At 36.8% G+C, this 106,634-nt stretch overlaps 3 protein-coding genes across 5 annotated transcripts; 2 read left to right on the top strand and 1 right to left on the bottom strand.

The window, feature by feature from the left end:
* Window positions 1-129: 129 nt before the first annotated feature.
* Window positions 130-1,314, top strand: LOC126821627 (uncharacterized). Its single transcript, XM_050550087.2, has one exon. It carries the CDS (start codon window positions 130-132, stop codon window positions 970-972), a length of 843 nt encoding a protein of 280 aa, XP_050406044.2. The 3' UTR covers window positions 973-1,314.
* Window positions 1,315-28,566: 27,252 nt separating this feature from the next.
* Window positions 28,567-94,440, top strand: LOC126831785 (secretin receptor). 3 transcript variants are annotated; one of them, XM_050562428.2, is made up of 13 exons: window positions 28,567-29,019; window positions 70,430-70,529; window positions 71,148-71,258; window positions 79,081-79,205; window positions 80,058-80,152; window positions 82,981-83,149; window positions 83,361-83,517; window positions 84,882-84,942; window positions 86,761-86,830; window positions 87,662-87,753; window positions 88,423-88,561; window positions 88,944-88,985; window positions 93,339-94,440. In XM_050562428.2, exons 1-13 carry the CDS (start codon window positions 28,864-28,866, stop codon window positions 93,669-93,671), a joined length of 1,650 nt encoding a protein of 549 aa, XP_050418385.1. In that variant the 5' UTR covers window positions 28,567-28,863; the 3' UTR covers window positions 93,672-94,440. The 3 variants fall into 3 exon arrangements, with proteins under 3 accessions (XP_050418385.1, XP_050418384.1, XP_050418386.1); XM_050562427.2 differs by having other exon boundaries at window positions 87,662-87,759; XM_050562429.2 differs by lacking the exon at window positions 28,567-29,019 and adding an exon at window positions 43,025-43,182 and having other exon boundaries at window positions 87,662-87,759.
* A 2,759-nt stretch (window positions 94,441-97,199) lies between these two features.
* Window positions 97,200-104,500, bottom strand: LOC126831783 (uncharacterized). Its single transcript, XM_050562426.2, has 2 exons — window positions 104,409-104,500; window positions 97,200-101,939 (listed from the first exon to the last, which is right to left on the bottom strand). The coding sequence occupies exon 2, from the start codon at window positions 101,860-101,862 to the stop codon at window positions 99,829-99,831; it is 2,034 nt and encodes a 677-aa protein (XP_050418383.2). The 5' UTR covers window positions 101,863-101,939; window positions 104,409-104,500; the 3' UTR covers window positions 97,200-99,828.
* Window positions 104,501-106,634: the final 2,134 nt, after the last annotated feature.

Here is a 106,634-nt window from a genome sequence, read left to right as displayed (position 1 = left end):
CTTTGTAGGGATGAATGTAACTCGGATATAGAGCAAATATTAAAGTCTTGTAATTCAATGCAAGACATCAGAAAGAAGGCAGAGTACAATGAAACTCTGATCTCTGCTTGGCGTAAGTCATTAAATACTATGATAGATACTTTAAATGAACGAACCTCAAGGCTCATTTTAAAAGGTCAGCTGTTTAAATGTGGTAATGTTGCAAGTAAAAATGATGTAGAGAAACTTGAAACTAAAATCATACATGCAATTGATCCAAGTATTGAAAAGGGCAAATACACTAAAAAGGATTTAGACAATAAGTTAGGATATTCTTCATTTGTTAACAAACATTGTAGAGAAAGAAAGTACATGTTTCAAATAAGAAAATGTAACAATGCTTTATGCTGTAATCCATCTCGTAGCAAAATAACTCTACCCTGGCTGCCAGATCCTGAACTAGATACTAGTAACATAGGACATTACAAGTCTTTTGAATCAGTTTTAGGTCTTGATACAACTGAGGACTTACCCAGTACACTAAATGATACCGTAGCTCATATTGCAGAGCAAGAACAAGGGTGCAAAAACTCAGTTCTTACGGCACAAAACGTACGAGGTATTATTGACTGTTATGAATGTGGAAAACCACGTTGTAAATATGCAAAAAATAAATTAAGTCTAAGACAAAATAGAAGTCTAAAAAGTCTTCGAGACAAATATGACTATTCTTGTGGTTCTGTTATAACTCCTGATGGTCATGCTTTACAAGGTGTCATATTCTGTCGTCTACAACTTTCTTGTATATCAAATATAGAATTCCCCTATTATTCCTCTGGTATTGGTAGGAGTGATTTATGCTGTCATTGTGCAAAAGAGGGGGCAGAAAGAGACAAAGCACTCTGCAATTCCTATAAAATTGTTTTGCCAGTTTGCAAAGAATGTTTAGAAAGTGGAAAACAAACCCCCAAACGCCAACCAAAAAACAAATGAACTGAAAAAAACGTTATTGAATATCTGCTAGTAATAGTATGCCTGACACTATGTATTTTTAGTATTTATCATTGTAATATATTAAATCTTCAAGTTTCTTAGTTGTTAATTTCATATATAATATATTAAATACTTTGATCTCTAAATGTCCAACAAATTATTAAGATCAATGTTCTTTTAATACTAAATAAGTATAGAGCACAGTTCAAGTTTACTGTCAGAGATACAGTCTATGTCAGTTTTTTCTGTAAGAGATTTGGTATTTAAATATACATTTATGTTAAAGTTTATTGTTAAAAGTTCCCTCATTGTTTGGAAATGAAGGCATTGAATATGGTTAGTAATCTGAACTAAGTTTTTAATTTAACCATGATTGAGCCTTGTTTGAGAATAACATGTAAGTTAACATGTCTAAAAAGTTTGTTTATTATATTTGTATAACAATAAAATGGTGATGACTTATACTTGTCTTAATTATTCCTGAAAGCTGTGACAAAATAAAGCATTCAAATTCTTCTCTAGTGCTTGGATACTTTCATAGCTGAAAAAAGTGTGAGAAAATGGGGTTTATAACAAAATTAATGAATCTGTAGTATACAGCTAATAAGTAAACCCATTTTCTGTATTGACTTCTCTGACTTTAAAAAAAAAAAAATCTGAAAAAAAAAACCGACCCTTCTCCTGGATTGTGGGTCGGGTTTGGTGAAACAAAGATATTTTTAAGGTCAGCCCTATGCATTCAAAATTATCTTTTAACAAACGACATGAACACCAGAAATGGTGAATTCAAGACACATAAAAATAACAAAGAAAGCAAACTATTAAAAGTTGTATTAAAATTTAGCATAAAACAATATGTTAGTGTTAACTTCCGTTAAAAATTATTGATGCTCCCCATGCAACTTTCTGGTAGTAGGAATGACTTTCCTCGAAGGGTAGCCTCGGTCATCCAAGCCCGTTAGTCGAGGGAGCTATCGCGGAGGAGCCATATTGTCTGGATGACCGAGACTACTTGAAGGGAGGTTTTGTTTTTATGACGCAAGCTTCGGCTAAAATCGGAACCACGCCTTGATGGATGTGACATGTGGAGAAATTACATTGGAAGAAAATACCGATGTCGAAGTTACATATGTCGATTATGCACTAGTAGAAATTACAACAGTTGAAAGATCAGATGTAGAAAATACAAACGTTACAAGGCGCATTTGTACATGTGTTTTTTCGTTAGTGGACAATACTTTTCTATTTTGTAAAATCGAACATGGAAAAATCATCAAAACAACACTTTCATATGCTGACATAGTAACTTCTACTCGTGTTTACATGTCTTTTAATGTGGCGTCGATCCCCTTCCATATAATTGAAGCTTAGATGACAAATGCCTCGTTCTATTTAAAAAATCAGAATAAAAGGAACAAGCTCTCGCGTAACGATTAGCTGAGACACAAACACTCCATAAGCGGCGACGTGAAGTTAGCTTGTTGTTCGTTGTTCGGTATTCGCGAATAACGAACAACGAGCTGGTTGGTTGTTCGGTATTCGCGAATAACGAATAACGAGCCAGTTTGTTGTTCGGTATTCGCGAATAACGAATAACGAGCCAGTTTGTTGTTCGGTATTCGCGAATAACGAACAACGAGCTGGTCTGTTGTTGGTTATTCACCAGATATGGAATTAGTAAAATAACTAAGGCACTTTTAGAGAGAATACGCCGGGAGTGGGGTTTTATTAGCCAGTTTGTTGTTCGGTATTCACGAATAACGAACAACGAGCTGGTTTGTTGTTCGTTATTCACCAGATATGGAATTAGTAAAATAACTAAGGCACTTTTAGAGAGAATACGCCGGGAGTGGGGTTTTATTAGCCTAATTGGTTCATAAATCTTCAAAGTCTTGGGAAAAAGATTCTAACAACCTCTCTTTATACCCGAACAACGAGCTGTTTCATATTGGCGAATAAGAACAACGAGCTGGTTTGTTGTTCGTTATTCACCAGATATGGAATTAGTAATATAATAAAGACACTTTTAGAGAGATTATGCCGAGAGTGGGTATTTATTAGTCTAATTGGTTCATAAATCTTCAAAGTCTTGGGAAATAGATTCTAACAACCGGTCTTTCTACTCGAACAAGCAGTTTCATATTGGTGAATAACGAACAACGATTTAGTTTGTTGTTCGGTAATCGCGAATAACGAACAACGAGCTGGTTTGTTGTTCGGTATTCACCAGATAAGTGAAATTAAAATGTCTGACTAATCGTTTATTTGATTTTACGAGTGCAAGCAAAGGTGCACAGTTGGTACCCATGGGGATACCTACCACTTGCTGATATATTTCCCCTCCAAATTCAACAAAGATATTATCAATTAAAAAATCCAACATCTGAATTATTTTTGGAATCACTATGGTTCTTAACAAAATATGTGGAATTGTAATTAAAAACTAAATATTGATATCTAACATTTCCCGATTTAGATAAAAAGACACTGTGAATAATGTCTTTTAACCGAGCTTTTAATTTACTATGGGGAATTTTAGTGTACAAATTAGAAAAGTCAAACGTTTGTATAGATGAAACGGAAGCAAGTGATCTAGATTGCAAACCATCAAGTAATTCTTTGGAATTTTTTAATATCCACATTTGTTTAAAACCACTACGAGAGTATATTTTGTCACAGTATTTTTGAATACCCCTTTTCACTGCCGTTAGTATAGCTGTCAATTCTTTTGAAATTGGTTTTCTGGAACAACGGGATCAACCTGCTATAAAACGTTGCTTGTAGGGATTTTTATGTAGTTTAGGTATCCAATATAACAAGGGCAGATCTGTATAGGTATCTCCACATGGAGTACTAAATGAAGTGAGTACAGGCCTGTGATTGGATAATTTCATTCTTACTAACAGTAGAGCGTTTATACGTAGCACTGTTGATTGATTTCCCGAAATAAAGTTCTTTGAGAGAGAGAGAGAGAGAGAAATGGGGTTTAACGTCCACTCGACACAACTAGGTCATTTCGGGACTAACATATGGTTTAATTTTATTTCAATAATTCGCTTGCGCGTAGAGGTCTTTAGCAGTGGGAGGAAACCGGAGTGCCCGGAGGAAACCCACGAGGTTGAGAAGGCGCCCCTATCTCCATGCCACATACGCTCACACCAGGGCTCGAAACCACAGCCGCAAGCCAGAGGTGACCGGCCAGCCAGAGGTCGAAGCGCGGCACTCTAGACCACTAGGCCATCCCAACCCCCCAAAGTTCTTTGAACAGACAGTCATAATAATATCGTTTACATGTAAACACTATGTTATTGAACGCTTTGTCAGCCGGAACAATGACATACTTGTCATGTAAGGCGTTGAGATTTTCAACAATGCTAACATCATTGAAAACAGATTTAGGTCTAGTGTCAACTAACAAACGTTGCATATAAATTCTTCGTTTAAGTAAACGACTGATAGACTTAGTCCAATCTGAGAGAGTATCAGAGATAACATCTTCCCTCTTGGCCCATGATCTAGCGTAGTCCTCTACGGCATCCATAATAAGTTTGAAATTTTGATCCCATGAAAATGGTTGCGGCTCCCGGTATTTGGGTCCTTTAGACAAAATCTCACGTAACTTATTATTCTGGACTATGTTCATATCCCCAGTGACTACATGTCCAGCTGGTTGGTAAATGAAGGACGACGTAGAGCAAGAACAGGGTAGAGGGTTATCATATAATTCTTTTGCATTGCTGTTAGATAATGCGTTTCTGTAATTAAATATTTTGGATGCAATAGGTTTAGTATACGTATAAGAAATCCTAGGAACAGTAACAGTTTTGAAGTAAGGAGGGATGTGTGCTGTGACTTGCTTATGGTGTAATATTTGGCTTAACCCGACAGCATCAATGCCTTTATTAGCAAATTTCAGTTTTAGAAATGAACTTTTGGTAGACACATCAGACTCAGTCAAACATACATCACATTTTTAGACCTATAATTCATATTTTCAGCCATCTTTAAATGCAAACTGCTTTAATAAACTGGAATTATTAATAATATCATTACAGCACATCGATGTCTTGTAATGTTAATCAAGGTTATTTTTAACGCGTACACCATTTAATTTGTATACGGTACGTCGGTTTTCGCCCCATCCGAGCGTCTAGACACTGTTCCTTACCGTTGTCAGGAACTGATATGGGAAAATCACGACAGAAAATACCGAGCAACTTTCTCGGTAAACACCGGGGGTGTATCCGATACCGTTTGCGTGTCAACACCTTACTCACAGAGCTACCCTAGCCTTTTCTTTAGTGTTCATAAAATTTAACATTATTAAATGAGGCATAGAATATAACGAAATAAATGAATATAACATATTTAAGACAACAAGTGATGGGCATTTAATTTGACTACGCGAGTAAAGGTTTCAGTATCATTGTGTCAGAATAAAAGCCATTCTAAAAACAGGAGCCTATGTTTACTATGAAGCAATTCTCTTGTTCTTCAAATCTGATTTGTAAGTGTTTACGTTGAGAAATTGATGAACTCTATTCCAAGTGTCAAGTATTTGGTCGGATGTGTATAACGCAAGTCAATCCTAATCCAATTATCAGGGGAATCGAAAAATATCGAGCATGTTCAGGAAAGAAGGCAATAGAGTCAATAGTCAAATAAATCAGGACGAACTTAAATCATACATAGCCTGCTAATTAGCAACACTCTTATGAAGTTTGAAGACGTGTTAACTCCCCTAGGACAACTTTATACGCATTTCTAACATTAAAACATGTCTTTACAATTCTCTGAAGCAGGTCATCGTGATTAGTATCGGTAAATAACATATCGTATCCCCTGATTGACACGTAAAGATGATGGATTCATTAGTGAAGACTTGGTTGAGATCGCCATAAAATGTTCCAGGTTTTAAATAAACATTATCTAGCCTGCAGAAGAAACTGCAATCTGCTCTGACGTGTTGTATATAGTTTAGTACCATTCCAATTTTTTCTCACTTGCTCTTAATTGAATTCACAGCCAAATTGAACAATTCCCTAATGTTTTATGTCATTGCCACAGACCTCTGCACGCAAGAATAAAACAAGAATATTGAAATAAAAATATTCCATATTACTCCCAAAATGAAATAGTTTGTGTTGGGTAGCTGTTAGTTAACGACATTTTAACTCTATTCTGCCATTTCTTTTTGCCAGACACATACGTATAATGTACTATTATAAACAAGGATGATTCGGCATTGGTTAGAATCGTGTTAATAGTCTGTAATCTATAAGGAACTGTGCCAATGACGAGATTGGCCAATTACAATTAATATGTTGTTCTCGAATATCATGCTGTAAGCACTGATAAAGAGTCCATGAGCTGAAAATCTTTCATGAAATTTTGAGTGAATTACACAGTTTATTGAAAAGTACAATTTGTCACCTGATGTTAGATATATAACCCCCCTTGAACACTCCAGACAGATTACAAATCGCAGCGTTATCCTCTTATTTACTTATAATAGAGTGTGAGCATGATACAGGTATTGTTCATTAGGGTAATACAAAGATCCATATTTCGCAGAATGATCTTTCAATCTCATATTTCCTTTCAAAGGACAAAGTTCTCAATGCTTTGTTTGTTCGTCGGGATATAAAAAGACATCCTATCGAAATTCGTAAATCGCGTAATCATCTCCACATTTGCGTTCGAAATTATGAAGTTCTACGAATTAAACTGTTATTGCTGGGAATGTAATTTACGCTACAAGGATTAACCTTTTCAAATTGTAAAATCCCTTTGATTTGTTGTTAAGCGTGGCAATTTGGAGAGCCCTATAGATTTTTGCGATTCCCATGGATTACTACAGGATTTACGATCGTTATAAAAAGTAGGTTGTTCAGCTTGGTCAATAATCTCCAAAATTAAGCCCCTCGATTAGTAAATCTTAATGATTTTAGATTTAGTCCAGAGAATGATACGTGCCATGATTAGTAAATACAGTAAATATCCAATTAAATTTATTTTTCATAATAAGCCTACAAAAATGAAGTAACTTGAAGTAATATAATTATAATGTTTTAGAACAAATATATCATTTCCTGGAAGCTTGCATATATTCTTTAATGTTAGTCTTTTAAGGGTCATAACTTTAAACAGTGCGGTGCTCGATCCCTGCATTGGCCGAGAAAGTTCATCCAGATTTTCCGGCGTGGTTCCCCCTTGTCAGTGATGCAGGACGGAGGGCCTGACAAGGACAGCTGTCTAGTCCTTCGGATGAGACGAAAAACCGAGGTCCCGTGTACACATTGGAATGCACGTAAAAGATCCCTTGGCAGTTGGAATTCGATATAAGAGGAGGCGATAGTGCCGCTGCCCGGGCAAAATTTCCCTCATAGCACACTGTATGGCGTATGCCCGTCTTCATTAGCCGAGTTTAGGAGCAGAACAGTAGGACGTTAAACCCCATTTCATTTCATTTCATTTTTAAACAGTGCGGAAATAACTATATACTACGATATTTCTTTAAACAGTGTTGAAATAACGAAATACCATATCACACAGGTATATATCTTTAAAGGAGGGAAGTCTCTAACTCAATATCATCCACAGACAATGCAAACACAACTTGTTAGTTAATTAATTCAACATTGATGTTGTAATCTTACGGGAAAAGAGGGGCTTTCGAGTGCCATTTATAATGAAGGGACTGGAGGAACGAGGCAAAACATAACCTACAGAGGAGAATACCGCTATTCTGTAGACTGGAATAACCAGATGCCAAAGACTGCAATTCAGTTTGGACTCTTCGCGTGTTTTGCCGAACATAACCGATTAGAAATGACAGTAAAAACAGAAACGGTAAAATGGAAACCAGCTAAAATACATTCATATTACATTATTATACCCATTTGTATCCATTTGTAGGTGCCAAAGAATAGAGATTTAGCTCCTTTAAGCAGTGTTGAAATAAGGAAATACATGTACAATATATCATACATGTATATTTCTTTCAACATATAGTGTTTAAATATTGTTGAAATAAAAGCAATCTATTATCATGTTTACTATGCTTATAACAAATTCACAAAACTGGTAATGCCGGTAAAAAGGTAAAACCTTTAAGCCAAATAATTCGTTAAATTATATGAAATCTGTTAGCATTTTGGAAAGAAAATCATCTATAGCTCAACTGTTCAACTTTACTGGTTTAGCGAGGGAGTTGTGTAGATGATTAGAGACTTTTGGCAAACATAAATTCCTGGTCCGTATCGCGTATCCGTATGGATTTTGCGTGTGATGTTATCAATGTGTGCCCGTCTTCATTAGCCCAGTTTAGGAGCAAAACAGTAGGACGTTAAACCCCATTTCATTTCATTTCATATCAATGTGTGTGTATTTCTCATACGTGATACGGCACACGGATACGGAAGCATGTATCGAACAGCTTACACACGGAAAAGGTCCGTATAACATTGTTATCTTTTTACCGTCTTTTTTGCTACTTTAGACACTGCAATGTTGTATCATAGCGTTTTTATGAATCTATGTGTATCCTAGAACACAAAGGTGTAATTTGATGGGATTTTAACCATGAGAAAGACTGGAACTTAATCATTTTTTTTGATGGGTTTTTCGCAGAATTTTCATACTTTTCTTGTCTGTCTGCATGCTGGTGGATCTACGTGCTACATTAAAATTTAGAGGGGTGGGACCTTACAAATCTGTTCAAGGTATACTTTCTGAAATAATACACCTCAGATTTTTAGATTCGACACAAATTTATTTTAGATTTTAAATAGCTCAGCGACTGTCGAGCGACTTTACTCACTTCAATTTGTAGGCTAAGCACCATCCTCGGTATCCCCAGTGTACTCATTCCGTTCTACTCCACTATACCCTGGGTTAATCCATAGGGTTTCCACGATTTCAAATTATCTGTCATGGCCTTGATTGTAGCCATGGTCTACGAACCAATCAAAAAAACGGGGTAGATAATCACATTTATGTCCATTTACTGAATGATTTATGTAAATAATGTATATATTTATAATTCATTTATATTTAATTGTATTATCAAAATCTGAAGTATGTTTCACTGATTGCAAATATGTATGACATCTATATGGTTGACTTTTGTTATTATTACTTTTCGTTTTGTTTATTATTATTATTGAACTTCTACTTTGCAATTTGATTCACACTAACTTGTCTACAATATCATGTGGACGTAAAGCTCTGCGAACGAACGAACAAATCCCAATAAAACTCTTGAACCTACATAAAGTCTGGTCTTCATTAATATAATATTATATAATTTGTTGTTAATAAATACGCATTTAGAATAATTTGGACTTATCTCACTTAGGCTAACTCCTAACCTTGTTCGATGAGAGTTCCAACCTCGTGGGTTTTCTCCGGGTCCTCCGGTTTCCTCCCACTGCTAAAGACCCCTACGCGCAAGCGAATTATTGAAAGAAAATTGAACCATGTGTTAGTCCCGAAATGACCTAGTTTGTGTTGAGTGGACGTTAAACCCCATTTCTCTCTCTCTCTCTCTCTCTCTCTCTCTCTCTCTCTTTTACCATTTAACCCGCAGGTGCCACCACACCCTTGTAAAATAATTAAATAAATCCATACATAAAATCTAATATAAACACGACAGTAGGTATGGCTTTTGCTTACATATGTCTGTTGGACTGGAAAAAAACTATTATTTATTTTAAAAGTTATATCCGTTAAGACAGACAAGATAATAAATTAGTCGTTAATCAGATCTACTGCCAGACTATAAATTTATTTACATCTATCAAAACAGTGCGGTTATATTTATATTAAAACTTGTTTTCTTAGAAATTGTTTTTGTAAGACAAATCTTGATGGCTAGTTCTTAAAAAGCGTGTAACTTTATTCTTTGAAAGCTAAAAAAAGACAAAAATGCGTCTAAAAGAAAACATTAATGTAATGCTAGTGTATATAGCGTGATTTATACATTTAATTTTTAATTTTTTTATCGCAATTTCTAATCAATTATCTTCGGTGAAATAATATGATATACGAATAATTAAAATCGTTTTATTCTAGAATTATGTCGTAGGGTTTCACTTTTATTTCATTGTAGATTAGTTATATGTAGTACCCTTTGGGGCCAGATTGATTGGCCTTAGAACCATTTACTGCAATTGTTTTATAATTTCATTTGCAGAAGAAAAAAACCCCCGTTAATATTGCGAGCTAATTAACTCGCACCGATGTAATCCCTTCATTGACATTAGCAACCAAGCGAATATTTACTGCTGATCAGTGTGGGAAACGCATGCAACGCTTCATGGCGATTGTACTTTAATGAGTTGTGCCTTAGGCTGTTTTTAGAAGAACAACAAAATCAGTTCCTGGTCCAAAAAGAAAACCTACGCCTACCGTGATCACCGACGTCTTGTTTAAACAATTCTGCCTGGATCGTAATATATGAAGCTAACTGGTATTTTCTATTTTTTTCAAGTACTCTTCACTGGCATGGCGACCAAACGATTAGGGTCTGCATTTTGATCCGATCTTCCAAACTCTGTAAGACACAGTGACAAAGCTGGTAATGATGACGATAATACTATTATACGGAAAACCGTTAGGGTCAATCAAAGAAATAAAAAAATATTCTGCTTTTTCAGAAAATATTGTTAATCCAAGCTGGAATGTACACGAATTGATTATTAAAGAAATCAAAATCAAGATCGCAACGATAGGTAATTTTCAGGCATCGATTCAATCGAATTAAATAGAGGCTCATCAAAGAGGTTCAGCGAAACGTAAAAATGGCAACGGCTTGTTTAAAAGGGATATAAACGAAACGGCGCTAATCTAAACGACTAAAACTTACGTAACTGTGTAAAGTTAAAGCGACCGAGAAAAAACCCCGGCCAAAATGTGATAAAAATTTACCTTAATATACGTCAGTATATTCTTATTAAACATACAATATGCAAGAGCTAAATCTGCCCATTGAAGGCCTTTCTTTAGGCCTTAAATGTTATATAAGCTATTAATTAGAAATTTATTAGCATGACAAAACAATAATCAACTCCCTATGCCATCGGGTGCCACCGATTTTGAACAGATTTGAATCATATCTACCGTTCAATGGCCGTTGATGATTATAGGAGAACTGTCAGATCTTTATCTAATCTTCTCGTTTTCTCAAAGATAATCAGAATTTATTTTTCATTTGATTGACCCTAATGATCCTCCGTATTATTATGATAATATTGAGATAATATAAAAATGCATTGTAATCAGATTTCACAATATCTCATTAAGCAACTGAATGAGACGTGTATAATTATGGCCGAAGGTTATGAAACAGATGTGTGAAGGCATATATAATGAGTGCACTCCTATAATTATCACTGACATCAGAGTGGAATCATTGTTTGTAACGAGACACGGGTGTAAACGGAAACATTAGTTATTTCCTAGTTAAAAATAGGAAAAGATTTAGACACCACCATAAGCATATTACAACGCCAATTCATTGCGAAACCTGTTTAACCATTCTCACCCCAGCTTATTTCCATTGAATGTGAGAATCCCTGATGTTACATTAGAAACAATGTTGATGTACAATCAATAATGTTGTTTATTCCTTCAAATCGTATGCAAACTACGGTACGGAAAAATTTTGAATCAGCCGAAAATGGTTCAATTCCGTTCAGCTATTTCCAAACATATTATACTGAATTGAAATTTGCCACTATTCGGCATCCTCTGCAGACGATATGATCAAAAGCCTCCCAACCTATGATCTTCGTTAAAGTATTTTGAGCGACCTCGGTTTTTCGCCACACCCGACCGAAAAGACAGTATTCCTTGCCAGGGGAAACCACACTGGGAAATTCTGAGTGTTCTCAGACCGAGATCTTCTGGTTAGTGAGGCAGTGCCTTACTGGGCTGGGCCGGTTGCTCTCACAGTGTCCGGTAATAGGGCGTGGTTGTGGAGGTGCCACTCATTACAAATGCAATCGGTGGTGATAATTTTAAGCTGCTTATGGTTTTTAATTCCACCCACTTTAACACTGTAGCAGGATGTCTGTTCCACCTGGTTATAATTATTGGAATTTCGGTAAATCTCAAAACCCGGTTAAAATGACAAACAGTGAAAATTGTTCTGTTTAAATAAATAGGTTGGCGAAATCTATATGAAAATCTGCTGTTATAAGATGCCTCGATTAAAAAGTTAAAAATTGCGCTACCGTAGTACCTCCGTAAACTTATTACCTACTTGCAGGACCGTACAAATTAAAACTTAACAACCAAAAACAGAATACAGGACACAACGATCAACTGTACGTTTACGGTCCTGGGAAAGCATCTGCAAAAATTTAGTAAATTGGACTGTACTTTCGTTCTATGTTTTATATTGTTAACATCAATCAGAAGAGTAGAACACCAAACCCCAATGAACAGATGCTCTGTGTGTGGCAATAATGTATATGTGACGAAGGGCTATCATTTTAATTTGCTATTTACATGCTGCAATCTATATGAGTATTTTTATGAGCTAAGCCATAACAAGGTCTTGACTTTAGGCAAAGTGTTAACATGGAAATTGTTTGAATAAGGATATTTATAACTAACCATAGTTCAGAATATGATTTAGACCAGAGTATGATTTAGACAATATTTCATCAATAAATTTACAGAATTTATATTATTGATATATCATACGATAACAAGAATCTGATTAAAACACAGATACTATTTCATTTCGTATTTCAAAGTTCAAAATTTCGTTTTACTTGTCTTTACCACACTCGAATCTGGAAGAGATGTTATATAACCCGCGCTCTGGATGATGTAAGGTAGTAGCCAATGAAACTGTCTGTTACGGAGAGATTTTTTTGGCGTGAGGTGCACGGAACTATGGGTAACCCCCTAGAAACATCAACACTGATTGGTTAATCAAATGTCTGACGTCAGACGTCACCACAACCGGTCAGATCTTCATGTAGTAGAGGTCATTGAAAGTGTATCAAAACGAAACGAAATATATTTCTGTATTTAAATCAGATTGCGATAACAAGCTTTTTTTATCAGCTCTTATTCAACCACTTCCCAAGAATGAATCAGTAACAGATTTGCGACTTCAGATTATGTATTTACGATATTGTTGGTCGGTTAAACATACCTGTGTCTACTATTATGGCACATTTGGTCCACCTTATTGTTTCGATTCTATCATATCCTGGCTATCTTTTAGCCTGACAGAACTGTCGCGTGCAGGGCAGGGTATGCTCATCTTTCATGAATATCTGGTATGACTCTGCTGTCGTGACTTTATTTTGCACAATTCGTCAACTGGACATTGTGTTTTGACAGCTGGTTAAACTGGATTTTGCTTGAGTTTTTATTTAGATTTATATACAAAGAAAAAAGTATCGCAACACCCTTCCCTCATCCAATCTGTCTCATTGACTTCCCAGCATTCCTCATGTCAATAACTTGCCACCTTTGTCGAGGTGCCACTCTGAAATTAACAGTGAACATAGTGATTATAAAACTTTTCTCAATGCCTCATTGCAATGTCTTGATTTCTCAAACATGCTTTTCACGAAGCAAGGGGTTCATGGGTTTATTTGCGCCGTAGGTCTGTTACGTTTTGAACTGGCAGCTTTCACTGGTATGTAATGAGGACAGACTACTTCAAAATTTCATTTATAAATTCCTTTTTAGCGCATAAACATTCGGATGTTGCGATACTTTTTTTTGTGTATATATGGATTGCTATATTCTTTGACAAAAAATTATGTCGGTTTTTTCTGAACATCATTTCTTGTTAAGATCCATTCTAGTCTGCCACACTAAAAAAAAGTAGACATCTTCTTTCTGGGTCCGTCACCAACTCTAAATTGTAGCACAATTACAAAGACAGTCGTGATGACATTAGTATGCGGCCATTCAGGTTTATACGTTAGAATTTTATTTATATTTCTTTAAACAAATAAATAACGGCAAATACTTTAACAGACCACAGTTTCGAAAAGTTTAATGATTCGTAAATATACTATTCAAAAAAAGTAGGGGATATTTGATTTTGGGGGCATAATACTAAAATATGCAAATGACTACGAAAAAAGTCACTATAGAACCTAACAGAAGAAACATTTCCAGTTACATGTGACGCCCAAACGCACCAATTGCTACCGCATGGAATGCAGGTGATGCTTGGGATCATCATGGGGGTCCAACCCAAGATTTGCACGACTCTGACTTTGAATGTTACAGTCATTGTGGCATTGAATTCCAGGGTGGAAACATCAGTTTAATTGTTTTAGTGACCAGAAAACAAATTTTGATATGCGTCGGCTTACCCAAAATGAAAGGTTACGTGCCCTTGGCATGCTACAGATCGGCACAACACAGGCGGTTGTGGCGCGGACGATGAATGTTTCTCAGTCTGTCATAAGCAGGCTATGGTCCAGATACCGTGATACACAATCTGTACAGGGCAGACCACGCTCAGGTCGACCAAGGGCGACAACTCAAGCCCAGGATCGATTTATCCGTGCCTTGGCCTTGAGAAATCGTGTCATCACAGCAAATCAGATCAGCGCTCGTCTTCAAACAGACACTGGTGTGAGAGTGAGTGGCCAGACGATTCGGAATCGACTGCATAGGGGTCACCTTCGCGCCCGACGTCCTCGCGTGATCCCTTGTTTGAGAGACCATCACATTTAGGCAAGACGTCGTTGGTGTAGGGATCGTCAACACTGGGATAATCGACGCTGGAGCAATGTGATGTTTTCAGATGAGTCAAGGTTCACTGTTGATTTTTTGGACAGACGTAGGAGGGTGTGGCGTCGTCGAAACGAGCGCTTCCAAGACGTTAACGTCATCAGACATGATCGATTTGGGGGTGGTTCTGTTATGGTGTGGGGAGGCATCACTGTTGCTGGAAGAACGGCTTTACATGTTGTTGCAGGGCGTGTTACAGGCCAGTACTACCGGGACAACATCTTGGCAGTCCATGTTGTGCCGTTCGCACGACGTCATGGCCGCCGTTTCATCTTCCAGGATGACAACGCAAGATGTCACAGGGCCAGGATCGTTACAGGTTACCTCCAACAACAGAACATCACCACATTACCTTGGCCAGCACTGAGTCCCGACCTCTCCCCCATCGAGCATGTCTGGGACATGCTTGGACAGAGGTTACGTCAACGTCAACAACGTCCTGCCAATGTCCAAGAACTTGGTGCTGCGTTGCAACAGGAATGGGACAATCTGGACCAAAATGACCTTAGACGTCTCATTAGGAGTATGCCACGTCGGATCAATGCTTGTTTGGCAAACAGAGGAGGATTTACCCGTTACTGACTTGGTTGTGATGCTGTGGTAACTTTGCTGTTTGACCCCGGGTATCATTTTACCCTTATAATGGTCAGTCTGTGCCTTACTTAGTCTAACAATCATTTGGAATAAATCGATGAATGTGAACTTCATTTCATTTTGTCATTTGTTTCTTCGTCAGTTTCATTAGGTGACTTTAATAACACTTAAAAATCAAATATCCCCTACTTTTTTTGAATAGTATATTATTAAGAGGTGAATGGTGTAGGTAGCTGGTGTAAAAATATTGATAAAACTATCTTACCCACATAAAACATAATAATGACACATTATTATAAAACACTTCACTGGTTTATTAAGTTCGTTTTTCTTTGAATGGGACTCCGCATCAATAATGCCCGTATAAGATAAACATTTTAATGATGCCCTCTTTGGCAAAACTGGCTGGGAGCTATTCTAGAACATTAGAAGTGGGTGCCAAAGGTGAATTTAAAATACTAAGGTGCTCAAATGACCAACATCCCTTGGCAAAAGCTCGAGGAGGAATCGTTATTAGTCTCGATCAGATTTTTACGCAGTAATTACCTCCCGTTATTCCGTATGTCCACATTGGATTGAATCAAGGTTGTCTGATCACCCTTGGGTTCTTTTGACTGAGATTTGTTTCATTTTTAGTTAATATTAGTAATATCTCCAATTTCCCAACATCTAAAGATAGGCTTTTTATGTTTTAGCAGGATTCATCTCATAACGGTATTTCATTAACAGCCCCCCCCCCCCGAAATATTTCAGTAAATAAAATCAGTTAAATCTTCGCGTAATCTGATGATTAGTTCCACCATTCGTTCCACCATTCTATCTCATTGTCTGTGATACTTTCTCGAAGCAATTCCAAAAATAAATTCTACGGAAGTTTGAAAATAGTTATTCCCACTTCTCTCTGTATATTTTTGTCTGGATAAAACAAACTGTAAGCTTGGTGAATTGGTAATCAGGATTATTACGCCACCCAATTCAATGCCTCAATTCCGAAACCCAGTTAAGCGTCCTTATAAGTCAATATTTTGAATAGAAGTTTTAGACAATAGCAAGGAAGTAAAACTTTCCGAAACCCCAAAGTGTAAAAAGAATCAGTCTATGTTTTAAATTCGACGTTTAGATTAATCTTTAACTTAAGGCTTTATGTATAAGATTTAAACAGGAAGTAAACCACATGGTGTTTATCGTGGCATTATTGTTTGTTATCCGATTATCTGAAATTTGTGTTCTTTAAACACATGCTGAAGTAGCCTTTGGATATCATCGTTCCACTTTTATGAAACAAAGCGTTAACGTTTCCCACCTTGCAAATAAAGGAATTGGGATCTAGTCCACAATCCATTAAGCCACACAGTGATCACATCTTTAACCCAACATTTGGAACTTTTTGTCAAACGTCTTATATTTATTTATATATTAGCAACGTTAACCAATAAAACTATTGCATGGAATGATACATTAAAGACCACGTCATTGGGATACAATGTACATTCAGTAGAAAACAAAAACAATACAATTGACACAAAACTGCTAATATTAATTCATTTCTTTGTCAAGAATATCTAATATTCAAATAATAAATTGGTAACCCATTATATTCTGCCAAAGTCCATAAAGATACACGGACCATTCCCTCGTCATATTGGTAATCAAAAGTGAATGTAAGCAGTTGTAGTACCTGGTGGTTTAGCGCTTGCATCTACAATGGTGATATCGCAAATAAGAGAATTGTGACACGGTGAGGATATAGATATATGCAGTACCAGATACATGCGATGGCATTCAATCTGGTAACATACGATTAATCGGCCCTTTGATGTGGATAGAAGAGTTAGGTGTCAACATATATTACTAAGACTGATGCTAGAGCATCTCCGGGTATAGTGTGTTTAATTAAAGTAAGACATGACAACTCTCAGATCTGATATTAGCCTGTTTAATCGTTAATCATGTGATTCGGTTTCTGGAATCCCTTGACGTCAATTGCTGATCTTTATGATGTGGTCTTTATAGCGTCTAGCCTGTATAACTGTATTTAACAGTTGTGGAAGTCGGTTTCTGAACTTCCTCGAGTTCAAGTGCTGGATATATTTTATATTTACATACTAGTCACTTTTTCTTAACTGATTGTTTTGTAGAATATGATTGATAATCTTTCTATTTATATCCTGATGGATTGGTTTGATAGGAATGTCTTCGCAGTAGATAGTTGATCTTTAGAGAATGTATTTATGGTAATCGATTTGTATCTTCTATATTCTGTATAATTAGATGATGCAGTGTTATGAACCTAATTGCATCTATAATGTCTGGGGATTATCGGAATGGTGTATAGATTAATCAGCATAAACATTGCCCCTTTTATTCAGTCGAGGAAGCATTGAAACATGGAGCGCCTGCGAGTAATTCTTGGTGACCCGGATAGGGAAAGGGGGTGGGGTGGGGCTTGTAAATTAAGAACGGTTGAAAGAGAGAGAAATGGGGTTTAACGTTCACTCGACACAAACTAGGTCATTTCGGGACTAACATATGGTTTAATTTTCTTTATTTCAATAATTCGCTCGCGCGTAGGGGTCTTTAGCAGTGGGAGGAAATCAGAGGACCCGGAGAAAACCCACGAGGTTGGACAGGCGACCCTACAACCGGGGATTCGAAACCACGCCAGTTGACTCAATGACAGGCCTTGTGATACAGCGCGCACGTGCTAACCATTCGGCCATCCAATCCCCCTAGAACGGTTGAAACAATTCAAGATTCACAAGACCAAGATAAAATGGCCATGTTTTACTGACAAATGACCAAATGATATTGATATTAAACATGTTTTTGAAACTCTTCCGACGGAGGAAAACCTCATTATGGTAAAACAAGTCAATTGGTGTTACTTGACAGATCAAACATCATAAAATAATTGAAATCATTTCACTAAGAAGAAGGAATATTTGCCAAGTCTATAATGAAGATAGCTTTTGAAACATTGTAACAAACAAGTTTTATAAGTGCAGCTCCTAAAGTTGTCGACTGAATATTAAGAAATGTACTTATTGAATCTGTTAGCGACGAAAGAATAGTTTATTTGATTTGAGAAAAGGGATTATATTATGCTTAGATATAGATATCATCATAATACCTTACATTGTACACACTAGGGACAGAGAAGTGTTCTTGACTTTGCTTTTAAAATTCCAAACCACGCTGAGTTTGTCTGGTGACCCAGTTCCATTGTCACACATTAGAACTGTATTATACAATGGTTAGAGTTGATAAATGTGACTTATTTATAATGATTATCTTTATATATGGTACTTCAAGGAGCAGGATCTCTTAAAGCAAATATTAATGTTATTAATGTATTTAAACTGATTTAGATTCATGTTTTAAAACTCTTATTATAATTTCTCAGTTTTGTTCGTCGACATACGCGAGCAGTCAAAATTGAAGGCCAGTCGCTCCCGCTAGTCTACGATTTATTTCATTAACGCACTGACGTTTAGCCTCGTTCGTCAAGTCGACTCATTACAAATCGCACTCGGGAGCATTGAGTACACGCCGGTGTATACGGGTTTTAAAATTGTCCACTTTGCCTTAAATATCAGGAGCCCATAAGCTAACCATCATCACCCATGATTGGAATGAACCAATGATTCGTGTTTGTTGTAATGTTGAAGACTCTGGGTAATACTGAGTTAGAGCTATACACGCTTTAATATGTATATAGATAAAATAGGAACCCCCCCCCCCCAAAAAAAAAAAAAAAAAAATAAATAAAATCAACTCTCGATGTCATCGCTAGCCTGCGATGTTTATTGGATTAGGTTCCGATTTGCTGTTGGACTTCTATTCATGATTTCATCATGAAATGGATATTCGAGACTATGTTTTTATCGTACCGACTTTAGTAATGATGATCGAGGCTGGGCCGAAAATTCGATCACTAAAATCTCGGTTCAGAGTGGATCAATTTGACGGAAATTTCAGCAAATTCCCTTTACATTATCTAATTTTTAACTATTATAGTGAGAACTGCCAGCTCTTTATCTAATCTCCCATAATATATCTTTAAATGTTACACACGATTTTTGCATAATCAGAAATTGTATAAATAAATAGAACGCAAATAAACAAAGCTTTCGGGCAACATTTAAAACGTTTAGTTGCTTTTATATACACAAAGAAAAAAGTTAAGCATGCTTTTTATTTTTCACAATGACATGCCTTACGGGGTTTGGCATTGAAACCCTGGTAATATAACCTTTTAGAGATAAGCTATCATCCGGGCACATGTGTGATCAATCTCATCTGAATATGATATTTTTCATCACCAATCACGATGTTTCTTCACCTCCCTACTTATTTTGCCTCCTTTCTTTTATAAGCTTGAATTTCTTTTTCAGAATCATGATTAAACAGACATTATGTAAGAGCTAAATCTGCCTATTGCAGGACTTGTCGTTAGGCCTTAAATATTTTAATTACACATTATTAAAATGACAAGACCATAATCAACCCTCGATGCCATCGGATAGCTCCGACTTTAAGTAGATAAAAGCGGTTCGGACATTTAATGATTTAATTTCAAAATGGAAAAGCGAGGCTAAGACTCGAATGACCAGTACATGGTTACCATCAATGCGTACATCTTGTAAAAACTACAACCATTGATAATTTCGCTCACTTTTTCCTTTGTGTGTATGGGCGCACCTCTTCGAACAACGTGCCGTTTTGATAGTTAGATAAATTGTTATCACCGCATCCCCATGATACGGTGTGTACATTTCAGTCCCAATGGAAAAAGTTTGAACGGCACTCTCTTAAAAGTCAGGTAAAGCAGCCGTAACGAAAATTTGTCTTGATAAACTGTAATTTTATGTTTAATAAAGAACCCCAAATTGTCCAAGTGCAAGATAAAAAACACATTTACCTGATAAGCAAGAGATGTAGAACAGAATCCTACATAGTTACTTCTGTAGAGTGGTACTTTCAGTGAAGTGGAGTTTGCGTGAATTAAAAGAGGGGGAAAGGCAACAATATTTAAAATTATACGGGGGTGAGATGCGCGCAAATAAATAATTCTTTAAACGTAAGCCCCCCCCCCCCGCGACTCCGTTTACGCCACCAGGTCCTTTCACTGTTTATTTCAGGAAAGGCGATGCTTATTCTTTCAAGATCAACTGGTGGCACTTTTCATTTTGGAACTCAAAGCTAGCAATTTTTATTGCACAGTTACATTCGAAAATCCACAAGCTATTCAGATCTTATTTTTGTAGATGCACCTTATGTAAATCGGTTAATAAACCTCATCCTTGGATATCGAGTTTAAATATCAGTCATTTGTCTGACTTCATATTGTAACGGACAGTGCCCTAAAACATAACACCTGATCCACAGCTTTCATCAATACTCATGCTGTGAAGCACAACTTAATCAGAATTCTCGAGTGTAATCCCTACTATAATGTATGTCTGTTGTACTCATTCACAGTTACAGAACAGGGACCGGTTGTTCAAAGCTCAGATATTTTAACGATCAGTTAAAATCTAACGGATCGTTATCTTGCTAACGTATGGTTTATTAACGGTCCGTTAAATGTCTGTTGCTGGAAAGTCAATTTCATTATCCGTTAACTAACGGACTGGTTAAGGTTACTGCTTGGTCTGGCTGAATTATATATATTTTTAAAATTCAATGTACACGTATAACAACTTCATAGAAGTTAGTATTAACAAGAAACTGAAGAAAGTGGGACAACTGTTGTGCAGTCTGTTCACAAAACTTGATTAAAAACAAAAAATATAACTGTAGAATATCCTACAGAAAACACTATAAAGAAAATCTATAGAATTTTCCTATAAATATAACGGCAAGTTAACAGGTTAAAGTTAACAGGTGATTTCCAGCAACAGACTTTCTCTCCGTTAAGGACTACCATCCGTTAACTCCATGTTAACGAGAGTTATTGTAAGTTAACGGAGCATTGAACGACCGGCCTCTGATCAACTATTATGTGTACTTTACAATATCGGATAAAAGTAATCTTGATTAAACTTTTTTTTTAAAAAAAAAACCCGGCATGTATGTTTCTTGAAAAATAATAAAAAATATTTAAAGGATGAAAATTTGTTAAAACAGTGCTAAAAATTAAATTTACACCAAAATACACACGGACAATGCATACAATTACAAGTAACATCTAAAATATGGATTTGTGCGAAGGCTTGATTGGCTATTAAATTTGAGAATTTGGTGTTACCATCTTGTGCACCCGCTTGAGAAACTTTGACTGTTGTGTTGAATAATTTAGCTTTACTGGATTTTTTATTAAACAGAACGAAGGGATGAAGTGGGGTTTAATAATGGACATTCGTCATGCAGTGGGCTTTGAATGAAAGTTTGCCTGGACAGCAGCTACCGAGCCTATGTCTTTTCGATTTAAAACTGCCAGGGATCTATAAAGTGCTGTCCATGGTAAACGCGTGACCTCGGATTTTGTCAGGCCCTCCGCTATCTTCCTTCCAGACTGAAACTTACAGAACAAATTTTTCGGTCGTCACCGGAATCGAACTTGGAACAGCCACCGATCAACCTTCAGGTATGATCAACATATATTTTACATCTTTAATAGAAGACGCAGTCTCTTTAAAATAACCGCTTAATATTATTTCTTCATACACTATTGATATCAATAAAGGCATGCGATACGACAGGTAATACGGGTCTTTATTTACACATCGACACATAAATTGATAGGTAATTAGGATTCAATACCGTTCGAGCCTCATCAATTCCCCATATACCTCCTTGTCTGCTGTATTAGCACCTGTCACTACGGTTACCCGGTAATAAATTGAATGTGATGACGTCATGTCGATGACAACCCGAGGTGCGAATAAGCAGTACCATCTGTTGTTGCATTATTATATTAATGACTAATTTTCTCGCTGTATTTAAGTAAGCCAAGCGTAAATAAAATCTGTAATTTGCTTTTATAAGTACCGGCAGCCTACACGGAGATCTATACCAGGCATCCCGAAATGAAATGAAATGGGATTTAACATCCTAACTTTTTATACCAAACAGGCTAATAAAGATGGGCATAAAAGGTTATGCAGTGTGCTATGAGGGGAATCTTGCTCAGACGGCAGCGTTTCTGTCCACTCTTCATCGAATTTTCAACTGTCAATGTGTGGACGAGACCTCTTCCCATCCCCAAAATTAGATCATGCTCTTTGCCAAACCGCCGACCCTGCACCACTGACAAGGGAAACCAGGTAAGAGAATCCCGAGGAACTTCCTTTTGCTTAGTGAGCTAGTGCTTTTACCCACTGACCTCAACAGACAGTTGCTACACATTTTGCACCGACCTGAGTCCGATTTGCAGCGCTGTGTACGGATTGGTAATTCTGTCGATAGAAATACTTTATTACAACGAACTAATACATTTTTTTTTGACCAGGAACTTTGCACCCATCTTGTTCTTGAGAGGGGGCGGCCGGGTGGGAGAGGGACACCGAAGGCTTTTTGATATGACGTCACAATTCCAAGATTGAAATTATGATGCCAGGCTTTGTTGCTGGTCCACAGTATGCCAGTACTAGTCAAAATACTGCACAAATGACTAAATTTATCTGAACGTTAATTCAAGGACATTTATGAAATTCTTTGCCGAAATAGACACAAAATTACGCTGTACTGTTTATTATACGAATAAATGAATATATTAACGACGGAAAATAAAATTTTACAATACTTCAGCCGTCATTCTATCGTCAAAAATGGAAGTGCGGTTTGTTGTGTGCACCTAAAAGAACTCTTGACAGTTGGAATTCGAAATAAGAGTAGATCGTAGTGCCGCTGTCCGGTCAAAATTTCCCTCATAGCACACTGCCAACCTGTTTCACAACTGTAATGCGAAAATCTATACAAGATCTGATCTTTACGTGTAGTAGTGGTGTACGTGTGACGTCATATCATACGGCGCCGATAACAGTTTAATGTTTAAATAGTAACACCAACTGGTCCCGGCAGAATTGGTGCCTTTTACTCCTGTTAATCCTTCGCCTATTATTTTATGTAACAATTTACGCTCATTAGAAGATATATTTATTCAGATATAATGATTTAAAAATTGTTTTAGAATTTAATTTTCAGAAGAAAATATATTGATAGCTAATTAACTCATCCCTATCAGTGATAGTAGCTGCCAAGCGAATATTTTCTGCTGATCAGTTCGGCACACAGCATTGCGTGTGCCTATCTTCATTAGCCCGGATGGACAATAAAAGTGGGACGTTACACCACGGTTCATTTCATTTTGTGACCAACTCACGGTAAGGTAGTTTATGGGCCACAGATGAATAATTAATAAAAATGCCCATTCAACATTGACGTTTTTTTTTAGCATAATAAGCAATAGCTACGAGGGCTGGCTGAAACGTCGATGGTTTCCATTCATTTTTCTACATATTCACTTCGGGGTGTACACGCTTTTGCCAACGATATTGCAAGGCCTGGATGCCGGTCAGGAAAAATTTTTCTTCGGAAACCCCAAAACAAGTCATTTACAGCTGACATGATGTCATCATTACTAAAAAATGACGACCGACAATTCCTTTTTCAAGAGCAGTCAAGGGCTTTTGTCATTCCTAACCCGTAGGCGATAATGTGCTCAACCCTCTTACGATAGATGCACGCAATACTGGCAATATGTCGTGTGGCCAATCGTCGATCAGCAATCACCATGTCATGCACCCGGGTAATGTTTTCTTGAATGGGTGCCGATGATTGCCTTCCTCAAGGCTTTCTCTACCACGCTTAAATTCCTCCGAACACTTCTTTACTGTGGAAAAGGAAGTGAATCATTCCCGACCATGGCATTTATCTGTGTTGGGGTTAGTTCTTTCAATTGCAGGTACTTGATGCCTGCCCTGTTGCCGGTTTTGTCCATTTCTGCTGATATGAATGGGTAGGTTCAAAAGATGGTCTGGTACAAAGACAATAATAACACTACAGTTGTAGCTCTTATGTCTATATGATTCATTTAATGATTATACTTGTTGGTGGCAAAAGGCTGTTTCATCCCAATTGATCTATTCTATTCAGGCTTAGAACTATCCTTTTCAGCCAGCCCTCGTATATTTTAGCAAGTTCTCAATTACATAAATTTTCTAAATCTGAAAAATATTTGCGGCAGGATTCATTGCAAGTATACGAGTTTAATTAATATTCAAACAGAAAATTCTATAAACGCACAGGGATGACATCGCGGTTTAATTGGGTACCCGGTTTGATTAGGTACCTTATGTAATGTATATGGATCAACTAAGATTTAGATGAAAAGATGGTCGTTCATGAATAGTTAAAGAACAAGCAGTTGCCATGCAAGATACGCCCACATTTTGCAAGAGATGGAAAGAGAACAGGCTAAAAAAAGAAGTGATTTTCCGTACAATCAGGGGTCGTAATCCAGGATGTTACGGTCCGATATCTACAGGAAAAAAGACCTGCAATAGGCATATTGATCTCCTATAATATAATGCATCTTTAATAATGAACACTAAAAGAATTGAAATGTGAGTTCTCACTTATACTCACCACACTGATTACTATTAATTTATTAACTTGACAGACATACCAATATTCAATGGGCCTTCAAGCGGAAATGTTATTTTTACACTGAGTATTTAATTTAATGATGACTTCAAGGAAAGGCCATATTGGCCAACGACTGGAAGGTTACGGATAACTAAAACAAGGAAAGAAATTGGGAGAGAATCACCTCCCCACCCAAGACAAATTATAGTCCGCTTTTGTGGTCGCGGTGAAGATTGCCTTTACTGATCTCGCGTTTGTATGGCTAAATGAATGGAACACAATTTAAACGTGATAATTTTTTGCTCCAACTGGGCTAATACAGTTAGGTATACGCCATGCACTGTGAAGAAATTATGGAAATTTGGTCCGGACAGCAATTTGAATTCCAATCGTCAAGGTGTACACGGGACTACTCGTCTTCCGTTCTAAACCACTGACACAAATAACCACGCCGGAAAATCCCGAAGAAGTGTCTTGGCCGACACCGGAATCGAACCGCCAGGTTAGCGAGCCAGTGCATTTCCGAGTCTTGTCAAGTTCTTCAGCCCCACTACGGGGAACTACGTAGCCGGTTATTTATTGTAACATCACAGAAGCGCCCATACTAATATTTAGCATATGTTTATCACACATCTAATATTAATGTTATCAACGCCTCTGATTTATTAATGTTATCAACGCCTCTGATTTATTTGACGAAACTGACTTATTTATCACAAATCATAGGCGTGCTAAATAAACTGCTTTACAACCAGTCGTTTCTGTTAACTCAATTTATATCAATGTACGATCTGTTAATTTTTGTTGTGTTTTTATTAAAAAAATAATATGGTATTTGAAGGTGGGTGTGTATCATCGTCAGTAACACATTATGGGAGATCAAATGTTCCATATATAATCTACTGGAAATTATGTTTACGTATATAATTCAGCTCTGATAGCGATACCCGATTAACCGGAAAGCAGGTTATCCCGATATAGTCTGATGTTTGAATAGGATGTCACGACACATTTATCAACAAACTGCAAACTCCAGCTCAAGACCCAACTAGTTTAAAAGCTTGATTGTCTAAATCGGCTGAAGAGGATCACGGTGGCTAAGTGGGTAAGACGCTGGCTCGTTGGCCTGGAGGTCGGGTGTTCGATCCCTGCATTGGCCGAGAAAGTTCATCCAGATTTTCCGTCGTGGTTCCCCTTTGTTAGTGATGCAGGGCGGAGGGCCTGACAAGGACAGCTGTCTAGTCGTTCGTATGGGACGAAAAACCCAGGTCCCGTGTACACATTGGCGTGCACGTAAAAGATCCCTTGACAGTTTGAATTCGATATAAGAGTAGGCCGTAGTGCCGCTGTCCGGGCAAAATTTCCCTCATAGCACACTGTATGCGTGTGCCCGTCTTCATTAGTCCAGTTCGGAGCAAAACAGTAGGACGTTAAACCCCATTCCATTTCATTTAAATCGGTTGAAAATGTATCTTTTGTGGTTGGAGAAATTGGTTTCCTGTGTAGTTTACACGAATTAAGACAATGAACATTTATTTCGCATAAATCCCCCTCCCCCATATAGTTTCTTTCAGCTCGTCAAATATTCATTATAAATATTAACAAAGATATCATACTCTCGTTGTCTCTTGTTACAACTACAAACCGAGCACTCCATAGTACTTCTCTAACTAACAGGTCTTGTTCAAGCACATTCGCACACTTCAGTCAACGTGTCCAGTAGATTTGCCAGAAGCCGCACCACAATATCTCTTCACGTAGAAATTTCTATAACCTGAAATCCAGTCATTTATTAAGAACAACATCTTGGCTATGGCAGTGTTAAGAAGAAGAATTTTGGTAGAAGATGAGCATAGCGTCATCACAACCATTTTGGGAATGTGACGTCAAATAGAAGCCCGTAAAGTATGTCGCGTTTCTTGGCGCTTAGTGACCTCTTCTTGGCCCAACAATTGTCAGGGTATAATCTGGCCTATGAATAAATAATATGCATACAATGCACTTGGAGAGGAAATTCTTATCGCTATTGTCAAGCTGAGCAGATCCTCACTATCACAGGTTCCCCCCTTGGGGCCTTACTCATGAAAACTTTTTATTTAAAAGTTACCCGCAGTCAATGAAACAGCTGCATTATTAAAATACACTAGTTTATGTTTTCTTGAATATGTATGTATGGCAGTATCGCCAATATGGTTTTTATTTGGCATATTTATTACAATTTGACTGTTGATGTATACAGTAATCTAATCCAGTCGTTTTAATAAATTAGGTTAACATTTTGTCCCGAAATAAAATTTATTCCTCTTTTTATTTCACTTGATTTACACTATGTTGACAGGTTAGAGCTATCAATACATCTTTTGGGATTCTGATGTTTATTTTACTCTGAAACACCTGTCTAATCTTGTAAAGTAGATATCATGAAGAACAGACGGATTCCTTTTCCCCGTTGGAATGACTGCATAATCACCCACATTTGGCGGGTATTAACACACACTGATTTTAAAGAAGAAATCTTATTGGCGATTAGGTAGCCACGAAAGAAGAACTGTTCTCAAAGGCAAGGCATAATAATATCGTTAACTGGTATAAGTAGCACCGCTCTGCTACCAAGTGTGTGTGAAGAGTTAACTATCCAGAAGTTGTGCTAATAACACTAATTTAATTAAAGTGGGAAACATTGCTGTATACTGCGACTGTCAATTCGTCTGAAATCTTAAAGATGAAGGAAGGTGATATGCAGACCCTTTAGGGAAATTGAGAAGAAATTGAAACCATGTTCACGTCTGAAGTACACGAGAAGGCAGTATTTACTAGGCACAACAGTCTGTTGTGTTATTTTGTGTGTAGGATTCTTGTGGATGACCAACAGTGTGTTATGTCAGTCTGCTTGCATTTGTTTTAAAGGTAGTTCAACTCAACTGGAGTTCACTTCAATTAGAACTGCAGTTAAAATGACTCATGTAAAAAGACTATTAGGTGAATGTATGTAAGTAGAATCGGAATTGTGTGAAATTAATTTACATGCCTGTAAGCGTTATTATGCGCGAGCCATAATGCAGCACGCTTAAATGAGTGCAGGGGGACGCACTATAAAACAAAACGAAGACTTTAGGAAATTCTTTTTCAAAAAGTCGCTTGTCTAAAAACTGACTCGTATTAAACACGTATATTTAATTATAGTCTATTAGTGATTGTTATTCCGGCCTCAAAAACAAACGTCATAAGGACTGAATTATTAAAAAATATGTTTAAAAAGGCAACAGTGCATTTTACTTGATGTTTGAGGAGAATGTCACAGGGAATTGCTGGATACAGTACTTTGGACTTCTCCACGATCACTAAAAGCAACACTCGGCACACTGTGTGGGATATGTATTTCGATGCTACAGTTGCTTGTTTACCTTTGTCGGTAATCTTTTGTGGAAAGCATTAACGAAATAAGACAAGACAAAGAATGGAAAATTGTATACCTAAGCTGATTTTAATATAACAATCAGTTATTGATTTTTTTGATAAACAATAATAAATTATCAATCTATACGCAAGATTACACCTTTGTGTAAAAAAAGCCATTCCATAGTTGTTATTGTGAATCTCACGATCTGTTTCATTCAAAATTTACACTTACTTACGTTTTCAATGAATGCTTTTGTTAGAAAGTTTTCTGTTAACAAAGGTCTTTGACATTTGATGGTTCTTTATCCATCTTGCTCTGGTGAATTCGTTCAATTCTTTCTACTCGATTGCCCGAGATTAATTGAATGCGAGGTGGTGAACTTAAGTGCTGTTGATGCATTCGCAAGTACCTGATTTGAATGAGTGAAATTGGAATAAACTAGCATTTGGGCCATTGACATAGAAATACATGCTCGTCGCGTCAAATAGATTTAGATGTAGCTAGTTTGTAATTCCAACGTACACTCGATGGGTTTAAATGCAACTAGATACAATTCCAACTTACATTCAAAGGGCCACCTGAGCAGAAAAATGTTTGAGTTTCCAGCACAAGCCAATGAATTTTCCTTGGACCAATTTCTGAAATACCGAAACGACAATGTGGCAGCGGATCCTATTTACCAGGTATTTCTCACCTATTTTTATAACCATTGTTTTCCTTAATCATTAACGTTATATAAATACACATTTTTGTTTTTAACGTTTATATATATTATTTACAGGATATTGTGTCTTTGATATTGGCGGCTATTTTAAAGTGAACCTGATTATATGGCTATTATAAATAAATAAAGGGATAAAAATTTACCACAACACGAAAATGTTTAAAAATAACTTAAACCAGGAACATTGAGTTTAACTACTTTTGATCAGCCAATTAATCACTAGGTGTATATTAACAGCGAACTTATCTTAACTAAAGTGCTGAAAGCCCAATGTATAGTCTATTACTACTAATGGCCAAGGTCAGGCATGTTATAAAAGGTTTTTGTAAGTCATTCTAAAAGTATCGATTTCTAGATCTGGAAACATTTTGTGAATCATCTTCTGTTGACAAAATGTGGCACTGGTCACCGCTAACGTAATTAAGGCACATCCGCTTTTACAGCTCCCTCGCTAATTATTACAGATAATAATGATGAGCAGTGGTTTATAGCGAGCTATTTAAGGGTTATTGGATAGCCAGCATATAAATATATAATTATCGTCACAAAATCATCAACATGGTCAAAGAATCCGATATGGTGTTTATGATTTATGACTTGCATACTTATAATAGTATCTGGCGTTTATATCAAGATGATAAACAAATTTTTCTGCGTCTGGCGTTCTTAGATACCACTTATATATTGTTAAGGTTAATTCTAATCTGGTTTCTGGCCATTAATATCACTGTCTGCTTTCCAAACTGCTGTAAATATTTAACGACCTAAATGGATACACTTAACTTATGTACGTTGTTATTTCTATGAAAATATTTATCCTTGAGTTAAAAGCTGTAAGTGGTGAACACCATGCACAATAATGTAAATGTCGGTTTTGACAGAATACTATTAGTAAGTTCAGGGGGACTGCACCACACACAATTACGCAAAACAAATTTAGGGATAAGACACAATACGCAGAAAACACAAACAAACGTACATATCAGATTAAGTGAGTGGATCCGAGGGCTAGCCGTAAGGGTCCACTGCGTGTTCTATTTCGACCACTTCCCGCGTCGCCCTTTTCAATTATATCTTCAATACAGCAATTTATATTGGCCACAAGGAATTGGCAATAATATCCTTTGTATAACAAGACATTTCTACAATATCCAGATTATATGCTATATTTTAAAGTTCTGTTCTAACATTAAAATCGTTAACTCTGGTGTGAATGAGTGACCTCGTGCAGATAGTCATACCTTATAGTTAAACAAACGATGACACGGTACTGATAACGACGTAGGTATGGTTTCCGTTAATTTATATCCGTTGTTTTATAGGTTCTCAAGTGTTGTATTACTTATAGTATGAACATTCCATGGCATTTTTACAGACAGAATTAATACGAGAATATATATACATATATATTGTTTTTTGGATAGTCTACGACGAATATGTTTGCAACCCTGAAAAAATAAGATTAAGGTCAATGTTAAAAGAATCCAAGATTACATTCAATTCTGCACTAGTTAACCTAGACACCCAATCTATAATCATTGAATGAAATATGAGAACTAGCAGCTATCGGCAGGGCCCACACAAGCATATGCCCCCCCCCCCCCAACTGCGCTTAGTTAATTTTTTATGATTAAAGCAATTTTAAAATACCATTTTTTTTTATATTTTTAACACTTCGTCTTGTCAACATAACTATTTATTACATTTTTTATGTGTATTTCCCTTTAACTCTTCATTTGATCTAAAACCCTGTACCTTGGTAAAATTACAATTCTACCCTCTCTATTTGCTGAATTATGAACTGGTTTACACAGGTTTAGAAGAAGCCAAGACCAGTGATTTGGTATCTCAGCCTCTAGTCTATAAATATTCAAAGGATCTCCCTTTGAATATTCCTAATATCCACTTAGATAATTTTGAGCACCCCCCCCCCCCCGGGCAGAGGCTACTAGTACAAAATTTCAGAGAAAAACATTATAATAGGATATAAATGTCAGATAATTTATAATGGAGTCAAAACCCCAAAACTGACAAAGTGCAGGTGCTTTTTTTAAGATGTAAAATAATGAAGTCTCCCTAAGGGAAGTCAATCTATAAATAATTTTGAAAAACGAGCGCGACGTGCGACGCAAAGGGCGACGCGTCACTTTATTAAGGGCGACGTCGTGTTAAAAAGTCGACGTCGCTTTTTTTCTCCATAGTTTAAAATTGCCCCCCGCCCCCCCAAAAAAACCAACCAAACAAACAAAAGAAAAAAACGACAGGAGTGCCCGAAATAGAATCTATTAGGCATTATTAATTTTCTTATAATTTCCAATATATTATTATGTTTTAACCCTTATTGGTTTCTTCCCTTGTTTTCGACCTTGCCTTTTGGCCCATGTCTACAAAATGGAAGCTTCACCCTTTTATTCTACAAATTGAAACCTCCGCATTTTGATAAGAAAAAAAAATCTAGTGTCCCGCAACATTTACACATACCTATAATTCAAATAAAAACTTAAAGTTCATGATAAGAATATACCTACAACAAAGTATTTCTGCTGCGCATTCAGACAAATACAAATTAAGACATTTAAACAAATACAGACACCTGTACCTCACTATCAGCCTGCACCCCACCTGTGCGACCAACGCTCCACTCAAATATTCCCAGGTCCCACCTTGGGAATGGCTGATTTAGATTTTCTACAATTGTGTTTCTGTTTGATTATATGCTAAGAATATTTTGTGGTACTTTTCTGAATTTCTGACCCCAAATGAACCATCCGACCAAGGTGTACAAAATCCAACAGAGAACTTGATTTAAAATGTGACGGGAAAAATAATTCCACCAAACGCGTTCGAAATTCTAGATCGGAAAATTATTACCTTTAGAAAATGCTATGCGACAAAATAACTACTGACACGTAAATGGGGAGATAAATGTGATCGAAAAGGTTCGATACGGCTCTTCCTTACGACCAAAATGCTAATTAGCCTACTAATGACAATTTGGCAAATAATTAGAGTTAAAAGCGTGGAAAGCATAGTGCTACTGTAGATGGAATTGTTGATCTCAATGCTTTACTAAGTGATTGCTAACTTATGTAGGCGGTCCTCCTAATCACCTACTAGATCGGGTTTTTAGCAATAGCACCTTCATTATTTCCATTATTTCCAACTGACCAACAAGGAAATAATATATTATAGGTAATGCACATTCTACATGTATCCTAAACTGATAGCGAGTTAATAAAAAAAATGGACAAATTATTATGGAGAATCAAAATTTTGACAAAGCGACGTAATACCTACGGGGGGGGGGGGGCATTGTGATGGAATATAAGTTAATTTCAATTACTTTACCCACTGACAATAATTCTACGTTTTCTGTTTTTTTTTGTGGATAAATGTTTTTGTTCTCCATGAAGAATGCGCAATATGGAACGACTATTTTCTTGCCCTGTGTGATATATACTGAAGACTAGAAAACATTACATCAGTAGACATTGTATCAACCGATCAAGTGTCGGGATCTCGTGATAAACACCATAATAATACAGAAAGAAGTCTCTGAAGTTCTGTTTTTATAGACTGACCTGACTTCAGTTCAGGTTGATCATGTCTAGAATGACGTCACGATGGTGATTGTAAACAACATAATATATGACATTCCCCCCTATAATTCTTATTATTGGATTCGAGACACGAGGTTCCCTTTACTAATTTGAACTGTCATATTTGACCACGATGGATAGAATAATTGAGAAGAATTCATGTATATCTTGAAGGTAATTTGCGCTTGTCCATATGAAGGATGTTATTTATCTATTGACATATCCGCAATAAGAATTATCGGTTTTGGGGACAGTTGCTTTGACGCATCGGAACTAATACGTCCAAAAGTGACACAGCACGTCACCATCATCCTACCATACCTGACAAGCACCGGAAATGTCAATTATGTGCTTCTTTATAAAAATACGCTCACGTCTTCTTTCTTTTTTTATATTTCATATCAAAGACATAAGTGAAGTGATAATTTTATTTTTCTCAAGGGGTAACAATTTGTGCAGTATAAAACTCGGTTAGTTCGTTGAACTTTGCATGTGCTGTTTAAGCTCTAATAAGTTGATGCAAGTCGGAATAATTTGTCGTCATGAAATCAGCATTTAATCATACTAATTGTTGAATATGCCCTGGTACCTACAGTCTTTTGGATTAATGTTCATTGTAAAAGTTATTTTAGTAGCCTATCAATGTAAGAATTCGAGTTGGTAGATGACCATAATACAGCATAATATGGCTACTTTGAATTTGAACAATATTGTGACAGGCCGAGTAAGCACCATGTAATGTAAAATTGCAGTATATCATAAATAGGAACAGTGAGAGAAAAGAAAAAAGTTCTTAATAACCATTGATTAATATACAATAGTATACTCGGAAACATTCAATATAACAGCGTATCATCTTCACAATAAACTAAATATTCAATCGTGGAACATATCAATACAAACACGCATAACGAGAGAGAGAGAGAGAGAGAGAGAAATGGGGTTTAACATCCACTCGACACAAACTAGGTCATTTCGGGACTAACATATGGTTTAATTTTATTTCAACAATTCGCTTGCGCGTAGGGGTCTTTAGCAGTGGGAGGAAACCGGAGGACCCGGAGAAAACCCACGAGGTTGGACAGGCAACCCTACTCCTTGTCACGTACAACCGGGGATTCGAAACCACGCCAGTCGACTCAATGACAGACTTTATGATACAGCGCGCGCATGCTAACCATTCAGCCAACCAACCCCCCAAACACGCATAACATCCGGTTCACAAATGTGTTACTTCATATAGCTACCTGGGATTTAACGAAATGAAATAACATCGGGGTTTTACGTCCTACTTTTTGGCATCTGTAATAATCTCTGAGTATCGATTGCAGTTTACAGATTCACGATCCACCCAATACCCCAATCAGACAAATCTAAACAACAACGATTTAATAACACATACAAATGATAAAATGGTATTCGGGCAAATGAGTATAAGTACGAGTATAACCCCGTTGATCAGAATCAATGTGCATGATTACTCGCATTATGCAGTCCGATTTTACCAGTATTCGGTTGAAGTCTTCTTTGCTCTCGGTGCTTTACTGCTTTGAAGTAGTAGTTCGTAGACATACCGTTACATGTTTCTTCTCGGCGTTGCCGTAGTAATTCTCAAGTTGGTGGAATTACACAGGATCTTGATGATTCAAAACTGACAGGATGAATAATTCTTGAATCGTTAGACGCCGACAGATCAAGCCTTAGTCTCTTGAAACTGCACAATAATGGCAATTATTATTACTATTATTATTACAGCATATTTATAGTCGTATAGCGTCAGTTAAAAGCCTGATTAAATAAATGTGTTTAAAGTTGTTGTTTAAAAGAATATAGAGATGTATGACATCTTAAACTAAATGGTAGATTATTACTTAAAACGTGTGCTTGAAAACTAAAAGAGACTAGTTGAACACATAGGCGTACGGGGAAATTTTTGACTGGGGGGGGGGGGGGCGGTGGTGGTTGGTGACCAAAAAATGTAGTTAATAGTTCTTAGTATGTTACATAATAAAAAATTCGCTGCTAAATTGGACACATTCAAGAACGCAATATTATTTTATACAACTTTTACAAAGTACAATTGTGTGCCCAAATTTTCCCAGCATTTGGTGCCCAAAATGGGGCGGGGGCGCCCGCCCCCCCAGCCCCCCCAGCTCCCGCCCCCAAGCCCCCCAGCTCCCCAGCTCGTACGCCTATCGTTGAACATCACGCGATTCAAATAGAAACTTACGACAAACACTGAGTTCTGCCCTCGGATTGGCCTGGCTCATATATAGTTATAGGAAATTCTATATCTTTCTGGAACATTCTCGAATTTTCCACGACTTTCTAGAACATTCCTTATTTTCCTAGAAACTACCACTTATTTCTAAACATAGTTTGCGTGGTTTCTAGAAGTTTCCAAATAACGATTCTAGAAAGTTCGATCGCCTTAAATGGTAATAAATGATAGATTATGAGGAATTGTCATGACAGGGTTAATGAAAACGGTCATATGCCATGCAGTATGCTGCGAGCAAAAGTTTGCGCAGACAGCGGCGTTTCCGCCTACATTTCAACGATTTCCAACTGCCGTTTCTTTTTCGTTAACGCCACCGAATATACGTGTGAATCTCGGTTTTTCGTCTCATATGACTTAGTAGACAATTTTCCTTGCCACTCCAGTTCACCCGTCCCACACCAGTGACAAAGGAAATCCTGGTAGGATAAACCCCAATGATATTTTTGAGCAGTGGAAGGACCCAGGGGAAACCCATGAGGTTATAAGGCAACCCTAATCCCTGCCATGCATAAGTTTGGAAATGAAATGAAATGAAATGGGGTTTAACGTCCTACTGTTCTGCTCCTATGCTGGGCTAATGAAGACGGGCATACGCCATACAGTGTGCTATGAAGGAAATTTTGCCCGGGCAGCGGCACTATCGCCTACTCTTATATCGAATTCCAACTGCCAAGGGATCTTTTACGTGCATTCCAATGTATACACGGGACCTCGGTTTTTTGTCTCATCCGAAGGACTAGACAGCTGTCCTTGTCAGGCCCTCCGTCCTGCCATAAGTTTGGACTTGAAACCAACTCAATGACAGACCGTATGATCTAAAGCACACACGACCTCACTCATCAATTCTGGGACCACCTGGTTAATACCATCTCATAAAGTCACCGTTGTTGTCAACTAAAATATTTGACTGTAAATGTGAAACTCAGTGTGTTTTTTTCAAGCTTAAATCCACTTTCCAGAACATTTGTGCAGTGCTTCAACAGAGAATTAGATACATAGCTCATAAATACGAATATCGGTTCTAACTGATAATTATAATAAAAAGTGAATCGCGTTGAAGAGCCATTAGTTGGATATATGTGCTTGTCCTTGTCACTTTACTTAAAATTATGTCTAATATTCCGTTAAGAATTCGTCTTGACTGTGGGAGTGGGTGGTGCCAACCATATATAATTTTACAGAAGTGTTATGATAATCCTATCATAAGTGCCCGTTTTGTGAGAAGTAGAAGAGTAAAATACCCACTAAAGATGCTTCAAGGCGACTCATAAAGGTCATTTAGCCAGTTCATTAACTTGGTTCACGTCTGATGAATGCCAATATATCACCCTTGCATCTCGGTACTTCCAGAAAATGCGAAATTGTGGATTGTCAGCCCGAAAATAACAGATGAAGGTTCTTAATTATAAAAATCGATATGAGTTAAAAAAAAAAATTTCACTGAAGTTAATTTCGACATAAAAACTATGAAATACATGAAATGAAATAAAATAGGGTTTAACGCCTTGTCATGACAGCGAATTGTGATCACCCAAATTTGTAGTGGTGGACAAGGAAGTAAAGGTCCCTCCAAAAATTCATTACATGAAAAAACCGTTATTTCAGTTTACATACATGTATTGACAATTTAAACATTTTTGTACGCACACATTTTCATGTGGACGTATATTGTCGTCGCCCCTGTCTGTCCGTCTACAATTTGTTGTGGACATGTCACAATTTTTATCCAATTTGGACGAAACTTGAAATATAGATTTTTTTGCCAAATATCTCTGTCCCCTTTGATATTGGCATGCATCGGACCGTAACTTCATGGATTATTGCTCCTGGCTGTACGAAAAATCACGTTTTTAGCTTGTGCCATAAAGGTCACAATTTTGATCCGGTTTTAATGAAACTTGCAATATACAAGTCAAAGATCTCGGTTCATTTCAATATTCGCGCATGCTCGGATCTTAATTTCCTGGATTATAGCTCCTGATTGAACGAAAATCGCGTTTTTAGCTTGTGGTCCCTCCAGAGGTCACAATTGTTATCCGATTTAAAAAAAAAAACAAAAAAACAAAACAAAAAAACCCCCCAAAACGCTCGAATATATCACCGTAACACCATTGTGATGGTTGAGTTCGAATTTCGTGAAAATCAGACCGAAACTGTCCGACAAAATGACCGCCCACGTACCCATATAGTGTAAAATTATGTAATACCAAGGTTGTACTTGTAGACCCTCTAGAAGTCATAATTTTTATACAATTTTTATGAAACTTAAAATATATTTTTATATCCAAATGATCACGGCTCCTTTCGATATTCGCACATTTTGTAACTTAATTTCCTGGATTATGGTCCCTGATTGTTCGAAAACTAGCTTTTTGAGCTCGTGGAACCTCTAGACGTCACAATTTTTTATCCGATTTTAATGACGATTGAGTTCGAATTTCGTTAAAATCATACCGAAACTGCCCGACAAAATGTCCGTCCTAGTACAAAAATAGTGTAAAATTATGTAATACCAATGTTGTGGACCTTATAGAGGTCATTATTTATATACCAAAGATTTCGGTTCTGTTCGATATTCGCGTACACCCCGGACCTTAATTTCCTAGATTTTGACACCAGATTGTGTGACAAATCGCGTTTTAGGTTGTGGTCCTTCTAGAGGTCACAAGGTTTGTCCGATTTAAAAAAAAAACCAACGTTTAAATTGATCATAATGACGGTTGGGTTCGAATTGTGTGAAAATCTCACCGAAACTTCCGTACAAAATAGCCGCTCCTCGTACTCAGATAGTGTAAAAGTATGTAATACCAACGTTGTGGGCCCTCTAGAGGTCTCGATTTGCATCCGATTTCAATAAAACTTAAAAGATATGTTTTTGTCCCAAAGATCTGGGTTCCCTTCGATACTTGCAAAATGGCAATCGCAACCGAATGAGTTTCTGTATAATTGTCTCTTCTAATTTACAAAAATGGCGACCCCATCAAACCACAATATAGCATGGTTTATCCTCCAAATATATTACCAGTTACTTTAAATAACAATACAATGTGAATTTGGGAAGGCCAATAAATATACGTTATATATGAACATGAGTCCATTATTATAAACCCTCCAAGTAGACTGTAAAGTATTTTCAAGAATATTTAATTATCACAGTTATCAAATCCGTTGACAAACCCTTTACCACCATTCCGTTTATTAACTTTTAGAAATATATATATAACTCGTTTCGTCGCATCTGAAGCTTCTTCGTTTCCTATCTAAAAAATAGCTTCCGGCTTCAGTATGTTCCTTTATCATATTTTGGTGATTTATTGGTGATTAGCTTTTCTGTTGCCGATAGCTTTGGAGATCAAGAGGCAAACATTAGGTAAATTGCGAAATCCATATCGTATATTTAGGAGTAAGTAGTATGATGTTTGATATTGTTGTAACAGACTCCCCAAATTAAAGCGGCATTATGTAAGATTTGTATAAAAAGCTGACAGTTTTCGCTATATTAGTTAAAAAATAGATAATGAAAAGGGAATATGTTGCAAATTTTAGTTAAATTATTCATTCTGAGTCGAGTTATCGCCGTAACAGCGTAGTCTCGATTGCCATTGCTACAGATGTTTAGATAATAAACACAGTCTCTATTACCCATTCTTAAATTAAATTATTTTGACAGTTTTGACTATTAATCGTATTTGAATCTGTTGAAAATATGAGTATCCGAGAGAGTTTATTATGGTCTTGGTAAGTTAATAAATATTAATTAATAATTTATATAACATAAAGAAATGCCTACAATAGGCAGATGTAGCTCTTAAATAGTTCCCCTTTAAACGAAATGAAATGGGGTATAACGTCCTACTGTTTTGCTCCTTATTGCTAAAGAAGACGGTCTACGCCATACAGTGTGGTGTGAGGGACAGCAGCGCTACCGCATACTTTTATATCGAATTCCAACTGCAAAAGGTTATTTTACGTGCACGCCAATGTGTACACGACACCTCAATTTTTCTCCCAAACCGATAGAACATACGTTATTCCTTACCAGGTCCTCTGTCCTGCGCACCGACAAGGGGGAAATACGCCGGATAAACCGTCTCGGCAAACACTGGGAGGGAGCAAGGGCCCTCCAGATTAGCGAGACCAGCATTGTATTTGGTATATCGGCAAAGGCCAGTCTCGCATATCAAAGACCCATATATCCGTAGTAATATTTTTAAACGCCCACATTTTCATGTGGATGCATATCGTCGTCGCCCCTGTCCGTCCGTCCACTATTTGTTTGTGGACACGTTACAGGTCACAATTTTTTATCCGATTTTGACGAAACTTGAAATATATTTATATATCCCAAAGGTATTGGCATTTATCGGCCCTACTCGGCAAACCTCAGCAGACTCCATCTAACCCCGGCAGTATGACGAATTCCGCCATTGGAACTACTTTCAAGTTTCCAGATTACTGTGGCGGCGCCCATGAAAACGTCTGTGAAGAGTGGTTTATCATACAAAGCCTCCAATGTCTGAAGCTGTTTTTCTTTCAAGTGCATCCGATTTTCTTTAAACAAAGAATAACTTTGCAATGAAAACTCTACACACTCTTCACACGACGCAATTTTCAGAACCTTTTAGTATCAGCGACAAGTTTTCCTAAAAAGTAAACCGGTAGCCGCGTGATAATTGTATTGGTGTAGCTACATATCACTTTCCGTCATATAACCTAGGCTTTATGTAGGTTATCGTAGTCTGCCGAGTGGTATCGGATCGTAACCTCATGGATTATGGCTTCTGATTGTACGAAAAATCACGTGTTTAGCTTGTGGGTACTTCTAGGGGTCACAATCCGATTTTAATGAAACTTAAAATAAAATAATATATAACCCACAGATCTCGGTTCCTGTCGATATTCACACGTATTGGACTGTAACTTCCCAGATAATGGCCCTGAATGTTTACGAAAATTCGTGTTCTTAGCTTGTGGATCGTCTAGAGGTCACAATATTTATCCGATGTTATAAAGCGTTTAAATATATCAACGTCACACCATAATGATGCTTGGGTTTGCATTTCGTGAAAATCGGACCTATACTACCGGACAAACTGGGCGCTCCACATATGCAAATAGTGTAAAAGTATGTAATACCAAGGCTATGGACACTCTAGAGGTCACGTTTTTTATCTGATTTTGGTGAAACATTCAACATATGTCTGTATCCCAAAGATCTCGGTCCCTTCGCGCATATCGGACCGTAACTTTCTTGATTATGGCACTGATTGTACGTTTTTAGCCTGTCGTCTCTCTAGAGGTAACAGTTCTTATTCAGTTTAAAAAAAAAACCCGTTCAAATATATTACCATGACACCAATAGGACGGTTTGGTTTGAAAATCGGACTGAAACTGTCCGATAAAATGACCGTTACTTCCATGTATGCAAGTAGTGTAAAACTATATAGAGGCAACAATTTTATCCGATTTTAATGAAACAAAATATATGTTTATATCCCAAAGATCTGGGTTATTTCCCCTGATTGTACGAAAATTTTCTTTTTTAGCTTGTTTTCTGCCCATCTCTTGCCAAATGTCTGTGTATCTTGCATGGCAACCGGTTGTTAATAAATGCTCCGTATATAATTAGTATGGATATCCTTGTCAGTGTTATCCGTGTGTCATCTTCAAGTCGGATTAATTACCCAGGGAGCATTAATAAGAAGCGTCATTTTCATGGATCGTGGAATACTTTTAGTCTAATGTCATTCGTCACGAGTTAAACCTGTGGGACTGCCGTGGACATGTATTTAATCGTTATTGTAGGATAAAAAAAAATGTTATGTCCATAGTGTATACATTGACGTTTGAAACTGCTATTGGATTTCCAGATCGCGTGGCAGATTACATCACATGTCATATCCGATTTCATAGGGAGTTTATATATGCAACTCAAATGCCTGAATTACTTTTTAAGTTTAAAAAGAATCATTTAATAAATTGCATTATTCTGTTGCATGAATGATTTAATGATGATCACCTTCTGCTATAACTATAGTCAGTATTTAAACATGGTTATACAGACACTTATAATGCGTAGAAATTGGGAATCAATCGTCATTCTCACTTGACAGCTGAAAATTTGTACTTCTTCGAAAGCGTATCAAAGAGCTTCTAATGGTCGCACTGAGCTTGCATAAAAATGTCTGGAGTTAAGTATTTTTATTTATGTAAAGTAAATTGACGCCCAGAGAGGAGGTGGCGGTGGGGCATCCAATGAAAGAGTGGAATTGATAAATATCTCAGTGTGATGCGTTCTACAAGCTGCAGTACAGGTCCCCAGGCTGCGGTCAATGTTTGTCCGGGTTTTAATAAGCATAACCAGAATAAAGTAGTCGAAGTGTTTTCTCACGTGGGATCTCATTTTCGGGACCGAACTTGATCAATGAGGCCGTACTACGCCCTAATCCTTTATGGGGGCATACAGTCGAGTAATTGACCCCGGGTATCACTAAACCCCAACACGTCACTCCCCCTTTCCTCGTTATCTAATCCTGGACAACCGCACCTTTCTCTTCTCGTGAACATGTGTCATATTATACCATCGTCACTCATTTAGCTAATATCGATTTACAACATCAGACGACACAAACAACTTGTCCAGTGGAATAACAGGAAATATTAATCACGTGGTCACTGTTTGCTTCATGAATGAAATTGGCTATTGATTAAGCTACGGTTGCTTGTTATTTGAAAAGATCAAGAAATCATACGTATACCAAAATCGCAACTGTCAGTTACCGTAAACGGTTGTGAAAGCGACCTGTTACGTGCGCGTTTTGTGTCTCAGATGAAATTTACAAAGTTATATATTTAGCATCAATAGCATAACTGTGAACAATCTTTATCACGGGAAATGGAAAATTTATTTATAGGCGCTCCTTTAATAAAACTAAGATAAGTATAGAAAACTGAGGGTAAGGTGATAAACAGGAAGTAGAAACAGGAAAACTAGACACGATCTGATAAAATATTTCTTATTAGAAAGAAATGGCAGGTGCGTACGAGTCCTCGAAACTTTAAAGAAACAACGCCGTGTTGGAAACTATTGGCTCGTAAGTGATAAATTATCCTTTCAGATCTCATTGAGTGAAATGCATTGGTGCAAAAAAGCGAAAATAGACTGTCACTGCAAAACCTTACTGTGTTCCTGTCAAATCCGCTGCTAGAATTGTGAAGTCTCTGGGAAATATTATCTGTTTTCTTTGTTACAATATCGATTTAAATTGTTGTTCAAACTGATTGATGAATATATTTCTAGCTACCATGATTAATATTATTTTTACGTTAAATGCAATCGAAGTGATAGAGAAAAGGGCGGCACAGGATCTCCATATGTCATGATGGTATATAAATACCAAATTCCACGTTCTTCCTTATAAATTTATGAAAAACGATAATCCACCAGATAGATATTATTATTTCTGGAATATAGATTAAAATATTGGATATTGTTTGTTACATGATTAAGTTTGTTGGGGTGTATATAATTAGCTTCCAGTATATTATATTACTTTATTATATTGACATGATGTCAACGATACATAGTGACGTAGAACCCACAGCACGTGCTAAAAAAGATGGGTGATATCCTCGGAAGCCAGAAAGCTGATCGTATGCTATGCCTTTTACATGCAGAAACTGAGGAATTATGAATTGTGTTATTCCTGCAAGTTAATGCCAAGTTAGTGCAATGCAATTATGTCATTGTATAATATAAGATATTTTAATTGAGTGGTTATATCACAGACAGAATAGAGCTTATAATAGACGGTAATTATAGCTAACGTGGGAATTACCAATGCAAACAGAAAAATAATAATATTGATTGTAAAACACTAATTACGAGGAGATTGCGTTCCTAATTGCCAAAACATTTATGCTCCTTTTCTTTTGAATACAAGAGCAAAAGCGGTAAAACAAATTTTCTATTATCTAGGAACATCATTGTTCATTTGAATTCCATACTATCGGGTTAGATACTCGTTAGGTGTTTATTTACATATGGTTATATTGGGTCTGATGTTTTCAAATAAAAGATGTACAGATATATTTGCTGATATACAAAACAGACTCTGTGAAAATCGATGAGCATATTAGACAACAATGGCAAAGCCAGTGTCGGTTATTTTGTGTGATGAATAATTTAAGAGTCTTTATTCGTAATCCAAGCAAAATGGAACAGGAAGAATTTAACAATTTGGTGAGTTTTTGGTCTTTTATTCAATTTATGTCATCGTTCAGGGACTTTTGAATGATGTTCGTTAATTTATTTCGAATCTCAAATATACAGTTGTTAAAATTTTTTTTTTTCAGAGACTAGTTATACGAAATGTTTTGTCCAGGTAAAATCATTTTGAGAGTATATAGAATTCAGCTGACAGTTAAAACGCTCTTTTCTCTTTCACATGATATGGACTTATAAAAATTCAGAAAACAAGATTTTCTTCGGATCATCCGGTATCCTCCACTTGCAAGGGCATCAGAATTTCTTTGATTTACGTAAAAATTACATTACTGGATTGGGTTGATATTAAACTATAACACATACTTATGGAAGAACAATTACTGATTTATTTAGGCGATTGTTCTTCAATGTGTTATAGTTTATTGCTCTACCAAGTTTCTAAATGCCTCTAAAGAGGGCCACGGTGGTTAAGTGGGTAAGACGCTGGCTCGCTAGCCTGGAGGTCGGGTGTTCGATCCCTGCATTAGCCGAGAAATGTCAGTGATGCAGGACGGAGGGTCTGACAAGGACAGCTGTCTAGTCGTTCGAATGGTACGAAAAAACGAAGTCCCGTGTACACATTGGCGTGCACGTAAAAGATCCATTGACAGTTGGAATTCGACATAAGAGTAGGCCGTAGTGCCGCTGGCCGGGCAAAAGTTCCCTCATAGTACACTGTATGGCATATGCCCGTCTTCATTAGCCCAGTTCGGAGCAAAATAGTAGGACGTTAATCCCCATTTCATTTTTCATTTTGCCTCTAAAAGATTAGGATTGTGTTGATCTGATGTGTTATGTCGTCTTGGATTGGTAAACTCTATGGCGACCTTCGGTTATCGTGATTTCCTCACTATGGTCGAACTAATCCGGACCATAGTCCGAAAATACTGAACCATGCTATTGTGGCATGGTCAGAGTAGTTCCACGATGGCGGTGTCGATGAAACCAAAGTGTAGAATATTTAAAAGGAATCTATTTTTGTTAAGCATATGATTTTAGGAAGCTTGAGTGAATTTTAAATGGTTGCTACCTCTATGATCAGATATTTTTTGTCTCGTATGTTATGTCTGAATCTATGTAAGTCTAAAAATTGCACGTACTTTCAATACTTGCGCTATGTAAAGAGTAAAGTCAAATTACAAGGAATTTTGTCGTCTCTAAAATTAATTTGAGTCGTGCAAATTTAACAGCATGAAAGTATTATTTTTTTTATTAAACTATATAACACAGCGATTCATTATCCCCCATGGAGAGATGTATAGACATTCTTTGAGCTTAGTGTGTTTTTTAGGGTTTGGTCGAGGTCTAAAGCAGAGTAAAATGAAATCACCATGTCCCTGGGGCAGCCATCTTTGAACAGACGATGGTCCGGACCATCCGCGTTCGGTTTCTAGTTCCGAAGGTCGCCTATATTGTTTCATGCTTGTATTGTCAGATTAAGAGGACACCGGCTTGTTTCATTAAGTCGTCAATGGAATGTACAATTTGTCATATTGCAACATTGGCGTTATAGACGTAAATTTGTCACCGAAGGATGGTTGTCATCCTAGAAGAAAAAATGAACATATAAAAATCCAATGAAAATAATTGTATTTTTTGCTCAAAAATTATCGTGGGTAGGTAAAATAGAAGCTGAGATATCTATTTTAAAAATAATTGGATATTCTAGTCACGAAGGTGTGTAAATTGTTTTTCTTGGTAACGTAAGATGTGAGGACATTATGTAACAATAACTAATTATATAACAATAGCTATTTTTCTATTATATAGCTAAACAGACTTAACAACGTCAAAGTATACAAAATCTTGAGTTGTTCCTTAGAAATAAAGTCTCTTTAACTTGATTTAGAACAAACTTTTATTTATTTCATTAAAAAAATATATGACATTTCTTAGGATACAATACATGATGATATAAATAATGACAATATTAAATTGATAACTGTTTCTGGTCAGACAGTTGTTCTTATTGTAAAGTTCTCGAACCACTTTTTCCGCTGTTGTTTAGATGCTTTCTTTTAGAAGAATGACATTAATAATTCATAGCGTGAAAAATTTGATTTTATTAAAAATACTTTTTTCTAGACTTTCACTAAAGGCTATTGTAACCATCGATTGTTGAAACCCAGTAGAATTATGAAAACATAATTAAAAGCCCTGAATGCTCTTCTAAAAAAGAGAATATTATATCAGTCGATACTGTTATAAGCTGTCACTGTCAGGTTATTACATGAACCATCGAAAGTCACCAAATTGATAGTTAATTCGATTTTATATTGGTCGATTGAATAGCATATAATATCGCCTATTGTTTTGTTTTTTTTTAACTCTCAGATATTCTGTATCGGCGGGTCTATTAAACCTCGTGAACGGTCGTCGGTCGTTTTTTTAAAAAAAAAAAAAAATGAGGTCAGTTTCTTTCATATAAAGCCCGCCAAAAGTTATATCGTGTGACGCTGAACACCAAAACCTGTGTACACGTCACAGCTCTGAGTTTCTGAGACTTAACGAAAAGACTCGTTGATATTATTTGTCCACCCATGTAATTAGTCAATGCAAGCCAGAACAATTTCTGACTTCTAATTTTTAACCTCAATATTTTTGAAAATATTTGAAATTAAAAACACGAATTATTATTACAGCATATTTATAGTGCGCCCTTTCATATTATAACGTGTTCAGGGGCACTTTACAAGGTGACAATGTAAACATATTCGCCCCCCCCCCCACACACAAAAAAAAATCCCCCGAAAACCCCCAAAATAAAACAACAAGATTATGGGCATGTTAACAGTTGTATACAGAGTCAGTTAAAAACTTGTTCAAATAAATGTGTTTTAAGTTGTTTTTGAAAGAATATACTGAAGTGAAATATACTATTCAAAAAAAGTAGGGGATATTTGATTTTTAAGTGTTATTAAAGTCACCTAATGAAACTGACGAAGAAACAAATGACAAAATGAAATGAAGTTCACATTCATCGATTTATTCCAAATGATCGTTAGACTAAGTAAGGCACAGACTGACCATTATAAGGGTAAAATGATACCCGGGGTCAAACAGCAAAGTTACCACAGCATCACAACCAAGTCAGTAACGGGTAAATCCTCCTCTGTTTGCCAAACAAGCATTGATCCGACGTGGCATACTCCTAATGAGACGTCTAAGGTCATTTTGGTCCAGATTGTCCCATTCCTGTTGCAACGCAGCAGCAAGTTCTTGGACATTGGCAGGACGTTGTTGACGTTGACGTAACCTCTGTCCAAGCATGTCCCAGACATGCTCGATGGGGGAGAGGTCGGGACTCAGTGCTGGCCAAGGTAATGTGGTGATGTTCTGTTGTTGGAGGTAACCTGTAACGATCCTGGCCCTGTGACATCTTGCGTTGTCATCCTGGAAGATGAAACGGCGGCCATGACGTCGTGCGAACGGTACAACATGGACTGCCAAGATGTTGTCCCGGTAGTACTGGCCTGTAACACGCCCTGCAACAATATGTAAAGCCGTTCTTCCACCAACAGTGATGCCTCCCCACACCATAACAGAACCACCCCCAAATCGATCATGTCTGATGACGTTAACGTCTTGGAAGCGCTTGTTTCGACGACGCCACACCCTCCTACGTCTGTCCAAAAAATCAACAGTGAACCTTGACTCATCTGAAAACATTACATTGCTCCAGCGTCGATTATCCCAGTGGTGACGATCCCTACACCAACGACGTCTTGCCTGAATGTGATGATCTCTCAAACAAGGGATCACGCGAGGACGTCGGGCGCGAAGGTGACCCCTATGCAGTCGATTCCGAATCGTCTGGCCACTCACTCTCACACCAGTGTCTGTTTGAAGACGAGCGCTAATCTGATTTGCTGTGATGACACGATTTCTCAAGGCCAAGGTACGGATAAATCGATCCTGGGCTTGAGTTGTCGCCCTTGGTCGACCTGAGCGTGGTCTGTCCTGTACAGATTGTGTATCACGGTATCTGGACCATAGCCTGCTTATGACAGACTGAGAAACATTCATCGTCCGCGCCACAACCGCCTGTGTTGTGCCGATCTGTAGCATGCCAAGGGCACGTAACCTTTCATTTTGGGTAAACCGACGCATATCAAAATTTGTTTTCTGGTCACTAAAACAATTAAACTGATGTTTCCACCCTGGAATTCAATGCCACAATGACTGTAACATTCAAAGTCAGAGTCGTGCAAATCTTGGGTTGGACCCCCATGATGATCCCAAGCATCACCTGCATTCCATGCGGTAGCTATTGGTGCGTTTGGGCGTCACATGTAACTGGAAATGTTTCTTCTGTTAGGTTCTATAGTGACTTTTTTCGTAGTCATTTGCATATTTTAGTATTATGCCCCAAAAATCAAATATCCCCTACTTTTTTTGAATAGTATATCTTAAACTAAATGGTAGGTTAATCCTATTAAATCAGGGGCTTGAAAACTAAAAGAGCGCTGACCATAAGAGACTGGGTGAACAGTTTTGGGTTTTAAAAGTAGTTTATCTGATGTACATAATGTTTTACCAGGTGTATAAAGTTCTGAAAGAGAATATGAGCTAGAGTTCAATATTGGTAAATCTCAATCAGTATTCATGTTGTTATCATGCTGTGAAAATATGGGATCCCAATATCAAATATTTAAGATGCAGTGAACATTTTATAATCAGTCGTGTATTCTATGGTTTCGGGCGCCATTTTTATACGCACACATTGAAATCTGGTCGTATATTGTCGTCCCCCACGTCCGTCCGTTAACGTTAATATCCGATTGACTTTAAATTTATACACAGTGCTTAAGGTCATGAGCCGAAGAAGCCTATTGATTTCAGCGATTTCTGATAATTACTGCCAGAGTTATTACCCTTGATCACTTTGAAAAATCTTGCGGACGCTCTAGAGGCTAAAGTTAATATCCTATTGACTTTAAATTTATACACAGTGTTTAAGGTCATGAGACAAAGAACACTATTGATTTTCAACGATTTCTGATAATTACTGCCAGAGTTATGGCCCTTGATCACTGTGAAAAATCTTGTGGACGATCTAGAGGATTACGTTAATATCCGATTGGCTTTAAATTGATACACAGTGTTTTAGGCCATGAGACGCAGAAGCCTATTGATTTCCATCGATATCCGATAATTACTGCCAGAGTTATTCCCTTGATAACTTTGAAATATCTTGTGGACGCTCTAGAGGCTAAAGTTAATATCCGATTGACCTTAAATTTATACACGGTGTTTAAGGTCATCAGACGAGGAAACCTATTGGAAAATCTTAAGGATGCTTTAGAGATCATAGTTATCATCTGATTGATTTTATATTTATGCACCATGTTTACGCCTTTATATAATCGTTTCAATTGACTTTCGATTGATACACAGAGTTTAAAGGACAATATTGGTGTCAGTCATTATCACATATGTGATAGAACTGGTTAAACACGTTCCAAAAATATTATTTTATCATAGAGATCATTGCTACGATAGATGAGTAACGAAGGGTTCAATTTTTTCGAAGACCAAAAGTTGTTATGTGAGACTGTGAGAGGATATCTGACATTTCAAAAATGTAATTGAATGTCACTCGGTAAGAGAACACGAGAAAAATAGAAATAATCCGCACATTCCCTTGTTTTTATTGCCCCCCGCCCCGCCTTTCGAAGAAAGCTTGGTATTATTAAAATGGGTTCGTCCGTCTGTGTCTGTCTGTCTGTCCGTCACACTTTATGGGACACAATAACTCTCTTTCTAATTAAGCTAGAATTTTCAAACTTGCTGTAGGTGTTTATTAGGCCAATGTCTTAATGGAGTTCGAAGATGAGCATGTTTTGCTTAGGGTAAGCAGATATAAGCAATTTGATTGGTTTATGCTTTGGGACACGACAACTTTAGTTCTAATTAAGTGAGAGTAATGAAACTTGGTCAATAGTTTTATTACATGAACACCTTGACTAAGTTCGATAATGAGCATTTTCTGCTAAGGGGAAGCAGAGCGATAAGCAATTTGATTGGTCAAGACTTTGGAACACAATAACTTGTCTTCTAATTGTGGTAGAATGTTCAAACCTGTTGTAGGCGTTCATTAGGTGAATGCCTTGATGGAGTTCGGTGATGAACATTGTCTGCTTACGGTAAGCAGAGATAAGCAATCTGAATGGTTGATGCTTTGGGGCACGTTACCTTTGGTTAAAAAGAAGTGAACGCGCTTGACTAAGTTCGATGATGAGAATGTTCTCCTTAGGCTAAGGGGCGATAAACAATTTGATTAGTGAAGACTATGGAACATAACAATCCTGCTTTTGATTGAGGTAGAATGATTAAACTTGATGTAGATGTGCAGTAGATGAATGTCGTGACTGAGTTCAATGATTAACATTTCCCGTTCAAGCTAAGCAGAGTTTTTCGATTTCATTGTTCGATGCTTTGGGACAAGATAATCTTGATTCTATCTGATAGAGAGTGATGAAACTTAGTGTTTAGTTGATAATCAGTTTAATTGCTTGCTACTTTTGAAAAAAAATAAATGTACGATTAATTAATGTGTCATCTATTTATTTTGGGATTTCGGCGATGGACATCGGCCTAACTGTTGGCTTGTTCATTCTATACTTATGGCAATGCACGGACTTGTTCTCTTTTTTTTCGTTTTCTCTTATCTAGCGACAGTCAATTTCTTATTTGAATTGCCATATATTCTCTCACAGTCTGACACAACAACTTTTGGTCTTCGAAGAAATTATTAGTGAGAAGAAATTCGCCCGTGTATCTGGTATCACTCGTCACTTCAGTCTGTTATATAGAAGGATAACTCGTGTTTTTCTTTTGCGTTCGTCACTTCCATTTGTTGAAACCGTCATTATTCATCTATCGTAACAATGATCTCTGTGTTAAAATTATATTTGGAACGGGTTTAACCAGTTCTATCACATATGTGATAATGATTGACACCGATATTGTCTTGAGACGAACAAGTATATTGATTTTCAATGATTTTTGGTAACTTGAACAGCTAAATCCATGATATTTAATGTTTTGTATACTAAACGTTAGCATGGGCCAAACAAATTCTAATAATTTTCTGATAGTTCTGAAATGACATAGTTTGTGTCGAGTGGACGTTAAACTCTCCCTCTCCCCCCCCCTCTCTCTCTCTCTCTCTCTCTTTAAGCTCTGGTATAATGCTTATTGTTTATCTCTCTGAAACATTATACTTACTGTAAACAAATGATAGTTTTCAAATACTGTACTTTTATAAGATTCAGTGTCTATAGATAACTACAATTTTTAACCCCTTTCAATAACAATAACAATATTGCTTGTTTGAAAATCCCAAAGATACTCGAGGTTATACAACGATACATTAAAAAGAATCGTGTGAAATGAACCCAAATGTTGGCATTAAAAGAACACAACAGTATTGTTGTATATGCACTACTGTTTTTGGTTATGTATTGATTTGAACTATGTCCTATTCAACACATGGCGTATTATATACAATAATGACACATTGATTATACTTATCATTTCAGAAACCTGTATCGAATAAAGACTTAAAACTGCTTAGTCTTTCTAATGTCAAATTAATTTCCTTCGCGGCATGTACTTCTTGTCAGATTGAGCTTTTTGATCGAAACTCTGTCCACACTACAAAGATAAATTACAAGGGATCAAATTTTAAGAATTGTGGCTAACCTTTCCGGATCGAATGTGCTGATAATGGTGAAAGGAAGTCTCTCTACATATATATATCTCATTAAATTCACCAGCGGGAAACTTAGGGAAACTTATATTGAGTTCCAGATCTCCAGTGTACACGAGATTCACAATTTCTAAAGAATCCTGTTATAAGCGAAAATTTCAAACAATTCTTGGTTACATGATCATATTATTATTTTATATAACAGTATTTAATCTAGCTTTGACTTGAAGAGTGCTAAATTGGCAAACATTTCTCAGTTCCATGGCCATATTTCTTAGTTCCGTATTTCATATAACAATATTCAATGTATTTAATTTAGCTTTTACCTAAAGAGAGCTAGATTGTCAAACATTTTTTAGTCCGTATTTCATATAATATTTAGTGTATTTAATCAAGCGTTGGCTTTAACAGTGCTAAATTATGAAACATTTCTTGGTTTTTGATTTCATATAATATTTAGTTATTTAATCTAGCTTTGACCTTGACAGTGCTATTCGGGGAATATCCAAATTCCCTCTCGTATAGTAAATGCCATTCAATCAGATCAGACTAGATATTTTTATTGATTTTTAAAAAAACCCAACAACAACAAATCATTCATAAGCTGTGAGGTATATTTTAAGATAAATAATGGAGTTAATTATTGACATTAACATCGAAACACGAAGAAACATACCAGCGCCACTGACTAAAAAGCTGTCTGTGAGCGTATATACTTAATTAACCTTACTAATGGTATTTTACAATTTGTTGATATATATGAGTTATTTGCATTTCTCGGAATCCTAATATTCTACAGCTTAATCGGCGCTAAAATGTACTAAGATGTTTAGTCAGCATTTAATAAAGAATAAGGTAAAATCAAAGGTAAATATTCCCTTTCTAGGATTTCATCGAGTTAAAAGTACGCCCATCACAAGATGTTAGTAGTAAAGATTAAAGGTGACGCTGTGTTACAACCCCTATTGTAATAAATAAAATAAAACCAAGTACGAACATTCCAAACCATTAGGCAAAATTCGAAGTCCTAAAAAAAACGGTATATTCAAATTAGTGTAATCAACAACTGGACTGTTCACCGTGTATAAAATACACGACAAATTTCACTTAACCCTATTGTAATAAAAATTCTCTTAACTCCTATTATAATACTACGCCCTTTTATAATAATTGTAATTAATGTATTTCACCATGCAGTAAAATCGACATCTAATTTTAAAATCCATAGACTTTTAAAAATAGATTTCGATTTTATTGTATGGTAAAATACATTAATTACAATAGGGGTTAAGAGAAATATATTACATTTATTACAATAGGGGTTAGTATTGCAATAGGGGTTAAGAGGAATTGTATTACAGTTACATTATTACAACAGGGGTTGTAACATCGCCGACTTTTGAAAGTATCCTCTTTATATCGTCTGCAGAGAATGTCGAATGTTGCGAAATTTTCTATGCGTCATATCTTTCTATTATGTGCAGAATTAAACCAGAAATTAAACTTTCACAATATTGCAGCTTGCAAGAGATTCACCAAAACCCAGTTTTTTTTTATGAGTTCTTAATATTGGTGATTCAGACATTAAATATCGCTAGTGTGTCATTAAAATGTGATTAGTGAAAAATTAGACTGTTTTTGAAAACACAATTTAACAGGCATTGTGACATTTTAAAACTTGGTAATATGTCTTTCTTCACACGAGTTATAAGAGAAATCCTACGTGTATTTCAGTATACCGGGGTGTTGAATTTTTATAAACCCCACCCTAGTCTTGTGCAACTATATATTTCCCATATTCCAAGCTATGTAAGCGTCTGGATCATCCCTACCATTCGCATCTTTAGGAATTATCCAATTCCTTTAAGGTTTAATCCACACTTATATTGCAAAACGACCCAAAAAAGTTCGTCAAAGCGGCCATAGCGTTTAGTTAAAACGGCCATAGATTTGCCACGACCGACATAACAAATCAAAACGACCAATAATAATAGAAGACCTCCAACCACCCCCAAAGATCCATCCCATGAAATTTGTAGTGAACAGAGTAAATTTTAATGTTAAATCTGATATAGATTAAACTTTTAGTAGAAAAAATCACTGAAAATGCGTCAGCGCCATTGTCCTCTGGAATCACAGGAATTTGAACTCTTTTATAGAGTATCTGTATTTTGTTGTGCAGCTATATACATTTCTTATCATTCGATTTGATCGACATTACCAATTTGATAACCAACCATAGCTTAATCGCGTGTTGTTTCGTTTTTGGCGTATTAAGAGAGTTGGTGCATGTTTCAAATCGGTCTGTTTCTAGAGACAATTTTATGTCTAGAAATTCAATGTGTAAAATCGATAACAGACATATGGTTTACAAAACTTGGATGTAGTGTAAGAATATTTATATAAAAGCTGCTATCGGACACCGCATGATGCTTTTTATTTGTCTAAACCCACGCGATAAAACCCTTCCAATTCATAGATTCTATCAGACGCACCCTTTGATTTGAGCTCATTAGGAAGTCGAGCATCACGCATAAAGTGTGCGCAGTATGTAGATAAACCGTGTACCAATACTGCCTAGAAGTGTATAACTTCACTTTTATAGTTTCGTTTTGTGGTCACTTCGTTTTGTCATTATCGAGCAGAGGTTAAATATTTTACGAAATTTCCATTGGTTGATATCTGACATGACAGAATTACTAAACGCACTACGGAAAATCATATTTTAATATCAATGATGATTATAGGTCTTGAATAGCTAACATGCATTATTGTAGATTCATCGTTGTATTTTGATTCTGTTATATTATTAGTTAGCGTAGGAGTCGATGTAGTGGTTATAACAAAATCAACGGTATAACAAAAGAAAAAAAACCTACTTTCGTATATCATCTAAATATTGTTAACAGAGACCTCACGGTTTAAAATACAGTTCGAATTTATTGTATATGGCCACACTTTGGGTTTATATAAGCTATATTACCTTTGATGATGTTTTTACATATTGAATTCTTTCGCTGGATATCCTAAAATGTTAGACCATGAACCCAAAACAAGTTCACAGTTTCTTCAATCACATATAAACCCCTGATAGCAATATCCAACAATTAGTTTACTCCAGTAATCTGTAGCAGACTGCGTCTCAAAAGTAGCCCCGGACATCCGTCACCTGGTCGGTCAGTCTATTATTCATCAACGCTCTTGTCCAGACCAACGCGACCCATTTCTAACCAGGCGATCCCAGCATATTGAGCATTGTCCATATGGCTTGTCCGTCCCTACCGCTAATACCCAAAGCTAACCAGATCACTGGCTTCGTCGTGTTTTTTTTAAAAAAGGGCCATGGTTTTCATTATATCCCCTTCCACATGAAACACATCAGCATGCACGTTTGATAACCAGTTGGTATTAGAAGAAGAAGTAGGCGGAAGCCCTGGAACCTATATTCAATTAATATAACATGCTAGTCTCAAAATAATCTCATTATTGAATTGACAAGTCGACAAATCTCTATTCAATCCTTTCTATAAATATATAGATCGAACGATCGATTTCTTTCTTGAATTAGATACTATTTAGATAATCATATCATATGGGAAAATCCCTAATAAATACCAAACTAATAGTTGTATTTAAATAGGTTGTAAAAAATGAGAACGAGAAACGAGTCTTAACTAATCCCATTACAATCAGTGGGAGGTGTATTAAAAGTACACGTACTTTCGACGTTTTTGTCTTTTACTAAACTTTGAAGCTTAGTAATTAATTCTGGTAAACCTATAACGTCAATCATGTTGGGATAATATCTCTTGTTATGGGATCAGATAAATAATAGAGCCGCATTTCTTCAGTCTGTACTTATATATAGTCCAGACATCACAAGGAATTATTATCAGTGATGATATGTACTATGTATGAGATAAATATTACCCTGACCAGGGATTGATATGTGAAATAACCTAAGACCGAATAGATTTCACCTATAAGACAATGGTTTAGCCTGCGACTGATATGACAAAATTAAGAAAACAAGTGGTAAGTTGCACGTGCATTACGTAGGTGATCGAGAGCGAGACATTAGGTAATATATTGTAACAACGAGAGGGCCGTAGGCCCGAGTGATTTTACAATATATTACGCAAGACCATTAAACAACTTAAAATACAGACACTGCGCACGTGCTTTTACAGTGAAATACGTCACGCTAGTCCAATATTTCACTAGTATAAACAATGTACGATTGGCAGGTTGCCCGTACGATTATTTGCAATAATGGTACGCCAACATCAAAGGGTGACGTCACATCCGTATTTTAAATTTTAGTAACCACGTGTTCACGAACTGGCATTCATTTTGTACAATTTTGTCAAACAATTGGGACGACGAACTGATCCGAGAAAGTCAGTTTGTAGAAAATATGGTTGAAAAAGAAAACGTAGATTCTGACAAAGAATTATTTAAAGCTAGTCTAAGTGCAGAATTTATGCAGAAAATATTTAACAAGGATTTAATGTACTCAGATATTTCGGATTGTGAGGGAGATAAAAATGATAAAAGCTTTCGAGTGACAAAAAGACGTCAGTGAATGTGCCAACAATGCCTTGCACGTAAATACCTTGCGCAGAAATCAGTGGGCGATGAACTCGTTTAACAGGTGGTCAGTGTGGCGGAATAATAAACACGATAGTGAGCGAAATATCCTATGTGCGCTGGAAGATATGCGTATATAAGATCTTATTTTTTGGATATCTAGATTCGTCTTGGAAGTACGCAAAATAAAATGATGAATATCACCCACAGAATTCCGTATTTAGTTATGGGAATAGTATCACATCTACGGATTGCGAATAAAACTGATGTGGATATACTACACAATCCAGAATTTGATAGCTTTAGACAAGTTCTTGGTCAGATGAAGAAACTAGGTAACATGGGCCTGACAAAGTTCGTCGTCCTAATCGTTTGACAACATTAATATTGTACCACAAAGTGAATAAAATGTTAAAAGAAAGAATGTGTGTCCTTTTTCATTGCAGAGTGATATAAACCTGTTGAGACGTCATCAGAGGGTTATATCTGATATCGTCCCTAGTGCCGATATCGCCCTCTGATGACGTCACAACAGGTTGATACGTTTCTTAACTTGCATGAAGATCAAAGGAAATAACATTTTAAGGTGTGTAAAAATATATATATACTATATTATATTGAGTACAGTGTAAAAATAGCATCATATGATTATAAACAATATACTCAACATTTGCCGTTATACTCTTCAAAAAAGTAGGGGATATTGAAGCTCTAACAGAAACACCGAGTTGCATGTGCGACACGCAATAGCGCCATACACGTGGGAGGCGTTCATCGTCAAATTTGACACTTCAAGGAAGGGTTGATGAAAACTGCCGCGTGCTGGTTTATCCTATCCATGCTTTCTTTCCTATCGGTTGTTATATAAGATTTGTTGTTTAGCGTATCTTTGCTTTAGTGTGTTAGGTTTAATTTGATCGGGAGACGTGTCCGTCAATGTCAACCGACAACACAGCATGAATTGGCCGTGGCACTGCAAGAGGAGTAGGTCAGATTGCCCCAAATCGTGATTGGGCGGTTGATTAGGAGCATGCCACGACGAATTGCTGAATGACTGGGGATTGGTGGAGCAATTACTCATTATTAAGACAAAAATCAAAAACGTCCATTTTCACTTTTGGCATTGTGTCTCTTTGCGAGTGACCTGGGGCCGTCAGTTAAGCCGCCCATATGAACTGTTTATGTTCATGTGTAGGCAATCGGCCTGTTGTTAACATACACTGGTTACCTCTAATAAAAACAGCAGTACATTTCCGCAGTTTTGTATTGTTTCTGAATATCCCCGGGTCCTCCGGTTTCCTCCCACTGCTAAAGCGAATTATTGAAAGAAAATTAAACCATATGTTAGTCCCGAAATGACCTAGTTTATGTCTAGTTGACGTTAAACCCCATTTCTCTCTCTCTTTCTGAATATCCCCTACTTTTTTTGAAGAGTATATTAACAACTGGTGGTAGTTTTTTCTGTGATGTGCATACACGTTATATCTCATATCAACCTATCATGACGTCATAGGTTGATATATTCGGTTCATATCAACCTCTTCATATCAACCTCTGATGACGTTGATGGAATATTACAAAGAACACAGAAATCACTTTTTTATTCTCTTGACAATTACAAATGTTTATGGTACTGTTAGTTGCATTTAGCACCGAAACAGCAAATCAAGTTTGTTCTTGTGTATACTCTTGGCACCTGAAAGATATGCACACAGTAATTATAGGTTATAAAAGTTTATCAAAAATATCAAAAGAAAAACTTACCCTCGATAATTCGATATGTAAAAAATAACTATAGGCATATAAAAATATCTGGCGGAAACTTTCAACTTACCCTCAACACTTCGATTATCCATATCTAAAATACTTCACAATTTTCTCCTCACACTCCCAAGTATTTATAGCCCAACAGTCCCCTGTTGAAGTTTTTTTGGTGGACAGCCCCCTTAACACATAGAGATTCCCCTACGAGTCCTTTTGATATAAAAAAAAAAATATCAACACAAGTCGATAAATTAAAAGAAAACGAGAGCCTGGCGAGGTTTTTTTTACTTTATCGACGAGTGTAAGTGTTGATATTTTTTGATATCAAAAAAGAAGAGTGGGAAATTTTATTTATCACCCAATCCTTTGTTACATGCATAAATAAATAAATAAATATAATTCTTTGCTATAGATTTCACTTTTACTGAATCTGATTACATTACGGCGTCATTGCAAAGTCCTTTATATTGACCCAGTGTTTCCATCAAGGTCAATTAAATAGAGATAGTTCATTTTTAATAAAAAAGAAGTTACTTTTAATAAAAAAAATGAACTGTTCTTTTAAAATAAAAAAAGTAGTTCCTTTTCAACTGACCAATCAAATTCGTGTAAAGCGATCTCCTAACGAGATATCGCAGTAGATTATGAAATTTATCACACAAGCGATATCTACTGTAGAATGTATTATTGGGTGATAAAGTCCGTTAAATCATTCTCTGAACATACTGAAAACCTTCTTCTGATCAAAATTTTCTTCAGCTATTTGACTAGCAACTAGTAGATCGTCGTCGGAATTTGCATTCAAATCTATTTAGCCTTCAGTCTGTTGGCTAAAAGTGATTAATTCTTCGTCTAATTTTTGCTTTCAATTCAAATGACTACAAAATGGAGAAGATATGTTTAAGTTAACCTGCACGTACATTCACGTGACTAAGTTCGGTAATTTTCGTTATTTGGCGAAAATTATCGCGACATTATCCAATCATTGTTGACTTCAAATAAACGAGTCCATTTAGTGTTCTCTATCATATCAACCTCGAGTAAGTTAATATCATATACTTACACCTTACGGTTCTTGTCCCTCGACATTTTTATGGTCACTCCCTTTACATTTAGAACAGCGGTTCTTAACTGGGGGTACGTGTACCCCACGGAGGTACGACGGAGGTGCGAAGCATCCAAGCAGGAGGTACGAGATATGGTGTCAGATTCAATACTGTATAGATTAGTAATATGTCTGATTGTCGCTGTACTGTGTGAGTACGGTTGTACTTGAAAGAATATGTATTCAGTATATTTGTATGTATTAAACGCATTGTATAAATAAACTTGCATTGTATTTCATATCGATTATTATAATTCCATTATTTTTCGTAAATATTCTGAAAGGTCAAGGGGTACGAGCACATTAAAAGGTTAAGATCCACAGATGTAGATACCCAACCGTATGCTTGGAACATAAAATAATTATGTGGGGTTGGGAGAATGGGTAGTGCGTGGTGAGTCATTTCCATACGAGAAATTCATCTATTGGGAAATCTAGGTTAAGAGTTACGATTAGTGTGTTAGAATTTTTCAATTCCTTGGTTTTCTGATTTGGTGTCAAGAAATAACATGCCACGTATTCTTTAAAAACACAATGAAGAATAAAAAAAAAACATAACGAAATAATATTAAATCTAATAATAATATATTGACTTAAAGACACAATAAGCCAGATTGTTCAAATGTGTTTTAAAAGAAAAAAAATCAATACGTTCCTTTTTAAGTTAAATACTGTTTTTTTTTATGTAACTATGGACATCTAAAGTACGTTTGGTTGTTTATCGTTTGAAAAGGTTTTTTTTAAAAGTCAGTTATTTATTAGCCTATCTTTTGGATACTTGAATTTAAGACACGACCATGATGATGTAGAACGTCTTTTCTAAAAGTAAATATTTCGCTATACTGGTGTACCAGGGGCGTAAAAGAGGATGGTGACATCCGATTGTTTGATCTCATGGATACACATATGGTAAGTGAAAGATGCTCTTTAAAGAGACGAGGTGATTCGATCCAACGTCCTGAAACTTTAATGGACATTATTGTTGTTTCACAGCCTAGACCGACGATTATCAAGCCAGGAACTGAATTAATCTGATGATAAATTAAATGTTCCAAAAGCATCATCTTTCATCAAAATTGCTTGCAGACTGTGACATATTGATTACTCTTAACACTAATAAATATATAAATGTAGCTTATAAACCTTCCCCTGGGAGACACTGGAATTGGTGTAAATTGGGACACATCAATTTTGTCATTTAATAATAGGCAATAACCCTTGTAAATGTTTATTTTTATCACAAGCATGAAGACAGTTAATTTGTGCTGCAACGTGAACATATTGGCGGTATAACCGTGGGACTGGGGAATAATTTCTCATACTACTTCACTTTTGTGGTAAATGACGACATAGAACGTATGATTTGTATTAAGTATAGATGGAAGACATTTATTGGCACAATAAAATGTTCAACCTTGCTACTCAAGCAAAAGTTAATAGTGGTAGTCTAGAAGATATTGTGCGGAACATCTGGCTAGAACACCATTACGGTTATTTAAGCAGTAATCGGGAAATAAAGGTGTAAATAGTGATAATTTAAAGATGCATTGAAGATATATATACTTGCGTAATTAATAAGTCCATAAAAAAGATCATTGTTAAGTTATACTGACATATAAGTTTGTACATGGAATGAAATTTATTGCTACAATGAAATGCACTATCTTCTAACTGAGCTACTTAGAAACAACACTAACTTAATTATCTTAAACACTATATATGAATTAAACTGCCCTAAGGAGAGGCTGGAAATAACGAAAGATTAGGATACGCCACTTTAATTAATTAATATCGGATGTGGATAGGCGTTGACTCTTATCATTCGTTTATTCAGTTGCTGTAAAGAGTAGAAATCTGCAGAGATAGTAGTCATTTTACAATTTCTGATAAGCTAAAGAATTGCCCAGATGATTCTTATCATATTCTTTTCTTTTAATCGTAGAATTTAGGGGCGACATTTCTACACTACGTGATAACTACTAGTAGTAATTATTTTTGATATAATAATCTTAAATTTATCAAAGTACAAAACGTGATCACCGACAAATTTCAGCTATTATGGTATTTCATTCTCAAGATAATGAACACATTCTGGTAGTATTTTCATCGCATTATGGATGTTTATTTGAAAATACCTCAAATGTTTTGACCACCTCCATTGATAACATTTCTATAAACTTTCAGGTCTCGACATGCTTCTAATAGAAAACATGACAGTGCGCCTTTGTCAAGTGAGCTACATGGTCACACTATAGTGTATGTTTAAATCAAATTGTTTTGCACTTCGATAAATTTAAGATTATTATATCAAAAATTTTTTGGGGCCATATTGCTATGTTTATAATGGTTTTCCTAATCCCTGCTGAATATAGGTATACAAATCAAACTTATGTGTGGCTTTATTTCATATCCGTCGGAAGAAATATAAGATTCTATTGAACCCCAGGGTTCGGTGAAATTAGAGACGATTTGATGATGTGTTTGTATAACACCAACCAATAATACGTCGTTATATTTGATGTACAATGCGAAACCAGTCACAAATGCAACACAATAGATGCAGGTGCTCGTTAATCATTTTCTTTTCATGGTCTACAGCAATTCGATTTGGACAAGCAACCTTACTATCGGTGGTTATTGTCTCAATTGATACTTAGGACATGATCTAAAGAAACCTAATCTAAAAATCTTAGAAGCAACAAGTGCATTATACATGTCTCATTTGATGTATCATCAATCAACCTCTTACATTCCTATCTTACGAAACATCTCCTGTGATCCAAAACATTGGGTTTCTTATGATTAATCTCGGTATGGAATGGTGAAATAGGATGTGACTATTGCCCGGCTTATCCGCGTGCCACAATGGCACGTTATTTTCCTATTTATCAGTTTTGCCAGCTTAAGAGATCTTCGCAGCGACATTCTCGAGATGGTTGATACAATGATTAACTGCGGAGCTAAAAGCACTTCCGGTAGTATTAGGATATCTGGATAAGACGCCATATGTTGAAAATCACATCCATGGGCGGAAAACAGAAGTACTTTTGTTGTGAATGGTAATTGCGGTTTGACGTCACCCCTGTACAATACTTGGGTGTGTGAGTGGGCTAATGAATGAACTTTATATCAAAGGGTCTGCAACTACGTCAAGTGGCGTGGTTTCGTTCCTTGGCTTATACGTGACAAGGAATGGGGTACCCCTGTTTTCTCCCACTTTGATAAACGGGACATTGACATTAAACTTCAATAATGTTTTTATAACACAGAAGAGAATGCAGGATGATTTTCAGATTCCATAACACGCAAAAGGTGATCTCGCCCAAGGACAATCACAATCATTACGTTCATATCACGAATATGATATTACCTTGCCAATATATATCAATATTTTTATACCTTTAAGGCCATACCCACGACTGTGCGGATGGGAGCACTGTAGCTAGAAGGCAGCAAATCGGCTTAAAGCAAGACATGGTTAATGCGATCATTAACCTGCTATACATAGATCCAGCTCCTCTATTTATACGCGTTTATATCTACTTATGTCATTGCTATATGAAAAGCCTTCGCATTCTGACATCAAAGATGGTTCTGGTTTCCCATTATAGACAGAAACATCTCATTATTTTGCAAACGGTTGTATTTATATGTTGTTCTTGGGTTTCTGTACGCAACAAGGAAGTGTAGCGGTCGATAAATATAGCCAGAACACTGAATGAGTTAACGTCCATTTAGGATATACTACAATAATTATTGTTATAGGTAAAATACCGGCCCTAACGTTTTGTTAAATTGCAAATAAAACCAGGATAGAATTGCACAAAAGGGAAGAATTTTCTAAAAAGCGAATAGTTCTGTCTGAAAAATTCCCTTGAAATGATTGAGTTTAAAACATCCTGCCTTTAGGTTTTTAGCTTGTTTTCTAGTTTTATACAGAATCCTGTCGATGGCAAGAAACCGTCACGTGGTTAATTAACGTCCTCTCCCGATATTAATGGTAATAAAGAGAACATTATTAATATAATTTAAAGCGTCTAAAATTGATTTTCATCCATTCGTAAAAACGCTAATGTACTGTTACGACAAAACTAAAATTACGTGCTTTTGGCTTTGTAGGGCAGCGCTGAAGCGTTATAAAATGATTTAAATTACGTTTACTTATGATTAAAAAAACCCCCAAAAACAATCCAATAATCGACCAGACTTTTCATCCAGTACTATTTCCTTTGTATATCTTTTGTAAAACAGACTCGATTGGTTCCGTCCCATTATCGTTACCGGCAACATTTATTTTTCGAACAGTTTTATGCGGATTTTTCTTTTCAGTTTCAAAGGAGATAGTTCACTGCATGTTTCTATATTCTTTGAATAGATAGTAAATAGCGAACCTAAATGACCCGTTAAAGCGTTGCTCTTTATTTATAGCGGACCATCTCCTTTAAATGATCCACATATAATTGAAGTAATGTTAAGGAAACATGACAACCTTCGACAAGCACTAGCCTACTTAGAGCAAAGTTTAGTATGGAATTTATAAACCACAATGTGGACAAACTCAGTGCTAGACTGGTCTATATTCCTCAATTTTGCACACAAACTCAGTGCTAGACTGGTCTATATTCCTCAATTTTGCACACAATCCCACCACACAGTCAAATCACGGCAAATCAAAAATTATATCCAAAGCGACTATGCCTGTTTAAGGAAACATTTATCGCCGTTTCTTAGAATTTCCGATTACTGCATCTACTTAAATACGTTTCCATGGCAGGTTTTTGGCACATTTGACCAATTTCTCCAAATTGGACCCGCACTAGAAAGGGGCCCCACAGCTGACCAACTTAAACATTTTCCAGGCAATCTGGCAGCAGTAAAAATCCCGTTAATACTTTAACTGTATACATGTATTAATCAATTACTAATTGTGAAGCAAAGCATAGTTGGCCTTAAATATGAATGAATATCGGCCTAGTTAAAGTTATTCATATCCTGTAATGTATTTATATCCTGTAACTTCGGGCCTCCCAAATTGGACCCCGTATTTTCTACAACCGGTCCTGTACGTTCCACTGAATCGCAAAGCTCTGTAGGTATCTAAATTGCCTTTTATTGAATCGACCCAGCATGGGTAATGAAAAAAATGTTCACAATATATTATTATTGTCATTGTGAAAAGTGCCAGTCATCTTTTCAGATTGTCAAAATATAAATTTGAAAGCATGAAATCTTTGAATAAAGATCGCGTGGAACTGATAATAAGATGCATTATCGAAATGCACCACGTTTGTATTCCTAGTTTAAAAATACATTATGCAAGAACTAATTCGGCCTATTCCAGGTCTTTCTCTATGCCTGAAATGTTATATAAATTATTAATTAGACATTAATTAACTTATCCAGACCATAATCAACTCTCGATGACATTGCTAGTCTGTGATATTTACTGGATTATTAACCGATATGCTGCTCAACTTTCATTCTTGATTAAATCATGAAATGGATAATCGAGACTATGTTTTTTTTATCGTACCGATTTTAGTAATGAAGATGGCGGCTAGGCCGAAAATTCAATCACTAAATTCTCGGTTCAGAGTGGTTCAATTTGACTGAAATTTTCAACAAATTCCCTTTACATTATCTAGTTTTTATACGCTCACAAAATGGCCGCCGTTCGTTCTCAAATAGCGTAAAAATATGGTATATCAAGGTTGTGGACCGTATAGAGGTCACAATTTTTATCTGATTTTGTTGAAACTTGAAATGTAAGTTTATAACCCAAAGATCTGGGTTCCTTTCGATATTTGCGCATATCAGACCGTAACTTCCTGAATTATGGCCCCTGTTTGTACGAAAAATCGCGTTTTTAGCTTGTGGACCCTATAGAGGTCATAATTTTTATCCGATTTAAAAAACCGTATTATTATATCACCGTTACACCCTAAGGAAGGTTGAGTTCGAATTCCGTGAAAATCGGCCAAAAATTGACAGACAAAATGGCCGCCGTTCGTTCTCAAATAGCGTAAAAATATGGTATATCAAGGTTGTGGACCGTATAGAGGTCACAATTTTTATCTGATTTTGTTGAAACTTGAAATGTAAGTTTATAACCCAAAGATCTGGGTTCCTTTCGATATTTGCGCATATCAGACCGTAACTTCCTGAATTATGGCCCCTGTTTGTACGAAAAATCGCGTTTTTAGCTTGTGGACCCTATAGAGGTCATAATTTTTATCCGATTTAAAAAACCGTATTATTATATCACCGTTACACCCTAAGGAAGGTTGAGTTCGGATTCCGTGAAAATCGGCCCAAAATTGACAGACAAAATGGCCGCCGTTCGTTCTCAAATAGCGTAAAAATATGGTATATCAAGGTTGTGGACCGTATAGAGGTCACAATTTTTATCTGATTTTGTTGAAACTTGAAATGTAAGTTTATAACCCAAAGATCTGGGTTCCTTTCGATATTTGCGCATATCAGACCGTAACTTCCTGAATTATGGCCCCTGTTTGTACGAAAAATCGCGTTTTTAGCTTGTGGACCCTATAGAGGTCATAATTTTTATCCGATTTAAAAAACCGTATTATTATATCACCGTTACACCCTAAGGAAGGTTGAGTTCGAATTCCGTGAAAATCGGCCAAAAATTGACAGACAAAATGGCCGCCGTTCGTTCTCAAATAGCGTAAAAATATGGTATATCAAGGTTGTGGACCGTATAGAGGTCACAATTTTTATCTGATTTTGTTGAAACTTGAAATGTAAGTTTATAACCCAAAGATCTGGGTTCCTTTCGATATTTGCGCATATCAGACCGTAACTTCCTGAATTATGGCCCCTGTTTGTACGAAAAATCGCGTTTTTAGCTTGTGGACCCTATAGAGGTCATAATTTTTATCCGATTTAAAAAACCGTATTATTATATCACCGTTACACCCTAAGGAAGGTTGAGTTCGGATTCCGTGAAAATCGGCCCAAAATTGACAGACAAAATGGCCGCCGTTCGTTCTCAAATAGCGTAAAAATATGGTATATCAAGGTTGTGGACCGTATAGAGGTCACAATTTTTATCTGATTTTGTTGAAACTTGAAATGTAAGTTTATAACCCAAAGATCTGGGTTCCTTTCGATATTTGCGCATATCAGACCGTAACTTCCTGAATTATGGCCCCTGTTTGTACGAAAAATCGCGTTTTTAGCTTGTGGACCCTATAGAGGTCATAATTTTTATCCGATTTAAAAAACCGTATTATTATATCACCGTTACACCCTAAGGAAGGTTGAGTTCGAATTCCGTGAAAATCGGCCCAAAACTGACATAAAATGGCCGCCCTTCGTTCTCAAATAGCGTAAAAATAGGGTATATCAAAGTTGTGGACCCTATAGAAGTCACAATTTTTATCCGATTTTGTCGAAACTTGAAATGTAAGTTTATAACACAAAGATCTCGGTTCCTTTCGATATTTGCGCATATCGAATTGTAATTTCCTGAATTATGGCCCTTGATTGTAGGAAAAATCACTTTCTTCTTAGCTTGTTCTCTATCCATCTCTCGAAAATGTGGGCGTATCCTGCCTGGCAGGAAGGTTGAGTTCGAATTCCGTGAAAATCGGCCAAAAATTGACAGACAAAATGGCCGCCGTTCGTTCTCAAATAGCGTAAAAATATGGTATATCAAGGTTGTGGACCGTATAGAGGTCACAATTTTTATCTGATTTTGTTGAAACTTGAAATGTAAGTTTATAACCCAAAGATCTGGGTTCCTTTCGATATTTGCGCATATCAGACCGTAACTTCCTGAATTATGGCCCCTGTTTGTACGAAAAATCGCGTTTTTAGCTTGTGGACCCTATAGAGGTCATAATTTTTATCCGATTTAAAAAAACGTATTATTATATCACCGTTACACCCTAAGGAAGGTTGAGTTCGAATTCCGTGAAAATCGGCCCAAAATTGACAGACAAAATGGCCGCCGTTCGTTCTCAAATAGCGTAAAAATATGGTATATCAAGGTTGTGGACCGTATAGAGGTCACAATTTTTATCCGATTTTGTTGAAACTTGAAATGTAAGTATATAACCCAAAGATCTCGGTTCCTTTCGATAATTGCGCATATCAGACCGTAACTTCCTGAATTATGGCCCCTGTTTGTACGAAAAATCGCGTTTTTAGCTTGTGGACCCTATAGAGGTCATAATTTTTATCCGATTTAAAAAAACGTATTATTATATCACCGTTACACCCTAAGGAAGGTTGAGTTCGAATTCCGTGAAAATCGGCCCAAAATTGACAGACAAAATGGCCGCCGTTCGTTCTCAAATAGCGTAAAAATATGGTATATCAATGTTGTGGACCCTATAGAGGTCACAATTTTTATCCGATTTTGTTGAAACTTGAAATGTAAGTATATAACCCAAAGATCTCGGTTCCTTTCGATAATTGCGCATATCAGACCGTAACTTCCTGAATTATGGCCCCTGTTTGTACGAAAAATCGCGTTTTTAGCTTGTGGACCCTATAGAGGTCATAATTTTTATCCGATTTAAAAAACCGTATTATTATATCACCGTTACACCCTAAGGACGACTGAGTTCGAATTTCGTGAAAATCGGCCCAAAACTGACATAAAATGGCCGCCCTTCGTTCTCAAATAGCGTAAAAATAGGGTATATCAAAGTTGTGGACCCTATAGAAGTCACAATTTTTATCCGATTTTGTCGAAACTTGAAATGTAAGTTTATAACACAAAGATCTCGGTTCCTTTCGATATTTGCGCATATCGAATTGTAATTTCCTGAATTATGGCCCTTGATTGTAGGAAAAATCACTTTCTTCTTAGCTTGTTCTCTATCCATCTCTCGAAAATGTGGGCGTATCCTGCCTGGCAGCCGCTGGTTAACTATTATAGTGAGAACTGCCAGCTCTTTATCTAAACTCCCATAATGTATCTTTAATAGAACGTGTATGATTCTTACTGGCAGAATAATAAAATATAGTCATATAAGGCCTGTCATTGAGTCCAAATACCCACTTGAAACATCAACGCTCGTATAGCCCCCAACTTCAACTGGTCAGATCTTCATGTAGTGGAGATAATCGAATGTTTAAAGAAACGAAACGAAACATAGATCTGTATTTTAATCAGATTGGATGTAGTAGTCCCGAAATGATTTAGTTTGTATTGAGTCGAAGTTAAGTTCCATCTCTCTCTCGCTCTTTCAGTTTTTTAAAACAATTATCCTGTAGTACAGCAGTAATAATGGGGGCTTCGTTTTTTGAGCTTCCCTTTCTACACAACCAAATCAAAAGTATAAATTAAGACTGTTAATCCTTTGATTGATCTTAAAACTATAGTCTGTTTAAAAGTAGTCACTCAAGAACTGCTGTTCACTAGTGTTCAGCGTTAATGAGCTCTTAATCCCTCTCAATAAAATTTATTAACCAACTAATTAATGACATTTTGAACACAGTTCATGCCGGCGTCAAATGGCTCTTTAAGTGTAAATCGGTATGGAACAAATATTCCTATTTTGTGGGGCTGTAAAATGATTGTTATGTTGTAAGGTATTTATTTATAAATTATATAATGCTATTTAATAAAAGTTAAATGTGTAAATTGTAATGCATTTTTATATGTGTAAATCATTTAATGTTATTTAATAAATATTAAATTTGTTAAAATCAATATATTTTTATATGTGTAAGCTATTTAATGTTATTTAATAAAGGTTAAATTTGTTAAAATCAATACAGTTTTAGTCTTAAAAAAGATATGGACTATAGTTTATAACACCATTGTTCTAGGATTAACTCTGGATTAGCGGCAAAATTTGACATCAAAGCCTGCCGGCTAAGTGAGAACACCCCAAATAATGATGACATACATTAATTTGCTAGGGAACATTTTATTTGGATTTGCGGTGTTGATTGGCGGAAAGGCCAGTGAAACTGACAATTTTATTCCGATCGTTATGGAAATAAACGTAATAATTATGATTTAATTATGCTCTGTGAAATACATTACGTATATAGAATAATTTTGTTGGTTATGTATGGTAGCCCAAACATGTCTACAGAATGTAATAGCGCCACTGGACAGGACAAAACTAGTAGTTCAAATTATTCAGTCAGTTTGGCATATTTAAATCAATAGAGGAATTCTAATAGATGGCTTCCGCCACACGCATAACATGTCTCTTCTTCCCTTATGGAGTCTTTCATCGGCGATCGTTTCTTATTTGAGACCGATAACGATGCGCGGTCGATATCTCAATTGTTTTTTCTCCAAATTACCGTGTAGGTATGTAAATGTAAAAAGAATCTCTGAGGTCTCGAGTAGGCGGAAACGCTGTTGTCCTGGCCAAATGCAAAAATAGAATAGACCGGAGTAAAATCGGAAACTGTCAGAGAACTCTTTAATGGACGAGGGAACCGCAGTAGCTTAGTGGGTAGGGTGCTGGCTTACTGACCAGTAGATCCGTGTCCGACAGGAAATAATTTATACCCCGTGCGTTGGTTTGCACATAAAATAGCCTTTGGCAGTTAGAAACGCCACTGCCCGGGCGGCAAACGTTCCCTTATAGCATACTGCCTGGCGTATGTTCATCTTCATTAGTCTGGTTCGTGGAGAAAAGTAGGACGTTAAACCCCCATTTCATTTGTTTAACGATGTTTGTATATTAAAGCACTGAATTATAAATAGTACAAAAATAAATTGTTACAATTGCACTGACAGAACAATCTGACTGTCTCGGTGACTAATGTCTACTTTCACTTGGGTTGATATCGCTAAGAACAATGGCGGTTTATCTGTTTTGTACTGCTTTCTTGCTGCTCAATACATATAACAACTTCACACGCACGACATCGTAGATATAAGAATGGGAATTCATTGGTATCATTCTGCCGAAGTTTCTTCTATCTCTGAAGACTTTTAAAGATATTGAAACTGGGGATGAAAGAACTTGTTTGACATTATCGAACTAATTCGCTTTGAAATAGGACAGCCATAAATGATTAGGTCTGATCAGACCACATCCATCAAAGATGATTCCATTTGGCAATAACTGTTTCAATACAAGACCATTCTATTGTTGTATTCTGACAGCCATCTTCAGGCAAATACTCAAAGCTACTACTTAGTGAAAATGGCTCTCAAAATATATTCGGCTAATATCTTTAAAAATGGATTTATGTGGCCCATGATAATTATGTTAGCAATACACGTTTTAAAATAGAAACAATGTTGTCATTCTTGGTATTTATTTGACAGCCTTTTCCTGTCAATAATTAAATTTACTACCTTGTTTTAAGAGAATATACAATACATATAGATTTCCGATAAGTACAATAATGAAAAGGGTGAATTATCTACAGAAAAGGGTTAACTAGAATATTGTGATTAGTGTCTCCTTATTGGAGACATTTCCCGTAAAGACAATTTTATGCTGCCGGAAACCTACTTAACTATATTCTTTTGTAGTATAAAATAAGTAAATAGTGAAAAGGATAATTTATCTATTGAATTACTTCGATTAGTGTCTCATTTACACGCATTTCCTGCAAATACAATTTTATGTCAGATAATGACGAAAACATAGTTAATCTAAGTGTATTATTCTTTCGCGGAAACAGATATTCATATTTGTTTGTTTTTTGGGGGGGTTCTAGTTCTTTTTTTTTTTTACAGAACTCCCTTTCTTTATCTAGTTAAGCACCAGGAAGTTTATGTATAATATTTATTGGATGGGATAAAATATCTAACTTGATTAACAATAAGGATATAGTCCAGCAGTAAGGGCACTGGAATCTCGACTAGGATGTCCCGGATTCAAAACCGTTGTGGGCCGAATCAAATCTTGGCAATTGGCTCTAGGGAATTCTCGCTCGTGTTAAGTAGTTCCGCCGTTCAAACGTCCGGAACATAAATCGTAAATGTAGATTTTCGTTAACAAGAAATCGGGTTGTCGGGAACAACATCAGATACAATTTATGGGATTCAAAACGACTATGTTTCCAATTATGTAATGTTTTCTTTTTTTTTACAGGGACGTGTGGCTATCAGCCTCGAAGAACAGAAATCGGCTGTTAACTCAGAAAAACTCAAATGTTATCAGAAGATCGTCTATGGCCCGTCAACATACGAAGGTAAACAGATGATAACGGTGTTTATCTTTATATTACATTTGACAGTTTATATATTTTAATTTTATTTAACGGAGATGATATCTTTAAAGAAATATATTTAATCAAATTAAGTAAAAACAAAAACGGCAACCGCACACGAAAAATATGTAATATGTCGCGTGGGCTAGTTATATAGTGTGTCTAAATATACGCCATTTAAAAAAAAAAATGTTTTAATTGATAAAGATGCAGGGAGCCACAAAAGGCGCGGTGGGTATGGTGCCGGCTCACTAATCAGGGGAGCCTGGTTCGATCCCGATGTTGGCTGGGATAGTTCCTCGCTATTTTCCAGACTGTTTCAGGGTGTCAGTTGTGCATTGCCAAGTGCCTGAAAGGCAAACGCACCTAGTGATTGCGATGGGATAGAAGTGTAGGGTTTTGTGTGTACCACTGGAAAAACGAGACAAAATGTCACTCAAAACACTCTGCATGGCGTATTCACGTGTTCAATATCCCGGGGTGGGGGTGGGGGTGAGGGCTCTTACAGATAAATAAGGCGTTACAAAACGGTGACCAGCTATAAAGATACAGAATATATAAAATGATTGAGTGATATTTTTTATTCTTACTTTCTTGCAGGCAATCATTGCAACACCACGTGGGATGGTATTGCATGCTGGGACAGTATACGTGCTGGCGACGTAGCTCAACAACAATGTCCGTCTTATATCCATGGGTTTTATACTACAGGTAGAGTATACTTATATTTGTTTTAACGTGTCATTCATTTTTACTGATAGTGATCTGTTAAAGATACATGATGTAAGGGCTAAATCTGCCCATTCCATATTATTCATTTAGTTTAAAACGTTATATACGTTATTATTTAGAAATTAATTCACACAACAAGCCCATAACCAACCCTGGCTTAGATATTGAATGGATTAGAACCATTTCGCGAAAATATTATATCAAGAACGCCCAGATCTTATCTAAATCTTACATAATGCTTCTTTAATATCGAAGAAGTCTCTCATTATCTTAGAATAATGCCTAAATACCCTTGTAGACCAAGTAAACATGAATATAGAATTTGTATTTTGAGTTTACCCCACATCCTACTGACGTCCAGTCGCACTATTGGGTATGTTTTTGTCGCTGTTTTGTGGCTATAGTACCTAGTACCAATAGCAATGTTGAGTTTCTCTCTACGTAATCAGATTATGTCAAAGCACTCTTATTTATTATTATATAATATATCATCATCAATATTATAATTTCTTTAATACGGTCGCAAAGGCGAAAATTGTTGTAAACAAAATATGGGAGAAATGGTATCAAATATCGTAGTTGAATGTTACTTTCTAGTAAGGTCACTGGGGTGAAATTCTTGGAAACAAGCATATGGCATTGTTATTGCCCTTGTCCCCTTTGTAGAATGTGTGTAAACGCCTTGCTTGCAATTCATAGGCTTGTTTAAACTACGACGTAGCCTTTTGAAAGTTATGCACTTTGTGAACCTTGTGAAGGCCTTATCGAAAAATTTTAGATTATTGAAACGAAGAAAACTATTGAATTGTAATCATTGAATCTTACCAAAATGCCAATGTTATTACACAGTATAATTATATTGTTTTATTTATGTAAATCAAACTACCTTTGATGACTGGCCGGACGACATGACTGCTGTGGGAATGTGTTACGTTGCCTTACGAACTGTGTGGTATAGTTAAGCATGTTGAAGTTAATACCGTTGTGTGCACCATCATTATATTTGCTTAAAGTAGCTAAGTCTCTAACTCAATATCATTCAAAATATTCCACATTGAAAACACGAATTATTTGTCAATTTAAATCAACATTGATGTTGTGATCTTAAAAGAAAAAGATGGGCTTCTGGTATCCAATATTTAAGACATAGTAAACATTTTACCACCCGTACACGAATCGTGTAGCATAATGCGTTTCAGTGCCATTTGTAACAACGGACTCGAAGAAGGGGGCTAGACATATTCTACAAGTCATACCAAACGGTGACGACATATTCTTATCTGGAGAGCATGCGCAGTAAATACTATCGGTGTAGATTGGAATAACCAAACGCTAGACATTGACATTAGACTGAGACTTCTGGAGTATTTTGTCAAAAACATAATTGAATAGAAATTACAGTAAAGACAGAAACAACTGTCTGTAAATCAGTTTATATACATTCATATTACATTATTATATGCGTTGCGATTTAGCTCCTTTAAATAATAAACCCACTGTATGCATAATATACTCAACAAACTGTCTCAGTAAAGTATATCAATATATTCCAATATCCAAGCTTAGTATTCAAGTTCCATCTGACAAACATGGGACCAACAGAATAAAAGACGATTACTAATGAAATCTCAGTCTCATAACGTCCGACGTCTTCTTTCAAATCATGTGTATTTCTTGAATAAATTTAGTATTATTCTATATCCACTGACGGGTCTTCGATATTGACGAAATACCAATATAGAAAGATTTATTCTTCCATAACATGGTTCTATTTTTGTTCTCGGCGTATTAACCAGCTTGCGCATATTTTGATTTATAAATCGAACAACGTTATGGAGGAATGAGAATTGTTTATATTCAATGAAGTTTATGCAAATATAATTTAATCTAATATTTAATGATGAACTTTAACCCTATCAACCAAAATGACTTTAAATATTTGAAATATAATCTAAAACACCAAGTAATCAAATTATGTTCTTAGTATCAGAATGCAAAAGACTAGGATACATATTTCTAAGAGTCTTTCCCACAGAATTTAGCGGCTTGCTTTACTAAAGTATATCTGGACTTGACCTTTAAATAGACAATGTACTAACAAGAAGTACGAGAGTACTATGGACCAGGAACAGAGTATGACGTCATTGTAGCCATCTTGAAATTGTGCCGTCAGATCAAACATCGGTGCATGCGCAGTTATCCAAGGAACAAGCATGTCAAGTTTCATATCGATCTTACTTGAATTGGCATAGACTTGGACTTTGTTCGAAGAGCCTCGCCCCCCAAAAAAGGAGAAAAACGAAGAACAGGAAATAAATAAGGACAAAAAGAAGAACAAAAAGAAGCAAAATTTGAACAAGAACAAGATGGGTATTGCCTTGGGCCCAATTCCTTCTCCAAACATTACAGATATATGACACTACGTGTACATAAAGATAAAGTGGGATATTTAATTTAGGTTCACAGCGGTCTTATAGTTCATGTCTCTAAAATAAAACGATGTGCATCAAAATAAACATATAATTTTAAAAAGGGTAATCAGTATGACATAAAATGGATGAGCACTTGAAAGATAAAATGTGAATTTGATATGCAGATTTTTTTTAAAAGTACAAACACAACTTGACAGTAGTGTAACAGGAAGGAATCCCTATTGGTTATGTCTGTCAACACCACATATTCAAGTGTTATTAATCTACAAAGCAAAAAAAATATTTTTTTTCTGGACTGTCAATACCAGTTCTGTTGTAATGCTTAACGGGATGTCCTGTTTATATATATATATATATCAGTTGTTAGCTTTAACAGATTGTTAACATCTCTGAAACCAGAGAGAGAGAGAAATGGGGTTTAACGTCCACTCCACACAAACTAGGTCATTTCGGGACTAACATATGGTTTAATTTTATTTCAATAATTCGCTTGCGTGTAGGGGTCTTTAGCAGTGGGAGGAAACCGGAGGTCCCGGAGAAAACCCACGAGGCTGGACAGGCGACCCTACTCCTTGTCACGTACGGTACAACCGGGAATTCGAAACCACGCCGGTTGACTCAATGACGCCTTATGATACAGCGCGCACGTGCTAACCATTCGGCCATCCAATCCCCCGTCTCTGAAACCAAAATGAAATGGGGTTTAACGTCCTACTGTTCTGCTCCTAACCTGGGCTAATGAAGGCGGGCATACACCATACAGTGTGCTTTGAGGGAAACTTTGCCCGGACAGCGGCGCTACGGCCTACTCTTATACCGAATTCAAACTGCCAAGGGATCTTTTACGTGCACGCCAATGTGTACACAGGACCTCGGTTTTTCGTCCCATCCGAACGACTAGACAGCGGTCCTTGTCAGGCCCTCCGTCCTGCATCACTGACAAGGGGAAACCCCGCCGCAAAACTGAAATCAACTTCACAATATATCTGTGACCAAGTTTCTTTTGCCCGAAAGATTTACAGTTGTTTAACAAGTCATGACAATGAATCGATTATAAAATCGCATATTTTGCTGGATGGTCAATACGTATCTCAAAAATCTGATCAAAATCGAAAATAGTTGACGTCAATCGTTTATTTCTGGTGACCTCTCTTGACAGGGGCCATTTTCACTCATTTCTCAGAATGTTAGTGATGGCTGTGTTCTGGTATTTGGAATGACCCTGGGTCGATAACATGCCTTATTGACCGCAACCCATTTCTCTGATTGTGTTCGGTCCGCCAAACTACGACTTATCAAAGCCAGTACGAGTAAGAACTTTAAACATTTATATTGTTTTTAGTTGTGTTGGCGCAAAATTCATGTCTAAATCAAAAACAAAAACAAACATCCAAATACAATTGCAGATGACAGCCTCTATCTCTGTTTTCGGTTGCTGTAAAATACTTCTCTGCCCGCCTACCTTATAATTCAGAAATATCATTAATTCACAAGCTGGAAGGCGATGAGGATCATGAAGGCTATTTTGATACAGACCATCATTATCTCCCGTGTTTGATAACCAGTATAGTTCCTTTTGTGTCGTCTTTAAGTGAACATTTATGATAAACTAGTACATGTACAGAGGTTGGTTACAGTTTGATGAACTTCATACATGCTTTTGTGAAAGACATTTCTACATGTAGAAAGCGTTTCTCTAACAAAACGTTTGGAAACATTTAGAGCCAGCCATAGAGACAAGAATTGACATTAAAGTCAAAGTGCTTTGTGGCTATTTATAACAACCCCACTATTTTTTTTATCTATTTTGTCATCATTGCTATAGCTGTGGATATTATAAATATTGCGAGCGAAATGAAAATGGTTGTAATGGTTTGGGCCCCTTCGCAGAACCATTTTCTAATAATCCATTCATTCTGATTAACAGTATGTATAGCCACTTTAACTTAATAGGCTGTCATATTATACACTTAATAAAATGCTTATAATGATAAATAATTGATATTTTCTCCACTGCAAATAATGACCCAATGTGCACTATTGATTGACTTTCTGTACCAGGCGCCATTCAAGTACATCCTTAATAATATAACATTGTTAAAGGTCTATATTTTACAACCAATCGTTCGCCCATATAAAAGCCAACTAAGTGTATTCCAAACCGAATGAACGTGAGTTTATTGCTGTTACTGTTAGCACCACACTAACGAATAATTTTATCATTCACACTGTTTCGCTTTTATATTTTCCTTAACTTTAAACTTAGATCATATATGAAATTTTAAAAAAAATATATACTCTTGCCAGGACTTTGGAACATGCCAACAAACTTTTTAATTGCGTTTTTGGTATTAGGTTAAATATTGCCCTTTTCTATTTTCCAGTTATTAATTCGTTATAAAGGAAATAAAATAAAATGGAGTTTAAGGCCCTACTGATCTGCAGCGACTGGACAAATGAAGACGATTGACAGCGACACTACGACCTACCCTTATATCGAATTCAAGCTGTAAATTGTACATTTACGTGCACGCCAATCTGTACGACACCATGTTTTTCGTCCCATCCGAACGACTATACGTTGTCCCTTCCTGCCCCAGTGACAAGCGGAGGTGGGGGTGGGGGGGTTTTGCAAGCCGGAAAATCCAGATGAATTTTCTTGGTCAACAGAAGGATCGAACACATGACCTTCAGGCACCGTGGCTTCTTTCGTTAGAAATCCAGATGAATTTTCTTGATCAACAGAAGGATCGAACACTTGACCTTCAGGCACCGTGGCTCCTTTCGCTATAAAGGGCCCTGATCGTAATATGCAGTTACTGTAGGGGTCATAAAGGGTTTATTAGATTTAAATTTGGTGTATTTCTCATATAGATTATATATTCCCAGAGCGATATAGTATTACACCCCCCCCCCCCCCAAGAATAAATATGAATCTCTGACACTAACTGAATGAAACAAATTCTATGCCTTTCGTTCAGGGAGCCGTGGTGGCTCGGTTGGTATGGCGCTAGCTCACCGTTCAGGATCTCAATTTCGCATTACGGTCAAGATTAGTTGCTGAAAATTAAACCGAAACGGGTCAGTCCATCAGTAGCTGTTTTCCATTGACTTGATTGAAATGAAATGGAGTTTAACGTCCTACTATTCTGCTGCTAACCTGGGCTAATGAAGACGGGCATACGCCATACAGTGTGCTATGAGGGAAATTTTCCCAGGACAGCGGCACTACGGCCTACTCTTATATCGAATTCCAACTGCCAAGGGATCTTTTACGTGCACGCCAATGTGTACACGGGACCTCGGTTTTTCGTTCCATCCGAACGACTAGACAGCTTTCCTTGTCAGCCCCTCCGTGGAGGCTCGGTTGGTATGGCGCTAGCTCACCGTTCAGGATCTCAATTTCGCATTACGGTCAAGATTAGTTGCTGAAAATTAAACCGAAACGGGTCAGTCCATCAGTAGCTGTTTTCCATTGACTTGATTGAAATGAAATGGAGTTTAACGTCCTACTATTCTGCTGCTAACCTGGGCTAATGAAGACGGGCATACGCCATACAGTGTGCTATGAGGGAAATTTTCCCAGGACAGCGGCACTACGGCCTACTCTTATATCGAATTCCAACTGCCAAGGGATCTTTTACGTGCACGCCAATGTGTCCACGGGACCTCGGTTTTTCGTCCCATCCGACCGACTAGACAGCTTTCCTTGTCAGCCCCTCCGTGGAGGCTCGGTTGGTATGGCGCTAGCTCACCGTTCAGGATCTCAATTTCGCATTACGGTCAAGATTAGTTGCTGAAAATTAAACCGAAACGGGTCAGTCCATCAGTAGCTGTTTTCCATTGACTTGATTGAATATAGCTGGAATCAGCTATATACTGAGGTACTGTGACTGTCTGAAAAATCTCAGACTAATTCTCTATTCACTTACCTAATTGTAACCACTAATTGCTGTGTTTACTTGCTTTGGCGTCTTACCTTTCCGATATCCAGTAAAGCATCAAATTACCCTCTTAGTCGTTATCATGTGTTTGCTGCTAGGATTTCAAGTTCCTAGTCATACAATGACGTTATCGTGTTCGAACAATTGCTTAACCTAATATCCACAGATCTATTGAGCGTATGTTAATTTATAAAATTTCCCGCTCTAAGGTATTACGGCATGACGATTATCCCCAATAAAGACTTAGACATACATATATTAACTTCATTTGTGGAAATACCAAAGATATACAGAACTTAACGTTCAACGATCGTGTAATTTAGGGTAAAAATCGCCGACCATGTAAAGGTTTATTCGTGCTAAATAGACAAGGCAAATTTAGAATGTCACTTCAGAAGAAAAATTTCTTCTCGATTACGAGCGGTTTCTTGCCTAAGGTTTTTTTCAAAGTTCTTAACATAACACGTAATCGTGTATAAACGATAAAAACGTGTAATTTACTTTAGCTTGGATGGAATTGAGTTAGTACCAACGGGCAATTTTGTGCAATTCGACCTTCGCTTCTAACGTTTCTTAAAATAATGAATAATTGTAACGCGATGTCAGTGAGTTTCAAACTCTGTTGTGATCGCCTGCCTCAAGGTCCAGCTCGCCAGCTCTGGTTATTGCAAACAATAGCTATATTTAATTATTGCACGAGTGGGCGTTGCGCACGGGGCATACTATTCGTATTCTTCTGAAGAAATGGTCCTCCTTCATAAGTCTGTTAGGAATTCAAAGAACGACTACACTTGCATCCATTGTCATTTGTTTATATTTTATTTATTATATTTTATTCAGAAAAGTTACAAAAATGCACAACCAGAATTAATCATTCCGACTTCAATTAGCTATTTAGGACGCTCGTTGTGAGAGAACTGTCAGCCATTGTTTATAAGCAATACCCACATCATGTAATATAATAACTAATCGTTGTACTCTATGAACAATCATTTCCATAGACAATGACTGATAGTTCCCATAAAAAACACCCCGGCCAGCGTGACTTTATTTGACAAATGATGCCGAAATAATTTGTATTGTGCATTTTTTTATAAAAATATTTGAGAATAAAATTCGAAGTTCTCATTTAAGGTTTAAGAGAAAGGTAATTACTAGATATGACTATTTGTGGAGTAATATGGGTCTAAAAATATATCTGAGTCGTTAGAATTGATAATCAACGTGTTTCGTAATAAAATAAAACGAACTAAGGTAGTAGAGAATGTTGCTCAAATTGAAGTTAATTGTTACCGTGGAATCATAAATATTGTAAATGATCCATGAGTATTATTATGTAAAAAAAACAACATTTAATGTTTCCGTGGACAGGAATCTCCATTAAATAACTTCAATTTTTAGTTATTGTGACCTTGTTTATTATAGGATTGGCTACAAGACGATGTTTGTCCGATGGTCAATGGTACGTGAATCCTGAGTTTAATAAATCCTGGACGAATTACACTGGTTGCACGTCATCTGTGATACCCAATCCTTCACATTTTATTGAGGTAAACACGAATGAACGTGGTGTGTGGCAATAAATCTATGGCATTAATAACATGTTTGAACATCACAGGGTATATTCAAAAGTACAATCAAAAATTGTTAGCAATATGAACTCTTAAATGAGTAGAGGTACATGTATTAAGTGTTCTCGAAACAGACACTCATCACTATTTGTAGCCATATGTAGCAGGGCTTTTACCTTGGTTTCAGACGCCATTTGTTTACATATAAAAATACATTAACACTGACTTATATTAGCAATGTGCAATTTATAAAACGCCAGCACATCAGTCAACAGCAATATTTAAAATCACAAAATAATTCTGATTATATTTGAGTTTTAGATTTTGTCTAGTTTTTAGTATTTATTCTTAAACACCCGCTTGTAGTGGAAAGCTTTGATAGTATCGTCCACTATATCCTAACGGCAATAATTCCAATCACAAAACAATTCTCTTAGCTTTACATTAGACTGTAGAGAGAAATCAATAGATTATATCTCTGTTTTAGATTTTGTCAAGTTTTTTTAGCATTACTTGTGTTTGTTTTATAGCTTTAAAGTTTGATTTGGTATTCCAAGATAAAAGCGATTGCGATTTAATATATTTTGTATAAATGATGTTTTTAAGACAAGGATATTTTGCAAATATGACACACCATTTTTATCATCTTGATCGACTCTTAAATAAAGTCTATGAATTCGGGAGGATGCCTTTGCGGACCCACGGTATGGAAGCATTAATTAAACCAAGATAATTATTTTCATAATTACTAAGCAACATGTCCTTTACTTGTAGCCATGCTCTTTATATCCAAAATATTATCTATTTATGTTCAATTATATCTAATTTCAGAGTCATTTAGAACGATTGGCGTTGATGTACCATACAGGATATGGAATATCTTTGATATCTCTAATTGTGGCCTTTGTCCTTATGATATATTTTAGGTAAGTTGAGGTATTTTGGTTTCCTTGCCATTTTGAAATGAAAATTCATATTAAAAACACAAGTCAATATTAAAGGAGGCAAGTCTTTAACTCCATATCACCCACAGTCTTCGACATTGCAAACACAACTTATCGATCTTGTTACCTTACCGTGAAAAGATGGGCTTCTGATATCCAATATTTAAGACACAGTGAATATTTCAAAATTGGCACATGTATCGCGTGCCAGAATGCTTTTGAGTGCCATTTGTAATGACGCAATTCGATGAACGAGACTAAACATATTCCAGGGGAGGATACTACCGATGTAGACTGGAATAACCAGACGCCAAAGAATGCTACTCAATTGGGACGCTTCGCGTATTTCGCCGAACATAACTGATTAGAAATTACAGTAAAATAGAAATGATTGAATGTAAATCAGTTTATATACATTTATATTACTTTATTATATGCGTTGAGACCCATTTCAGTCCATTTCTAGGTGCCGAAGATTAAAGACTAGTTCCTTTAAGTTCAGTTGAAAAGTATAAATGAATGAAGTAAAGATTGAGTAAAGATTGTATAAAACCAATACTTCCATTAGAATGGCGCTTTTTCTCGATTGTATTACACTATCGATATTACACGTGTATCGGCTTTAGACAAAATATGTAATCGTTGAATACTAATCAATACCGACCAGCCTACATTAAATGTGTACACGTTTCGATTGTGTTATCAGTGCGTTCTATTGACCCGTTTAATTGGAAGAATATACCAACCCATCTTGATTAACATACCAGTTTAACGGTAAGAATACCATCTCATCTTGATTAAAACCTACTGCTCCATCTGGCAGTCAACATTAGTTCGGAGAATACCACCTCATACTGCTGAAGAGCTAAATCTACCTATTGCAGGTGTTTATTTTGGCTTCAAATGTTACATAAATTATTTTTTAGCCATTTATTCACGTGACAGGCCTATAATCAACCTTCTAGATGATCGGATAGCGGAGATTTAAACAGATTGAAATACGATCGTAATTTAATGATTTGATTTAAAAATGACGTTGTTACCATAATAAACAATCTGGACTACATCTTTTAGCATCCGTAACTTCGCTCAGAATAAAGTAATTTAAATGAAGTTTTCAATATATTCATTTTTCATTATCTACTTTTTAACTATTATAACAAGAACGACCAGCTCTTTACTAAATCTTAAATCTTACATAATGCATCTTTAATTAATTCAAAGTGTACATCCCTTATAGTCCACCTAAACCCGACTGTTCCATCAACACAGTAATACCTATAGCTGGACAAATACAGCATGACTTGAAAAAGGCGCTTAACATTTAATTAATTAAAATGTAACGAAAGCAAATACAGTTTGACTTAAAAGATCCGCTGAACATTTAAGTAATCTGACTGCAACTGGGAGAGAGAAGGAAAGCCACCGAAGTGAATATAAACATGAATTTGTATTCATCAATAGACTGTGTACATTATAGTATCCATGAATCTCAATTTTATATTATGACTTTATCATAGCTCATTAACCCTTAGGACTGTGCTGTTGGTTGATCTTTTTTATTACCGACAACATCCAAGACCACGTTGCTATTGCAAGAGAATGACATGAATTATCATCCAAAAATAGTATTTGCAGTCTATTGAAGTTGCATTTCTTACTGAATGTTTAAACCGGATAAACACTTTGTAAAGTTCTAAATATCCCTGATTCGAATGAAGATTGTAATCCATTGATAGATGTGGTGTTTAAGATAGTCGTAGAGATTTTGGAGTTTAAGATATTAGAAGCATTTTAAGATCTGGACCTTTCACATTTTCAGATTAAGGCAAATTGGCAGAGACGGATAATAGAAGTTTGCCTTTTAAGAAAGGCCGCAAAGAATTTATTTTATTTTTTTTTATCCGAGCAACCATTAAGCGATTACAATCGTCTGAATTATCCATTAAAATGGGGGCTTCGGTGTATATTTGGACATGCTTAGATCTTTCATTTCCTGCATCAGTCATATCAGTCTGCATATCCTTTAACCCTCTTAAGTACAAATCTTATGTGTATCTTTCAATAAGAACATTCCCCTCTTAGGGTAACCGGGCCGAGAAATTTCATCGTGATTTTCCGGCGTGGTTTCCCCTTGTCATTGCTGCAAAACTGAGGGCCTGGCAAGCGACAGCGTTCGGATGAGCCGAAAAACCGATTCGCGTGAACACATTGGCGTGCACGTAAACGAACCCTTGACATTTGGGATTCGATATAAAAGTAGGCCGTAGCGACGCTATCCGGGTAAAATTTCACTCATAGCATATACTGTATGGCGTATGTTCGTCTTCATTGGCCCAGTCGGGACAGAAAAGTAGGAAGTCAACCCCATTGCATTTGCTATGATGTGTATGTGATAGTCTTATTACACCCCATTGGAGTTTTCCGGCGTGGTTTCCCCTTGTCGATGGTACATGCCAGATGTCTAGTCGTTCGAATGGGACGAAAAACTGAGGTCCCGTGTGCACATTGGCGCGCACGTAGAATATCATTTTGTAAGAATAGGCCATAACACAGCTGTCCGGGCCAAATTTCCCTCATAGCACACTGTGTGGCTTATGCCTGTCTTCAATAGCCCAGTCGGAGCAGATAGTGGGACGTTAAACAACATTTCATTTCATTTTTGTTTCTTATTAAACCAAGCTTCTCTGGAAAAATTGTACCTATATTGTTTTGTAAACATTTGCCCCACTTGTTATCAATTGTTATTGATATGTTTGTGTATAAGTAGTTAAAATATTAATCTTTTAATAATTTTACTCTTTTTTTAGGCGACTTCACTGTCCAAGAAATATTGTTCATCTAAATCTGTTTGCGTCCTTCATATTCCGTGCTGCACTTTCCTTTTTGAAAGATAATCTACTCGTCCAAGGTGTGGGACTCCCCGATGACGTATCGTTACCATCACTGGGAACCATATTTTTTAAAGAAGGAGGAGCGGTAATTATTTTCTGATACAGTTTTAATCAGAAGTTACTGGTGTACAATTTTGTCGCCATTTGACCTGCTTGTATGACGTAAATGAACTTCTGTTTATAACTCAAAAGCTAATCCTTTAAATTAGTGTATTGTTTGCAAATTGTATTTAAAAACCAACATAATCAATTTCAAACTTAACAAATCTTTTATTTTTTTCCGTATATTTTTTTAGCATTGGGAATGTAAGCTGTTGTTCACAACGTTTCACTATGTTCTATTAGCCAACTATTTTTGGTTGTTTATCGAAGGTCTATATTTACATACGTTAATAATAGTAGCCGTATTCTCCGAGAAATCCAGAATCAGATGGTATCTGCTTATGGGATGGGGTAGGTGTATTTATGTTATTTCATGCTGTTAAAACGTAGATGATATGTGTTGTCTCGAGTGCAGAGTCGTATGGTTTCCTTTAGAGCTTCATCTCCAAAGTCTGTTCAAGGATCCCACGAAAGCAATAAGATTAATGCTTAGCGATAATGATTCAAGGCTAGATTAGATTTCATAAAATTACACGAACCAATTGGAATACATTCACTTTTCAATCACTAAATTCCATGAAAATAAGAAAAAAAAAAATCAAATGGCAATTTTTTCATAATGTAAATATTTTAATGGAAAATAAATGGGTTGCATTATCATTTTCTTTTTATTCCCTGTGATATTTAGATTCGATTTTACGTAAGGTAATATCCGTGCATCCATATACATGGAATTTATCTTTTTTCCTTTGTCTATACATCCATTTCTGGAACTGTCACAAAAGCCAGTGTATAATGCATGCGTTTAGTTATATTAATAAAGAAAAGTGTAGTTCTCTCCAGATATATCGAATCCTGAAATTAGTCATATGTCTTCCTTTAACGTTTTCACGTTACAAAACATTCAATCATTATATTTGTGAAGCCGGGCTAAGCTGGTTTTTGAATAATGTCGGTCATGGAAGTAAAGGTCGTGATGACTTATGTCATATCCGACAATTTAAAGCAAAATTGGCACTAGATTATGATTACCTTATTTCCAGCTTACAGATTCATTAAGTAAGATTTTTCTTTTGGCCCCAATGATCGTTGGTCACAATGATCGTTTTTAAGGCTGTGTCTCTTGAAAAATATCAGAATATGTAATAGTGGCTGTAATAGCTCCACTGTAATGCTGTCTGCCATGCAGAAATTAAATACTTAAAGGACAATATTGGTGTCAGTCATTATAAAATGTGTGATAGAGCTCGTTAAATACACCCCAAATATAATTTTAACACAGAGATCATTGCTACGAGAGATGTCTAACAAGCACGTGAAGAAACGGGAAGTGACGTCAAACATGACAAACATGAGTTGTCCTTCTATATAACTGACTGAAGTAACGAGCGGTAACAGACAAACGATCGAATTTCATTTCACTGATAATTCCGTTGAAGATGAAAACTCGTGTTTGTCAGGTTTGGCGTCACTTCCCGTTTCTTCACGTGCTTGTTACACGTCTCCTGTAGAAATGATCTCTGTGTTAAAATTATATTTGGAATGTATTTAACCAGTTCTATCACATATGTAATAATGACTGACACCAATATTGTCCTTTAAAGGAGAGCAGCGTAGGTGGGTCTGATCAATCACCATATGCATGGAAGACATAATAACAATAATGTTCTTGCCTGGTAAAATATTAATTTTGAAATTTTATTATTCTTTTTCAGTTGGGCCGTTAGTATTTGTAATACCATGGATGTTTGTCAGACTGTTTGTTGAAAACACGCTGTAAGTAAACTTTTATTTGTTTTTCGACCATGAACTGGTCCCCAAGCGCCACCCATCTTCTTGCTCTTGTTCTTGGGGCAGATACTCTTCGAAGAAAGGCTTAAGGCTCGCCAATTAAATTACGATCGACATGAAACTTGTCACGCCCGTGCCTTGGATAACTGAGCATGAATTGACGAGAATCCAATTTAGATATGAGGTCATAATTCCGAGACGACTGTTAAGACGCCGTAGTCAGTTACTGGTTCATATAGTACGGTGGTATTTGTTTTTTTTTTACGAACACGCCAAGTCCTTCTGTCCTCAATGAGTAAGACGTTGGCTCGCTAGCCTGGAGGTCCCGTGTTAGACCCTGGTGTTGGCCAAGAAAGTTCATTGTGATTTTCTGGTGTGGTTTCCCTTCAGTGGTGCGGGACAATGTAGAGACCTTTGGATGGGACGTAAAGAGTAGGCCACAGTGTCGCTGTCAGGGAAGAATGGCCCTCCTAGCACACTGTATGGCGTATACCCGTCTTCATTAGCCCAGTTGGTGCACAACAGTATAGGGCGTTAGCCCGATTTCATTTCATTTCCTATACAAAAGGTTCAAAAGTTAGTGCACTTCGTCCTAGGATAAAGTAAGACTATATTATGATTGATGCTGATATAATTGGTTAATATTTCAGTTCAGTTTAATAGATATTTAGATAACTTCCGCAATAGATAAAAGAATTCCACAGATTGCTTCTACTCACACCCTACGATAATCCCACAGTATGAATTCAGTATGATCCACTATCCAACACTATACGATTACGAGAGCCACGGTGGCCCAATGAGTAAGTGACTCACTAATCAGGAGGTCACGGCTTGGCTTCGAACCCGTTGTTGCCCGAGATAGTTACTAGGGATTTGATTTTCAGCGTGATTTCCCTACTCAGTTTTTGTGGACAGATGCATGGCAGTAAACAACGTCTGGTCGTTCTAATGGGTCGGAAAACGAAGGTCCTGTGGGCGATGGCTTCGATAAAGTGTAGGCGGAAACTTCACTGCCCAGCTTCATTAACCCGGTTGGCGCAGAAGCGTGGGGCGTTAAATCCCCATTTCATTTCGTGTTTAACGATTATGCGGCGGAGAAAATGCTTTTCTTCGAAGTGTGTAAAGTTGATCTCGGCTTTCGTAACCATGTCCGTGAGGGCCAGTGGGTCAGTTTGGCTGAGTATTCTGATTTCAACTCTAACTCTATGTTGACGCTGAATTGGCGCTCGGTTTGGCACAGTTGTCAAACTCAAGAATTAAACTGTATATTGGTATTCAATTTATGCTATTACAGTTATCATATAAAGACACTTCGTAAACATGGCTGCTGGATAATAATAAATAAGCCTAGCCAAAAGGTATCTGTAATGTGGGGTAGTAACTCTTACTTCGAACAAATGATTTCCAATACTGACACTTCCCTTATTACGATTTCTAACGCAATATAATTACAGATATCAAGCCTACAAACACCATATTCAAAAAAAAATCTTCCTATTAAATCCATTTAAGAACAGAAAGAATGATACCTGCATGAGTCAGATGATATGGATACGCAATCAAAGCGGTTTCCCGTGATCTACGCATGCGCGAGCAGCCGAACCAAACGCAGTTGCTGTTAGTCCAAACATTTAGAGCTACCGAACTAAAACATTTGGGAGAAGATCTAACGTACATTTTCATTTTATCTTACATTGTACTACCGTATCTTTAATCTAGATTACTATTACGTCAATCATGAGGAAATACACACGTGTTTTGCACAATACGAATTTATTTCATTATGCTCAACCTTTTCAGGTGTTGGAATACCAATCCTACGCCGGCCTATTTCTGGATAATGAGATCAGCCATCGTATCTTCAATCATAGTAAGTGAATGTTTATTATTTACACACCTTGTGGTGTTATTTTCTTTGGTCTCCATGCATGTTATGAAACGTATCAGCCTATTGTGACGTCATCAGAGGGTGATATCTGATATCGGCCAGAGAGAGAGAGAGAGAGAGAGAGAGGGAGAGAGAGAGGGAGTTTAACGTTAACTCGACACTAACATATGGTTTATTTTTTTTATTTCAATAATTGGCTTGCGCGTAGGGGTTTTTAGCAGTGGGGGAAACCGCACGACCAGGAGAAAACCCACGAGGTTGGACAGACGACCTACTCCTTGTCACGTACAACCAGGACACTGGAGCAATAAAAAAAAGCTTCACAGGCTTGGCTTATAGGAACGAGATAGCAAAATATTATTTAATTTATATTGTCTAAAACACATAAAGATGGAGTGAAATTCATCAAAAGCAATGTAAATTTTAAATGACCATAATTCATAATTGGTTGCTTTGAATAATTTTCGGCACAAAATAGTGTTGCTTTTATTCTCTAAAAAAAGTACGTCTACACTTTTGACGGTGCATGGTTCTAAACTTTATTTTTAATCATTATTATTATTTACTAGCTGTTTACGTTGCATGGGTAGTTCCCTGCAACGCCTCCTTATAGGAGTTTCGAGAAACGGGAAGTAGTATAACTCCTAAACCGGAAGTAGTTGATGCAAAGCCCCCAAGGAAATGTCACTTCCAGGTTCTTATTTTCCATATTTTCTGCCTAACAAACAAACTACAGTCACTAAAAAGGGATAGATGTTGGAGCTTTAAAGATACGTGCTTTATTTATCCTTTATTTGTTCATTTTTTTTGCAGATTAATTTCGCTTTTTTCTTAAATATTGTTCGTGTTTTGTTCACCAAGTTAAAAAGTTACAGTACACCGAAGTCGAGAAGATGTCGTCACAGGTACAGGTAAACAATGTTTTCCAAAACGCTATTAATATTCATTAATATTATTCCTAAATTGAACATACCCACTCCGATCTTGCCTTTGTCCCATCTACAACTACCAGTTGTTACAAAAAGGTAGGACATTTCTTTACCATACCCGAATCATAAGCCTTTGCGCATTGTTTGCTGACGGGGTATATCAGGGGCCATAGGCGCGAGAGCCCGAGGAATGTTAGGGAGGGTCGGTATTTAAATGCCCGATGAAATAACCATTGCAGTTGGCAACCGAAATCCCACCTTATGCCCGCCCGGATTTTGAAGGAGGCCATCAATGAAATGCCGAAGAAATAATTCTCGTTTAGGGAACTCAGAGTCTCAGTCTGCGAAGCTGGTCGCCAGTGAGCTTTGGAGGGCCCTACAAGGAAAATTTTGAAACTTTGACGCCCGCAAGCGCGTTTTCCTGCTATTCCAAACCGTGAGTACAAATGATGAAATAAATACTGATAAACCCTGCAATCCTCATCTATAGACCACGGAAACGTTACGTTTGGGGGCAGGGCGAATAAAATTTGAAAATGAGACAGCCGCAAGCGCGTTATTCTACTGTTCCAGACCGGGAGTATAAGAACTTCAAAGTCGCAAGCCCGGTCTGCGTGTATTATAATGATTACTTATTCTTTACAGGAGACTGGCGAAGTCGACCCTCGTTCTTATTCCATTGTTTGGCGTCCATTATATGGTTTTTATCGGCCTTCCTGATGATGTGTCAGCAACCTTGGAGCTGATCCGCCTTTATTATGAAATGTTCTTTAATTCCTTTCAGGTAAAATTATTTACATTAAGAAATCTAATTCGCAGTTGAATTAGTGCGATCAGTTTGCAACCGTTAATGTTTGATTTCCATTATCTATTTCTTTTGAATTGCAAACATTAATTTGGTATTAAAAAATCCCGACTTTAAGAAATTGTAGGTTAATGGTGTTTTTCCTTTGAGATTTATTCAAAGAAATTAAAGATGACGTTCAATATTATAAATGAAACATATTTTACTTCATTACCTAGACAAATACATTATAACTGTTGATTTTAACGAGGTGGGCGTCATTACAGATTATTTTTCGAAAACAATGCCTACGTGTACATTATTGATTCTTATTAGAATCTAGCCCACATGTTTATTTGAACTGTTTTTGTTATAATTTCAGGGATTTTTTGTAGCTTTACTGTATTGTTTCCTGAATGGCGAGGTAAGACAAAAGATTTAAAGGGGTAGTTTCTAAATATACGAACACAACAATATTTTAATATTTTCTATAGAAACTTCATAAGGAGTCAAATTCTCAAAAGTCCGAACATTTAAATTTTAAAACATCCGATTCTCCTAGGAAAAACTGGCATTAGCCATATCTGCGAAATCATTATTGGAGCAACAGCTGATGACTTACTGTTTGTTAGAATTACGGAATTATGGCAAGAATAATTATTTACCCTCTATATAATAAGGAATAACTCTTTTGTTTCGATGTGACCACATTATGGTTCGATTGATAACTGACAGCAATCCAATGAATTTTGGTTTATATCCAACATTAATCGACTCGTTAGTCCAAATTTGTTGATTTCATTGGATTTTATATGTTGTTTTGTCTTCCTTGAAAACATTACGTCTTCAGAGAAAGTGCTGCGATATAATAACCGATTTCGTGTTCCACTGTCGACATAGCTTACTACATTGCCTCTGTGAGTATGGCGCTGGCTACCAACCCATGGGAAACTACGGCTAGATCTATTTCTCAAGCTCAACTCAAGATTTCGTCAAGGTCGCTGAGATGTAAATAAGGCTAGGGCACGCGATTGTTTGCGAGATTGTAGGTTAGGGTTAGGATAAGCGTAAGGGCTAATTCCAGGGCTAGGTTTATGAGTTTGGGGTGAGGTTTAAGTCTCCACATAAGCTTAGGATGATGGAAATTTAGTTCGTGGTATTTCTTAGTTTTATGAAAATTTTTTACAGAATATACATTAGATTTATATACAAAGTTGACTTGGGGCCTTAGCGTGTTTCTTACTAGGGAATGGGTTTTCTAAAAACGTTTTTGTTCCATTACCCTCGGGTTAGGGCTAGGGATTCTTATATCTAATAGATTTTATTTAACAAGGGTTTCCGGGTTAGGTTGAGGATTGATCTTAGTCTAACTTACTGTGCACTAGGATGTCGTTCAGATTTTTATTTTTAGAAAATATGCAATTATAAGTTTGTGTGTGAAGATTTTCTGGTGATTTTCCTGGAGATCAGTATAATGTTTTCTGATGGTTTTGGATGCACTTGCTGCTGTTGCGCTAAATAGGACTACAAAGGGGGCCATTGCTAGTCGTATCAATGTTCAAACCAAGAGAGGCTGTTGTTTTTAGTTTTTCAATCAAGATTTTTTCTTTTGTTAGTGTAAACGTTTTAATTTGGTCTTTTCTATTGGCGTGACAATGAGATCAGAAATGTCATGATTTGGTTGGTTGAAGTGAATTGAGGCAGGATTGTCTTTTTTGGTGTATATGTCTGACCAGTGACCGTTAATTCTTTTCCTAAGCGCATTTTGATCTCTCCTACAGGAAATTAGATAAATTATGTTTAAACTGCGGCACGAAAGTTGGTCTTATATTGGGAAGATATTCTATTATAAAAGTGGTCGGATATGTTTATGATTTTGCATGTCTGACATCTGCGATGATCAAAATATTTGGTTTTAAATGATAAGTGTATATTGTTTGTTTCTTTGGCGGCGATTTCAGCTAGAGTATTGTTTTTTATGCGACGGAGATATCGTTTGGAGTATCCCACTTCCCTTAGTTTGCCAAAGGTTAGAATACACGCAAACTCGAAATCGCCCTTTTGAGATTTTATTATGCCAGAGAACGTATGTTTTGGAAGGAAAAAGCGTTTAAACAGTAGTTGATGTGTGTCGGTTGCTTTGAAAAATACTTTCGTTTCCAATTGTCTGTTTTTTTTTGTGTTGATGGCGGTGTCGAGGAATTCTATGCTGTTGTGACTTACATTTGCAGTTAATTTAACTGATGGGTGATCATTGTCTAGAATGTTGAATATGTCCAAAATCCGTTTAGTGTATACGTCCAGACGTAAGCCTGAAGGTATACGTGGTCGTTGAAAGTGAAGTCATTCCTCCTCAGACAAATACCGAGTCATTTGAGGATTTCTTCGTCCTGTCTGGATGCTTGCGGGTTCCTGAGAAAAGCTTTCCTAACTGCTTCAAGACCTGTATTATTGTCGATGTTCGTGTACATGCTCTGTACGTCGATGAATGTTAGGATGGTGTGCTCTGGATGTCTTTAAGGTAGGGAGCGTGATGCCATGCTAGGGGTAATAAGAAATGGTCTATATATTGTGATACGTTGTATGATTCGCTGCCACAGTCTGGTAATATTGGACGCCCCTTGGGTAATGTATTAGATATGCCTTGTGCGGACACAAGGGGTATTTCGCGACCCCACGACCACATCCCTAACATTTGTGGAGAACTGGCTCATAATTGTCTAGCGAGAATTTTATACATTGTCAGCTACTTAATGTCGGGTATAATGCTGCAAATAGAACGGAAGTGAGGCAGTGGCAACATTCAGCATTTGAAAGAAACTAAAAGTATTACATTATCGGAAACAAGGGGTCTTGTGGAGCCCCCTCCCCTATCCTTTAAATATTTGGCTGGTTACAAGTGCCTAATCGGTTCTGCCGTCAGTGCAAACTTTGTATTTGGAATCATTCTTACTTATGATATTATGTTGATCATTCTAGTAATCTAGATCTGAAAACAAATCTAGGTACTCTACCAACCCCGTCAAAAGACGATTTCAACATGGAAATGACAATTAAGCTATTTACATATTTTGATGGTTTCAAAAAATACCTTATAATTCATATCTTCACTGTTACTACCTCAAGTATTTTTTTTTTTTTACTTTGAATAAATTTATGTATATAAAAACTTGAAATTTATACACAGTGTTTAGGGTCATGAGACCAAGGATCATAGTCATTTTCACTAATTTCTAATAATTACTGCCAGAGTTATGACCCTTGATCACTTTGAAAAATCTTGTGGATGCTCTAGAGGTTAAAGTTAATATACATTGTTCAAGGTCAAGAGACAAACAATCGAAACAAATTCTAATGATTTCGAATAATTACTTAATGGATTATTACTCGTAATAAGATTTTCATGTCTTGTAAACTTTCCCCTTACTGACAACAGAAAACATGCGACAACCATTGTCGTCTGTCCGGACGACTTAGCTGCTGTGGGCGTATGTTTCGTTGCCTGGTAACATATCTTTGTGATTGTGGGTGAAGGATAATATTTCTGTGTTCATTTCGTCGAAAGTTTTCAGAATGGCTGGTGATAATGAATTTTTAGGTGATTTTAGGTGAATAATTTTTTATACCTCTGCCGGATTTGTTCCTAAAAAAAATAAGTTAACGAGAGGGTTCTTTGGAAGCGGTTGCCCGAGAAATAGGGTCTTTGGGTGTTGTTGTGGGGGGGGGGGATAAATGTAAGTCCTTTGTCAAGAATGTTAATAGTCATAATAAATGTTATGAAATAGATCTAACAGGAAAATACCACGCGTACAAATAAGGGGAGACAACTCGTTACAAGTTCCCAATGTAGGATCAGACTAGCGATTCTCTCACGGTTGACTTTAGCCCCATGCCATATCTTGGTGATCTTATTCTTTGCGACTTCTTTAATTCATGTCTGTTTACTTGCCGACCCCTTTGTCTCAAAATAATGACTTTTTACCAAAACCTGGCAGAAAAAGTAAATTCAAACATACTTCTTCGATTCTAGACCGAAAGTTAACAAAATTGACATGCAAAATGTGTGTGTGTGTGTGGGGAGGGGGGGGGGGGGGTAGGCGTGGCGGAAAAAAGAGATTTGCTATAAAAAGAAGAACTTCATTGGTTCATGAGAAGGGAAGCAATTACTAATCTGGTCCTGTCATAAATCCAATCGTGCCTCGCTGCTACTGTCAGTTTATAACCACTGGTAATGTATAATCCTGGTTCTCTTTAATCGGGAGCCACTGTGGCTCAGCAAGTAAGACGTTGGTTCGCTAATCTGGATGTCACGTGTTCATCCCTGCGTTGGCCGATAAAGTTTATCAGGATTTTCTAGCGTGGTTCCACCTTGTCAGTGGTGCTGGACAGAGGGGCTGACAAGGGACAACGTATAGTCTTTCGGATGGGGGAAAAACAGAAGTCCAGTGTACACATTGGCGTGCATGTAAAATCTCCCTTGACAGTAACCCGTAGCGACGCTGTCCAGGCAAAATTTATCTCATAGCACACTGCATGGCGTACGCTCGTCTTTACTAGCCCAGTCGGAGAAGAACAGTAGGACGTTAAACCCAATTTCATTTCATTTCATTTCTCTTTAATCATTTAAACACAAAGCATAGAGATGTTTTACGCACCTGCTTTGTGTCTGGATGATAGTGCATTTTCTATAAACAACCAATCAATATCAGAGTTTAGATTTTGGCATGTGTATAGGTAACCCCTTTGAATAATGTCCAACCGTTTTTTTCTTGAACAGGTGCAGTCAGAAATCCGTAAAAAGTGGATTAGATACAAACTGAAAACCAACTCCAGAAAGTTTCAGAAAATTTATTGGCAGACGTCGTCGTTTAAATTCGGTAAAAATCCCAGCCAATCGCATTTAGTGAATTCTATTACGTCAGAGCGTCGGGATTTTCGAAATCCTCAGCTTCAAACAAGTTCTGAAGCCAGTTCAGAAGATGAACGGAAACGAATCCAAATGAGTGATGATCCGATGCATAGAAATGGATACAGATTATCACCTACACCAAAGACAATTGAGAACACGAGGCCTATAATATATCTTAAACCTACTGATGAGTTTGGATGAAAAAGTTTATCTGAGTTCCCAAGACGCTGTTCTTTTTATAAATATTATTTTTCTATGAACCATGTTCTTTACTTGTGTAATAGAAGAACTTCTTTAAAAATCGAACTTAATTAAAACTTTAAGCTCATAGTGATCTACTGGTGTCCAACCACGCCCAAGTGATTATGTAACGTTCAAGATTTAGCTGTGGTAGCTCAAGACACCACATTAATGTGTCAGTTTCAGTCTAATGATCCGTTTTGATTCTTAAAATGAACTATATTGTTCTTTTTATATATATTATTTTTCTACAAGTCATTGCTTAATGTCAGTGTGAATAACAATTTGGTGAAAATTAAAACAAAATCCCTTAAGGTAATTCAACTGAGTGTGCTTAGATTACTATAAACATAGTGTACCTTTTACAGACGATGATATTTTTCTTGGATATAAATTTAATATAAATTTGACGACAAGCATACCTTTTGAATACAGAACGTTGAGACAAATTTTGTCATGAAAAGTGTATAAGAAGAGTGATGACTGTTCATTTACTGTATCAACTTTTCAAGCATTGTTTATGAAAAACTAATGTGATATAAACTAATCTGAGGTTGTGATTTATAAAACTTTGAAGAGGGCGAGGCTTTTGTGTGTTTTTAACAGTTCGTAAATTATTTATATTAATATTATTATTGCCAACATTTTCAATGTCAAATAAAAACTTAAGCATATCTTGAATTTGTGTGTGAAATGGTGCCGAGTAATTGTCCTTGAAATCTCCGAAAACAGCCTACTGACATGTAATTGTCCTTGAAATCTCCGAAAACAGCCTACTGACATGTAATAAACGGGAATCCCCAATGAACGTTCCGGTACTGAATTATCTCGATCACCAAAATAGCGGCAATCGAGCGAAAAAGAGATCTCGATGTACAGGGCATGCGCCGACAGCATAAGAAAATATCTCAACCAACCATGAAAGCTGACACATATTTTCTGTGTTTAATTACGTCACTACTCTACTCACACAACCTCAGTTACCGAGACTGAAAGAGCTGTAAGTCATTCGATTGCAATTCCGTAGATTTCACAACTTTCCGCGAATAATTGTGTTAACAAATGATGTAACTGGTTTCAAATCCACGTATGTCAACCGTTTAGCAATGACAATTGTATTCTTAGGTTTTTTTTAAAATTCGTATAAAAGTTGTGCAATCAAGTCGGCCCAGTCTAATCTAGGGCTATATAGGGAATTTTAAAAGAGTATTTTGATATTATGATAAGGCGAAAAATGAGATGATGTGGGCCTTATACAATAAATTGATCCTCTTATGATGTACATGTAATTCAGATTCTTCTATCAGAAAAATGTTACAGCTTATAAAATGAATATTTGCATTTTACGGTAGAAATATTTTTCACATTTTGAGCAGCTTTTCGAACTTACATTCTTCGCCAATGTAGACTTCAGACTTTCCTTTACATAAGATGGTTATAAAATTGGTCTTCAAGAAAGCAATAGATTTAATATTATCATGTAGTTTGATGTATCATGGGAGGTTGCTTTCTAGTCGGATCACCACCCCAGATCCGTGACCATTTCTTGGGGAATAAGGTTTGACGATGGTTTCTGATAAAGGGAACCCTGGTAAAGACATATGTAGTTTGCAACCTCTGAAAACTACGGGCTAACTTCAGGTAAGCCGAAAATTCAAGATTGCTGCCAAAATGGGTTTGAAATTCACCTTGACAAACATTGCTGGCGAAATGACTCATGTAAAATATATCATTTTATAGGTTTTGTTGGTCACCGGACTCAGTTTGCAAAATTTTCGGTTGATCCAATATGGCGGCGAAAATGTAGAGATTTTGCAGCCCAGGTGGGGTAGGGGTAACACTATACATTGGAAGACTTACAGCGGTGTTTTTCAAGGTGTCTGGTATCCTTCTGTTTTTCAGTCAGAAAATAACTGTTGGGTTGAACACTGCCTACCATAGATGGAGTAACATATGACAGCGCCTTGCTCGAAAGTATGTGGGAGCCACGGTGACTAAGTGAATAAGACGCTGGCTCGCTAGCTTGGAGGTCGCGGGTTCGATACCGGTGTTGACCGAGAAATTTCATCGGAATTTTCCGGCTTGGTTTCCCCTTGTCAGTGGTGCATGATGGAGGGCCTGACAAGGACAGCTGCCTGATCGTTCGGATGGTTGGAAAAACCGAGGTCCCGTATACGTAAAAGATCCCTTGGCAGTTAGAATTCGATATAAGAGTAGGCTGTTGCGCCGCTGTCCGGGCAATATTTCCATCATAGCCCGTCTTCATTAGCCAAGTCGGAGCAGAACAGTAGGACGTTAAACCCCATTTCATTACATTTAGAAAGTATGTATCACTATCAGATTCACCATGGAAATCTTATTTGCATGAAGACACATTTTATTACCGCCTTATGTAAAGGAAGGTCTGAAGTCTACATCAGCGAAAAATGTAAGTTCGAAAAGCCGCTCATTTCAACCTGTTAACCTTCCCCCTAAAACCTTGACTACATCCTAAACTAAGAGACCCGCTAGAGCTATCATTTAGTTTTTGAGTGATATTTTTACACGCTTTAACACTATTTGCGTAACCGATAGAGGCCATTTTGACTGGAAGTTTCGGTCCGATTTTCGAACACAACCGTAATTATGGTGTAACGGTGATATATTCGAACGGTTTGAATATCCGATAACATTTGTAACCTTTAGAAAGGATCAAAAGACTAATAAGTTGTGGCCCGATAGGTGCCAATATCGAGAGGAACAGAAATCTTTGGGATATAAACATATATTCAAGTTTCATCAAAATCCGATATAATTGTGTCCTCTAGACTGTCCGGGGGGTTGGATGGCCGAATGGTTAGCACGCGCGCGCTGTATCATACGGTCTGTCATTGAGTCAACTGGCGGGGTTTCGATTCCCCGGTTGTACGTGACAAGGAGTAGGGTCGCCTGTCCAACCTCGTGGGTTTTCTCCGGGTCCTCCGGTTTCCTCCCACTGCTAAAGACCCCTACGCGCAAGCGAATTATAGAAATAAAATTGAACCATGTGTTAGTCCCGAAATGACCTAGTTTGTGTCGAGTGGACGTTAAACCTCTCGACTGTCCACAAGCTAAAACGCGATTTTTCGTACAATCAGGGACGATACACCATAAACTTACGCTTCGATATATCGAGATCTTCATGATGTAAACCTATATTTCACTTTCCGTCAAAGCGGATAAAAATTGTGACCTATAAAGTGTCCACAAACAAAATATGAACGGACGGACGGACGCACAGAAGGATGGGGGCGACGGTATAATACATCCACATAAAAATGTTGGCGCATAAAAAGCACTTGAAAACAGTGGACCTATGTATGTTTACGTGCATTTTCCGTAGAAGAATGCGCACACGGATCAAGTGCTTCAAGGGGAAATAACTTGACCCAGAATAAAGTAACTTGACTGAAATTGTCAATGTATTAATTTATTGTTATCTATCTGTAAACTATTTTAACAAGAATGGCGATGAACAATGTTATTATTATACATATCACACCCATAACCAGTTAGGAGCAAGCCCCACCCCCCACCCCCACCCAAAAAAATGTTGTCGACCATAGTTCTAAAAATACCTATGTTTCTAATAGACAGCAGTTAAATTTAATCAAGTGGAATATTGATTTGGGGACGTGGCACCTGGCACCCAGTCTCACTAGGGACGGGGGTCAGTTGGAGCCCCTTGGGAAAAATGCCCCCTTAGACCCTCTGGCAGGTGGGCCCTCAACCGCACAGTCCATCCTTGCCCCTCAGGGTCTCAGGCTTACGGAGGCAGGGACATAATAAAGATGATGTATACATTACATATACTATTCAAAAAAAGTAGGGGATATTTGATTTTGGGGGCATAATACTAAAATATGCAAATGACGACGAAAAAAGTCACTATAGAACCTAACAGAAGAAACATTTCCAGTTACATGTGACGCCCAAACGCACCAATAGCTACCGCATGGAATGCAGGTGATGCTTGGGATCATCATGGGGGTCCAACCCAAGATTTGCACGACTCTGATTTTGAATGTTACAGTCATTGTGGCATTGAATTCCAGGGTGGAAACATCAGTTTAATTGTTTTAGTGACCAGAAAACAAATTTTGATATGCGTCGGCTTACCCAAAATGAAAGGTTACGTGCCCTTGGCATGCTACAGATCGGCACAACACAGGCGGTTGTGGCGCGGACGATGAATGTTTCTCAGTCTGTCATAAGCAGGCTATGGTCCAGATACCGTGATACACAATCTGTACAGGACAGACCTCGCCCAGGTCGACCAAGGGCGACAACTCAAGCCCAGGATCGATTTATCCGTACCTTGGCCTTGAGAAATCGTGTCATCACAGCAAATCAGACCAGCGCTCGTCTTCAAACAGACACTGGTGTGAGAGTGAGTGGCCAGACGATTCGGAATCGACTGCATAGGGGTCACCTTCGCGCCCGACGTCCTCGCGTGATCCCTTGTTTGAGAGATCATCACATTCAGGCAAGACGTCGTTGGTGTAGGGATCGTCAACACTGGGATAATCGACGCTGGAGCAATGTGATGTTTTCAGATGAGTCAAGGTTCACTGTTGATTTTTTGGACAGACGTAGGAGGGTGTGGCGTCGTCGAAACGAGCGCTTCCAAGACGTTAACGTCATCAGACATGATCGATTTGGGGGTGGTTCTGTTATGGTGTGGGGAGGCATCACTGTTGCTGGAAGAACGGCTTTACATGTTGTTGCAGGGCGTGTTACAGGCCAGTACTACCGGGACAACATCTTGGCAGTCCATGTTGTGCCGTTCGCACGAAGTCATGGCCGCCGTTTCATCTTCCAGGATGATAACGCAAGATGTCACAGGGCCAGAAACGTTACAGGTTACCTCCAACAACAGAACATCACCACATTACCTTGGCCAGCACTGAGTCCCGACCTCTCCCCCATCGAGCATGTCTGGGACATGCTTGGACAGAGGTTACGTCAACGTCAACAACGTCCTGCCAATGTCCAAGAACTTTCTGCTGCGTTGCAACAGGAATGGGACAATCTGGACCAAAATGACCTTAGACGTCTCATTAGGAGTATGCCACGTCGGATCAATGCTTGTTTGGCAAACAGAGGAGGATTTACCCGTTACTGACTTGGTTGTGATGCTGTGGTAACTTTGCTGTTTGACCCCGGGTATCATTTTACCCTTATAATGGTCAGTCTGTGCCTTACTTAGTCTAACGATCATTTGGAATAAATCGATGAATGTGAACTTCATTTCATTTTGTCATTTGTTTCTTCGTCAGTTTCATTAGGTGACTTTAATAACACTTAAAAATCAAATATCCCCTACTTTTTTTGAATAGTATATTATTGGTTATGCTCTGATATCGACCCTATATTTTGTACTGACTTGCCCAATGGCCCACTATCGTGGGACCCGTGTCACTGTGTTCATTATTCAGGGCTCGACTAGAGAACGATATTCCGAGCTGGAAAACTCGTTTGCGGTTGTCTAATTTTCAAAATTTTCTGAGAACCCCCACCCCTAAAAAGTTAACAGCTCCTCCGCTGCCAGCAAGCTGGGTACGGACCTGATGCATATCCATCGCATAGTTATAGAATCAAGTGACGTGATATAAAGCATGCATTTGAATACAATTCATTACCTTATGGAAGACTACAACGACAGCGTTATTTTACAACAATTAATATAAATATATGAACAATATGGCTTAACAGACAAAACGGCCTAATTTTGGTTCACGCTCAGCAGTTCAAAATATTCCAACATTATACATATATATACATATATGAGCAGTATAGGAGGAACTAATCTGACAAATCCTAAATATACGCCCATCAGTTCAAACTATTGCACCATATGGAAGTTCAAATAAAATATAATTATATATATGTTTATATATGAAATGTTTAATTTGGGTTTAAATTTGTCAATTAAATATTGTTCCTTCAATCTCATTTTTATGGGGTCTGAATACGGCATCTTAAAGAAAGGGTATATTTTGAACTCGCCTTTGCTGCAGATATCAAGGTGCTCACTTAAAGGGATCCACAACATTAAATATATTATTACTATCGATTTTTTTGGTAATATAACAGTTAGTCAATTTAAATATGAGTAAAGATCAAACTTTACAAAGACAATTACAGATATCATTATAAAGCAAACTACTGTTTCGAAATAGTAATTTGGTTGCACTGGAAGATTTGAATAAACCCATTCTGTAAATAAAGCTTGATATTTTTTATCACTCTTTTCATTCGTCCAGTTTAATAATTTATATATTTCTCCAAATATATCAGAGATGTGGCATTCATCCTTTTTGATAATGAGGAGTTTGTTTGGTTTAGCTTTATGTAAAATTAAATTCATTTCAAATTCATTTAGAGCAATATTTTGAGTATATTCATTCGATGCTACCACAATGAAAAGAGAACTCTGGGTAATAGCTGTTCCCAGATTAGGGTTAACTGGAGTGCCGGGCGTTATGTTCGTATTTGGGTCAAAATAAGTCATATCCATTTGTTTCATTATTGGGAAAAGCTTTTCTCTAACAAACACCCTATCACTCTCACTATATGAAAGATACGCATGATATTTTATACATGTTTCTATAGGAATATCGGCAAAGTTCTCAATAGGCACCACTTTTCGCACTGGATTCAAAATACACAGTATTATCTTGTAGGCGGTATGTATGAATAAACTTAAAATCAGTAAAACTACCATTGTTATTCCAAAGAAAAAATAGTCCAAGTACTTTACATTATCTGCTAAGGTTTCGATAAGGGTATAGACAGTTCTGCAAATAGCTGAAGTGTTCTGAACTCCTGAAAACCAACAATCAAGATCAAAAATCTGAGATGATTGGTCAGCCCCATAAAAATCAAAAAGATTTGATATTTGTGGCTTAAAATCTAATTTTATCGGAAAGCTATATTCATAATCAGACGTTGCATTATCACTTTCGTTAAAATAAGAACGCGTAATTACGATATCGTGTTTGCCATATAAATTAGGTGAGATGCATTGATTCATAACGGAAAATTTACTCTTCCATTGATTTTCATATGGATCAGTAACATTCAGATTGAATACCAAAAGTTCATATAAATTGATCACCGACAATAATGAATTTATTTTGCCACCCTTTATGAAAATAAAGTACAGCAGTACGAAAATGGAACAGCCTAATATTTTGTTCGTTGGAGCCACGCCTTTAATAGTATAACGCATGGATATGTCGTCTTTCATGCCCAAATGTCTGTAGTAGGTTCCTACTGAAACAAACGTTCCCGGTGCAACAAAAATGGTCATATTTTTTGTTTTTTCCTTAATAAGACGGAATTCAGCAGTCCACACCATACCATTATACCTAAAGAACATGTGTTCCATCTCTTCAAAACTAATTTTCCATTTTCTCTCAGATGGGGAAAAAGAACACTTGCAATAGCATTTATTGCTTGTCTTCGGTCTTTTCTTAAAAGTACATTTAGGTCTTTTCTTCGTCCCCCCCTGATCATTTGGTTGTCTGTTTGGAACTATATGGTAGTCTGTTCTTTTAGAAACATGGCAGTTGTAAACTCCATAATCTTCATCTTGGATTAACATTATTTCCAAGACGCTGATAATCTTAAAACGTTTGTTTTCACCTGCTTGAACCTCACTTTGGTTAACGGGATTAAAGCTCCATCTGATGCGATGCCGATCGCTGGGCTTAAGAAGCTTGCCATCTTTGTACCACAACACCTGGTTGATATGTGGAACGGATGTGTTATATCCCAAGACGGTATCTTCACATACAAATCTAGCATCTTCACCAACATAGCGAGTTTGATTCTCTAGTAAAATGGGATAATGCTGGCCATTCGTTAGAGGATGAAGTTGTCTCTGGTTATAATGTATAATTTCTGGTTCATAATGTTGAATACTGTTATTTAACTTAGTCATAAATTGTTTGCCAATGATTGCAAAACGTGACTGGCTCAAAGATTCATGTAATATTGAATAAAGTAAGAGCAAATATGCTACAAATATTGCGAATCGTACGAGCTGATCCATTAGCAATGCTAAAACTAGCAAAAATACAAAATCCAAATATATCAGCAATGGCTGATACAAAATAAGACCGAACATCAATTGCTAGATCCATTGCATATCCAAAGCGTTATCGCCATTATTGTGCTCAAAATCATCTTTCCGGCTAAGTATATCTGAAAAATAAAAAAATATTTAAAGATTGCGCTGAACTTATTTGTATGTAAGATGGCTGGACATTTCCTTGGTAGCCTGTGACCCTGACAGGGATAGCTATTTGCATGATCTTGAGAACCGGGCCATCTACTATTTAGTTCAATGACATAACAAAAAGGTCTGTTAGTAATTTTATTTATCGATTCGTTTGATGAACAATCACATTCGCTATAAAACATTTTTAAATGTTATTTTTGAGTACTCGATCAATGTTCGAAATGTAATTTATGATTAAAACCCGATTTATTTCATGTTGGAAATGCTTTTTAAAAAATTAAAATAATGTTAAAATGTTCTTCACATTACTATTAGTAATGGAGGCAAATTTCTGTTCCAAATTATGACTTGTCAATAGTCCGATTAACAACTAATAGCTAACTGCGTAACAATATCATTACGCTTTAAACAGAGCTCTAAATTGGACCAAATATGTTTACATAACGTTACGTTATGGCCCACGATTTTATTATGCCCAATTAACCAGTGCATAGCAGAATATTGCAGAAAAAAACGATTGCGTGACAAACGAGGCTATCGACACGGATACACTGTAAACAATACTGTTTGGAGATGAACAATACTTTCACCATTTTTAATACCTTAAATCGCTATCCAAAGTTTTAGGGAAGACCCCAGATTAAACGAAGGGCTGCCATGTTGCTGTACTTGGGATAGATTTGATTGAACGGGAAGTATAGACACACTCCCTCAAAAGCTCAAGTATCAGAAGCCAATCAAGCAATGGCCAGAGAGAGATTTCTCGGGCCATTGCTTCAGGAATATGTCGAAATAATGAAGCGTAAAAGATATCCACTGTACTGCAGTCCATTATAATTTAAACCTATTCACAGATATAGAAAGAATAATATGGATAAACGTAGAACTTAAGACGACGGCATCAGGTTTTTACTGTCGGAATATCTGAGTCTGTCCGAATTTTAGTTTGCCGAAAAGGTCCAATAATAGGGATGTCAAATAACCGACGTCAAGATATAACCATAGTTTTCTCGCGGTCCATCGGGTATAAAATTGTTTATGTCGATCCTGCAAAATTTCGACAAAGTTTTACCTTTTACCTTACCCCACCCCCGCGTAACCACAACACTAAGAGTGTATTTATATACGTTTTGTTTTTGCGACTGAAGACTAGGAATAGGTCGACTTTCTATAGTTCCGGTGGCTAAGTGGATAAGACGCGTGTTCATCTGGAATTTTCGATGTCAGTGGTGAAGGGAGGTTGGGATGACCTAGTAGTCTAGGTCACCTCAGTCTTGCGGGTGTTGTTTCGATTCCTGGTGTGAGCATATGTGGCTTGAAGACAGGGGCGCCTTCTCAATCTCGTGGGTTTACCCCGGTTTCCTCTCACAGCAAAGACCCCTGTCCGTGCGCTAAGATAATAAGAAAATGAAAAATGAAAATAAGACAACTTGTCTGCGCTATCAACCTCGGTGGAAGCGGACGTTAAACTCTAAGAAGAACAACAACAACACATCAGTGGTGAAGGTCGGATGGTCTGACATGGACAGCTGTCTAGTCGTTCGGATGGCACGAAATACCGAGGTCCCGTGTATACATTGGCGTGCACGTAAAATATCCTTTGGCAGTTGGAATATAAGAGTAGACCATAGTTCCGCTGCCCGGGCAAAATTTCCCTCATAGCACGCTGTATGACTTATGCCCGTCTCCATGATCCCAGTCGGAGCAGAACAGTATGACGTTAAACCCCATTTCATTTCATGTTCATTATCACCCAAGATAAACGTCAGAATCCACCAAATGGCGCTTGTGACACTTGTTACCAATCATGACCACGATTCTTTCTAAAACTCTGTCCTTGCTCAGTCATAGAGGAACAGCGTTCGATAGTCGGATGGGATAGTGAACCCGAGGTTTCGTGTACAAGTTGTTGTGCACGTATATTTCCCTAATAGCAGAGTGCATAGCGTAAGCCCGAATTCATTATCCCGGTTTGTTCAGAAAAGTAGGACCCTAAACCCGATTGCATTTTACAATTAAGTCTGACAGGTACAAATTTGTGAATGCATGCGGCCACAGTTCTTTTTAACCCCAACCCTTAGCCCCCGTTAGCATCTCAGTGATCTATTGACATATTTCGGAGAGATGAAGATTATTCCGTAATAGTGCACATGACGTCCACATACTTTGACAGACGTAAAAAAGAGTAGAATGACAGCTACTGATTGGTTTTGAAGACCCATTAACTAAGTCATTCATACAGATTGTAATTGCCTTTAAGACTTTACAAAACACAAGTGAGCTGTTGTCATTGATAAAAATAGCCTCAACTATCTCGCTAGACTAATATTATTACAGTAGACAGCAATGTGTGCTATTTAAAAGCCAAGTACTGGAAAACAGGTAATTATATCTCATACAATGAAAAATAATATATGAAAATGTAGACAAACCTGAACATTTGCAGATTATCTTGATTTATTCGATATCTTGACGTAAACAATATTTACAAACAAAGTTAATGTAGGTTACTCCTTGTGGCGTGACTCGATTGGATAGGAAACTATGGTGTTCCCTTTCGGCCACTTTGGAGAGATAGATAGCGACTGTGTATAGACCACTGTATGTTCTTCTATGTAATAGCCACGTATATTGTAATATCAAATTGAATACAAAACACGATTTTATTTGATTTTGACATAAATTATGTTTAGTAAAGATAAATGAAAGGAGTTTCCAAGGTAAGACAAGACTTAGTGCATAAAAGCTGGACGTTAAAATATAAAGATCCGGTAACACGTTCACCTTTATTCGTCGTAACTTTTATCTTCAATTAGTAAAAGGCATTTTTAGCCTACTCATTTCATTCCAATTCATGACAACGGCATCTCTCTGTATTTATCAAATCCCGTATTACTCATTCAGATCAACTTAAACATGCATTATGCAAGAGCTAAATCTGCCTATTGCAGGTCTTTCTTATAAATTATTACTTAGACATCAATTGACTTACCAAGACCATAATCAACTCTCGATTCCACCGGATCCTCTAGATTTTCAATAGATTTAATTACGATTTGCGGTTGATTATTTAACGTAAAAATGGATAATCGAGACTTTGTTTATTATCGTAATAACGGTAGCAATGATAATGGAGGCTACACTGCCCATTTAATATTATGAATATTACATAGAAAATGTTGGATGCTTTGTACTGAATGAGTGTCTTCAATAAACAAACAATCATATTGTCAGTAATAAGATATTTTGTATGCCATTATTCATCATTCATATTTTAAAATTCGAAAATATAAAGCATTACTATGTGAGATGTCTTATATTTTGTTCTTTTTATTATAACTTCCATACGCATGCCTGTACGTGTAGTGTTACATATAAACTATAATTGTCCAGCTTATTATAGCTTAGCCATTCAATGTAACCTTCATACTCTAATCAAATAGATATTCTTTAAATGTAAACATTGATGTGTCCGGCTTATTATAGCTTAGACATTCAACGTAACTTCATACTCTAATCAAATAGACACTCTCTAAATGTAAACATTGATGTGTCCGGCTTTTTATAGCGTAGAAATTCAACGCAACTTCATCATACTCTAATTAAATAGACATTCTTTAATGTAAACATTGATGTGTTTCTTAATTTTTATTTTGTTAAAAGGATGTCTCCTTTGACATACGTACATCATCAATAAAATTGATTTTCTTTTTTTAAAAAAACGACATCGTTATCTCTCTTTGGGCTTTTCAAAGTAACGTGCTTTTCAAAGTGGCTGATATAGAGCACCATAATAAACTGTGTAATGTAAGACAAAATGGAAATACAAAGAATCCTGACGTAACTTTAAAAACCTATCCTACTCCTTCAAATCGTATACTACTCTAATAATACAGTTGTCCTTGCATTGTGGAGTCGAATGACAAAAATTCGAACTATAAACCCCTTGCCAACTCTATGCATTTTGTAGCATTGGAAAATAATTAGTTTTATTAAAGAATACAACATTTTTTTAGTCGCGGAAAGTAGTAGTAGTAGTATATAACAAGACCAAGTGTAAAGTATTACTAAAGGTAGGCAACCCTAGTTAATAAATTGGAGTCAAGCCACTTTATTTTTTTCATTTGGAAGTCAGAAAATCCGGAAAACAAATATTATGCTTAACACATAATTCAACAATTCAATACATCGCCCCCACCCCCCACCCCTAAACCGCACGCCAAATTAAAAAAAAAACTATTGGGTGGGTCGACCTAGAAATCTAGCTTAATATGAATAATGAGCTAGTTTCTAATTTTATCCAAGGGCACCTTCCATCGCATGTGTAGGATTAGATCTTGTTGATTCATTTTTTTAAAAAGCTGAGATCTGTTATAATTGCTCCGACTTTAACATATATCTATAATTTATGCATATCTTAATATGTATTTCCAAATATTTTTAGATCAGCTAAAGTTCCGCCTTTACATAAGGCTGGTTGTAAAACTGATCAGAATAATTTTCGCCCAATATCTATTTTACCTATATTATCAAAACCACTTGAAAAACATGTGTCTAACTGTCTAATAGAATTTTCAAACAAACATAATTTATTGTATGCTAATCAATCAGGTTTCAAACAAACTAGTTCTTGTTTAACTGCCTTGACACATATAACA

This window comes from Patella vulgata, chromosome 9 (genome assembly GCF_932274485.2).
Source record: "Patella vulgata chromosome 9, xgPatVulg1.2, whole genome shotgun sequence".
NCBI lineage: Eukaryota > Metazoa > Mollusca > Gastropoda > Patellidae > Patella > Patella vulgata.
Note: the sequence above shows the minus strand (reverse complement) of the source record. Positions and strands in the feature narration are given on the sequence as shown.

Bases quoted from the DNA above. Each gene is read 5' to 3' on its own strand.
- LOC126821627 (XM_050550087.2), top strand. From the start codon at position 130: ATGATAGATACTTTAAATGAACGAACCTCAAGGCTCATTTTAAAAGGT.
- LOC126831785 (XM_050562427.2), top strand. From the start codon at position 28,864: ATGGGTTTAAATGCAACTAGATACAATTCCAACTTACATTCAAAGGGC. The intron at 83,150-83,360 runs GTAATTATTTTC...ATATTTTTTTAG, and splicing joins TTTTTAAAGAAGGAGGAGCG to CATTGGGAATGTAAGCTGTT. The intron at 88,986-93,338 runs GTAAGACAAAAG...TTTCTTGAACAG, and splicing joins ATTGTTTCCTGAATGGCGAG to GTGCAGTCAGAAATCCGTAA.
- LOC126831783 (XM_050562426.2), bottom strand. From the start codon at position 101,862: ATGTTCGGTCTTATTTTGTATCAGCCATTGCTGATATATTTGGATTTT.